The sequence below is a fragment of the Phodopus roborovskii genome, unplaced genomic scaffold (assembly GCF_943737965.1).
Source record: "Phodopus roborovskii unplaced genomic scaffold, PHOROB, whole genome shotgun sequence".
NCBI lineage: Eukaryota > Metazoa > Chordata > Mammalia > Rodentia > Cricetidae > Phodopus > Phodopus roborovskii.
The window spans coordinates 2,599,393-2,743,571 of NW_026125540.1; the positions used below are offsets into that span (position 1 = coordinate 2,599,393).

General features: G+C 35.6%; 1 pseudogene; it reads right to left on the reverse strand.

Moving 5' to 3' along the window:
• Positions 1-15,842: 15,842 nt before the first annotated feature.
• Positions 15,843-116,825, reverse strand: LOC127216308 (hsc70-interacting protein-like; annotated as a pseudogene).
• Positions 116,826-144,179: the final 27,354 nt, after the last annotated feature.

Genomic DNA, 144,179 nt, shown 5'->3' on the forward strand with positions numbered 1-144,179 from the left:
TGCTTAGTTACAGAGAATTATTAATATTACACATCAATTTATAGCATGGATATGAATACAGTTCAGACATTTGTCACACATATAATTAGTATTTGCTTTTCTTGCTTTTACCTGAAGATGAAATGAAGGTCTTTCTATAAACTAAGCACATTGCCTATGCATGATCTACACCTGCAGCTACTACACTCAAATTTGCAACCTTGGCCGATGATTCCACAGTAGGATTCTAGTATTTGAAACATCAGCTCATGTGTTTCTTGGCCAAGCTAAATTTTGAAATAATCAAGACAAAGTAATTATGAATTCCAGTCATGTTTTATGAAAAAATTGCAAATGGACTGATTTGATAGGAAAGAAACTGAAAAGTTTCAATAATATTCAGGAAATAATTATGTCCATAAAGTATGATTAACACCAGGTTCTTGGTGTTAGTTGTTGACACTGAAAGAAAGCTATTCTTCCTCAAATCCCCTATTTTCTTGAATATGTCTGAATTCAAACTTTCTTAATATTTTTTCATTAACACCTCAAGTTCTTTTCTCTGGAATAGTTTATGATGAAAAGTTTTCTCTTTTAATTTTATTTTTGAACTATATTTCTGCAATTTTATTGAAGTTTCCAGAAATAATAATGTTGTTCATGGGATACACTGTGATGTTTTGATATGTTTACATATTTAAAGTAATCACTAAAATTAGCCAGACTGTTAACTCATATATGTGTAAGTTCATGGGTCCCATCATCATGACTTTTAACACCTACACTTTTATCAATGTTAACTGTAGTTTTAGCAACACTTAAAACTATTTTTGCCTTACTTTGTAATTGTAAACAAGAACTGTCTGAATTATTCTTTCTAGTCTTTATTGGCCAGATGCCTAGTCCTCATGACTTTCTCCCTGTTCCCAGGAGCCTCTCTTCTCTTGCATGTCTGTGCATTAGATTTTGCTGGATACCACATAAAAAATAGGATTATATACCATTTTTTTTTTCTCATTTGACTGACGGATTTGACATGTAATTACTATTTGGGGTTTTATCTATTTTGTCACAAGGAAGTAATTTCCATTCTTCTTAAAGCACAATAAAATTTTACCACATGCTTGTGTGTCTGTGTTTTGAAAGCATGTACATGTATTTAATTTTTAAAATATTTATTTAATTTATTATATGGGTATGTGTGTCTGAGTTGTAAGGATGTGCATCACATGCATTGAATACTTATAGGAAGGAAAAGGAGCATATTACATAATTGAGGATTTAAGTTGTCAGTAATTTTAAGTCACAGTGAGTTTTATTTGAATTGAGCCTTGTTCTTCTGCAAGAGCCGTAAGTGCACTTACATACTGAGACAACTCTTTACACACATTTGTTCTCAAGTTTTAATGAATAGATTGCTTCTAGAATCTTGACTTTGTTTATAATGCTAAAGAACATGGTTGTATAGATATCCCTTGGCATAGTACTTTCCTTTTTTAATATGCCAATTTATCATATAATGAGTTCAGATATTAGTTCTACTGTTAATGTGTTCAGTAATAACTATTTTGCTTCCATTATAGTGATGCTAATGTACAGTACTGCTAACATTTTACGAAGGTTTGTATTCTCCATATTCTCAATATTTCTAAGTCTTTTACTACTTTTCAGGTGTGAAGTATTTATTTTCTATTAATGTCTCAAGCTGCTTCATCCTAATACCCAATCATGTTGAACAATTTTCTCTGTACATGTCGATCATATGACTGTGTCAACAGAAATTTGCCTGCTATAGTAATGTTATTTGTTCCGCTGTTATTGAGTTGTTTCTGGCAAAATTTATATGGACTATTAAATGTATATACAATCTATAATGTGTATAAGTTTTCTTCTGGCAGCTTTTTTCTATTTGGTGCTATCATCTTCCTTATTTTTTTCTAGGTTTTAATGCAATCCTAATTACATTTGTATTTCTATACTTTTATTTAAAAATAATTGCCAATCAATTCCATAAAGAAAACATTATCCTTATGATTTCCTCTGCTAACTTAACATCTTACAGTTTTATGTCTCAATCTCTATACTGACTTGAGTTGTAGTTATGAGTACTGAAATACTTCAGTCTAGTTTCATCCCTATTTGATTATCTACTGTTCCAAACACCAGTGATATTTTTTAAAATGGTTTTCCTGCATTGTGATTTTGTGGGCATCCAGTGAATATCATATTGTAGCTTATGTCTGAACTTTACAATAATTACATTGTTTTATGTTTTATTTTTATACTACTACTATCCTGCTTTGAATAAAAACCTTAAACATGATTACAAATAGTATGATGTTTTTAGGTTTTCTCTTTAAACCAGATGGTTTTGCCTATTTAGTGCTATTTGGAAATTTCATAGGATGTTTAGTGTTAATTTTATTTTCCTCCAAACAAACAAATAAATAATAATAATAATAGTAATAATAATAATGATATGACTTTTGATCTATATAGCATTGAATCCACATGTAGTCTTGGGTAGTATGAACATTTCAGAAATAATAGCTCTTCCATTCTATTAACATGAATATATTTGCATTTACTTATTATGTAAATGTATGCTGACAAGAATAACTTTGCCATCAATGTTTGGAATAGTATCTGAGAACTCATATCTGATCCACAAGTTTCAGGCAGAGATACACTGTACCTTGCATGAGCTTCTGAAATCTCAAAGCCAAACTGTAGTGACACAAATTTGCTGCCCAGGTTATACACACCACATAATTCTTCCTACCTAAATGGTTCAAATACTGGGAATCAAATATTCAAATATGTGAGCCTGTAGGGCCATTCTTTCTTACTCTAATAATCACAGTCCCAATCATACTTCTTTCATCTTTCTATTTTATTAATATAGTCGAATATAACCATTTTGTATTCTGTCTGAAAAAAAGAAAAAAAAAAGCCAAAGGTTTCCCTCATTTATTCTTTACATTGGTCTGAATTGTCACTTTATGACTCCTGTATTTCAGCTGGTTTCATTTTTTTTTTAATTTCTTGAGTTAAACATTTAGATTACTTGGCTTATTATATTTTGCTTTGCAGAGGCATGCACTGCTACAAACTTCTTAGAAGAATTTCCCTGTAGCAAGGAGTATTGCTCTATGTGACTCATATTCACTACATGAGACATTTAAACTGAAAGGCTTTTAATTATGTGATTATTATTTTAAATTGTGTCATTATTATGTGTTTCCTTGTTTATTATAATAAATTTTTGAGTTAATGAAAAAGTACAATATCCTAGGTAGGGAAAAAATAGTAAAATAAAATTGCCTCACATTTCCCCCTAATATCTTCTAATGACTTCATTAAAACAAGCCAGTTGGATGCTCACCTCTCCCTTTTTACTCATGACATTGGAATAGTGCATATTCTGTAGCATCTGAAAGAGATATGAGATGGAGAAAGTTAAAAAGCAATTATGCATTACTGTGTAAATGAGAGTTTGGCCCTTATAGAGACACGCAAAACAGGTGTTGGGACCCCCAATGACAACTCATGTTGGAGAGGATGTGGGGAAAGCGAACACTCCTCCACTGCTTGTGGGAGTGCAAACTCGTACAGCCATTTGGGAGGTCAGTATGGTGGTTCCTCAGGAAAATGGGAATTAGTTTACCACAGGACCTGACAATCCCCCTTTTAGGCATATTCCCAAATGATCCACATCGATGCAACAAATACATCTGTTCAACTAGGGTCATAGCAGCACTATTTATAACAGTGAGAACCTGGAAGCAACCTAGATGCTCCTCAACTGAATAATGGATAAAGAAGTGGGCACATTTACACAACAGAATACTTCTCAGTGGAACACACACACACACAAACAAACAAAAACAAAAACATGGAATCTTGAAATTCGCAGGCAAATGGATGGAACTTGAAGAAACCATCCTGAGTATGGTACTCAGTCCCCAAAGAGGAATATGGTATGTACTTACTCATATATGGATTTTAGACATAAAGCAAAGGTTACTAGCCTATATTTGACACTGCCAGAGAAACTAGGATACAAGGAGGTTCATGAAATGTCCCTCATAGTAAAGGAAAGGGACAAGATCTGAGAATATTGGGAGCAGCTGTGGGGGGCAGGTGGGTGGGGTTTGGATAGAGAGGGAGTTAGAAAAAAGAGAAAGGGAGGAGAGGAGAACATGACAGATCTGGAAGATTGAGTAGGGGGATGAACAGATGAGAACAGGAAAAAAAAGAGGAGAGAGAATAGAGAGATATCACAATAGAGGGAGCCATTATAGGTTTGGAGAGAAAACAGACGCTAGAGAAATGTCCAGAGATCTACAAGGGTGACCCAAATTAACAATCTGATCAAAAGTGGGGAGGCTATCTTAAATGCCCTTCCCTGATAATGAGATTGATAACTTAATTGTATGCCATCCTAGAAACTTCATGTACTAGCTGTGGGAAAGAGATGCAGACATTGACAGCTAAACACTCAGTCAAACTCATGGAATTCAGTTGCAAAGATGGAGGAGTGATAAAAAAGGGGGGGATCAAGATCAGGCTAGAGAAACCCAGAGAAACAGCACACCTGAATAAGCAAGAGCTCATGTACCCACAGAGTGATAGATGGGAAACCAATATTGGAATGACTCAGACCACCTGTACATGGGACTCAGCTCTAAGTCCTAGGCAGTCTACTGGATCTCTGACAGTGGAACCAGGATGTATCCCTTGTGCATGAAAGGATTTGGGGAATACATTTCCCATGGAGGGATAGTCCCTTAGCCTTGAGACAGGAGAGAGGTCTAGACCCTAGTCCAAATGACTTGATATATTTTCATGATCCCTTCTGGGAAACCCCACCTTCCCTGTGAAGTGCGTGGGGAATGTCATGGAGTGGAGAGGGTTGGGGGTCATGGGAGGGAGGGAGGGGGAACTGGGATCGATATATAAGAATATTAAAATATATTTAAATAAAAAAGAAAGCATAAGGAGCAAACAGAACATCAAATCGACTGGACCAAAAAACAAAGTACCCATGCCACATAATAATCAAAAAACCAAGCAGAGAGAATAAAGACAGATTATTAAGGGCTGCTAAGAATAAGTGACCAAGTAACATATAATAGCAGACCTACTAAAATTACACCTGACTTCTCAATGAAAACTCTGAAAGCCAGAAGTTCTGAAATAGATGTTCTACAGACACTAAGAGACCATGGATGCCAGCCCAGATTACTACACTCTGCAAAGCTTTCAATCACTGTAGATGGAGAAAACAAGTTATTCTAGGACAAAACCAGATTTAAACAATACATATCCACAAATCCAGCTGTACAGAAAATACTGGATAGAAAAGTCCATCCTAAAGAAGTTAGCTACACCCACAAAAATATAGGCAATAGGTAATCCTACCTTACAAAACCCAAAAAAGGGAAACACAAATATGAAATTCCACCACTAACAACAAATCCAAATGTAACAGGAGTTAACAATCACTGGTCATTAATATCTCTTAATCTCAATGGTCTCAATTTACCTATAAAAAGACACAGGCAAACAGAATGGATATGAAGAGAGAAACCATCCTTCTTCATACAAGAAACTTATCTCAACTACAGAGACACACAGTATCTCAGAGTAAAGGGTTTTGAAAAGATTTTCCAATAAAAAGGACCTAAGAAACAAGCTAGTATAGCTATCCTACTATCTAACAAATTAAACCTAATCTAAAATTAATCTAAAGAAAAATCCATCAAGATGAAGTCTCCATTCTGAACATATATAACTCAAATATTTGTAACATAAACATTACTAAAACTTAAAAAAAAACACATATAAAACCTCTCACACTAGTTGTGCGGAATTCAACATCCCATTCTCACCAGAGGACTCGACTACCAGAAAGAAACTTAACAGAGAAATAAAGGAACTAACAGGACTTATGGCACAATTGTGCTTAACAGATACCTCTAGAACATTCCATTCAGACACAAAAGAATATACCTTCCTCTAAGCACCTCATGGAACCTTCTCAAAAATCAACAACATACCTAGCAACAAAGCAAAACTCTACAGATACAAAATAAATGGAATAACTCCCTGTATCTTAGCACAAAATCATGCTTTAAAGTTAGAATTCAACAACAGCACAAAGTGAACAAAGCCTAAAAAACTCACGGAAATTGAACAATGCTTAATTTAATCACCCTTTGGTCAAGGAGGAAATAAAGAAAGAAATAATTTCTAGAATTCAACAAAAATGAATATACAACATATCAAAATTCATTAGACAATTTGAAAGCAGTACAAAGGAAAGTTCATAGCACCAAGTAGCTACATAAAGAAACTAGGGAACTTCCATACTACTGACTTAACAGCACACATGAAAGCACTAGAATAGAAGGTGGAAACTCCTAGGAGGAGTATATGCCAGGAAATACAGCAAATAACTAAACTGAGGGCTGAAATGAATAAAATATAAACAAAGAAAAAAATACAAAGATTTAATGGAACAAATAGTCTGTTCTTAGAGCTAGATCAACAAGATAGACAAACCTTTATCCAAACTGACCAAAAGGCAATGAGAGAATATGCAAATTATCAAAGTAAAAAATGAAATTGTGGTCATCCTTATAGGTCTCTAGAGTCAGTTTTCACTTCAAAGCTATAATAGCTCCCTCTACTATAATCTCTCTCTTTTCTCTCCTCTGTTCATCCCCTGACTCAATCTTCCTGGTCCCAAATGTTCTCCTCTCCTCACCTTCTCTTTCTCCTAACTCCCTCCTCACTCATTGAACACCCACTCCCAATATGCTCAGGAGATCTTGTTCATTTCCCCTTCTTTGAGGAACCTCCAAGCCCCTGAATGTGGGTCTCAGTTAGAAAGCCTTGGCAGTATAAATGACCTCTGACAGTGGAACCAGGTTGTATCCCTTTTGGTCAAAAGGATTTTGGGAGCACATTCCCCATGGAGGGATACTCCCTTAGCCTAGAGACAGGAGGGAGGGCCTAGACCCCACTCCAAATGACTTGACGGATTTTGATGATCTCTCCTGGATCTGTTATATATAGATGATAAACTGGCTGAGAAAGAAATCAGAGAAATATTACCCTGAATGTGGGTGTCAGTTGGGGAGTTTGATACTCTTTGTGACCACTGTCAGTGGAACCAATATTTATCACTAGTACAAAAACTGGCTATTTGGAGCCCATTCCTTATGAAGAGTTACCTTGCTCATCCTAGATATGGGGGTGGGAGAAGCCTTGATCTTGTCCCAGAACACATGACAGACTGATGATACATCATGGGATGCCTTACCCTCCCTGAAGAGTGGGTTGGAGGTATGATAGGGAGAGGTTGAGTGGAGTAGGAACATGAGAGGCAGAAGGAAGTGGGATTGGTATGTAAAGTAAGATTGTTTTAAAAATAAAATATAAATATTTAAAATTTTATAGTTTAATTATATTGAAATGTAGCATCTTAAAATGCTGAATAGAATGGAAGAGTTCCACTTTCATAAATAGGTTATTATTACCATGGTGTGGATTCAGTATTGGTGGGGTAGATTGTTATTTTTATTTAGTACTTGCATAGATAAGGGATAAAGGTAAGTTCATTTGGTTTAACACGTATGCACATGTAATGGCCAGAGGCTATTGTCATGTGTCTACCTACGTATGTTACTCTCCACCATATTTCATGAATCAGGGCTCAACAGTTTTTCAGATAGGCAGGCAACCAACAAGGCACTGGGATCTACAAGAATCAATTTCTGCAGGATTGGAGCTTTAGATATGCACTATACCATTCATCCTTTAACCACTGAGCCCTTTCATTATCCTTGAAGTTCTCAAAAACGTATTGAGATGGCCTGCATCCAATGAGAAAAGCCTTCTTGGCCAGGTACAGGTTCCTCAGACTGCAGGACAATGAGAATGCAAGTTGTTTTCTGTTCTTTTAACTTACTTAGTTTGGGGTACAAAATACACTAAAGAAAATGATAACTTAATTCATTTACTGGATATCTAATAATATTATAAAAGATTAATATATTTTCTCCCTGCTTTAACATTAAACACAGTTTATAAAGCTCACAGATAAAGTAATATATGGAAAAACTACATCATGGAGTACTTAATATTGAAAATGCTCAAATGTAATGAACCAAAAGCATTACATATATTAATTCACATAATTTCACTGTCATTTAACTTGCCAAAAAGTGAGGGAAATTTGCCATCACTTATTAATAAGGGTAAGTTAAATCCCCAGTTATATCTGAATAGAATATACTTCTAAATGACTTTCAATAACAATCCCATAGGATAATCCTTATTTAAATCCAGTTTTAATATGATTATTATATAGGAGTCATAGTGTGTCAAAAAATAAATCCCTACTGAATTGAATAATGAACACAAGAAGGCAAATCTGGGAAAGGAGGAGGGTCAGGATGGGAAAGAATAGTCTCAATTCCACGCCAAGGTAGAGAAGATAACCATAAGTTTACAAAAGCAGCAAAGAGGGATCTGGAAGGGCAGAGAAAAAATAAGCTTCAGCAGAGTTAATAAGCAGCACTCTAGGTGCAATGCAGCCCCTTACTGGAGGAGGGAAGGGAACCCTCACCATAAACCTAAGCCACATGTCAGTGGAGAAACAAACAGCAATCCTAACCACAAGACAGGCCCTCAGGTATCGAAATCCTCAAATTCAGTTACAGGTTTGACTGAGATTATAACTCCTCTCAGGGTAGGCCAGCAGTAATAAAATTCCATTCCATTCTCCTTTTTATGAAGTTGTCTGTGGTCAGGCAGGATCTTTAAAGAGAATGTTCTGTTTAAAACAAGTACCTTGGAAAAGAGAACAATCAAAAAAACAACAATTTTGAAGTTCACCTTCCACAACTGAGATAATCATGTAACTGGAGAGTTGCATGCTGGTAAGTCATTGTGTTACTTCGGGTTCTCTAGAATTGATCTGAGTTGCTATAGCCTGAAGAGGTAGGATGCAATACCAGTGAAGGAATGAATTTACCAGCAAGAGTGAGGGCAAGCAAGCAAAGAAGAAACACTTTCATATTCCAGAAAGTGGGATCCACGTTTAAGGTGGATCTTCCCACCTTAAAATATATAAATTTAGAAGGGATCTTTTCATCTCAAATGATTCAATAAAGTACCTTGCTTCTTGAGTTGTAGTTAATTTCACATGTGGCCAAATTGACACCTAGTAATGAGCTAGCCCTTATCTTTAGTGTATATGTCCTGACCTTATTACTGGAAAATAACTTGGTAGCAAGACAGTCCTGAGCCTTAGTGTCAGTGTTAGGAGCAGCCTCCAAGATATCTATAACCCTGTCTTACTCTTGAGAACTGTGAATCACTGAAAGACAATGTGGCATCCCCAATTGCATCCTTGTACCAGGATTTGACTGTGTGGGGATGTGCCTTCCTCCAGACATTTCCATAATGTGATTGTTTTCATAAATCTTCAAATAGCTGGGATACATACCGAGATATATTATTAGCCACCTAATGGTGTTCTAATTGTGGGCTGCTTTTGAACTGAAGTCTATAACTGCTCCCTAAACTGCAGTGCTCAGTGTGGCCGTCAGAGGCTTTTGTAGCAGAAGGGGAAGCTGCTAGCCACAAGCCATCTTTGGTCTACCCCTGAAACCAATCCAATTAGAGTACCAAATAATAAAGACCAAAAACAGTATCAGAGCATAAGAAATTCCAGTCATAGATGGTTGTGAGCTGACACATGGGTGTTAGGAGTCAAGCTTTGGCCATCTAAGAGAGCAAAGATTTTTTTTTTCTTTTGAAAAACAAAACAACATTCTTGCTTTTTCATTTTCTTTGTCAAAGAGTCTTCCATACTTTTCTGCCTCCCCTTTTTCATTTAAGCATGTTCCTTTCATTTGCTCCTTTTGAAATTGTATCTTTATATATTGTATCTAAACAGTTCCATAATTTCATGGTATACTCCCTATGAGTTTTGTAATTTATTGTGTATAATAAATGCTGGTACATTTTTTGGAATTATTTGATTTTTAGAGTATTTATAAATCTTGTTTAGTTTGTTGTTCTTGTTGTTAAGCAAATTATTTTCTCCTTTATTAGTGGTACTGTGGATTTAGCCCTCAAGCTATTCAATGAGCTACTAAAGATAAAATTTGAGGATCCAACATACGTGCACATGGTGACAAAAACACAAGAAACATGAAAACAACAAGGCAATTTGACTCCTCCAAAAGATAATAACTCTTCAATAAAAAAAATAAAAGATTCTGAAATAGGTAAAGGGTTCAATACAGAAGTCAAATGTTTACATGTAAAAGTGATAAGTTAGTTCAACAAACATGCAAATTAATTCCTAAACCCTTCAAGACCATCAGATAAGGACCTGAAGAGAAAAACAGCAATGCATACAAGAACAACAAGATACTGAGTTAGGAGGTGATCAAGGAAACTGAGTTTTGAAAGAATGAAAAGACAAAAATGATAAATTCATTGAATCAAATTAATAGACATAGTGGAAAACATCACTAACTAGATCAAACATGAAAAAGTATGTCAATGATGATGGACAAAGACAAGAATATATTATGTTCAGATACCAAGAATGTAAAAAATGAAACACACAATCACAAACACAAATGCATAAATAAGCATAGATATCACATCTGATAACTCTGGCATACTTTCATAATACTGGAATCTAACACTCCTGCGGTAAAGGTAAGTATTACATAATAAACTAAGGGGAAAAGTTTCTCAATAAAATTATAGCATAAAATCTACAGAAATAGATTAATATGTGTTTAGTATCCCAAATAGATATAATACCTACGACCCTTCCTAATTATCATGACTATGCCAATAACACTTACTATAATACAAACACATCAGTGTGACATCAACTTCTTGAGAACAATCATGAGAAACAGAATTCATGGGATGATAAATTTGGAGTCCTGAAGGTAAAAACTGCCAAACAGGAGTGCTATGCCCACCAAAGCTATCTTTGACAACAGTAAGATTTTAAATATTTAAAATCTTACCTAAATACTAAAGAAAGGCAAGTCCCCAAACAAACAATTAAGAAACTACTTAAGGAATCCTAAGCATGGAAGTTAAAGAGTAAGAGGTTCAATTAAGGAAGCATAGGAAGTAATAAATTTCATGACAGGAAACTATGAAAAAAAAAGGAGAACTAAAAATTTTATGTTAGATCCCACACAGCAAAACATGAAAATATTAATGGGAAGAAAAGGGATGATAATAGCAATCAGCCAATCAATGCAAACAATAACAAAGCTAGAGAAATTAATGAACCTCTTCCAATAATTGACCTAATTGTATGTGATCCTTAAATCTACTTAAAAGATGTAAAGTAGCTAACAGGATTAAAAAAAAAAAAACCTCAAACTACCACTTATAGCCACAAAACTTGTCACTTCAAGGGACAATCACAAATAGAGACTGAAATGATAAAAGTCAATTCACCAAATAAATGGAATCCAAAAAAAAAAAAAAACATGCAAGCATAACTATTCTAATAGCTAAAGTTATTCATGAAAAATTATCCAGAAAAGAAATGATCTACTACAAATTAAGATTGGGTGACCCAACCAGAAATCATAATAATGTTATATATAGTCACTCCATTCCTATTCCCAATATCATAAGACAAATATGAATAGATATAACTGGACAGATATATCATAATACTATAATGGTGGGTGACTCCAATACCCAATTCTCATTAATAGATGTGCAATCCAGACAAAAAGTCAATATGGAAAGAAGAGTTAATCTATATCATTGAACAAATTGTTTTAGAAGAATTTCACCTAACACCTGCAGTGTACAGGTGCTCATAGACATTTTTTCTTAAGTAAATCACATTTATTTTAGGATATAAAATAAGTCTTACACACATAAAATACTAGAAACCATCCTATATATTATACCATAATGAATTTAATGAAGAAATCAATGGCAAGGGAAGCAACTAAATCTATACAAACAAGAAGAAATTTAATAAGACACACATGAATGGACACAGTATCATTACCAAAGTCATAATAACAACTTAGGGCAAAAATGAGGAGGGTAGAGCGATGGCTCAGCAAAATAAAGCACTAACTGCCATTCCAAAAGACTTAATACCAACTCCTGGCACCACAGAGCAGCTCACAAAAAGGTATAATTCTAGTTCCAATGAATCTAATTAACCTTCATGGATGCCACATACACATAGTGCACATTTTTACTCACAGACTTAAAAGAAGCATATGTGTGTGGGGTGTGTGTGTGTGTGTGTGAGAGAGAGAGTGTATTGCATGTTTTAAATGTTATTTAAATGTATACATATATATATTTAAAAAGGAAAGTACAACCTTTCATATGCTTAGAGATACAATAAAAGATGTCTCACACCAGGAAGATTGAGCATGGCTAAGAATAGAAGACATGAAAGAGAGAGAGAGACAGACACACACACACACACACACACAGAGAGAGAGAGAGAGAGAGAGAGAGAGAGAGAGAGAGAGAGAGAGAGAGAGAGAGAGGAGAGAACATAAAAGAGGGAGCCAATATTGGTTTGAAGATAAAATTGAACACAAAGAAAGGTCTAGACAAGACTGATCCCAACTAACAATTTGAGCTTCTGTGGAAAGGCTATCATAAATGCCCTTCCCGGAGAGTGAGATCAACAACTAACTTATCTTATCCATGGAGCCCTCAACTAATGCCTGTTGGAAACAGGATCAAACACCCATATATAAACACTGAGTCGAACTAGAACCCAGATGCAGATGGAGAGGACAAGACTATGCGGCAGAAACACATAGAGACAGCTTACCTGAACAAGGAGGAGCTAATGGCCACTAGACTGATAGCTGGGAAGCAAGCATGGGACTGACTCAGACCCCCCTGAATATGGGTCTAAGCCAGAACTGAGCAGTCTAAGGGACCTCAGACATTGGAGCCAGGATGTATCCCTGGTGCACAAAAGGACTTTGTAAACACATCCTCCATGGAGGGATAACTACCTTAATCTAGAGACAGGAGAGAAGCCCTAGTCCCTACTTCATATGACCTGTCAGATCTACATGACCCCAACTAGATGGCATTCCCCTACATATGGAATTGGGGTGGGGGGATGGGAGGGGAGGGTGGTTAGAGTGCATGTAAGAGGGCAGAGAGGGTAAAAGGGAGGAAAGGAGGGAGGAAGGGAAGGAGGGAAGGAGGGAGAGGGAACTGGGATCCACATGTAAAATAATAAATTAAAAAAAATGCTTTGACTTCAAAATTTAAGTTGAAGGACAAGTTACTGGGGAAAATGATTTGTATTTTTGTTTCCACAGAAAAGGAAAAGCTGTGGATTCCTTCCAGACTAATGTGGTTTGATGAAGTCAGACCGCCTGAAACAGAGTACAAGGTGATCCTACATTCAAAACAGCTGGACAAAGCAGCCTTACAGAGTACAGCCAGGATTTCTGAATCTTCTTCGAATCCCCCATGACAGCGCCCCTTACCAGCAGGAAGTAGTTTGGAAAGAACAAGGCCCAAATTCCCAAATATTGTCTATAAATGTTTGTTTTCATTTTAATGGACTTTTTTTATATAAAATAAATTAAAAAAACAAAAAGAACCAAACATCAGGTATGGAAGTAAGTGTCTGTTGATGTATAAGATCTTTTGTAATCTGAACTTCACATAAGAAGTTTGATCTGTTTTACCGAACCCACAGCTAATAACACAAGACGTATAATTAACTAATCATAATAAAGTTTTTTATTTTTAAATAAAAAAAGATGTCTCACAAGAAATGTTTGTGATTCTGAGTGCTAGTATTAACATACCAGGCAGACCCCAAATGTAGCAATAGGGAAGCTCTTAAGAGACAGTTCAGGTAATATAATCTTATTGATAGTAGCTTTTAAAACTCCCCTGGAAGAAGTCTAATCAAGGGAGTAAAAGACCTTTACAATCCTAACTTACAGACCTAAAGATACTAGAAGATTCAAGGACCTTGCATACCTGAATCTGAACTATGATGTCACTGCCTAGAAAAAGTAGATGCCAAATGAACATAGTCTCTACTTGGTTCAGTTATACAGCCTTTTAATATCAAAGCTTAGAATGAGTTCAGCTGTTTCAAATATTAACATTTCACAACATTTATTTCAATATTGACAACAGGTTAGCTTCTATTATTCTAGAATTCCACTGTCAATGTAGCCAAATACCAAGCTGATACACAAGCAGTTGCTTTCTGAACACTAATCTGATTAACCAATGCACTCATCATTTCCATAAATCTACACAGATGAAGTTTGGAACATAAAATCAAATATTGTATATATATATATATATATATATATATATTATATAAAAGGTAGAATATATATATATATTTAAACATTTAAAAATATATCTGAATTAAAAGGTAGAAATAAAATTTTTTTTTCCACCATGCAAAGCTCAAATTTACTAATATGTGATATTTGTCAAAGACTTTAAATGCATGCTTTGTTCAAATACAGCTTTTTCTTACATGTAACAAATATATCTTTTACATGTAACAAGATATATCAGCATCTGCTTTATGAAGTAGTTAAAACCTGCATGAACATATGATTTCAGATATGTGTTAATTTATATATTCTCTCTGGATTTATCGTTTTCTTTATCCTTGTAGCAGAAGAGAAAGCAGGCATTATATACATCTGAAGTATTTAAGAGCTAAATAGGACAAATGAATCTTTTATCATATGTAAAAAATTAAACTCTTCAAAATACAAAGATATATACTTCAACATGAACTCTAAAATCACAATTGTTTCTCAATTTCATAAGCAACCTAAAAAAAAAAGGAATCCTTCTTTCCAATGACTTCTGATATGATAGGAATTCACAAGTGTAAAAGTTTAATATTTAAACAAGCAACCCCATGGCCAAGTAAAATACCACAGACGTTACGGGTATGGCCATAAAATTACCCTATGTGCTGTATATGAAATTAAACTAGCAGTAAATATGCTTCCACAATTATTTTGTGAGTGAGAGAAGTAAAGCTGTTAGTGAATAATCAATATATTTTGTTCAAGAAAATTAAGAGGAAGACAAGCATACAAGTATTTCTAATAGGAAAGGTAATTTTTGACAAACAAAGAACGCATTTTTTCCTCTATATGGGAATGACATGGAACATTTACTTCAGTGGACAATGCAGAACTAACTATTGTAAGTCCATTGTAACACTTAAAAAATAATGAAAATTAAAATCGCCCCTGCAGCACAGTGTAAGATTTAAATGCAGCTTACACAAGGTCAAACAAAACCTAGGACTTGCTGGTCTGTCCAACACTTCAGTCACACTCAGGTCAGATCCGAATACTGGTGGTTCTATGAGATTCACTGAAATAGATCGTTTTGAAATAACACACTAGAAAAGGACAAATCAAGATGCTTCGGTAACCATATGTCCAACTAAATTAACTTAAATGGGTTTTATTTGCTTTACACTAACAAATCTTTATTTCCATTCATGAGAGCAGTAAGTCAACCATATTCAGCTTCCTTGCCCAGTATTTCAAACGAAAAACACAAGAATGTTAGTAAAGAAAATTGTAGATATTAACACTCCCTAAATTTTTAAAAAATATGTTGAAGATTGAAAAAGTTTTTAAAGTTTGTAATTCCTAATAGGAAAACATTATCTGAATGAAGACCCTAATGGCAAACCTCTGTATAACACTTCAGTCGCATTTGATGAAGAAAGTAAGGGATAATCTCTGAAGCACCCCAGCTCTCCAGATGAGGTCAGAGGTAACCTGGTTTGTACTATTGGAACATCCAGTAAGTGAGCTAAGCTGCTCCTCATTCAGCATTGTTATGACATTATGCTTGACCTCCAAACTTGAGTGACAATTTACTGATGGGTTTCATAACTTTTGGGTTGCTCTGACATTTGACGTATTTGCTGGGATCTGGGCTATATCCTGGAAAGCCAACATGACTTCTGGATCCTGCATGACCACAAGAACCTCTGGGTCACTGAGGATTTCATTGAATCCAGGCATCCCTGCCATTCCAGGCTTGCCTCTTCCCACACCAGGCACTCCTCCAGGAAAATTACCATGCACTCCTCCAGGAAAACCACGTGGAAAAGAGCCATACTGAGCTTCAGACTGTCTCCTGACTTCTTCCCTTTGGGCTCTCTCATGCTCCTCTAGAGCCTTCTTTACCCTTTATACTCTTTCTTTTATCTCTGCTCTTCACGTTTGCATTCATATTTTCTCTGATGTTCAGCTTTTTTTTTTTTTTTTTTTTTTGCCCGAGGCTGAACTTCTCTCAGCACTGCACTGGCGTGCTCATCATAATTCAGTTTACAGGCAAGGGCGAGGTCATCAGAAGCTTCTTCCCAGTGACCCAGGAGTCTGTGTGCTTTCCCTCACTACTTGTATGGCTGATCAGAATCAGGATTTATTTCAATGGCTCTGTCACAGTCTCCAATGGCAGCATTTGATTTCTGTAATTTGACGAAATCACTGGCTCTAACGGCATACAGAATAGCCAAATGAGGATTTAGCTTGATGGAAGAAGTCAATGGCTTTCTGCAGCTCACTATTCATTAAGGGCTTCAGTGGCAGCCCCTTTCTTTTCATTTGCTTGATCCATCATCGCCACAGTTATCTCTGCATTTTCATCTCCCATTTCTTGAGGGGCAACAGTGTCTGGCTCAATTACACAGTCATTGTCAATGTCTAGATGGCTCATCCATCTTTATGTTTTCCTCTGTCTTATTATTTCATTTTTCTTCCTTGACATTGTCTCCTGGCTTGGCTTTATGAGTAGCAGATGGTACTTTACACGCCTCCCCCATGCTCTCCACCCACCTGTGGGCAGAACGCACAGATCCTGCTTACACATCTTCACAAAGGCCTAAGCTCTTACTTTGTGGGGATCCACGGTCAGGAGGCAGGAGGCTGGAAGCTGGAAGCTGGAAGTGGTGGGAGGCAGTAGAGGCTCAAGGCCAGGCCTGGGGGTGGCTAAATCAAAAAAAAAAAAAAAAAAAAAAAAAAAAAACTTTTAACTATATAAAATATTACATTTATTTTAAGGTAAAATGTACAATTATTGGAAAATTGAAATGAAACATAAAGTGATACTTTAAATATCAACTTCTATGGTGTTGCATTATATAAATGCATCAAGGACAACATTAAAAGCTCTGAATTTAATCTTGTCAAAATATATTTTGTTGAAAATAACAGTAAAAGATCATGTAACCATTAATCATGCTCAAGTGATTCCTGGATTACTTAAATGAACTACCAATAAGAGATAGACTTTGATATCGTGCTAAACTTATGATTACAAGTCCATTTGATATTTTTTTCTCTATTCTATGTTCATTGAGGAATGCAAATCAGGAAGTACATTGAACTCTATATCTGGAACAAGACATCAGGTGGCTTTCCTAGAAAGCCACAAAACCGACACAAAATACAGATTGCATGAGAAGAAATCAAAGATGACTAGGATATGCCTTAAAAGCCATCTCCCATTTTCTCTCCATGATGTGAACTCTTTAGCTATATTCTGTCCAAGATGTCAAGAAATTTAGAACACTGAGTAGAATTTTTCCTCTTCCCACTATTCAACAGACCCAGTACCTATTGTCTCTAAACTATCAGTTTCCTTATGCTTAAATCCTATACTTACTTTCTATATCAAAAGAAATTGTGATTGTCTTAGAATGTCTCAACAACATTCAGAGACCATTCTATCTACCTTACTTATCTGAGGCAGAAGAACTGCCTGTGTTAAATCAATAAATAATCTTACAGGGTTATATTTAGTATCAGAACAACAGGTGGAGTAGTATTACAACTAAGAAATAAAATACAGCACTTAAAATTCAAATAAAAGGCATATTCAATTACTTGTCAATTAATATTATTCTGTTTTAAGTCTTGTTGCCCCTGGCTAAAATATTTCCTAGATATTCTAATCACTGCAGAAAATAAAAATCCATTTGGTTTCCCCAAAATTCAAGAGAAACAGTAAAACAGATGGGATGAAATATCTATAAATTTATGCTTCATAAAATGTATAAATTAAAAGTAAAATTCTATATAATAGATATTTGGAACAATAAGCAATCCTGCTAGCTAAATACTTAACTGAAAGAGCTGAAAAAAATGGAGCAAATAGGAGTTTTTACAGTATCCCTATATTACTCTAATCCACATCATGGTCAAATGAAATCCAATGAATTCTTTGCTTTATTTATATGATGTTTTAGAATGTTGTAAGTATGTACATATTTAATGAAGTATTGTCAGGACAATAAAAACTACATATATCAGTCTATGAAAATCATAATTAGTATTTCCAAAGTAAATGCCCATTTTTATTACACTATTTAAGAGCTTTATCATAAATAGTTTTATTTTGGTGAATGAAGCTATGAAAATTAAAGTGTAGTTACTTGGAAAGCACTGAATGTTAATATAAAATACAAATATAAATAATATAATTCTGTATACTAATTCTATCAAGAAAGAAGTTGTTCTTTGCTAAGATGACATTGTATAACTCCCCATCCTTAAAAAGTATATCAAATTTACAATTCTTAAAAACAAAACAACCAAACCAAACCAAACCAAAACAAAACAAAATACACAAACCACTGGTTCTATTCATCCCGTTGTTTTCAAGGTCTTCGGTTTTGGGATAGAGTTAGAAATGCATTAAAATTATCAGTGGTTATAAAAATTTGTTAGGATAGTAAGTAAAGTTCTAGATGCTTTGCTGAGAGGTTTTCATTTAGGCTGAACAACAGTGGAAATATACTTTTGGGTAGGGGGGGTTTCTCTTCAAATCACATCAATCTGGAAGTACAAGAAATTAGAATGAAAATTTGAGAACAAATTGATTTATATAGTGAGTGTCTCTAAAACATGAATAATTACAAACATATAAATCATTACTTGTTCCAGGATGCCTAGATTCCCCTATAGTACTCTTGCTTTTCTGTAGCTGGAGTTTCTTCTCTTACTGGTACCACTGCCCTTCAGCCCAAAGGAGCAAGCTCCATTCTCTGATCGCCAAACAAGGTTTATTAGTTCAAGCAAGGTATCACCACACTTTCTATGAGGGGCAAAGGATATAGTTTACACCCGCTACTACCTCCCAAGTCTGGGACATGGTGAGGGAAAGAGTAGTTGGAACTTTCATAGATTTACTTAACTTGCATTGAGAAGAACATACTGCTAAATTGTAAGTATTACTGGGGTACATAGTTGGGTACATCTGCAAATTTGAGGAGATAAACTAATGGCAGATGTATATATTGTGTTATGTATTGGTCCTTCTATTTTGGAAAGTCATACAATAAATGTGGTGACACAAGGAAAGGAAAATGAGTCTTCTGAACTTTGAAGAGTCACAGTGAGAAAAATCACTTGATATAGTCAACTGTCTTCAGTAAAACCAGTGACAGTATTAGCAAGGACAACGGTTCTTGTGCATCTCATGTTCTTACATAAACCTAGTCAAAAGTTCTGTCATAAACACAAGGCCATACTTTGAGGCAAAGTGTAGTCTTTCCTAAGGTTTCATCTTTTCTATTCCTCCTTTCCTTCCTTCCTTCCTTCCTTCCTTCCATCATTTCCTTTCCTTTCCTTCCTTATTTCTTTTAGTCCTTTTCTTTATCCTCCACCTCCCTCTCTTCCTCCTCCTTCTAGATATTTTTCTTCATGTGTTCTCTAAAAATGCAGAAGAACTGAAGTTATAGACATTTGCCACCATACCTGACTTCTATGTGTGTTCTAGATTACTCATGTCCACACATATTTTCAGCAAGCCCTTCACATTCTGAGCCATCTCCTTGCCTTAGCTTATACTTATGGCCTGTGGAATCTTTAACAAGGTAGTAATCTTCTGGGAATAGCAGGGACAATATTGATAGAGGTGGAACCCCTGATCTAAGTCTTCCACACAGGCACCTAGAATGTGAAAGGACACCATGGCATACCTAGTATGTAACTGAACATTGATGGACCATTCAGAACAAATCACCATGAACTGGGTGCTGTGGAAACTGCCAAGACAGAGCAGCTGGGATTTGTCACAATATCTGACTCAGGACATGAGATAAAGGAAATTATACTGGCTTCAAAAGACTAAATTTGAAGTAGTTGGTTTTGCAACAATGATTGCAGAAACAAAGCTCTGTTTTACAATTGATGATATGCTCATTTTTCAACTGACTACCCTAGCTATACAGGATCATAGCAATGATATCTGTACCTGATGCTTTAATACACTGTGCATTAACTACAACTTTTATGGGTCAAGAGTCTTACAATAGAATAGCTGAGTATATTTTCTGGATCTCATAAAGCTGTAAGCAAGATGTCACTAGAATGCTGAACTCATTTGAAAGTCAAATGCAGAAGTTGTTTCTCTTTTGTCTGTCTCCCCTATTCTCTCTCTCTCTCTCTCTCTGTGTGTGTGTGTGTGTGTTTGTGTGTGTGTGTGTGCGTGTGTGTGTGTAGAAATCTGCCATGGGACAAGTGAAGTAGTTGAAGATATTAAAATATTAATCCAAATTTTTCATCTTGTATGAGCCAGAGACACTAACTTTTGGCCACCACTTACATCATCTAGACTGCCCATGAGCTTTTGGGATTCTCCTTCCTTTAGGCCCCATCTTGCCACAGGAACACAATTATTATAGGCATGCTTTAATATATATATATATATATATATATATATATATATATGTAGTGAGGTAGTCCTTCTGTAGCACTGACCACGCCCATTGGGGGGGTGGAGCGATGGGCGGAGGTGACCTGAGGAAGGAGGTCGGAGGGGGCCAGGAAGGCGCTCTCTCTTTCTGGCGTGACTCGGACAGGAGAGGATCGGGTTGAATTTCCTGGTGTTCATCTGTCTAGGTTGTAAGTTATTTCTCCCTGAATAAACATCTATTCGGCCTATTTGTTTATCCTGATCCTTATTTACTGCAATATCAGAGGATCGGGTTGAATTTCCTGGTGTTCATCTGTCTAGGTTGTAAGTTATTTCTCCCTGAATAAACATCTATTCGGCCTATTTGTTTATCCTGATCCTTATTTACCGCAATATATATATATATATATATATATATATATATATATTCTTTTTATGTGGGTTCTGAGTATTTAAGCTTTATACACTGAGTCATCTCTTCGGGCTTTGGAAGGACCTCTTTTCCAGCTCACAATGTGGAAAAAGGAAGATATTAGCAGAAATTCACCCTCAGTTTTCCCCATGTAGACCTTCTTTATATGGCCTTTGGCTTTCTAAAGACATGTAGATAGTAATAGTACATCAAGATATTCTTTGTACTCATGGCACAAACAGCCCTAATTGCAATTCTGTCATTTCGCAAAAAGCAAGTAACAATTTCTGTTGGTTCTCTAGGCAGAGAGTAAAGCAAAGCCATTAGCACAAGTGATAGGGATGATGAGAGTAATCTAGGGTCTGTTTGTGTACTACCTTACCCACATCCTTCTTTTGTATCGTTATTGATGTGACAACAAGGCATTACTGAAGCCATTAGACAATATCTACTTGGTGACTTGTTGATAGTATCTGGACATGTAGGCACAGAGAATACTGTCCACTGACAGCAAACAGAAGAGGGTATTAGACATTTCCAGTTCAGTGATTCATTGTGATACTATACTGTGAGACTAATGAAACTGTCAACACATATATTATAGAGTTGCTTCATTTGCTTCATGACTTGAGAAATTCCAGTATTTACAAGAACTATATTAGTTTCATTATTAAGGACTCTCCTAGGAACCCAAGAACATATCACAATTCAAATCCTCTAAATATTCTAAAATTTCGATATGAACATAAAAGAAAACATTCAAGAAAGTTAGTATTCTCTTAAGAGAGTAAAAGATATATATAATAGTTTTTAAAAGCTGGTTAGGAAATTAATAAGAGCTATCACTTGCCAAGTGTTGAAATATGAGAGTTTTCAGATGTTTTGCAGATACATGTCACACTGAGTGTGCTCTTTGCACAAACGCAATTTAATTGAACATCTTCAAGTGTGACAAACTTGCTTCAGTGTATTTGTCTAGACACTGCAATGAGCCAGGTAGTGTACAGAAATATATGACTTTTATTCTATTTATACATATTTTACATGTATAAGAATTTTCCTGAATATATGTCTCTGAAGCTCCTGTGAGTAGTGTCTGAAGAGGCAAGAAAAATTTGTCAAATCCCATTGTACTGGAGTCACAATCAGCTGTTTGCAAACATGTGGTACTGGTAATAAACCCTAGTTCTTTGTAGGGGCTATCAATGCTCTTAACCTCTGAGCCATATCTTTATGGCTCACAATTATGTCTTGGGACTCTCAAAGAGAGGTTGCAAAGAAAGATCATTCATGTTGTAGCTTTTCTTTAGGAAAATCAAACGAATGTATACATTTCAGAAAAAAACTACTTATCTTTGTGAATATACTTCTTTTTTATCTTTCTGTTGACATCTTTATTGATTCTCATTTTATTTCTTTTTTTTAAATTTTATATATTGATCCCAGTTCTCACTCCGTCCCTCTACCCTCTCTCCCACCCTCTCAACCATCTATCATGGTTAAATCAGGATCAGGATAAACAAATAGGCCGAATAGATGTTTATTCAGGGAGAAATAACTTACAACCTAGACAGATGAACACCAGGAAATTCAACCGGATGCTCTCCTGTCCGAGTCATGCCAGCAAGAGATTTTTCAGGCTCTCACTCCGACCTCCTTCCCCAGCTCACTTCCGCCCATGGCTCCACCCCCAAATGGGCGTGGTCAGTGCCACAGAAGGACTATCTCACTACAATTTTCCTTTTAGTATAAAGAAAAGATTTAGGCTTAATACAAAACTATATACAAAACAGTGAATAACACGTGTGCTCTAAGAAAAGGAAAATCAAGAACAAAATGTCCTACATATCTAGTCCTAGGGTGAAGGCATAATGGAGTTACAATAGAGTTGTCCTAAGCTGGAAAACATAAGTCTAGTACCTAATATATCTAACTAGAAAGAGAGAATAATAGTTGTGACAGTTTAATCTTTAACCTCATCAAGACCTGAGAAGGAAAATAACAATACTAGAGTAGACAGGAAGTGCGGATGGACAACTTCCAAAAGGTGTAGCAAGGACAGAAACAGCAAGCCACCTGGACAGTCACCCTAGGTCTCATAGCAACGTTGGTACACCCAGTTTTGGCTAAGGCCAAGAGAACTTGACAGACCACAACAGCAGGGAGGTAGAATGGCTGTCTTACCCTGACTTGGCAAGGTCAAGCAGTCTTTTATATTTGTCTCCTGTAAGCACATAAGACTGCATGTCCAAATCAGTGGTCAAGGTGGGGGCAATTCTTTGCCCAACAAGCAATTAGCTGAGGCGAGAGTGAACTCCAGCAGGAACACCAACAGTGTCCAACATATTTTCGGGAAAGTGCACGGTGCTGTCAGGAGCAACAGTGTCTCATGTCAATGGAATACTAATATTAAAACATTTAAATGCATGTTCTGCATGTCTATGAAGTGATTGAAGATTAAGCATCTATATCTGACTAATATCATAGGTACAGGAAACATGCGTGAAGATAATCTGTAATACTCAGAAACTTAGCTAAAAACTGATTAAAACTTCCCTGAGTAAAGCAGGAACAAATACTTAAACTATATATATATATATATATATATATATATATATATATATATATCCCTAAAATAGAGGTAGAGTAGAAATGTCAAGACAAGAGGTAGAACTATAAAGAGCAGTATGATAAATATCCCAAATTGTTATCAATATACAAATGTCTTGAATACAAGAAAAGTATACATACATAGAACATGGTAAAAATAATGTGCATAAAACATCATAAGTGGAAAGATTTAACACAATATAACAAAATATAAACTTAATTTTACATAGCTTACCACATATAAGAATACATAACAATGTAAGCTGTAAAATACTATCTCATTCTTACTCAAATTCACAAGAAAATAGGCTAATCTACCTATATCCCATCTAAACCATACCTTTCCCAACCATTCCTTATTACTGTCTAAAAGATAAACCCGAGTGTAAGCATCACCTTCTGTACCCAACCCTTCTGACACCAGATATCGCGGTTAAATAAGGATCAGGATAAGCAAATAGGCCGAACAGATGTTTATTCAGGGAGAAATAACTTACAACAACCCGATGCTCTCCTGTCTGAGTCATGCCAGCAAGAGCTTTTCCAGGCTCTCCCTCCGACCTCCTTCCCCAGCTCACTTCATCCCATGGCTCCACCCCCAAATGGGCGTGGTCAGTGCCACAGAAGGACTATCTCACTACACCCATCCACAATCCCCTCCCTTTCCACCCCCTCCACATGTAGAGTGATGCCTTTCAGGAGGGGTCATTTAAATCTGTCAAGTCATTTGGAGTTGGGACTCGGCCTTCTCTTCTGTCTCTAGGTTAAGGGAGTATCACTCCATGGGGGATGTGCTCCCAGCGTCCCTTTGTCCACCAAGGATATATCCTGGTTTCACTGTCCAAGGTCCCTTAGACTGCCCAGGCCTTCTAGCTGAGACCCATGTTCAGGGGGTCTGAGTCAGTCCAATGCTGAATTCCCAGCTATCAGTTTTGCTGCCCATTAGCTCCTCCTTGTTCAGGTCAGCTGTCTCTATATGTTTCTGCAGCCTGATCTTGTCCTCCCTCTCTGCATCTGGATTCAGTTCAGCTCAGTGTTTAGTTGTGGGTGTTTGCATCTGTTTCCATCAGCTACTACATGAGGACTTTATAATGGTGGATAAGTTAGTCATCGATCTCATTATCAGGGATAGGCATTTATGGTAGGCTTTCCACTGTTGCTCAAATTTTAAGTTGAGGTCAGTCTTGTAGGTCTCTGAACATTTCTCTAGGTTCAGTTTTCTCTTCAAACCTATAATAGCTCCCTCTTCTTTGCTCTCTCTCTCTCTCTCTCTGTCTCTCTGTCTCTGTCTCTGTCTCTCTCTCTCTCTCTCTCTCTCCTGTTTCTCCCCAGACTCAATCTTCCAAGTCCTACGTGCTTCCCTATCTACTCACTGCCCCCCCTCCCCATATGCTCAGGAAATCTTGTCCCTTTCCCCTTCTGTGAGGCACCTTATATGAATCTCTTAGAATCCTCCTTGAATTCTAGTTTCTCTGGATTTATACCTAAAATCCATATATGACTGAGTACATACCATGTTTCTCTTTTTGTGGCTGGGTAATCTCATTCAGGAATGTTTCTTCAAGTTCTATCTACTTGTTTGTGAATTTCAAGATTCCATTGTTTTTTGTTTTTTTTTTCCCCCACAGAGTAGTATTCTATTGTGTAAATGTGGCACATCTTCAGTAGAGGGATATCTAGTTTGCTTCCAGATTCTTGCTATTATGAATAATGTTGCTATGAACAAAATTGAGCACATGTCTTTGTTGCATGGATGTGGATCATTTGGGTATATGCCTAATAGGGGGATTGTCAGTTCCTGTGGTAGACTGATTCCCATTTTCCTGAGGAACAGCGATATTGTATTTCAAAATGGCTGTACAAGTTAGCACTCCAACCAGCAGTGGAGGAGTGTTCCCCTTTCTCCACATCCTTTACTGAATAAGTTGTCATTGTTGTTTCTAATTTTAGCCATTTGGCAGGAGTAAGATGGTATCTCAAAGTTGTTTTGATTTTCATTTCCCTGATACCTAAGGATGTTGAGCACTTTCTGAAGTGTCTTTCATCCTTTTTGATTTCCTCTATTGAAAGTTATCAATTCAATTCTGTACCCCATTTTTTAAATAGGTTGTTTTTGGTATTTTGTTGACTAGTTTCTTGAGTTCTTTGTTTATTTTGGATGTTGGTGAAGATCTTTTCCCAGTCTGTGGGCTACCATTTGGTCTCATTAACTGTGCCCTTTGTCTTACAGAAGCTTCTCAGTTTCAGAAGGTCCCAGTTATTATTTGTCCATCTCAGTGTCTGTACTACTGGAATTATGTTCAAGAAGCTGCTTCCTGTACCAATTTGTTCAAGGGTTCCCTCCCTTCCTCCTTCCCTTTCCTATCCCCCTCCCTCCCCCATCCCTTCCCCTTTCTGCTCCCTGGGCAGGGAGAGGCCTTCCTTGGGGGAATCTTCAAAGTCTGTCATATCATTTGGAGCAGGCCCTAGACCCCCCCCCCATGTGTCTAGGCTGAGAGGTGGTATACTAGGGATAAATACTGATCCACTACCAGAGGTCCCATAGACTGCCAAGTCCTGCTAACTAACACCCATGTTCAGGTGGTCTGGGTCATTACTATGCTGTTTTCCAAGATATCAGACTGGTGTTCATGAGCTTCCCCTTGTTCAGGTCAGCTCCTAATGTCCATCATTAAGTGTTAATTTCAGTATTGTATAACTTTAGTCATTGCTTTGTCACCAGTAGAAAAATAATTACCCTTAATAGTTTCACATAACAAACTGAACTTATTATTATTAAAGAAATCTACTATGATTATTTGATGAAATTTCAATGTATCACAGTCTAAGAGACTTTCTTTGAGTAGAAATTGAAAGAAAAATGTAGCACAATTTTTCCACTGAAGAATTTTATATGCACAAAACTATGAAGTTACACTGTCACTCTGAAAAAAATATTTATGACAACAATATACATTATTTGGTGTATATTTGTCACAAATAAAATTTCCGTTTCTTGGCTTTATGAGTACACTTAATTCTCCAAGTTAAATCAGGAGAAAGCTGACAATATAATTTAATGTATTAATGTATTAATGATATTATTTTGTCCTAAAGGCCTCAAATCAATTTATATTCTCTTCCAAAGGACATCCCCTGTGATGTATCTTGTCATTGTGTACCTTTGAGTATTTTTTAATTATGATATTTTAAAGATTTATAGAGTCTCCAGGATATGCAGCATTGAGTAACTTACCCAAGAAAAGTGTAGATTCCATTTACATTTTTCTGTCTTTGTCTGTCACTTTCATCAACTGTGAAAGCAATTTAGAATACAATGGATGTTAGAGAATGAGTGGGATAGTACTGTCTTTTATAACTTAAACACCTAGCTTAAAATAGCCTGAACACAGTAGCAAAAAGTGGTTGAATTCACAAAAGACATGAATATGAATGCCAATCACAAATTATAACCAGCAGGCAAGTGTCTAACTACATAGCCATGTAAATCACTGTTCAGTGCACTGTGTAAGCCCAGTTCTCCCCTACCATATTAAGTGCAGAGAAGCCACTGAGAGGTCAATTAAAGTTGAATAACTAAGCCCCAGCCCAGCACTTTTAAGGGATCAGGGTTATAGTTTACAACATATTAAAAGCAGTTCATTAAACAATTTAGAGAAATGGCTCAGAGTTTTGTTGGTAGCTATTAGTAACACTAACTGTGAAAGCAGCTGCTTGATTTAATTGGCAAACACTTGTTCTTTTCATTTCTAAGCAAAATTAGCACCTACATTCTTGCCAGTAAATTAGACATTGTCCCTGTTCTGAAATGAGCACCACTAACTACTGACTGTAAGTCTAGAAGACAACCTACAAACTTGCCTACTCTTACTCACACATCTCTGTAAAGCATGGAGAATACAAGGAAATAATATAGCTTTGACATAGGTAGCTCCTTCATAAATGTCACAGTGTTTTGATAAATCCAAGATTTAATGAACCCTCAGCTGTTAAGTTGAATTGAGTTTCAACATGCACTACTATGTAGATTTGCTAGGTAATATATACATAGGACTGATTTTGAAATTATACAAGTCATAGTTTTGTTTATATGGATTTCTTAAACCTGGAACAGTATAACTTTTATTTGTTAATAACATCAATAGATTAACAAAACAAGAATTTTTTGATGTTTAGTAACAAAATGGTCACTGGTGTTTTGCAGTCATGTACCCATACAAAAGCATTCACATACTGACACACATACAACACTATTATAATACAATTTTAATCTAATAAACATTAAGTTTGTGAACAAAATTAAGAGAAGTTATTAAATGATTACTCTCAAGTTATTTGCACCTGTATTGAACTTGTTCCCTAACCTGAGACAATGTGTCTATAGAATGATTCCTGAAAGTCAGTTTGGAAAAAAAGGAGATAACATATGTCTTGATAAGAAGGTCAGAACTGAAGTTCTAAAATAATTTCAGAGACCGCAATTCAAATATAAATCCCTTAATATAGACCAGCATTAAAATTAAGCCATGAGTGCTTATATTAAATTTTTATTCAAGCAACATGTTTTTATATATGTTCTTTTCTTCTTGAGAAGTGTTAGCTTCCCCACACAAGCGTTTTGATTTTCTTTCCATCATGCAATTAAGTGAGACAAGTGTGGGAATTGATTCAGTCTTGTCAGAAACAGGGATGATAATACAGCTGCAGGGCCTGGGCCTGTGACTACATACTAATACTATCCATTGGGAGTAATGTGGTTAATTGTTTCATTTTTCCTTTATATATACAAAAAATAGTTCTACCAGGTCAGTGAGTTCATTTGTCTTTCCATTACTGCTAATGTGCCATGAGGTGAAAAAATTCATATTAGTCTTTTGAAGTAAACAATAGCCTATGCATGATACATCCACACTTTTTTCTTCTTTCTTGGTATTGGGGATTAAAATTGATGCCCAATGTTTCCTAGAAAAGTTCTCCTATCACTGATCCATAACCTCATTTTATTTATAAGCTTTTCATTCTGAGATAGGGTCTTGCTGAGCTGTTCGGGGAGTCTATGAGTTTAATGCTTGTCAGTCTCCTGAGTACCTGGAATAACAGCCATGTACCACCAGCCTTGTCTCTAAACATGTGATTGATGCTTTGATTAAACACCCTGCTTTTCCCAAGTTTTTTATTGGTGGAATCAATTAAACATCTTCTTTGTAGTCTAATGTTTTGTCAGTCATTCTAAATTTCTCTCTGAAAAGTCACAACTTTTCATTGAAATATATTCCCTGTGGTCCAAATATTAACTTATGATTCTTATTTGCTATTTTTTTGGCCAGTTACACCTTCACTCAATCACCACTATTAATCATTTCTCCCTCCATTTTATATGGTGCATCTGCATTGATTTCTTTTTACTATTTTACACAATTGTACTTCATATTTTCCTCAATTATAAATAAAATATCTTTTAATTGTTCTACAGTTTATAATTTATAATTAGTGCCATAATTAAAACATTTTTAATCCAATTATTTATGCTAGTGCTCCTCATGAAAACATGGGTTTCTAGGAGGAGGAAATGTGTCTGTGGGTTGTCATCTTTTAGGTTTCAAGGGACCAAGCTGGGGCCCTAGTGGCTTTCTATCTTTCTGCTGCCTGCAGATCCAGGTATAGAACTATTAATTTCCTCTCCAGAACCATATCTTCCTATGTACTGCCATGCTTCGCATCATGATGATAAGGACTTATCCTCTGACCTATAAGCAAGCTCCAATTTAATGCTTTCCTTTATAAATTTGCCATGGTCATGGTTCATCTTCACAGCAATAGAATACTGATTAGCATACACATATTATTCATGCATTATGCACACTCAAAGTACTGCAATTATAATATTGTGATGTATAGACTATCAGTTACACTATCAAGGACTCAGAAAATATATATTCTCCAAGTTAGCTTTTATCAATTTTGCTATCGCTCCAAAGAAGAAGTAGATGATTTTATGCATTTTAACAACAGTCATTCTTTCTTTGGTACTAATCAGTATAAATTTTTCCTAATGTCCACTTTATTTTACATTTATACTTATAGGCAAAGAAAATATGTAATTTCATAAAGAGATGAAGTTGAAGTTCTATGGTATTTATGCTTACAAAAGCACATTATTGATTATCTATATACACCTCCAGAGAAGATAGGAAATGAAGAGGATCCTAAGAGAGACTCAGAGAAGGGGAAAAGGACAAGAGATCCTGAGAAAATTTGGAGTAAATGGGGTGGGTTGGAGGGAGGTAGGAGAAAGAGAAGGGGAGAAGAAAAGGGGGAGGAGAACATGAGGGATCAAGAAGATTGAGTTGGGGGAAAAACAGAGGTGAACAAGAAAGAGATACCATAATAGAGAGATCCCTTATAGGTTTAAAGAGAAATCTGGCACTAGGGAAACAACCAGAGATCCACATTGATAACTGCTACTAAGAATCTTAGCAATAGTGGGGAGGCTACCTTAAATGCCCTTTCCTATAATGAGATTGATGACTACCTAAAATGCCATCCTAGAGCCTTCATCCAGTAGGTGATGGAAGTAGAAGCAGAGATTCATAGCTAAGCACTGAATTCAGTTAAGAGGGAGGAGCGATGAGCAAAAGGGTCAAGACCATGTTGGGGAAGCCCACAGAAACAGCTGACCTGAGAAAGCAGGTTCTCAAGGACTCTAGTCTGAGACCTGGGAAACCAGAATAGGACTGAACTAGGTCCCCAGAATGTGGGTGTCAGCTACAAGACCTGTGGGCAATCTATGGGGCCTATGGCAGTGGAACGAGTATTTATCCTTTGTATACTAAGAGACTTTGGGAACCCATTTCCCATGGAGGGATAATCTCTCAACCTAGATACAGGGGGTTGGCCTAGGCCCTGCTCCAATTTATGTGACAGACATTGATTATTCCCTAGGGGAGGCCTTGCCCTCCCTGAGGTGTGAATCCTGGATGGAATGGTGGGGGGGGGGGTCAGTGGTCGGATATGGGAGAAAGGGAAGAGAGGGAATTGGAATTAGTATGTAAAATAAGATTGTTTCTAATTTAAATATACATATATACATACATACCTGCTACCAAACACCTAAATGGTGTTTATGATCAGCTAATAGCATGCTTCTTGGTAGTGTCATGGTCCTAGAAATTCCATAGAGTTGTGCCAATAAACATGGCTCCAGCCAATACCTTCACCAGAAAGCTAGACTCTCAAGAAGTAAAAAAATAGGTGGACATGCTGTTCAGCAGATTGAAGACTCATGTGGTCAGAAAAAGAGACATATATTTTTAAATACTTCAAAGGCCTATATAATATGACAATAAAATGTTTTAATAACATTAAGGATTTTCAGGACAATGAGATATTTCTCACTAATTTACTTCAAAAATGGATGATGGGTATTGAAGAACCTCCATTTGGTGTTTGTTTACATTGTAACAAATCTTGCCATTTTTCTCAACAGCTTACTAGACAAGCAGGATGCAAGGAAAGCATTTCTAAACTTAGCCCAAACAAGGAAGAGCAGTTCTTCAAAATTCCTGCTTCACAGAAAAGTCTGCCTGATATTCTAAGACTTTAGGTCAAGGACAGATGACATATGCGCTTCAGGGGAAATGTGGGTGACTACCAAGGCAGACAGCCTTCATTATCATTTGTATTTTTAGAAGATTTTTGCTTTGAACTCTGCGTTTACTCAGATAAGACATCCTTCTTTGGACTTGCTGTAGTTGAAGATGGGGTAGTACACTTTTTATTGTTAACAAATTCAGAAGAAAAACCTACAAAATGGGTATAATGTATATAAGGTTGAGGGACATGGAAGCTTAAATTATTTATTGAAGAAAATGTTTTGATGTCTAAAAAGATAAATGTAGGATGGTAATTCAAGTTTAGGTGCTAATCTTTAAATTCATCAAGATATATAATATATTTTGCAAATATGCCAAATAAAAAAAGGACTAGACAATGTGAATGCAGTTCTTACCTGGTAGTTGTTCTTATGGTATGTAGTTTTACTTTATTAGCCTTAAAACCTTTCCTTTTTTTTAGACAAAAGGGGGAAATGTGAAGTATTTGTACACTGTGTGAAAATGTATTGCTGTGATTGGTGTAATAAAAACCTGAATGAATGGCCAATAGCTAGCAGAAGGTATAGACAGAACTTCTGGGCATAGAGATAACTCTGAGAAGGATAAGGAAGTAGCGTGGGCAGTATGGAGAAATGAGATAATGAGCCATATGACATAAAGCAGATTAGAATGAATGGATTAATTTATGGTATAAGTGCTAGTGGGACAATCTTAAACTAAGGAAGTACTTTCATAAGTCTCAATGTCATCTACTTATGAACTGATGGTTCTAAGAAAAGTACTAGCAAAAATAAATAAATTAACTGATTAAACAGGGGAAGAGAATGTCAATATCATCTAAATGGGTAAGTATAGAATACTAACATTATTTAATGAAGTAACTTTTATGCATTTCTGAAATAATAAATCTAGTACTTATTTTTTAAAATATGAATGTGTACTGTAACTTTTGGGAAAGTGTAAACACGACTTCCAGAGCCAAAGTACAAAATATAACATAACATGTTATTAGCAGCCTAGCAGGGCCTTCAATTTTTCTTGATTTAATTTTGGTTTTTGAGATAGGTTTATACACTGTAGCCAAGATTTGGCTTATGACTGTCATCCATGTTTCCCTTGATTCTTTAGATATCCTACTGCCTATGAGACTCCAATGCAGACATATGATGCTTCAAAATTTTGTTCTATCACAGTTTAAAATGAGTATATCTTTGCATTGTAACTACAATGATAGGAAGATGAATGGGCATAGTCATGAACCTATTTCCAAAGATGGCACAGAGCACATGGCAAATCCTATTTCTTTTCTTTTTTTTTTCTTTCTTTCTTTCTTTTTTTTTTTGTTATTTTCTTTTTCTTTTTTTCTTCTTATTTTACATATCAATCCTAGTTCCCTCTCCTTTGCTCCCTCCCTTCCTCCTTCCTTCCCATTCTCCCTTCTTCCCATTCCCCCTGCCCCCCCACCACTACCCTCCCATCTCATTCCCTGCCACACTCCACAGGGCAAATCCTCTATCTGCTCTTCCCCCTTTCATTGTTTCCAATGTTTTAAATGGCCACTGCAAACTGCTTCTAACATTTAAAATACTCAACACACCTTATCCACTCTTTAAATTAACCTAATATTACTGCCCTAAAATTGACTGAGAACACAAAAGCAATTCTTAAATGATCACTTACCCAAATATCTCTAAGTATCTATGGACAAGTTTGTATACGATGATAATGGAATCATTGCAAACTGACCATGTGTCAAAAAGAAATGGAAGACATACTAGTGGCTTTTCTTAAAGCTCCAGAAGGCATCCTCAAAGCATCTTTAGGGGCATTTGTGATGAAAGCATGCCCTCAGCATTATCATATTTTCTGCTGAATAATTTTGCTTACTTGAATTAGTAGCCATCCAAATTCAAAATCACATTAGAAAGATCATTCATCATGACTGAGTTGGACTCATTCAGAGATGCTTGGGATGATTCAACACACAAATCAAAGAATATTTATTATCTACCACATAAGAAGACCCAAATGTAGAAATCAAATCATCAGTAAATGTGGTAGCTACAGGAAAGGTTCTTTCAAAATTTCAATAACTCTTCATAATAAAAGCCATGGACAGGCAAGTGATGGAAGGGACATATTTCCACTAAAATTGCTGTTTACAACATAGATATAGCCAATATTATGGTAAATTAAGAAAACCTCAAACATTTGCACTATAATCAGGAAACAGAAAACAATGTCCACTCTTTATCAATGTACTACCTAAATTCCTAGCAACAGATGGAGCTACAATGTACATGGACTTTTAGTATTAGGAAAGCTACTTTTGTTGATGCTAAGGATTGATGATAGTACAACTATTTACATTGAAAGACTGTATTTAAGAAACTGACATATTCCAGATTTATCCCAGTATCTGTGCCATAGCATTATTACACTTTTTCATGGAAGGAGATGTAAAATGGCAGATACTAATTTATTTTCTCAAATTAGTAAACAAATAGAAAAAATGGAATAAAGATCACAACTGAAGTATATTTGTTCCATAGTAATAATAAGTTGTGTTATGTTAAGGAGGTTGAATTTTATGTCAAAAGTAGTTGGAAGTATTTGATAATATCTGCAATAGACATGACACAAGAGTTTGAAACGTATTTTGGTATTCATAATAGGGCTATCAACCTGTTTTTGAAATTTATGTGAATATGTATGTGAAGACAGAAAGAGAACAGACTGAATACAGTGAAGCTGATGAGAATTTGGAATCTTAGTATTTGAGGGATGATTTCATATGGAGTGAAATGTAATCAAGTACAATATTCAAGTATTCAGAAACCTACATAGTCTAAGTACCAATCAATCAGATTGAAGGTCAGATCAATCAACTTAGACAACAGCTGCTTTACCAGAAATAGGCTGGACTGGCTTGTTATCCACCCACATAAAAGGAATGTGCAAAAAGTGTGAAGCTCCTGTTTCTATCTTACATGAATGAGCAGGCAGCTATCTAGGATTTATGAAAAGGTATAGTGTGGTGCTGAATTATAATGTGTTTGCATTTCCTTAACAAAATAAATATTTTTGCATTCTTCACATAAAGAAAATTAGGAGCTTTTGTGCTATGTTCATAATAGTGGAATTATGATTGCAAATTCAAAATAACAAATTGGTTTCAACTCACCAGTAGAAAATTAATATTTATTATTTCAGTATTATTATTTTATTCATGACATGCATATTTAAAATAAAAAATAGTAAATCTTTATCAAGCCCATTATAAATTATATATACCACAGAAGACTAATTATGGAAAAATAATTAATTTGGACTAACGGTGTCTTACACGATAAAATAGACGTGACTTTATTATGCTATACAGGTAAATCCTTTAACAAAACATTGTAAGCTGACATGCAGCTGCATGCAATAGTTGAATAGTCAAGTCTTGAATAGTCAAGTAAGTAAACACATAATAAATGAAATATATTCAATGAATAGTGTGTTTTGAGATTGCTAACTCTCTTCAACCTATCCAAGATAAGTTTGGTTTTATTTAGACACAATAATTTCACAATCAGTGCCCTCATTCCCTATACCTCCCATCCTCACATCCTGCTCACCAACCCCCCGAAACCCACATGGCACCCACTCCTGAAGCACAGTAAGGGATTCAGCAAAGTCTGTCTTTGCCTATACCCTCCCCCATGTATCTGGGTTGAAATATCACTCCATAGGGAATGAGCTCCCAAAGTCCATTTTTTCTTACTATTTTTAATTATTTTTTCTTAATTTACATATCAATACCAGTTCACTCACATTCACATCTGCACACCAAAATACCCTCCTATCTGTTCATTACCCACTCCAGGAGGGTGAGGCCTTCCAGGAGAGATCATCAATATCTGTAAAGTCATTTGAAGTAGACCTAGGCACTCCCTCTTGTCTCTAGGTTGAAGGAGTATCCCTCGATGACAAATGTGATCTCAAAGTCTTTTCATGTACCAGTGATACATCCTGATTCTACTGTCAGATGTCCTATAGATTGTAAAGGCCTTCCTATAGAGACCCAAGGTCAGTGGATCTGAAATGGTCCATTGCTGCTCAGTCCCTTAGACTGCTCAGTCCTGGCTGAGACCCATATTCAAGGGGATCTGAGTCAGTCCCATGCTGGCTTCCCAGCTATCAGTCTAGTGGCCATTAGCTCCTCCTTGTTCAGGTAAGCTGTCTGTATGTGTTTCTGCTGCATGGTCTTGTCCTCTCCATCTGCATCTGGGTTCTAGTTTGACTTAGTGTTTATGTATGGGTGTTTGATCCTGTTTCCAACAGGCATTAGTTGAGGGCTCCATGGAGAAGTTAGTTGTTGGTCTCACTCTCCGGGAAGGGCATTTATGATAGCCTTTCCATGGAAGCTCAAATTGTTAGTTGGCACTGATATCCAAAGTGGCTCTTCAAGTTTGCTCTCCCAGCAGCAGTGGAAGAGTGTTCCCCTTTCTCCACATCCTCTCCAGGATAAGCTGCCATTGATGTTTCTAATTTTAGCCATTCTGACAGTAGTAAGATGGTATCTCAGAGCTGTTTGATTTGCATTTCCCTTAGGCTAAGGAGGTTGAGCACTTTCTTAAGTGTCTTTTCAGCCATTTAGGTTTCCTCTATGGAAGAATTATCTATTTAGTTCTGTACTAAACTTTTTAATTGGATGATTTGGTGTTTTGGTGACTATTTTCTTGAGTTCATTGTATATTTTGGAGATGAACCCTATGTCAGATGTGGGGTTGGTGAAGATCTTTTCCCAGTCTGTGGACTGTCATTCACTGTGGCCTTTGCCTTACAGAAGCTTCTCATTTTCAGGAGGTCCCATTGATTAATTGTTGATATCAGTGTCTGTGCTACTGGTGTTATATCCAGGAAGTAGTCTCCTGCAAGAATTTGTTCAAGCATACCTCCTACTTTATCTTCTAAGAAGTTAAGTGAGGCTGGATTTATGTTGGGGGTCTTTGATCCATTTGAACTTACATATTGTGCATTGCAATAGACAGGTATCTATCTTTAGTATTTTACATACTATCATCAAGGTATGCCAGCACCATTTTTTGAAGATGCTTTACTACTTCCATTGTGAAATTTTAACTGTTTGGTCAAATATCAGGTGTTCATAGTTGTATGGGTTAATATCAGGATTTTCAAATTGATTCCATTTGTCTACCTGTCTATTTTCATGCCAATACTAACCCATTTTCAGGACTGAACCTCTATACAAGAGCTTGATGTCAGGGATGGTATTGCTCCTGAAATTCCTTTATTGTACAGGGTTGTTTTGACTATACTTGGTCTGGTTTTTCATATAAAGTTGATTATTATCCTTTCATGGTAAGTGAAGAATTGTGCTGGGACTTGGAAGGGGATTGCATTGAATCTGTAGATTGGTTTTGGCAAGATAGCCATTTTACTATGTTTATCCTACCTATCTAAGAGCATGGGAGAGCTTTCCATTTTTGGTTTCTATTTTAATTTCTTTCAAAAGATGCAAATTTCTTGCTATATTGATATTTCACTTGTTTAGTTAATATTACCCCAAGATATTTTAGGTTGTTTGTGTCTATTATAAAGGTGTAATTTCTCTGATTTCTTTTTCAGTCCCTTTATCATCTGTATATAATAGATATATAGTAGAGCTACTGATTTTTATTTTTTTAGTAAAACCCATATCCTGGCACTTTGCTGAAGGTGTTTATCATGTGTAGGAGTTCCTGGTATGTTTTTGGGGGTCACTTATGTAAACTGTCATATCATCTGCATATAATGAAAGTTTGATTTCTTCCTTTAAATTTTTATCCCCTTGAACTACTTTTGTTGTCATAATGTTCTAATTTGAAGTTCAGGTATAATATTGAAGAGATATGGAGAAAGAGGGCAGCCTTTTCTTGTTCCTGATTTTGGAGAAATTGCAGTAAGCTTCTCTCCATTCAGTTTTATGTTGGCTATTGGTTTACTGTATATTGCTTTTATTATGTTTAGGTATGTTCCTGTTATCCATGATCTCTCCAAGACCTATATCATGAAAGGGTGTAGAATTTTGTCAATGGCTTTTTCAGCATCAAAGGAGATCATGTGGATTTTCTTTTTCAGTTTTTTATACGGTGGAACACATTGATACAGTCTCTTATGTTGAACTATCCCTGCATCCCTGGGATGAAGCCTACTTGGTCATGTGGATGATTTCTCTGAGGTTTTCTTGGATTTGATTTGCCAGTAGTATTTTATTGAGTATTATTGCATTAATGTTCATGAGGGATATTGGTCTGTAGTTCTCTTTCTTAGTTGTGTCTTTGTATGGCTTGAGTACCAAGGTAATTGTATACTTGTAATAAAGTTTGGTAATGAACCCTCTGCTTCTCTTGAAGTGGAACAATTTGAGTAGTATTGGTATTAACTATTTGAATTCATGGTAGAATTCTGCACTGAAGCCATCTGGCCCAGGGCTTTTTTGTAATTAATTTGTTTGTTTGGAAAGGTTTTGATGACTGCTTGCATTTCCTAAGGGGTTATGGATCTATTTAAATTGTTTATCTGATCTTGATTTAATTTTGGTAAGTTATATCTATTCAGAAAATTGTCCATTTCCTTTAAATTTTTGAATTTTGTGGAGTACAGATTTTTAAAGTGTGACATGAAGACTCTGGATTTCCTCAGTGTCAGTTGTTATGTCCCCATTTTCATTTCTGAATTTGAAGATTTACATATTCTCTGCCTGCTTTTTGGTTAGTTTGGATAAGAGTTTGTCTATGTTTTTGATTTTCTGGAAGAACCAACTCTTTGTTACATTGATTCTTTGTATTGTTTTCCTAGGTTCTACTTTATTGACCATCTTCTCCTCCGTGGGGAGTTGGCTTCTTTTTGTTCTAGAGCTTTCAGGTGTGCTGTTAAATCTCTAATGTGACTATCCTCTGTTTTCTTCATATGGGTACGTAGTGCAATCAACGTTCCTCTTAGAATTGCTTTCAAAGTGTCCCATGTGTTTGGATATCTTGTGTCTTCATTCTCATTGAATTCTAGGAAGTATTTCATTTCTTCCTGTTTTTCTTCCTTGACCCAGGAATGGTGCGATTGCAAATGGTTCACTTTCCATGAGTTTGTAGGGTTTCTGCAATTTGTGTTGTTGTTGAATTCCAACTTTAAAGCATGGTGGTTTTTTAAGATACAGGTGACTATTCTATTTTTTTTTTTTTTTTGTATCTGTTGAAGTTGTTGAGTTGCCAAGAATGTGGGTGATTTTAGAAAAGATTCTATGTGGAGCTGAGAAGAAGTTATATTCTTTTGTGTATGAAATATCCTATAGATATCTGTTAATCACAATTGGGCCATAATGTCTGCTAGTTCTTTTGTTTGTTTGTTAATTTTCTGTCCCTTGGTCCTGTCTAATGGTCTCAAAGTCCATTCAGACAGGGCATACTGCAAGGCAATGGAAACACAGGGAATATTGTTATTATTCAATTTCCTGGGTTTCTTACTTCTAGGGCTACTTTCTTACACTAGCATAAAAATAAGTTATGAAAACATAAAAAAACTCTCATTTATGATGGGAAGTTTAATTGGTATAATTTATTTTGAGATAAATTATCAAAAGTTATCTTCTAAGATTAAGTTTCATTCATTTGTCCATACATTCATACGCATGTGTATGTTTCATGAGTGTGTGTCTGTGTAAATGAACACCTAATTTGGCTCTAATAGTATGCATATAGAAATCAGAGATCAAATAACTAGAGTCTAATTTCTCCTTTTACTTTGAATAGATGAGATCAAAATACTGTTAGGCCATACAAATATATGTACTCCCATATTTGCTAAGAGCAGTCTATCAGTGAATGTCATTCACATTTTTCAGTACATAAAATCTCAAAAACATATCTGTATAGGCAACAACAAATAATATGTTTGAATGTCCTAGCACCAGTACATAGGGAAACAGGAGCACCAATAAAAATCATGAGCTAACACTGTTTGAATTGTTTCTTACAATATTTGGTTTGCCTTTTCTTCCATTTCTTTAACGGATTTTCTCATTTCCTTTTTCTGGGGGGGGGATCTCTGTAATCTCCATGATGCTTTTTTTTGGGGGGTCATTTGCTTATGCTTCATCTATTTTGAGACTTCATGACTTGCTGGTGTGGAGTCCCTAGAGTCTGGTGGTGTCATATTGATCTTTCTGTTGTTTACTGTGTTTTTATACTATTGTCTACCCATCCCTTCTTCCAATGCATACCAGTGGGGTCTCTCCATCTCCTGGTGGATACAGGACCAAGGATCTCTTCCAGCAATTCCACACTTAGGAATATACCCAAAAGATGCACATTCACATAGCAAGGACATCTGTTGAACTATGTTCATATCAGCATTATTAGTAATATCCAGAACCTGGAAACAACCTAAATATCACTTATCTGAAGAATGGATGGAGGAAATCTTGTACATTTACACAATGGAGTACTACTCATTGAAAAACCAAAACAATGGATTCTTGAAATACACAAGCAAATTAATGCAACTAGACGAAATGATCCTGAGTGAGAGCCTTTAGCCAGTAGCTGATGGAAGCAAAGACAGACACCCACAGCTAAACACTGAGCCAAACTACTGTAATCCAGTTGCAGAGAGGAGTGATGAGCAGAGAGGAGTCAAGACCTGCTGACCTGAAGGATGGGGAGCTCATAGACCCCAGTCTGATAGTTGGGAAACCAGCATAAAACCAACCCAGACCCTCTGAATGTGTGTCTCATTTAGGAAGCTTGGGAAGTCTATGTGGCCTCTGTTAGTGGATCAGTACTTATCCCTAGTATACAAATGAACTTTGGGAGCCAATCCCACATGGAGGCATGCTTTCGCAGTTAGACACATGGGGGAGGACCTAGGCCCTGCTCCAAATGATATGACAGACTGGGTAGATTCCCCACTGAAGGCCTCACCCTCCTGGGGAGAAGAAAGGGGATAAGATGGCGGTTGGGAGGAGTACAGGGGAGGAGGGGTGGGTGAAGTAACTGGGCTTGGCATTTAAAAAGTTTATTTCAAATATAAATAAAAAAATTATTAAAAAGTTGTGAGTTATATATATATCAGTGACATATGGAAATAATGTCATAGGTGTCATAGTGACAGCATATTGTTCAGCAGCAGTTTTTTTTTTCTTTTTCTTTTTCTTTTTATCATCATTGTGTAATGTGAATGATTTCTCTGGTGAAACCAGGAAATGAATTCTATTCTTAGTACTTCAGAGATTTTCTATGTCTCTTTATATCCTGCTGCCTCCCAGGCATATTAACACAAATTAACATAAATATAACCCTTGTGCCTTAGATTCCCCTGATACAAGGAACCCCTTTTAACTTCCAGTCTGGCATGGGTATCTAGTGGTATAGATCTTCTTTTATTTGCCTCATGCCTTTGTTAAAACCCACCAAAGATCAAACTGATGGATATATTTATTTAGCCAGACAAAATATTCACAAGCATTTTTAAGGGTCAGTTCACAGCACAGTTTACAAAACAGCCTTAAATATAGGAAAATAAAATCAACAAATTTTATGCATAGACACTAGTATTATAGCAATTTTTCTAAATAAAAGATATGTCTAGGAAAATATCAGATAAAGAGGGCAAGAGACATGAAAGATAGCACAAGGAAGGGTACCTATCTCTGAACGCATCCTCTGCCCAGTTTCAAGTGTATCAAAAAGAGTGAAAGGAATTGTGTACTTTCTCTGTCCATTATGACATATGTTTCCTCTTTCCAAGATGATGTTTATACTAAGCCTTCTAAAACATGTCAAAATTTTGAAAAGTCCAACACTGATCAGAAGGAACAACTCAGTGAATGACCACTCCACAAAAACTGTTTTCATCTATAAACTAACCAAAAACTCAATGAATATTTTTGAATATACAACATTATATCACATTTGAGCTTTTAATAAATAACTGTTATGTAGCTACTCATGCATAATTTATTATCAATATTGTCAATAAATAAATAAAAACACCCTTTAGTTTTTAAAACTATGATATTAATGTTCTCATCCTTAGTTCTTAGTTTTTTTTTTTATTTTTTTTTCATTTAAATTTGCAACAAGCCTGTTTTACAAGGCAATCCCAGTTCCCTCACTGTCCCTTCTTCCCCTGCCCCCTCCTATCCTCTATATCTTCCCATTTCTGCTTTCCAGGTAGGGTGAGCCCCTCCATGGAGTTCTTCAAAGTCTGTCACATTATTTGGAGCAGGGCCTAGTCCCTCCCCTTATGTCTAGGCCAAGAGAGTATACCTTTATGTGGAATGGGCTCCCAAAGTCCATTTGAATACTAGGGATAAATACTGATCCACTACCAGATCCACTGCCCAGTCCTCCTAACTAACACACACATTCAGGGGGTCTGGGGCAGTCCTATTCAGGTTTCCCAGCTATCAGACTGGAGACCATGAACTACCCCTTGTTCAGATCAGCAGTTTCTGTGGCTTAAATTTTAAAAGAAAAGCCGGAAGCTGAAAAGGTGTCTCAGCAGTTAAGAGTATAGAATGTTCTCGGAGTACTGGAGTTTGGTTCAAAACACCTACATCCTACTTCATGAATTTCCATGTTCTGGGTCTAACACTCAATTTGGCCTTTGTGAACATATAAACTCATGTACAAACCAAAATTCAGACATACACACACACACACACACACACACACACACACACACAAACACACACAGGGAGAGAGAGAGAGAGAGAAACACACACAATAACTAAAAGTAGTCTGTATAATAAAGACATTTTCTTTAGAGTTTAATAATTGATCTTAAAAATAATCTTTTACCTTTCAATTTTCACAGAGGTAGAATTCAATAAAGTTTGTTGCTCCTTCAACAACAGATTTAAAGTAATGCGCACATATATTTATACATATATACCTCAAAATAAAATCTGTTTTATAGCCACTGCCATCAGTACTGGTTAAATGTTTTACCACACAAAATTTAATTTAATTGCATTTATCCAATAAGTTCTCGAAATTCAGACAACGTGCTCACTAAATCTTTACCTTTTTAAACTCTGAAGTCAATTTAGACACAAAATCATCCTGTGTATCATGACAGAAAATTATGTTGTATTCTGCCTCTGTACACAAAAATGTATACTTAATCTGTGCACTTGTGTGACCAATAATAGAAAATTATGTGAATATAGTTACTTAACAGTTAAAGGAAATAAATGTCTCTCATTTCTTATGAGATTAAGAATCTTAAAGAAATAATTTTCTGTGTAAATACACTGCCATTTTTGGAGAACAATATGGCGGTTCCTCAGGAAAATGGGAATTAGTTTACCACAGGACCCAGCAATCCCCCTCTTAGGCATATACCCAAAGTATTCACATCAATGCAACAAAGACATCTGTTCAACTATGTTCATAGCAGCACTATTTGTACTAGAAAGATTCTGGAAGCAACCTAGATGCCCCTCAATTGAAGAATGGTTAATGAAGATGTGGCACATCTACACAATGGAATACTACTCTGCAGAAAAAAATAATGGTATCTTGAAATTCGCAGGCAAGTGGATGGCACTTGAAGAAACCATCCTGAATGAGGTAACGCAGTCACAAAAAGAGAAACACAGTATGTACTCACTCATATATGGATTTTAGAACTAGATCAAATGATCACCAGCCTATAATTCACATCACCAGAGGAACTAGGATACAAGGTGTATTCTAAGAGATTCATATAAAGTCCCTCACAGAACTGGGAAGGGACAAGTCCCCCAGAGCTCAGGTAAAGTGGGGGAGGACAGCGAATGGAGAGAGAAGTAGGAGAAAATGAGGGGGAGGAGAGGAAGGCATGTGTGACCAGGAGGATTGAGCCTGGTTAGGAATGGAAAATAGGAAAGAGAGAGAGAGAGAGACAGAGACAGAGAGAGAGAACATAAAAGAGGGAGCCAATATTGGTTTGAAGATAAAGTTGAACACAAAGAAAGGTCGAGGGAACTACAAGACTGCTCCCAACTAACAATCTCAGCTTCCGTGGAAAGGCTATCATAAATGCCCTTCCCGGAGAGTGAGATCAACAACTAACTTCTCCATGGAGCCCTCAACTAATTCCTGTTGAAAATAGGAATTATTTTCAACTGAGTCGAACTAGAACCCAGAAGCAGATGGAGAGGACAAGACCATGCGGTAGAAGTACATAGAGACAGCATACCTGAACAAGGAGGAGCTAAGGGCCACTAGACTGATAGCTGGGAAGCCAGCAGGGGACTGACTCGGATGCCCCTGAATATGGGTCTCAGCCAGAAGGTCTGAGCAGTCTAAGAGACCTCAGACAGTGGAGCCAGGATGTATCCCTGGTGCACAAAAGGACTTTGCAAACACATGCCCCATGGAGGAATAACTGCCTTATTCTAGAGATAGGAGAGAAGCCCTAGTCCCTACTTCACAGGACCTCTCAGATCTACATGACCCCAACTGGATGGCATTCCCCTATATATGGTATTGTGGTGGGGGGTTGGGAGGGGAGGGTGTTTAGAGTGCATGTGAGAGGGAGGGAAGGAGGGAGGGAGGGCTGGGGGGAGGGAGGGAGGGAGGGAGAGGGAACTGGGATTGACATGTAAAATAATAAATTAAAAAAAAAAAAAAAAAAACGCTTTGACTCCAAAATTTAAGTTGAAGAACAAGTTACTGGGGAAAAGGATTTCTATTTTTGTTTCCACAGAAAATGAAAAGATGTGGATTCCTTCCAGACTAATGTGTTTTGATCACGCCAGACTGCCTGAAACAGAGTACAAGCTGATCCTACATTCCAAACAGCTGGACAAAACAGCCCTACAGACTACAGCTAGGATATCTGAATCTTCTTCGAATCCCCCAAGACAGTGCCCCTTATCAGCAGGAAGTAGTTTGGAAAGAACGACGCCCAAATTCCCAAATATTGTGTATAAATGTTTGTTTTCATTTAATTGGACTTTGTTATATAAAATTAAATTAAAAAATTATATAAAAAATACACTGTATTTTCTTGTTTTAAATGACAATTAGGAATTCCTTGCATTGTTTCTTTGTTGCATTTTGGCTGACAATATCTCACTTGCACAAACTTTGTAGCTAGAGTCCCTTTTAACCCTACTCCTCAAAGCTTAACCAATGTCCTGTGTAAGGATGGTACAATCAAACCAGCGTCTTGTGCTCTCAATTCTATCACCTAGTCATAGTAGATTTTCATGATTTTTGACACTTCAGGCTCTTTTCTATGCTAAAGTTTTATTGCTATTTTTAAAGGTTCACTTCAAAACGGAAAGTTAACTTGCATTTTTTTCCTGTTTGAATCAACTATTCTCTTATGAGTGGATTTATCAGGTATCCTGAGGTCCTGAGACTTCTCATCTTTGAATGTGCTTGTGTGTGTGTGTGTGTGTGTATGTGTGTGTGCGTGTGCATGTGTGTATCCATTACACACATGGCCCCACCAACCAATTATGTAAATGTAAAAGGATTCCTTGCTAAACTCCATTCTTTCTACCATATGGCTACTTGCAACCAAAAACAAATCATCAGTTTTCATCCAAACCAAATCACAGCACCATGAAGCTCATTTTTTAGTTCCATTTTCTAATTGGTAGTATTACCTTCATAGTGAGTTCCATTAAAACTGTACTAGCTATTTACCTAATTAAGTTATTTCTTTCTCCCTAATCACAATGCCAAGGCAATTAAAATATAGCTTCACTTAGATAAATGTTCAATTCAGTGGCTACAATAAAGTGCTATGCATAGACATAGTACTGGAAACACACTGGTGCATTTACTATTTGTACTAGTAAAAGTCATTTTGCTTTTTGGCACCTTTAAAGATGAAGAGAGTAAGGGTGCAGATTACAAAACTGCAATTGCTTTCCAAAATATGTCACACAAGTGTCAAATGAGGATTTAGTCAAGTTTTACTATCAGTGGATCATTCATTAAATAAAATGTGGTTCATATACAAGAAATATTTTAAAATTTGAAATAATAATGAATTCTGTTTCTGTTTTTAAATCTTGAATTTTCTTATTCTGCAAATTAGTCTTAGATGCTGGAAAGAAATAGTGTTATTGTTCAACGATGAGTACATTTCACAATTTGGCTGCCCATTGAATGTCCACTACTGTAGATTGCCTTTTCATTCCTAGATGATTGTGTGAAGGGCACATTTGGATTGTTTCACAGACAAAGAATGTAGTCACAGCTTCACACTTACAGAGCAGCTGCTGCAAGAGACTAATTGTTGCTAGTTATAGCAGCCTTTCCCAAGTTGAATAGGAACTGTGAAAGGGAAGAATTGGGGAGAGAAACCGTGAGAAAACAAATTACTTAGTAGAAATTCTAAACTAGAAATATGGAATTTCAAGTAAGAATGTGAAGCATATTCAAGACTGCAGCCATAATGCAGGAATAGATGGGTCCACATTTATATATTTATTTTAAATTTTCTATATAAGAGGTATGAAGACACAAAAGGGAAATATGACTCAAAAATGATGCATCACTTTTATCATAGTACAAAGCACAGAACAGGGAAATCCACCCTACTAATAAAATTAAATGCTAGGGTGCAAACAGCTGTCTTAAGTGGCTTGCCCAGATTTAAGATGATTAAAAGAAAGTTATGATCCACAACATTTCACCTGCTGATTCATAAGGGATGTTTGTTTGGAACACATTTTATGTTTTAATGTACATTAAATTCATAAGTTAAGTTCATTAATAAAAGTCTACCAAGTAGAGCCTGTACAGATATTTTTATTTACTTTGTTACACATTAATATAGTTCTAAAATGAAAAACATATGTTATATACTGAGTAAATATATATCTCAGAATAGAAATAATAAATATACCACTTAGACTGGTATATTTATAATAAAAGTTAAAACATAATATTTTTCTATATTATATTTATTTTAGAAAATAAATATAACATAAAAATAAAAATTAAAAATAAAGTTTTTTATTTGCAAAAAAATGTTTTTTGTAGAACCACCTATGATGTAGGAATGTTGAGTTGTGAACAATAGATAAAAGTTGGATTCTGGTGTCATTAATATTCCCATTCCCATCATGATACGAACAGAAGAGACATGTGGTTAATTATGTAGTAAATGATTGCTAAAACAAATGTGTTTATTCAATAATAACATTTTTCTTTATCATTTTTTAATTTTACATATTGATACCTGTTCCCTCTCCTTCCCTCCCTCTTTCCCTGTCTCCCTCCTCACATGCACCCTGACCACCTGCACCTCCAATTCCCCCACCTACTCCACATGTAGGGTGATGCCATGCAGGAGGGGTCATCTAAATCTGTCAAGACATTTGAAGTAGGGACTAGGACTTCTCTCCTGTCGCTAGGTTAAGGGTGCATACTTCCATGGTGGATGTTCCTGCAAGGTCCTTTTCTGCACCAGGAATACATCCTGGTTCTACTGTCAGAGGTACCTTAGACTGCTCAGGCCTTCTAGCTAAGATGAATGTTCAGGGAGTCTGAGTCAGTCACATACTGGATTCATAGCAATCAATCTTGGGGCCCTCCTTCTTCAGGTCAGCTGTCTCTGTTTCTGCAACATGACCTTGTCCCCTCTCTCTACATCTAAATTCCAGTTGGACTCAGTGTATAGTTGTGGGTGTTTATTTCTGTTTTCAAATGGTACTAGATGAGATTCCATGATGTTGTATAAGTTAGTTGTTTATCTCATTATCAGGGAAGAGCATTAATGGTAGCCTTTTCAATGTTGCTCAAATTGATAAGTTGGAGTCAGTCTTGTAGGTGTTAGACATTTCTTTAGGTGCAGTTTTCTGTTCAAACCAATAATGGCTCCCTCGTTTATGTTCTCTCTCTCTCTCTCTCTCTTCCTCTCTCTCTCTCTCTCTCTCTCTCTCTCTCTCTCTTCTGTCTTCTATTTCTCCCCTGACTCAATCTCCCTAGTCCCATGTACATTCCTCTCCTCTACTTCTCTTTCTCCTAGTTCCCACATCCCTTAATGCCCCTCCCCCACTACTTCCCATGTGCTCTGGAGAACTTGTCCCTTCTCTCTTCTGGGAGGGACTTTATATGAATCTCTTAGAATCCACCTTGTATACTAGTTCCTATGGAAGGGTGAATTATAGGCTGGTGATCCTTTACTCTATGTCTAAAATCCATATATGAGTGAGTACATAGCATGTTCCTCTTTTTTGTGACTGGGTTACCTAATTCAGGATGGTTTCTTCAAGTTCCATCCACTTACATGCGAATTTCAAGATTCCATTGGTTTTTGCTGCAGAGTGGTATTCCATTATGTAAATGTGACACATTTTCTTTATCGATTCTTAAGTTGAGGGACATCTAGGTTGTTCCAGGTTCTTGCTATTACAAATAGTGCTCCTATGAACATAGTTGAGCACATTTCTTTGTTGCTTGGATTGGGTCATTAGCGTATATGCCTAAGAGGGAGATTTACGGGTCTTGTGGTAAACTAATTCCCATTTTTTCTGAGGAACTGCCATACTGATATCCAAAATGGCAGTACGAGTTTGCACTCCCACCAGCAGTGGAAGATTGTTCCCTTTCTCCACATCCTCTGCAGCAAAAGTTGTCATTGGTGTTTCTAATTTTAGCCATTCTGGCAGGAGTAAGATGGTATCTCAGAGTTGTTTTGATTTGCATTTCCCTCATACCTAAGGATGTAGAGTACTTTCTTAAGTGTCTTTCAGCCTTTTTGATTTCCTCTAATGAGAATTCTCTCTTCAGGTCTGTACCCCATTTTTAATAGGGTTATTTGGTGTTTTGTTGACTAGTTTCTAGAGTTTTTTCTATATTTTAGAGTTCAGCCCTCTGTCGGATGTAAGATGGTAAAAACCTTTTCCCAGTCTGTGGGCTGCCATTTGGTCTTATCAACTGTGTCCTTTGCGCTACAGAAGCTTCTCAGTTTGAGGAGGTCCCATTTATTAATTATCAATCTCAGTGTTTGTGCCACTGGAGTTATATGCAGGAAGCAGTCTACTATACCAATTTGTTCAAGTGTACCTTCCACTTTCTCTTCTCAGAAGTTCAGTGTTGGTTGGATGTATGTTCAGGTCTTTGAACTATTTGGACTTGAGCTTGTGTGTGGCAATAGACATGAGACTATTTGCAGTCTTCTACACACATTCATCTAATTATGCCAGCACCATTTGTATACTTTTAGCTGTTTTTTCAAAAATCAGTTGTTCGTAGGTATGTGGGTTGATATCAGGATTTTTTATTTGATTCCATTGGTCTACTTGTGTATTTTTGTGCCAATATCAGGCTTTTTTTCTGGACTATAGCTCTGTAGTAGAGCTTAAAGTCAGGGATGGTGATTCCTCCTGAAGTTCTTGTATTTTACAGGCTTGTTTTGGCTATCCTGCTTCTTTTGTATTTCCATACAAAGTTGATTATTATCCTTTCAAGGTCCATGAAAAATTGTGCTGGGATTTTAATGGGAGCATGGGAGATCTTTCCATTTTTCTGGTATCCTCTTTAACTTCTGTCTTTAAAGCCACAAAGTTCTTATTACTTAGGTCTTTCGCTTGTTTGGGAAGCATTACCCCAAGATACTTTTGTTGATTGTGGCTGTTGTAAAGGAGGATGTGTCCCTGATTTCTTTCTCAGCCCCTTTTTTGTCTGAACAAGGTAGGTTTAATGATTTTTTTTTTTTTTTTGAGTTTACCTTGTATCCTGATAGTTTGCTGAAGGTGTTTATCAGCTGTAGAAGTTCTCTGTTAGGGTTTTTTTTTTTTTTTTTTTTTTTTTTTTTTTTTTTTGGATTGCTTATGTAAACTATCATATCATCTGCAAATAGAAAAAGTTTGACTTCTTCCTTTCCAATTTGGAACCTCTTGATCTCCTTTTGTTGTCTCATAGCTTTAGCTAGAAGTACAATATTGAAGAAATATGGAGAGAGAGGGCAGCCTTTTCTTGTTCCTGATTTTAGAGGAATAGCCTTAAGCTTTTCTCCATTCAGTTTGATGTTGGCTGTTGGTTTACTGTATACTGCTCTTATTATATTTAGGTCTGTTTCTGTTATCTCTGATCTCTCCAAGTCCTTTATCATGAAAGTGTATAGAATTTTGTCAAAGGCTTTTTCAGCATCTAGGGAGATGATCATATGGTTTTTCTTTTTAATTTGTTAATATGGTGGATCACATAAATAGATTTTCATATGTTAATCCATCCCTGCAATCCAGGGATGAAGCCTACTTGGTCATGGTGGATGATTTCTCTGATGTATTCTTGGATTCGGTTTGCCAGTATTTTATTGAGAGTTTTTGCATCGATGTTCATCAGGAATATTGATCTGTGGTTCTCTTTCTTAGCTGTGTCTTTGTGTGCCTTGGGTACCAAAGTGATTTTGGTCTTGTAAAAAGAGTTTGGTAATGATATTCTGCTTCAATTGTGTGGAAAAATTTGAGGCATACTGGTATTAGCTCAACCTTGAATATCTGGGAGAATTCATCACTGAAGAATCTGGCCCTATCTTTTTTGGTTGGAATGCTTTCAATGACTGCTTCTATTTTGTTGGTACTTATAGGTCTATTAAGTTTTTTGTCTCTTCTTGATTTAATTTTGGTAAGTGATATTTATCCAGAAATTTGTTCATTTTCTTTGGATTTTCAAATTCTATGGAGTACAGGTTTTGAAAGTATGACCTGAAAATTGTCTGTATTCCCTTTTTTGTCCGTTGTTATGTCTCCCTTTTCATTTTGATATTGTTAATTTGCATGTTCTCTCTCTCTGCGTTTTCATTAATTTGGATAAAGGTTTGTTTGTCTTGTTTATTTTCTCAAAAAACAAAACAAAACAAAGAAACAAAAAAAAAAAAAAAAAAAAAAAAGAAACACCAAGGCTTTGTTGCATTGATTTTTTTTTTTATTGTTTTACTGGTTTCTATTTTATTGATTTCAGTCCTCAAATTGATTATTTCCTGGTGTGTACTTCTCCAGGATGAGTTTGCTTTTTTTTTTCCTCAGGCTCTCAGTTGTGCAGTAAATTCTCTAATGTGACTCTCCTGTTTTCTTTATATGGACACATAGTGCAATGAATTCCCTGGTAACACTGCTGTCAAGGTGTCCCAAAAGTTCGGTATGTTGTGTCTTCATTCTTGTTGATTTTTAGAAATTCCTTAATTTCTTTCTTTCTTCTTTGACCCAGATATGGTGCAATTGTGCATTGTTCTTCAATTCCAATTTTAATGCATGGTGGTATGGTAAGATACAGGGGACTATTCCAATTATTATTTTTTTTAATCTGTTGAGGTTTGTTATGCTGCCTAGTATGTGGTTGATTTTAGAGAATGTTCCATGTGGAGCAGAGAAGAAGTTATATTCTTTTGTGTTTGGATGGAATGTTCTATACATGTCTGTTAATTCCAACTGAGACATAATTTCTGTAAATTCTTTTGTTTCTTTGTTAAGTTTCTGACTGGTTGTCCTGTCTAGTGGTGTGAGTGACATGTTGAAATCTCCCACTGTGAGTGTGTGAGGTTTTATATGAGGTTTGAGTTTTAGTAGCATTTTTTTTTTTTTTTACAAATGTGAGTGCTTTTGTATTCGGGACATAGATGTTCAGAATTGAGATTTTGTGCTGATGGATTTCCCCTGCTATGAATACAAAATGACCATCTTTGTCTCTTTTGATTCATTTTGGTTTGAATTAAAACTTGTTAGATATTAGGATAGCCACATCTGCTTGCTTCTTGGGTCCATTTGATTGGAAGATCTTTTCCCAGCCCTTTACCTTGAAGTAATGTCTATTTTTGAAGCTTAGATGTGTTTCTTGTATGCAGCAGAAGGATGGATTCTGTCTTCATATCCATTCTGTTAGCTTGTGTCTTTTTGTAGGTGAGTTAAGACCATTAATGTTGAGGGAGAGTAAGGAACATTGATTTTTAATGCTTGTTTGTTTCAGATTTGTTGTTGGTGGCAGTATTGTGAGTATATTTTTCCTGCTTTTCCCTTGAGTTCTAGTGAAGTTGGATTATCTGTTGCCTATTTCTTTGTGAACATAGTTATCTTCCTTGGGTTGGAGTTTTCCTTCCAATACTTTCTGTAGGGCTATATTTGTAGATATGCATTGTGAAAATCTGGCTTTGTCATTAAATATGTTGTTTTCTCCATCTATAGTGATTGAGAGTTTTGCTGGGTATAGTAGCTTTGGCTGGCACCCGTGGACTCTTAGTACTTGTAGAACATTTGTACAGGACCTTCTGGCCTTGAGGGTTTCCATGGAGAAATCATGTATAATTTTGAAGGGTTTGCCTTTATGTGTTACCTGTCCTTTTTCCTTCACTGCTCTTAATATTCATTCTTTATTCTGCATGCTAAGGTGTTTTGATTATTATATGCCGAGGGGTCTTTTTTCTTTGTTCCAGTCTATTTGGTGTTTGGTATACCTCTTGTATTTCATGGGCATGTCTTTCTTCAGATTGTGAAAGTTTTCCTCAATGATTTTGTTGAATATATTTTCTGCACCTTTGAGCTGGGCTTCCTCACCTTCCTATATGCCTATTATTCTTATGTTTGGCCTTTTTACGGTGTCCCACATTTCCTGGATGTTTTGTGTTAAAGATTTGTTGGATTTACGGTTTTCTTTGGTCAATGAATTTATTTCCTCTAGTTTATCTTCAGTGCCTGAGTTTCTCTCTTCCATCTCTTGTATTCTGTTGGTTATACTTGTGTTTGTAGTTCCCAACCGTTTTCCCAGTGTTTCTATTTCCAGCATTCCTTCAGTTTGTGTTTTCTTTATTGTCTCTATTTCAGTTTTCAAGTCTTGAACAATTTCCTTCATCTGTTTAATTGTTTTTTCTTGGCTTTCTGTACTTTAATGAATTGTTCATTTCTTCAAATTTTTTGTTTGTTTTTGCTTCCATTTCTTTAAGGGTTTTTCTGACATCATATTTGAGGGCCTATGTCATTTTTATGATGATATATTTTAAGTTCTTCACTTCTGTTTCATCTGCTTTGGGGTGTTCTGGTCTAGTTGGTTTAGAGTCTCTAGATTCTAGTGGTGTTATGCTTCTCTTTCTATTGTTATTTGTTTCTTTCTATTGCCATCTTCCTATTGCTTCTTCCAGTAGGTATATGTGGGTTATCTCTCTTTATTTGTCTATGTTATTCCCCAGGTGGGCTTAGTTGAGTCAGAGGTTCGATGTCTATAGCTCTCTATGTTGTCTGTAGCTCTGGGTGGTCCAAGGTCTCCTCAGGCAGGGGCCCAGCAATGAGGGTCAAAGATCATGCTCCAGAAGAAGACTGGCAATGGCGATCAAAGATCCCAGGGACTGGGACTCAGGGTGTTCCACCCGAATTGGTCCAAGACTCACCTCTTGCAGAGGCCTGTCCATGGGGGTGGGGGGGTCAGGTCAAAGACTGGACTGATACTCAGGATGTTTCTGCACTGATAGGCAGATCTAGCCGGGGCCTGGCACTCTCCAGCTAAGGCCTCTTTAGTAGAGGCCCCGTGATGGGGGCTATTCATTATTAAATATGACTTTTCATCATATGCGTTTGTGTGCGTGCGTGTGTGTGTGTGTGTGTGTGTGTGTGTGTGTGTGTGTGCCCACAGGTGTATGCAGGTACACTAATATGGGTGTCCAAGGAAGCCAGAATTTAAAATTAACTGTTTTTCTCAGTCATTTCTCTGAATTAATTAATTGATTTTATAGGGTTTTCTTCTCTGATTGAACCCAGATCTCACTCTTCTGACTTGACTGGATTCTCTTATAGCCTCATGACCCACCAGTCTCCACCTACACATCACTAGGTATGTAGAGAAACATATTCCCACATGGACAAATTAGGATTTTGCGTAGGTGCAGGGTTATGGATCAGCAGACTGACACAGTTATGTTTACTCAAGAGCGATATCGCTAAGACCCTCAGGTGAGGTTTCTTCTTATTAATTGATGTGATCTCCCCTCAAGCTGTAATTACCTTTTGCTGCTGAAATTTAACCAATCAGCAAACACACTTTTGAAAGTACAAACAAGAATCACTGACCAATTTTATCGTTTTCTTCTTACTAAGTATTACCTGCTGCTCTTAAATATTAACTGGGACTATTAAATGAACAAATTATTTAATTCCAGAACTAATAAATTAAATGCTCAAATTGTTTTTTTAATTTTGAGTTGTTTCTTCACCTTTTATTTTATGAATAAAATAGTAGTAGAAAGAAGGCAAACTAATATAAAGGCACATGTTTTATAATATATTGGACATCATATTGCATTTGTTTTCAAAAGAAATGCTTCTTAGGACATACAAGACTTATATATAAGTGTTACAAAAATTTAATATTCCTAAGTAGCTCATCCATTGTTGATAAAACACAAAATTGAACATTTTATATTAAATACATTTATGATCTTTGACACATTCACTATGCTTCTGTTAGTGCAATTTGAGAGCTCAGTGTAATCATTTAATACCCTCAACTTGATAGGCTCTAGAATCACCTGGATTATATATCCCTGGGCATGCCTGTGAAATGTTATCTTAAAGGGTTAATTAAGATGGGAAGCCCTTCCTTCCATAAATGTGGGTTGCATCATAACATGGGCTGAATTTCTGGACTGAATAAAAAGGAGAAAGCAAGTCTTCCCCCCTGCTTCTTAACTATATGTAGATGAAACCTGAAGCATCCTCAAGGCTCTGCTGCTTTGCTTTCCTTTATATATATGGCATATTCAGTCTGATTGTGAGCCAAATTACTTTTCCTTCTCTAAGTCACTTTTAACTGGTATTTGGCTTCAGAGCAGAGACAAGACAAGTCACTGACTTCAGCTAGCAGTGGTCTTAAGAAGAGTGCTCTAGGCCTTGTAGGGCCTATATCACTATTCAATAATTCTTCCAGGCAACCACAAACTTGCATAACATTTATAGATGTATATTTATCTGTGCACATCTTCTGAAAATGTCATATAAAATTTATAAATTTTGTCATCATTTTGTCTATTTTTCACTCACTATAGTGAGCTTTATAATATTTATTCTACTGAAAGTATGTATCAGTATTCTTCTTTTTAATTATTCCTGAAAATATTCCAATATATACTTGTAGCAGTTTGTTCACCCATTTATTCATTGACAAACATTTGGTCTGTTAAATACCCTCTAGCTTTTTGTAATAAATCTACTATCTCTTAAAGGTCTTCTTTAGCATGTGTTTGTGTATGTGTGTGTGTGTGTGTTTACTGAATCACTTTGTAATTCTGTCTTGTTTGTTTGTTCTTTAGGCATCTCCATATTATTTTTCAGGTCGTCTAGTACATTTAAAGCCCCTTCAGTGATGCACACACTTCCAGCTTCCCCTATGTTTTCCAGCACTCATTTCTTAGTTTTCATTTCTGTATTTTCCTTCTTACTTTATTTAATTATCTTGATGGGTAGGAAGTTATTCATGTGATTTTTCACATTTCTCTCATGAATACTAATGGCTAGAACCTTTCCAAATGTTTTTTAGTAATTTATACTATCTGTTAGTGGAAATATATTTAAAAATTGTTTTTTGATTCAGTTAATAGATTTTTTTAACTTACTGTCTATGTATTCTGTGAATTATTTTTTGATACATTTATGACGTTAAAAGTAAAGAATGGCAAAATGCATTGCATAATTGTTAGATGAGAGAAAAAGTGGGGGACTAGAATAGGTTAGCAATAAAAGTATGTAGGTGTGTTTGATAGGATAGAGTTGGATTAGCATCAGGAGACTCAAAAGCAGCTGTAACTTTAGCTTCAGGGATCCAGTGCTGCCTTCTGCTCTCCATAGGCACCTGTGCTCACATTAAACATCTCCCCACACAGATGCACACATAAACACATAATTATAAGTAATTGTGGAGAAAGAACAAATTTAAATGCTCATATATTAGGGTAAAGGCTCTATAATAAACAGTGTACTTTCTCATTGCTTTTAAACATTTATCTCAGAAATACTTCAAAATTAAGCTATATTTATTTCTGATTTGTAGTAATTTTTTACAAATAATGTCATTCCAGTTGAAATTCATCCTATTTTGTCGCTGATCACATGGTATTTTTTGCCGTTTTGAAATACTTTATTTTCCCATTCCTAATTTCATAACCTCCCATTCAAGTTTGTCATCATCAAACTAAATTAATTATGCATTTGTATTACTCATCCAATTTTGAACTAATTAGATTGTAAATAGTTTGATCGCTCATATTTTAATCTCTATTTAAAAATGTGCATTTTATTTAATGTAGATGCACTCACTGGTAAATTAAAATTACAACCTTAAACAGATTTTTCAGATGCATAATATACTGTTTTTTGTTTGTTTGTCTGTTTTCGAGACAGGGTTTCTCTGTGGTTTTGGAGGATGTCCTGTATCTATCTCTTGTAGACAAGACTGGTCTCAAACTCACAGAGATATTCCTGCCTCTGTCTCCCCAGTGCTAGTATTAAATGACTAAATGTGTGTGCCACCATTGTCCAGCTTATAAGATACTGTTTTATGCACTTGGCAGAAAGTTTTGGGACAGAAACTCTGAGGAGCAGCCTCTGGATTGTCTTTGAAGTCAGATGGCAGGGAAGCCTACAGGCCTTTCCAAAAGGGCTTGGATTCCAGCGTGGCCATTGCTTTTCAGTAAATACAGCTGAAAGGAGCTCAAAGGAACTCTCCCTAGACATCTTCCATGCACATAGGACTCTGTTGTAGGAAAAACTGCGGCCAGCCTACGCAAACCACAGTTGCCCTGTCCCTGTTGCCCAGTCCAGCCCACATGAGCATGTGTGGCAAGCACTTCCTCCCTGAGCCAAACCTGCCTCTGCACAGAGAGGCCGCTGACAGAGAGACACATGATCCAGAGATACCAATGAGGAAAGGACAACTCAGCAGAATAGGACCTTGAGACAGGCTATAAATGCAGGTCTAACTTCTTTAATAAATGAATCTGCAGCATGATCTGCTACTCACTGACGCCCAGTGCCTGAGTCCTTGGTGCTGCATCTTCTCACCCCTACCCGCAAGGGGTGTCAGAGTAGGGTCACCCACAGCACTCTGTTCCACTTTCCTGCATACTGGAGGGTAATAAGCTACACTGGGAACAAACACTGTCAATTCATCAAACTCTGGGGAAGTGATGAAGGTTCTTGATGTCATATTTTCCTTGGAAACAAGAAAAATCAATGGGTCACACTTCCATAAGTAGGTATTTAATTTACAAGAGCATGAGAAGAACACACTGTGGAGTGACTAGGGAAGGTTCAGCTGAAATTATGTAGGGTTACATACATCTTCACTAGATATTATGTCTCCGATGTATAGAGAGTAGCAGAGATTCATCTCCACATTGATAACATGTGACCATTTCCCCAGATGCAACTTACTGTGTGGTTTTAAATCTGGTATTTCATAGTATTTCCATAGAAAATATTTCACTTTGAAAGATGGATGTCCTAAAGTACTTCATGTTAGCAAGATCTTTAGCTTCTATGCACACAGGCAACATCATCTGTCTTCTATTATGGCCCTTCACAAAGGTTTGGCTCTTTTAGTATCTGTGCCCAGGGATACTTTCTTATTGATAGTTTCCAATAAAAAAATAAATAAAAGCAAACACCCAAACCAATAAAAAAGATACTGTTTTATGTCTTCTGAAATTAACAAAGGTTGAAAGCTGATAATATTAAAATAAGTGCATTTGTTAAAATTACTTTCCCTTCTAATCCAGTGTTGGTGCTGTCATTATGAACAACGTATATAGCAATATCAAACATTTCAACTGTTATGCTTCAGAATATAGTAAGGGATATCTTTCAACAACACAAAGAAAGCACATGTATTAGAAAATGAATCAAATGAAGCAACCTGTGTATTAAATTACTTCCAGTATAATGGTATCTTAGTGTAGGGTCAAATAGCTTCATAAAGTAGTTACATTTGTAATTGTATACCTATCTTATAATTGATACAAGAGCAAATAATATGTGATATGTAAATACACACTGTACTGATACAATCAGAGGAAAAGCATATTTTAGGTGGTGGTAAAGGATTACTACTGTGTCAATTCAATCTCTTTTCATCTTTTAGTTTAAAGATAAAAGTACAAAAAAGCAAGAAAAGCCTAATCCTCATAATGATATTTTTACACCACCAAGGAATAATGTATGAGGTGTCAAATTCTTCTTGATCTGAGATAATAGAGCTATGGACATTAGCGATGGTAGAAAAGGACATGTGTTTCAGTATTAGGTAACCTTCAAGAAAAGGTGCATATCGAATTCTATGGCTTCCTATTTCTCATTCCTAATTATTTTCCCTATCATTATCTGGTTATCCATCATGTGCTGAAACTTCAATCATCATGAATCTACAACCACACCATTGTTTATTTAAAACTAGTCATACTTTTGTAATAATTTTTTATTTAAATTTGAAACAAACTTGTTTTATGTGTCAATCCCATTTTCCAGACCCTCCTGTTCCCCCTACCAACTCCAATGCCTTCTCCTTTCTGCTCCCCAGGGAAGGTGAGGCCTTCCATGGAGACTCTTCAAAGTCTGTTATATCATTTGGAGCAGGGCCTAGGCCCTCCCCCATGTATCTAGACTGAGGGAGTATCCCTCTATGCGGAATGGGCTCCAAAAGTCCATTTGTAAACTTAGGGAAAATACTGATCCATTACCAAAGGACCCATAGACTACCTATTCCTTCTAACACCCACATTCAGGGGGTCTGTGTTGGTCATAAGCTGGTTTCCTAACTATCAGACGAGAGTCCACGAGCTTCCCCTTGTTAAGGTCAGCAGTTTCTGTGGGTTTTTCCAGCCTAGTCTTGACCACTTTCCTCATCATTCCTCCCTCTCTGCAACTGGATTCCAGAAGTTCTGTTCAGTGTTTAGCTGTGGGTGTCACCTCTGCCTTGTTTAGCTACAGGATGAAGTCTCTAGGTAATATATAATACCAATCTCATTATGAGGGAAGGGCATTTAAGATAGCTTCTCCACTATTGCTTAGAATGTTAGTTGTGGCCATCATTGTAGATCTGTGGACATTTCCCTAGTGCCTGATTTCTCTTTAAACCCATGATGACTCCCTCTATTATGTCATCTCTTTTATTGCTCCCCTTTATTCTTTCCTTGACTTGATCTTCCCGCTCTCTACCTCTCTTCTCCTTTTCCTCCTACTTCCCTCTCCCCTTCCTACATGGTTACAATTAGCTTGGTAGATCTTGTCCCTTTACCCTGGCAGTGTGAATTGTAGGCTGGTGATCCTTTGCTCTATGTCTAAGACCCATATATGAGTGAGTACATACTGTGTTTGTCTTTTTTGTGACTGGATTTCCTAATGCAGGATGGTTTCTTCTAGTTCCTTCATTTTCCCTGTGAATTTCAAGATTCCATTGGTTTTTATTCTGCTCAGTAGTACTCCATTGTATAAATGTACCACATTTCTCCATCCATTCTTAAGTTGAGGGGCATTTAGGTTGCTTCCAGGTTCTGGCTATTACAAATAATTCCGCTATGAACATAGTCAAACAGATGTCCTTGTATGACTGTGCACCTATTGGCTATATGCCTAAGTATGTAATTACTGGATCTTGAAGTAGACTGATTCCAATTTTCCTGAGGAACTGAAATACTGATTTCCAAAGTACCTGTATGAGTTTGCACTCCCAGCAGCAGTGGAGGAGTGTACCCCTTTCTCCACATCCTCTCCAGCATAAACTGTATTTGGTGATTTTGATTTTAGACATTCTGACAGGAGTAAGATGGCATCTCAGAGTTGCTTTGACTTCCATTTTCCTGATGGCTAAGGATGTTGAACACTTTCTTGAGTGTCTTTCAGCCATTTTAGATTCCTCGATACTAGTCATGCTTTTATCTTAATTTCTAAAACTCTACTGTGTCAGTCATAAAAATTCTTTCTAGTATTCCATCCTTAAAGTAAGCAGGATTTTTAAATACTGCTACACTAGTAATAGCTCTAAGTTCTTATCATTGATGCAATGTAGCACCTAGTTGAGTTTTTTGTGTAGCAGTTTAAATCTTTGAAGAATAATTCTTCCTTATATATATAGTCCTGCATTGATCTTCCTGCTATCATGAACAATATATCAGCAACAAAATTCAGTGTTTTTCCCTACTTCTATAAATACTAATGTTGTGGTTTACCCCAGTTTCCATACATGTAAGCAGTCCTACAACCAATTTCTCTGTTGCTAATCTTGTTTCCATTTTTTTCTTGTCTTCCTCAGCTCCAACCTCACACATCCTAAGTTGGACTTGTTCTGCCAGTTCTCTATTACTTAACTTACCTTCTAATCATTGCCATTAAAAGGGATAGTGTCCCCTGGTCATATATAAGCAAACCAATCAAAAACTTACTTATATATGGTGAAAATATTCAACTGGAAATGTAACAAACACTACCAATATAGTTTCTAACTTAACTTATGGGAACTCTATATTACTTTGGTAAATGACCATATTTATTTCCTTCTTCATAAGGAATGGTTTTCAAGGGGTGAGTGACATAAATTTATCCAGTTTTATTTTTTATCTGTTCACATATTGGCACAATTTAAATAGTCCATCTTGTTCTCTTATCAAAGCAACACTAATTGTAACTACATAATTGGGGTCTTCTGCAAGTGGACTATAAACTCATTTTCACATTTTTCTTATTCTTTGTCCCTCTGTTGGAAACATTTACCTTAAATGTTCTCTACTGATTGTAACTTATCCTACTGTCTATAACATATTCCTGATAACTTTTTTCCTTAGCACACCTTCAATATTTTATAATATTTGCCTTCATTATCAGCTTCAATCTTTCTCAATCCTGTGCATGAAATAACAGTTTCTATTGACATTCATACCTTCCTATAAGTTTTAAATTTTTGTTTAAATTCCTTCATGTAATCATATGCAATAATCTTCAACACTTAGCTACTACTTAGCAAACTAAGTTTTCAAAAACCAGTAGAATCTTAAATGTAATTATAAGACTACTGTTACTACAATTACAACATATTCCAGGATCTTCTGTTCATACCGTCCAAGAGTATGCTAATATTTCTAATGTCAGTGATTGGAATTGTCCATCTCCATCATCATGTGAGATACTGAGAGACCCATTCTTCTGTGCCTCATATATCAAACACTGGGAAACACTAACACTTGCTTATCTCCCAAATGCTACTACAATCTTTTTAACTTACTACAAATCACAAATTTCATATTTCATCATTCTCTTTCCTTGTTTTCTACTGACCTGTTACATGACTTGTGTACTAGCAAACTGAGAACAGTCTCCAAGGACAATAGTAATTATTACATTCTTGGGAAACGTTCTTATTCTTTCTTTTATGTGTCCTCATAAAAGAAAGTCCTCTGCCTAGAGGACTTACTTATCTTTCCTCTATAATCTCATCATTTTCTTATACGGATTGTTTATATGTCTTTTTTTTTTATATTTCTTACATAAATAATCTCTTTCTTAGCAAATAAGCTTTAATAAATTCTGATTCTCTCAGTTCTTTTAGATTTACAAACTTTCACTCATATAACCCTCTCTTCATCATTATGTATACTTAAAAGTATTCATAAAAGTAAAATCCTATCTTTTCTAAGCATTTACAACAATGATAAATATAGTTTCTAATTTATGGCAGGGAATTAAATTACATTTTTAGAATCAGTGAATGGATAAGAAACATAAATTGTTTTACTAGAAAGATACAAATACTTTATTGCATGTATTACATGTAGCCTAGATTAGATTAATCAGGAAAATTATCTCCCCCCCCCCGAGACAGGGTTTTTCTGTAGCTTTGGAGCCTTTCCTTTAACTTGCTCTATAGACCACGCTGGCCTTGAACTCACAGAGATTTGCCTGCCTTGGTCTCCTGAGTCCTGAGATTAAAGGCATGTGCCACCAACACCCAGTGGAAAATTATCTTAAAGTAAAATTTGAACAGATCAAATTCTATTGTAAATGTACATATAATCACCATGCACTGTAAGAGTCTTTACTGATGGTATCATAGAACACATGCTCAGAAAAAATAGTATGGACAGAGATGGAAGATGATTCCATTATATTTTTTGAATCCATAAATATGGTTTTTCAGATAGGTTTGTGGGAATAGTAAAGATTAAATCACAAAACTTTTCTACTGAAAACTAAATTTTTAAAATTGTTGTTTACACAAAATTCAACATAGAAAGAGAAATTAAAAAGAAGTTAGAATACTCCAGTGTCAGTCATCTGAAGTAGAAGCAATTAAATCTCCTAGGATTAACAAAGGGATTTGTTTCAGGATCTGGGTCACAGCTAAGTTTACAAGTTTATAAGGAATTTTAATGTGTTTTAAGTATGTAGGTTGGAAAATATCAAGGGCACATAGCCAGGAAAACAATAAGAGATTTTTCTTTCTGTGTCTTAAGTAAGGTGTATGACAGTCTTCATTCTAAGTAATTCATGGTTAAGTTCTTCTATGAATGTCTCAAATAAAAATTATTTGATGGTTTATTTAAAATAAGCCATAGGATTTAGATACTAGATGTTCCTCTCTTACATTTATAAACTCACATGGCAAGCCTAATCTTAAAAATATTATTCAAAGCAGCCTATAAATATACCTGACATGTACTAGAATATTTATAATGCAAAAATAATAGTGTTAAAAATATTGATACCTTCTAGTTCTATATTTCAATAAACATTTTTGATAGATTTTCTTTTCACGTCATAGTTCAATCAAAGATCCCTGTTATACATAAACTAATTAATAATAATTACTTTACTCTATCTTTTTTCACTGGGAGAATATATGTAGTTTTATAATTGAAGTTGTTTTAAAGACAAACCATTCAGTAAGCATTTTTGCTGTTAATAGTTGACACTATGACCATGAGATTAAATTTATGAGCATAACTATCTGTCTCACCATCATGTTAACTAGTAATTCTATATTACAGCATTGTTGTTATTGGGAAAAATTTAAAAACTATTTGAATGAAATTTTAGCTTTAGTTTGCATGTCATTCACATCACACTGTTCAAGGCAAATAAGACAAGGATGAGAAATCATTATAATATTATATGAAGTCATTAATAATTGACATAGATAAAATTAAAATAGGGCTTTACCCTTGGCAATTAAGATTCATAATGCAACTGAGGTTCTATGTTCCCAAATGTTGAATATAGGGAATTATTCTCATGATGAAAATAACATTTTAATTTGATTTTGTGAGATATTGACCCAATTCTTAAAATATTTATTCATATTTAGTCATATTCTTTACAATATAAAACCTACCAGTGATGAGAATGCAATACTCAAGACTATAGAATTTTAGATGACAATTGTTTGCAGTTAGAAAACATAAAATCATCAAAATTAAAATATATCATTTATTTGCATTTTTCTCTTACCTTCATCATATTTCTTTCTTAATGTTGCTACATAGGTTTGCAAATGCTGGGAGTGTGTTTCATATAAGATTGCATTGGTGCTCAGAGGTCAGAGAACATAGGATAATGATAGGTCCTAATTATGATTTAAGTTTACATGAAATATGTTATTGAAGATAACAAGGCAGGCTAAATACCATACACTGAATTGAGCAATGTTTTGTTTACTTTAAAGATTATTTGGAAATACATGTGACCATGATATATAAATCAGAATTAACTTTTGATAGATGCTGACAGGTTGGGATTCCCTTCTGACTATGAAAGTTGATATAATTGAGACCAATCTTGCCTTCTTTGAAATTCTTTCCTTCTCGGCTCCTAGCACTCTACTACTACCCTTTACCTCCTAAATCTCTTCAACTGTTACCTTCAATTCAGTTTATTCATAGTTTTGTAATTCCATGATTTTCAAAATGCCTCTTTCTTCTGAAAACCAACTTCTTGTTTTTATTTTAAAAAATATATGCACATTTAAATCACAAAGTGTCAATCTAGCAGAAACTTCAGTATGATTTTTTTCTCTACATCCATTCTTTGCATAAAGATGAAATGTGAATCTAAAAATATCTATACAAGAAATTGAATTTCTGTTTAATTCAAAGCTAAATCAGATGATCTCTTTTCAATGTTTATTTTTTCAATTCCTTTTAAATTTTCTTTTATCTTTCTTAGGTATATAATTACAAATTTTTTCCTATCCTTTTCAGTGCTACAAAACCTCACTTATATCCCTCTGTGATCTTTTTGAAATTCATGGTCTTGTTTTTATTAATTATTGTTACACACACACACACATATATATATATTATATATATATGAGCATGTATGTTCCTAAACATATAAATACTACCAGATCAGTCTGTACAATCTTACTTTTACATATGTTTTCAGGACTGACCATTAAGTATTGTAGAACTGTTTGGTGTGTTCTTCTCTGGGGAAGATTAATTGTTTAGTAGTCATCAACATTAGTTGCTTGTAGTTCTTTATGTATTGTTTGAGGCTGAGTGGAGTTTATCCTGTCCACTGGCATGGGTAATGTTTTGCTTGTTAAGCACTTGTTTAGACAATATTGGTAACTTTTTAAAAGATATTTTTTATTTATTTGTTTGTGTATATTTTTTATGTGTGTAACTGTGTTGCCTAAATGAACAAAAAGTGAATGCCTGGTATCCCTGGAGAGAAGAAAAGGGCATGGGATATCCTGGAGCTTGGAGTTATAGACAGTTGTGAGCTGACATGTGGGTGCTTGGAACTGAACCCATGCCTTCTGCAAGACCAGTAAGGTTTCTTAACCATGCAGCCATCTGGACAGCCCTTTGAAAGGGGTCTCGATAGAAATATTTCATTGTATCACACCTATCCCTAATCTTCATAAGTGCAGCATAATTTTGAAAGTTATAATTATTTTTATAATTTTATTTAATTAACTGTTTTCATTCATTTTGCATAATGACTATAGTCTCTCCTCCTTTCTCTCCTCCTGCTCTCTCTCCTGACACCCATCTGCCCACTTTCCTGTCAATTCCTCCTCTGTCTCCATTCAGGAAGTGCCAGACCTCACATGGGGTTAAATAAAGCAGAGCACATGAAGATGAGGCAGGACTGAGATCCTCCCCCTGCATCAAGGATGGGCAAGGTGATCCAGCATGGGGGACAGGTTCCCAAAAGCCAGGTAAGCACCAGGGACAGATCCTGATCTTACTGCTAAGAGTCCTTCAAAGACATCAAGATACACAAGTATTACACACATGCAGAGGGCTTAGTTCGATCCCATACAGGTTCCCTAACTGTTGGTCCAGAGTCCATGGGCTCCCACAGGCCCAGGTCAGCTGAATCTGTGGATTCCTCCATCATGACCTTGACCCTCCTGGCTTGTATAATCTCTTCTCTCTCTCTCTCTCTCTCTCTCTCTCTCTCTCTCTCTCTCTCTCTCTCTTTCTCTTTCCTTCTTCAGGAGTACTCCCAGAGCTTGGCCATGTGCTTGGCTGTGGATCTCTGCATCTGCTTCCATTAGTTACTAGATAAAGGCTATCTGATGACAATTAACATAGTCACCAATCTTGGGGAACACCAGTTCAGGCATGCTCTCCACTATTGCTAGGAGCCTAAGTAGAGGTCATCCTTGTGGAAATTTGGGAGTTTCCCTGGCACTATGTTTCTCCCTAAACACAAATTGGCCCCCTTTATCAAGAAGTCTTTTTTATTACTATTCCCATCAGTCTTTCCCCAACCTAACTCCCATGCCTACCTACCCAACCTACACCCTCAATTCCTCATCCTCTTTCCCCCACCACATTTACCTCCAATTTTCCTAGGAGATCTCTTCTATTTTCCTTTCCCAGGGAAATCTATTCATTCCTCTTTGAGCCCTCTTTGTTATCTATCCTATCTGGGGATTCAGATTATAGATTAGTTATCCTGTACTTTATATCTAATATCCATTTATGAATGATTAAACACCATGTTTGTCTTTCTGGGGATGGACTGCCTCACTGGAGATGTTTGTTGATTGACTTTTTTCCTATTCATTTGCCTACAAAATTCATGAGATCATTGTTTTTTACAGCTGATTAATACTCCATTATGTAAATATAGCACAAGATCAGTGATGGCAGAGCACACCTGTAATCCCAGCACTCAGAAGGCAGAGTCAGTTGGATCTCAGTGAGTTCATGGCCAGCATTCCATGACATCCAGAGCTACACAAAGAAACTCAGTCTCCAGAAACCAAGAAAATAAAATAAAGTTAGTTCTAATTTTTCTAAACTTAAATTAAACGTTTCATTGTATAATGGAATTAGGCCTGTGCTTTAGTAAGTTCCTTGTTTCACTCAGTTCTACTATCTAGTAAAACTTTCCAATTGTATATTTAAGAACACTATTAGATACTTTATGTATTACTTGCTCATGCTATGTTATTACAGTAGCCTTAAATTCAAATGCCATATTAGGTCAAATTTTCAGGTATATCTGAATTTAACACCATAATCTCTATGCCAGTTCTAAACAAGATGCTGACTTAAAAATTATAAATTGAATAATTTAAGAAAAATGGCACCATATAGTTAATCAATATATATTGGAGCTAGTTACTAGAATATTTCCTTAATTATGAAAAGTAAAGCAAAATTTTGTTAATTAAATAAATATAATTATTATGGTTTTAATTAAATAAAACCACAAAATTACTTTCCACTATGAATGTGATATAAACTCTACTAACTGTCCAAGAGTAAGATATATTTTCAGTACACATTTGAAGAGATTACTTGTGTTGTTCTATTATTAAAATTTATCCAAAACCTGATTGATTATAGAAGTGGCAGAGAAGCTACCTCTTCTCTCTCTTCTTACTTCATCAAAAACACCGCTGAATCTTTTTAAGCCCACCAATACTATTTCCTTTGTTTTTCTATCTGTCCTGCATCCTCCATAAACTCTATCATTAATTCTGGTCAGTTAGCAGCTAACTCTACCCTCTGATTCAAGGTAAACCTTATTGTCAGTCTCAGGAGTATCAGAGTATGATCAAATTATCCCAGAGCATACAATTGTCTTCCAACATAATACCATGTAAATATTCTTAGCTAAATTCAGTTAAAATTCAAATTTTACCTTGTGGCCTCACTATTCTTTACCATTGATCTCAAACAGCTCATTAAAAAAGCATTAGAAATGGTGAAATTCTATTATCATTTACAATAAGACAAAAAATCTCTACCTAGATGGCAAACTGAGGTGTAAAAAGAGGTGCTATTGTGTCAAAGCTCCATAGAAAGCTCTCAATTCATATGTTCATATTGCTCAAATTCTACAAATATTACATTTACTTGCTGTCTAAAATGTTCAAATCCCTGTGAGATGAGTTCTTTAATCCATATTATTTAAAATAATAAAGTGGAAACAAAAATATCTGGGTTTCAGTCTTTCATGACAGGTTGTAAAGACTGACTCAGAAGGAGGTAAAGGGAGATATTTAGAAGAGAAGCTGTTTGACCCAGAATAGCAGACCAACTCTGAGAAAATGTAACCTCCATATAAGTATTCCTGAATACAAATGTCAGTCAAAGTTTTGTCTGAAATAGTCATTCATTTTAGTTGCCTCTTCTCTCACCAACACTGGAATGTTCTATACTCTGGTTGTGAACATCTGCCTTCCAGCATGAAGAAGATTAATGAAAAAGATAAACAGTGTGACTAGACTGAGCTTCATAAAACAGCCTATCAAAAAAACAAAAGAAAATTAATAAAAACAAAATTAAAAGAAAACAGAAATGTGCATGTGTTACATTCCTCACCTAAAAACAGAACTGACTAATATTCTGTGAATATTTTAGTTGAAGTAACTAACACATCTCAAATTATATTACAAATTTCAATGCCTCCTTCTAAGATAAGTCTATTTGGTTTAGACTTCTGTTTATTAAAACAAAAAAATAGTTATATGTAATTACCTTATATAATCTCATTTAGGTAAAGACATTGTCACAATCCCAAAAAGCAAACAAACAATTGTTTTACATGAAAATATAGGGCACAGAAGTTGATACATTAAGGCAGCTCTTAGGTTAATAACCATGAAAATCAAAGCTCACAAGATAAATGTACTAACCAGTTAGGAAGTCTATACTATTGTTCTCCATTGATGAATAAAATTGATTCCTGTTTAAATTCATAACTAGATCTTTATTCAGATTGAATATTATATTCTTTCTGAGAATATGTATACTATTTTGAAGCAGCTTGGTCTAAATTTTAAACTTAAATTATTGTACCTAGGAACAGAAGTTGAGAAGGATTATTTTTGAAATATTTCTCAAGTAATTATGAGATGGCATGGAACACTTAACTATATTTTTAAAATAGCATCATTGCTCTGACCCCCACTGCTAGTCCGGGCCCAGGCCAGAGATCTACCTATCCTCATGGGACAATCCTGAGTACCTACCTGCTGGATCTTTCCCCCCCCCCCCCAATGCTTCATCCCTGGGTTGCATGAATGGTTCAAAATACAAAAGTCTATGAACATGATCCACAATATAAACAAACTGAATAAGAAAAACTACACGATCATCTCACTACATGCTGAAAAAGCCTTCAACAAAATGTAACACCCTTTCATGATAAAGGTCTTGGAGAAATCAGGGATAACAGGGACATAACTAAACATAATAAAAGCAAAATATAGTAAACCAACAGCCAACATTAAACTGAACATAGAGAAGCTTAAGATGAATCATCTAAAATCAAGAAAAAGACAAGGCTGCCCTCTCTCTCCATATCTCTCCAATATTGTACCTGAAGTTCTAGCTAAAGCAATAGGACAACAAAAGGAGATCAAGAGGGTACAAACTGGAAAGGCAGAAGTCAACCTTTCACTATTTGCAGATGATATGGTAGTTTACATAAGCTACCCAAAAATCTCTACCAGGGAACTCCTACAGCTGATAAACATCTTCAGGAAACTAAAAAGATACAACATAAACTCATTAAATCAATAACCCTACTATATACAGACAACAAAGGGGCTGAGAAAGAAATCAGAGAAACATCACCCTTTACAGCAGCCACAAACAACATAAAGTATCTTGGGGTAATGCTTACCAAACAAGTAAAAGACCTATATAGCAAGAACTTTGTGTCTTTAAAGAAAGAAATTAAAGAAAATACCAGGAAATAGTAGGATTCCCCATGCTCTTGGATAGGTAGGATAAACATAGTAAAAATGACAATCTTGATAAAAATCAATCTACAGATTCAATGTAATTACCATTAAAATCCCACCACAATTCTTCACTGACATTGAAAAGTCCAGGATAGCCAAAACAACCCTGTACACTAAAGGAACTTCATGTGGAATCACAATCCCCAACTTTAAGTTCTACTGCAGAGCAATAGTCCTGAAAATTGCCTGAGATTGGCACAAAAATGGAATCCACTTACATTAACCCACACACCTATGAATACCTGATTTTCACAAAATAGCTAAAAGAATACAGTAAGAGGAGAAAAGTATCTTCAACAAATGGTGCTGGCACAACTAGATGATGGTATATAGAAGACTATAGCACATATACCATAAATGCCCTTCCCTGATAAGGATAATGATAGCTACCTTATTGACCTTTTAAAATCCCTCATCTATTAGCTGATGGAAACAGAAGTGGACACCCACAACTAAACACTGAGCCAAACTGGAATTCAGATAAAAAAAGAGAGGATAAGATCAGGATACCAAAACAAATAGAGACAACTGACCTGAACAAGGATTAGCTAATGGGCTTCCAGACTGATAGCTGGGAATCCAGCATGGGACTGACTCAGACCCCTTGAACATGGGTTTCATTTTAGAAGGCCTGGGCAGTCTAAGGGAACTCGGACAGTGGAACCAGGACGTATTCCTAGTTCACAAAATGAATTTGGGAGCATATTCCCCATGGAGGGATGTTCCCTTAAACTAGAGGCAGGAGAGAAGGCCTAGTCCTTACTGCAAATGACTTGACAGATTTAGATAACCCCTCCTGGAAGGTATTGGAGGGGTGGGTGTTGGGGATGATGGAAGGGGTGTGGGAGAGGGCAAATGGGAGGGAGGGAGAGGGAAGTGGGATCGATATGTAAAATAAAAATACAAATAAAAATTAAAAATAAAATAGCATCCTCAGTTATAAATTCACAATAGTTCCACAACTTTTTGTTCTATTTATTGCCTCATTTTTAATTATTCATTCTATTTCTGACTCTTTTTCTGGTATCTGTCTCTATGTCCTCTTTCTCTCTCTCTCTCTCTCTCTCTCTCTCTCTCTCTCTCTCTCTCTGTGTGTGTGTGTGTGTGTGTGTGTGTGTTTGCCCACAGAAGGAGAAGGGACATGTGTATGTGTTTCTAGAGGCCTTGAAAGCTTGCTAGATCCTCTGGAGGCAGGACCATCTGCTGGATCTTCTCAAGGGCTGTCTGTCTTCTATTCCAAAATCATTAATTACAAAGAGATTTTCATCTAAGTGTTAGGTTTCAAGAACCCCTTACCCTACTTACAGATATTTCAATTGATTTTCCTTAATGACTTTATGTGCTTAACAACATTTGATGTCCAGAAAATGCTGTTTCATGCAAAGGTTCATTATTGTGGTGTCTTACACTCTTGGATCTTGCATCTCTTTCCTCTCTCTCTCTCTCTCTCTCTCTCTCTCTCTCTCTCTCTCTCTCTCTCTCGGCACTGATCCCGAACTTTGTGGGAGGAGGTATGATATAAATGTCATATTTTAAGTTGAACACTTCACAGTCTTATTCTGTTCATGTTTTGTGTCTTTGTATTAATCATAATGCCCTGAGAAAAAGAAACTACTCTAAAGTTGTCAAAAGACATTAGTCAGTTTATATAAAGACAAAAACTCAGGGAGTATTTTCACATTTAATTGCTTGAGTAGAATAATTGTGCTAAGTCTTCCTATGCTGCAGATGTAATCAATCTGTGTGTTGTGACTCCTTTTGTGGGTTGAACAACCCTTTCACAGTGGTTGCCTAATATCATTGGAAAATTCCAATGATTGCAATGTGATTCATAACAGCAACACAATATAGCTATGAAGTAGCAACAAAAATAATTTTAAGATTGGGAGTTACCACAACATGAGAAACTCTATTAGAGGGTCTCAATATTAGGAAGGTTCAGTAGCAGTGCTCTAAGGACTCCATACAGACAACTAAGTTTTGGGCACAGTAAACAATACTAGGCAGGTGTAACATCTTGTGACATGGGCTTTAAATACTTAAACTAGAAAATAGTTGTTCATTCCAACATATCCATATAGCATGCTCATATTTTGCCAGAATATCCATTATTGTAGTACACAATGTTGACACATCTGGATAAGAGCACAAGATTTGGCTACAAAATTATACTTACTGCTCCTTTTCATTCTAGTTATGTATAAAAGTGATCATTATTAACCATGTAACACAGTCAATACGAGGCTGCCTTGAAATTTTCACTCCCAAAGACATTAATCCTTAACTCTTCAATGTAGCCTTAATCAGATTCTTAGGTCAAGTGCAAAAACAGCCATGTTTTTCCAAAAATAATTATCATAAGACTTTTCTCTAGATCAGCTGCTATATATTGTTCCCCTCTGAAACCTCTTGTATTGGGCTACCATAATTTACATTGCTCATAGTGCTACTATTTTCCATGTTTCTGATACCACGGCCTTGTGTCTGCTTAAAACTTTCATTATTTTTCAAAATCCTAAGGTCTCCCATATTCCTGTAAACAATGGCATGATCAGTATTTTCATAGTGACACCGTCATTTTGATAATGAAGGGTTACCATGACCAAAGCAACTCTTGAAAGAGGAAGTATTTAATTGAGGGATCACTTACAGTGTCTTAGGATTTTCACATGATAGTCATTGGGGAGAGGGAGTAGGAACCTGGAACAGAACCTGAAACTTGTAATTCCTGATCACTGTGAAACATGCAGCAGGAAAGTCACTAGGGCTTTTGTAACCTCAAACCCTATTCTCATTAACACATTTTCTTAAACAAGGCCACACTTCCTAATCCTTCTCAATAGTACCACTCCCTGGTCACTAAGCATTCAAATGTAGGAGCCAGTAATTTCCATCCTCATTCAAGCCACCACATCACTATTATCATAGGTGTAATAATGTAAAATCTTTTCAAACATTTTCTATTGAGAAGTAGATGTTGAACTCCTTGTTCAAAAAGGAATTGCTAAGCAATGGCCTCACCAGGATTCAGTTTTCTATGTTCAGGTAGCACATCATTAAAAATGTCTTAGTATGAGGGTACTTGTGGGCTTTAGGAAATATAACACTGGAAACATGATACTACTCTCTTTTTTTAGAAACAAGGAACTGAAGAATTTATAGAGTCTTGAAGTCTCCATTGCTTTTTCAGAAGAAATCTTGGATGTCAAGTGATAAGAGTTCCTTGAAATAGCCTCAAATGTATTTTCAAGCAATAAAAAGAGAAACTTAAGCTGCAGTTCAGATATCAGGAATATAGAGATGCCAGCAACATGGGATGTACACATCTTGAAAGAAATCCATTGGTTCATGTGTTGAAACCTGAGTCTTTAACATGCAGTACAGTGAGAAAACCTTCAGGGAATTAGGACTAGTCAAAGAAATTCACATAAGATCAGGCCTTTGTAGAAAACACTGATGAAATATTATTTTTCTGCTTATTTTAGAAATTTTGTGCTGCCTGATGAGCATGAAATAAACAACCTCTTCTATGATGTTATCCAACCATGACAGACTTGCTGCTACAGATCTACAAAACCAAGTTAAAGCATAAAGGATTGAAATGCTTGGTAAGTGAAAATGAAACTTCAATTCAAGTTCTTTATCTCAAGTATTTTGTCACAGAGACAGAAAATTGCTGAATTCAGGTGGTATCAAAAATTTAGAAACAGATTGCATATGTATTTATATACAATAATATAATTAACATAATAAAATGTATGTGTTTTGTTTATATTTTATATACAACAGACTCAAGTTCATTGAAATCTGTATCTTTTGAAAGAATCACCAGGCTCACAGAACATGAGAAAATTAAATTAAATACCAAGATAATGATGGAACAAAACCAACTACAATGCATTCTTTTAGTTATCATTTCTTTACTCAATAGAGAACTTGAAATGTCATATGCTTCTCCTATTCCTTGCTTGTTTCACACTCTTTCTCAAAGTCAAATCCTACTCCAGCCACAATTTCTTCTCCTATGATCTTCGGGAGAAGCTTTGTGACTCCCTTTAAATTTTTAAGAATTCCTTGGTGTTTTATTTCTACTATTTAAAGTGAAGTGATATGGTAGTTAACATGTATGATCGATTAAATCAAATCTGTGTCTAGTGTCTTACCTGGTTGCTTATTATGAGCCTATTCTTATGGGTTATTTTGTCATGGCCATTCCCAATATTAAATGTTGAATTCAATCAAGTTTTAGTTGAAAACCTTTATGAATCCCACTCCTATTTATCTTTACCTTGGAATTATACCTCATCTCTGTACTTTTGTATTCTTCATTTAATAGATATGCTTTTTTAAGTAATATATGCCACATTTCTAAGCTTCAAACAACTCACTCATTTATTAACAATAAAACATTTTGTAGAATATACCACTTTCCTTAGTGACTCTGTAATAAAAATTGGATAATATTATTTATAGGCTCAATAAAACTGAACATTATGTGTTTATCAAAAATAGCAACATTAGAAAACTTGAAATCAATACCCTAACTTGATTACTATAATTGACTTTTATATGTAATTTATGTGTAACTTCTATTGCACATAATGGTTGAAGGAATCATGAAGAAATTTATACTGTAATGTAGCAATGGGCAGCAGTCATTGTTAGGTTGAACTTTATTCATTGAAATAAATATTAAGTAGGGGAATCTCTAACACAGTTTTGCTACTAACTCAAATTAGGAAAGTGTTTGACTTCATAAGTGTTAATTAATTCACATGCTGACTTTGTTAGTGAATTCACATAATTTCATAGGTGTTAATTCACATGCTATATTGTTCATAATAAATTGTCACAATGCACATGTTCCTTGATTTACTATGGTCCATAGTTCTACACACCAATAAGTTGAACATGTCATTTGTCATATGTTCATATCATTTACCTGTATCACTGAACATCAAAGCTTAGCTATTTAAACACTACAATGCTAACTGCTTACCCAACATTCAACCCTATATACAACTAGCTGATTGTTGGAAGCTGTTATATGCTGATGGGAGATGCCATTATGTATATATGTTTCTCATACTGTTTAATGAATAAAGCACTGTTGGCTAGTAGGAAAGGCGATAGGAGGGACTAGGAGACAAGGAGGAAAGAGGAAGGAGTAAGGAGGAGCCAAGATGGAGAGTCTGGAGAAAGCAGTATGCTGGCCAGCTCCCTGGTAAGAGAAGACCACGTGAAAATATATAGATCAGCAGAAATGGGTTAATACTTAAGACAGAGCTAGCCGATAAGAAACTAGTAATGGGCCAACAGAATTATATCAAATACAGAGTCTCTGTGTGTTAATTGGGGCAGGCAGCATGGTGGCAGGCAAGAGCAGGTGGTGGGAGGAAAAACGGTACTCCTTACATATGGTGCCCACATGGCTAATAAGAACTTCCACTTAAAATTTAACAAAAGCTTAAAAAAGGGGTTTAGAAAGAAAAGAACAGAGACAAGGAAGGCTTCTTACTAACAGCATTTTTCTCGGTTGGACTCTGCTTTGTGAGAGACAAGCAGATATTCACGCAGCTCATTTAAAAAAAGTTTCCTGACTCAGCATAAGCAGCAAAAACCCACAAGGCTTTAAAAAAGCACTGCTAACAATTTATTGGTGTGCATGAGAGATGGCAATGGCAGTGACACATCTCCTAGCCAACTGCATGCCTGCTGGATGGCAGCGTTGACCAGGGCAGTGACCACAGCTTTCATTGTTGGCAGAAAGGTACCCGCCGCCATCTTTGATAACCGTAGCAGAAATAACAAATACTCTCATTTTAGCAATATTGTTGTTTAGCAGATAAAGACTCATGGCCAGACAAAGATAAAATTTACTGTAAAGACAGATTCACATTAAGAAAAACCACTAAAGGTTTACAGTGTGGTCTAAAATATACGTAGGCTTGGGAGAGAAAAGGAATAAAATGGTTTTAAATAGACAAAGAGGAACTGGGTATGGTAGAACACACCTTTAATCCCAGCACTCGGGAGACAGGGACAAGCAGACCTCTGTGATTTCCAAGTAAACCTGGTATGCAGAGTGAGTTCCGGGACAGATAAGAGTTACACAGAGAAACCCTGTCTCAAAAAATAGAAAAGAAACAGAATAATAAAAAAGCCACAGATGGAGAGAATCTGGATACTGTACAGTATTATATTGTCTTTGTATCATTTGACTGCTGAGGAAACAACTGTTAAAGGAAATACTGCTGGATTAATTCAATTTATATATTTTAAAAATGTTTTGACTCAAAAATTTAAGTCTAAGAACAAGTTACTGGGGAAAAGGATTTCTATTTTTGTTTCCACAGAAAATAAAAAGCTGTGGATTCCTTCCAGACTAATGTTGTTTGAGCAAGCCAGACCCCCTGAAACAGAGTACCAGGTGATCCTACATTCCAAACAACTGGACAAAGCAGCCTTACAGACTACAGCCAGGATTACTGCATCTTCTTAGGATCCCCCATAACAGCAACCCCCTACCAGCAGGAAGTAGATTGGAAAGAACAACGCCCAAATTCCCAAATATTGTTTATAAATGTTTGTTTTCATTTAAATGAGGTTAGTTTTAAATGGTTAATGATCACAACCAATATCTTTTTAAAGGTAAAAAGGAGATTATGGTATATAAATGGATACTTTGCTTTGGAATGGATTTTCATTTATTGATACAATTTAAGGTAAATGTTATGATATGTATATTTCTCCCCTTGTTTAGGTATTGTGTATATATAGCTCATTTAAAAATGTAATGTATAATTCAATACAGAGTATAGGTAGTACCTATGATAGTCAAATCTTATAGCTAAGTTAGTTAAGATTTCTAGATACAGACATGTATTTGAGATGGATAGGCATTCTTCAAAACTTTCAAAGACCTACAGAATATGGCATTTAAAATGGTTTAGGGTTTTCGTGACAGTGAGACTTAAATGCTCCTGGCAATACCACCTGCATCAGAAAGGAAGATGGACATTAAAGAAACACGTTATGGAGTTTGCCTCCAATATGTCAAGACTAGCCATTTGGACAAGATACTGCTCTTGTCTAGACTGTTTGACTTTATGGTTTATAAACTGGACATGCAGGACCCACAGACAAGTGACTACTGATTCAAGATGGACATTGCTACAGAGTTCCTGCTTCATGAAAGAGTCTGCCAGACAGTCTGCAGGACACAGAGAAAAGTGACTGACAAGCTGCCAATACAAGAAGACAGTTTAAAGTTTCCTGTTTTGCTGAAGAGTCTGCTAGACACATTATGGCCTATGGGCCGAAGATGGAAGATTGCAGAAGAACTTCAGGCGACTGACAAAGGCAAGGTATCTGTCATTTGTAGAGTTTATATACTATCCTTCTGTGGTCTTTGAAGGAGTTGAAGACAGTTATGGTTATAGTTTTCCTTAGTTAAGCTTAAAGATAAGTTACATATACGACTTTAGACTTACAAATATAGGATAGATGATAGAATAGTTTCTTTTAATCTTGCTAAATGTTAGTGGACTAAATATTTTTAACTGTGATTCTTATTTGATAACTGTTGTGTTATATATTTTGCTATGATAAGGTTAAAACCCTTCTTTTTATTTAGACAGAAAAGAGGATATGATGGGAGATGCCATGATGTATACATGTTTCTCATACTGGTTAATGAATAAAGCACTGTTGGCCAATAGGAAAGGAGATAGGAGGGACTAGGAGACGAGGAGGAAAGAGGAAGGAGTAAGGAGGAGCCAAGATGAGAGTCTGGAGAAAGCAGTATGCCAGCCGGCTCCCCAGTAAGAGGAGACCACGTGAAAATATATAGATCAGCAGAAATGGGTTAATACTTAAGACAGAGCTAGCCGATAAGAAACTAGTAATGGGCCAACAGAATTATATCAAATACAGAGTCTCTGTGTTTTAATTGGGGCAGGTGGTGCAGTGGCGGGCAAGACCAGGTGGTGGGAGGAAAAATAGTACTCATTACAATATGCTTTTATATCAAGCTCTACAATAGTGTTCTACTATTTTGCAAAAACAAAACAAATTTAATGACTCAACTTATAATTCCTATTGAATATATATCACTTTTACACTCTCATGAAAATAAATTATTCTAATTTGGACTATCATAATTCTGGGTAATCTGTTCTATGCTATTGTTCTTGGTTTATGTATTAGTTGAGGTTTTATTGCTTTTAAGAGACACAATGACCACTGCAACTCTTAAAAAAGGAAAACATTTAATTGGAACTAGCTTACAGTTCAGTGGTATAGTCTGTTATTAAAATGTTGGGAAATCATGGCAGCACACAGGCAGACTTGGTGCTGGAGGGGAGCAAAGAGTTCTACATCTTGATTTGAAGGCAGCAGGCAGTGAACTGAGGCATACTCTCTCAAATAATTCTACATCTACTCCAATGAGGCCTTACCTCCTAATAATAACAGACTTTATGGGCCAAATATTCAAACACATGAGTTTATGGGAGTCATACCTATTCAAATCACAACCAACAATTATGAAATATAGATAAAAAACATATATTTGTGTGCTGGGTTTTATTCATTGTCAATGTTTAGCACATATTCTTGGATGTGTAACACCCATATAACTATTAATATATTAGGCATAAATTTACAGTTTTCTTAGGTTTTACCCATTAGCCTTTATCAGTGTTTTACACTCTTCTCATTATAAATGTTTCTACTTAGAATGTGGTCTCCTTACTGCCCTTTTAACTTGTGATCACATTTCCCCCAAGCTTGTGCTTGCCTGTACTTCTTATTTCTACCAATCCATTATCTTTTCTCCAAATCAATATTTTGATGCTCACATTAATGGCATTACTAAATAAATCTGTAGATCTATGTTATAAAATTTCTTGAGGAAGATCATATATACATAACAAAATGAAACATAAATTGAGAATTTAAAAGTGCATATAAGCATGAGGCATATAGTTCACAAATGGACTGAACTAACTTGAGTAAAGAATCTTAAACTATCAACATCATCTTTCACACAAGATATGTACATATCATTTTCTAGTGAAAGACCTAAAAAGTAATGTTAATGATGGACTAACCTAGAAACCAATATCTGTCCCTTAGAATTTGCTAGCTTCCTCTCACAAGGCCCTGAGATAAGAAAAATTCACACTAGTCAAATGTTATAAAAATATTTGATAATTTAAAAATAACTCTGATATACCAAACATATACCTGTTGAAGAATCTCTCTCTGGATGTGCTTGTTACAAACCTGATAGTAAAGTATATTAGGTATGTTAAAATATAAAGGAAAGAGCACAAATTGCAATGAATAGTTCAAGTTCAATTTGACAGAGTTTGCTACTGGGTAGAATTGTAATTTTAAATACCATCTTCAAATAGACTTAATTTTTCCCCCCGGGATGGGATGGTTTAGACTTCCTACTCTTTATTACTTTTTTTTTTTTTTTTTTTTTTTTTTTTTTATTTCTGGGGAAGCATAAAAGGATGAATTGTTTCTTATCAAGGAAAGGCATAGTGAAAAAGCACATTTCTATAGCTGTTAAATAAAGAACCACTGTACTTTAATAATGAGGAGGTTTTGAAGAGGTTCCTCATCTGTGTTAACAGCAAGCTCATCTGTTTGATTTGCAAATATGTTTTTAACAGGAAAGATTTGAACAAGGTAATTTTGAGCCACAAGAGTACTCTAGCCATCTTTGTCTAAATTTAAACTCAATGAAAGCTCAGCAATCAGTCATTTCAAAGCAGAATTCTCCATTGTTACTAATTTATTTTGTCAACAATGTATTCTACTCTAGCTCCATGGTGCATTTAAAAAATGATATTATTAAGTAAAGAGTTTATTTTGATTCTTTATTTCTGATTATATAGTGCATGCCACTTTTGAATGAATATCAGAAAATTATAAAAGATTCTCTTATGAGATAGGGTATACTTTGTTTTAATACAAATGTTTTAAACTCAAATTGAAAGAGATCTTATATCCATTTTGTATTTCTTAAGTCATCTGGTAATGAGAATCAAATGGCTTTTAGTTAAGACTATAGATAACCCGATAACCCAGTGCATGATGGCACAATTCTCTGACATGAGGAATATTCAGAAGACAAAGACTAGGAAATGGTAAGTGACAACTCAGTATAGGCTCCATAAAGTGTGTGTGTGTGTGTGAGAGAGAGAGAGAGAGAGACTCTCAAAATATATGCTCAACTTAGTGGGTTATAAAAAGGGAGGCATGTTTTGTCCAGCTGTTTGGAATGTAGGATCAGCTTGTACTCTGTTTCAGGCGGTCTGGTGTGATCAAACCACATTAGTCTGGAAGGAATCCACATCTTTTCATTTTCTGTGGAAACAAAAATAGAAATACTTTTCCCCAGTAACTTGTTCTTCAACTTAAATTTTGGAGTCAAAGCGTTTTTTTTTTTTTTTTTTTTTTTTTTTAATTATTTTTCATGTCGATCCCAGTTCCCTCTCCCTCCCTCCCTCCCCTCCCCCAAGCCCTCCCTCCCTCCTTCCCTCCCTTTTGCCCTCTCTACCCTCTCCCATGCACTCTAAACACCCTCCCCTCCCAACCCCCCACCACAATACAATATGTAGGGGAATGCCATCCAGTTGGGGTCATGTAGATCTGACAGGTCCTGTGAAGTAGGGACTAGGGCTTCTCTCCTATCTCTAGAATAACAGCCCTACAGACTACAGCTAGGATATCTGAATCTTCTTCGAATCCCCCAAGACAGCGCCCCTTACCAGCAGGAAGTAGTTTGGAAAGAACGACGCCCAAATTCCCAAATATTGTGTATAAATGTTTGTTTTCATTTAATTGGACTTTGTTATATAAAATTAAATAAAAAATACTCTATATGCAAAAAAAAAAATAAAAAAAATAAAAAGGGAGGCATAAAGGTGGGTGTGAGCTTTGCTAGGAGAATTGGAGGGATGGAAAATAGTAAATGTGATTAATTTCATCCACACAGACACACGCACACACACACATGAAATTTTTATTTAAAATATAGATAATTAATAATTTAATAAAATTAGTGAAATTATTAATACACTTATAAAACATACAAGGAATAATATACATCTAGTTAAATTATTGAAATAAATTTGTGTCAAGCCAGAATTTAAACACATACACACACACACACACACACACACACACACACACACACACAATAATCTCATCGTTTAGAGAAAGCAACACTTAGATTTGGGGAAGTCTACTGATGCCATACTGCTACTGCTTTGTTTCATTCACAGTTGAGCTCAACTCATCACACAATCAAGGACTGCAAAAGACCAAAGACCAAAGCTCCAGGAGGGAAAACATGATCTTGCTAATTCAAAGACCCAAGGGAAACCAAGAAAGATGCTTACCATTGGTTTTGAAAGCATACCTCTGTCTAGGTCACTATATTGATCAATGATCCTGAGAACTTATGTTCTCTCTGTGTATCTGTGGCTGTCTGTGGGGAAAAATTAAAACATTTATTTTTATTTATTTCAATAGGATTGAAAGTTGGTAATTTAAAAAATTCATGCTTTTTTATGTTCCACTAGTCTACAGTGTTAATTTAAAAAGGTAGCAAAATGTTTTACTTATACTCCCTAAGGCCAATGAATACATTCCTTTTTCATGTAATTGGGTATATCTTTCCCTAATCCATCTCTTCTTATCATCTGATAGCATGCTACATTGCAGAAAAAGTTATTAATGGGGACTCATGGATAACTCCCAATAAAACTAGAGTTATGGGTATCTACTTCAATTATATCACCCATAATGTGTATGCTTATGCATGTGTACATGTGTGCATAAGTAAAACTGAATTCATTTTAATATTAATGAAAAACTATGTCACACATAAAGATTAAGACAACAGATAACATTGGTTTTATTTCTGGAAACATCAAGTATTCACCAAGTATTGATTTTGTTTACATATCTACATGTAGAAAACATACAAATGCATGTACATACTTACATGGATATGGCTATGAATATACATAAACATTGGTATACAAATACCAATGTATGTGCACATTTATACCCTTGTATATGTTTACGTTTTATTCAATTTCTTGAATTAAGTTAATTCATTTTTGTTCTTTTTTAATGCAAATTTAATTATTGCAAATATTTTAAATTATTTATTTATTTTACATCTTGATCACAGATTCTGCTCCCTCCTCTCCTCCCCTCTGCTTCAGCTCCTCAACCAACTTCTCCTCTATTTCTGTTCAGAAAGGAACAGGTATCCCGTGGACATCAACAGAACTTGGCATATCAAGTTTCAGTAGAACTAAGCACATCCACTTGTATTACAGCTGAGCAAGGCAACCCAGCATGAGGAACAGGTTTCCAAAAGAAAGCTGAATCCGTAGGGCCAGTCCCTGCTCCTACTGTTAGGTGTTCAGCAAGGAGATCACATACACATCCAGGAATTTAGTTCATCCCATATAGATTTCATGGTTGTTGGTTCAGAATCTGTGAGCTCCTATATGCACAGGTTACATGACTGTGGATTTTCTTATGATGTTCTTGACCCCTCTGGCTCATAAATCTTCCCTCTCTCTCTTCAGCAGGACTCCCCAAACTCAGTCTAATGTTTGGCTATGGATCTCTCCATCTGTTTCCATCAGTTGCTAGATAAAGTCACTCTGATTACAAATGAAGTAGGAACCAGTCTATGAGTATAGGAGAATATTTATAGGCACCAAGATGCTGACATTTAGTTTTTTTTATTTTCTCCACTCAGATTTGGTTCTATCCTAGGTCTTTAGGCCATTTAGCCTCTAGGTTCTGGGCCTCCAGGCAGTGTCAGGGGTGGGTTCACTACTGCAACTTTTCATCTTGGTATCTATAAATCCTCATGTTTCAGATAATCTGGTATCCATGGTCCTTCATTCTTCATAGGCATATTAAAATAAATGGGGCCAGCACAGTAATAATAATAATTGGGTAATCAGTTTCTCAAGCTGATTGACTTCATACTTTGGTAGAATGGGTACCAAAATCAAGCAAAACCATAGTTCATTACATTTGGGCACCAATGAATTTTGTGTCTCCATTAGACATGCTTTGGAACTATATAGAATACAGGTATGTAGACAAGCACACATATGCTTTAAGATATAATGAACACCTTATAAATAAGACATGTATTTGTTTCTGACAGTAAGTATGTGGAATCCATTTTCTTTTTAATATTCACTTACTAATTTGTTCAGCATAAAATTCCAATGAAAAGAAGTCAAATTTTATATTCTAAAACTCAAAAATTGATTAATTTACATGGAGTAAGAAATTGGGAAGAATTAATTTTCTGCTTTAGGAAATATTTCTTGTATGATTAGTGCTTTTTTCCTACTTCAATTTATTAGTGTATGGTAGCTTACTACAAATATTTTTTTTACAGATGACCTGTTTTCTTAACATACTACAAAAGAGTAGAAAATAAAATGGAGACTGATAAACCTATCAGTCTGAAAGTAACATGATTTTTAAAAAATTATTAGCCATTTACTTGAAAGAAATTAAGCTTAGAAAATAAAAGCACAGAGTGACAACCAATCTTACCATATATATATATATATATATATATATATATATATGTATGTATGTATGTATACGTGTGTGTGTGTGTGTGTGTGTGTGTGTCTGTGTGTGTGTGCCAAAGGAAGAAATACTATTTGAAAATCTGATAAGTAAATTACCATAAATGTTTAGTAGATGATTTATGTTAAGGATATTGTCTATGTTGTGTGGGTAAACAAAGAGCCATATTGTGTTGACTATATTTGCCAGCATAATGCCTCTTAAATAATTGCCGATTACATGTCATGGGATAAAAGCCCTGATCCTCATGAAAAATAGGATATGAAAGCTAATATTTCAAAGAATTAAAATTTGGTTTTGTTTGATTTGTGCAAGAATTTTACCTGCTAAAACTCTTTTCTCAGTTTACTTAGAAATAACTCAGGGTTCATATTGATGATACATCAGGTTTCTTTTTGCATTTTAAAAAAGAAAATGAAGACAAGGGAAGGGTAGATGGTACTTCCCACTCTTTTCATAGGAAGACAGAAAATAATTTAGAAAAACGGAGCTCTTAATGGTTTCACTCAGTATTCATGAAGCTAATACAGCAACACTCTTTGGCAAATGGAGGCAGCACCTTCCTAAAAATAGCCGTGGCTCAGATGAGACACTCTCTAAGTTATTTTCCCCTGTATTCACCACTAGCATTCCAACTACTAAAAGAAAATCCACAGTATGCTTGCTATGTTGTTTAATCCTGAATTGGAACTTCTTTATCACTAAAGTTACATGAATATAATTAGTTTTTCACCTGAAATGAAAATGTGTCAGTCAGATCAATTCCTCCACTCTGATTTCTTCCTTTGACTATGGCATTATTACAAATTACCCTGAAGCACACATTCCCTCCTAATATCATGTTTCAAATGCAAACTTTCTATGGTAGTTATTGTTCAACACTATGTAACCAAAGAGAAATGTCACCTAGCTATTAACCTGTCAGAATATTAAAAGTAAATAAATCATAACTAAACATGAATTATATACAGCCATAGTCACAACCAATTTTCCTCAGTTTAAAAAAAATGTATGAAATATAATAGACATAACTAAAAGACAAAACTGAAATCCATTGTTTTTGTTACCTGAAGTATGTCACAAAAACAAGCATATTCTACATTCCTCAAAATTATTAGGTTGTAAAATTTGGGAGATGGCTCCTTGAAGTAAGCATTTGCCATGCAAGCATTATGAGTAGAATTTGGGAGCCTAGAATCCATCTGGAACCTGCAATAATTATTAATGGTATTCAGAGGTGGAAAGGTGAGATACGCTGGCAAGATGGATAGTTAAACCGACTCTTTACTTTTTCTGTGACCATGTTATGAATGACATCTTAAACTGAATAATACAAACATATACACTTTTGTCATCTTTTCATCTAGAACAATAATTTGTTTATGTGTTTTCATAGGGTTATATGCACTATTGATATTTCTTTTCCATTTTATTTATTTATTTTATATATGTCATGTTTATGAGTATGTACCTACCATTACAGTTTGTCTTCACCTTGATCTCATTTAAAATAGGCCATTCTTATTGTTGTACTCGACCAAAAAACAATTCAAATTCAAAATATGAAACATGAAAATGATCTTGCTTTATATTAACATATCTATTTCTCAAATAAAATACTATTTATGAAAAATTCATAAAGCATATGTTAAGATTGTTTCAATCACTGGCAAAAAAGTATACAATCAGTGAATGTTCCTAGGAATGTAGATTAAGGGGAACTTTGAGAAGCTACTTTTGTGTAGCAATTGTACTGAAATATTTCAACCAGGAAGAACGTTCCTAAGGACTCAGAAAATACTAAAAATATCTTCTTAATAGTTAGGAAGTTGTCTGGGAAATGGTGACACAAATTTACAGGGGAATCCCTGTGAATTTGAGGCCAGCCTGATCTACAGAGTGAACTCCAGGGAAGCAAGGATTACACAGTGAAACTATGTCTCAAAAACATCAACAAACACACAACAACAAAAAAGAAAGAAAAATGAAAACCAACCAACCAAACTAAAAACCACAAAGTGATTAGAAGTAAATAATTCACAAATCTTAGGAAGTTCCTGAACCTTACCAAATTCACTAATCTCCTACTTCCACAGAGTAAATAAGCAATATAGTCGCTGAGGAGAAGAGACTCTCAGACCTATTTGATATTTTATTCTCTGAGCAGTCAACCATGCTAGCTAAGGTTTCATTTATTGAGGTTTGATCTGTACCTTCTCCTTTAAATGACTCCACAGATAGATTACTGAAATAATCCCAATAAACTCATTCCTTTGCCAAGTTGGTCTTTAATGAGATTACCCTGGTCTCTACCTGCTTTGTAATGTATAAGTAAGTGAACATCTGTTCATGTCTCCTGAGGAAAAGGCCACACAACATTCCCATTAGGAAACATCTGGTTTTCATTCAGATATCCTCAGTATTTAAAAATCCAGTTTTAACACTGAGAGGAATATAGAAGATGGGTAGTAAGGTAAACAAACTGCACAGAAATCTTTAAAGAGGAGATTCCAGAGTCATCCTTGAGCCTTAAAATACAGCTCAGTTGTGAATCTTTTTTATGTTGGTGAAGCTGTTTATAATTCTGTAATCTAGCTAAAATATTAAAAATTATATCCATTTTCAATAATAAATTTCCATCTCAGGTAATGCTACCCACCACTTGTAGCTACATTGCCTATAGTATTAAAGTTAATACTAGTAAAACAATTGTGTTTTTCTTTTTTCTTTTTCCTTTTGAGCAATTCTGGAAAGAGTACCCAGTGAGTTTACCTGTGTCCTTTTCTGAAATGAAATAATTAAACATAAGAATTACACTGTACAAAGTGCTCTATTTCCTCATTTGTCTCTTTAATTATTCAGTGATTGCTTATTAGTGTATTGTACTTAGTGACAGACTGCTACACACTGAAAATTTTGTACAAGGAAGAGCAAGCAGAGTGCAAAGGAAGCCTGAAGCCAGTGAGAAAACAGTTTCTTTAAAACATAAAATGGGATCATTTGTTCAGTAGGTGTTTCTAGAGCACACAGGGATTTCCAGTCATTGGGCATATAGACTAAAGTGTGGACGTGGAAGAGTGCCTAAAATCTGTGATTTGCTCTATGGTGAGAATGAGATGACTGTGAAAACAGGCAGTTTTACAAAGGAGACAAGAAAGTTCAAATATTTCAAATAACAATTTCAAAGCAGCAGAGTAGCCCTCTACAAACTGTACAGCTGCATGTGAATGGGTCAAGAGAAACTGGAGGAAGCTATGCTGCCTTCTAGTTGTAATAAGATTGTTTTCAAGAATATGGTTTAAATGAATACATAATGTTATTAAGAATTCCTAAACAGACCGTAAATAGAAGAGGGTTGGTGTGGGAAAATATTTTCCAATATTTATTTATATTGCATTCTAAAGTTTGTCATTAAATCCTCATGCTTTTCAATTATTTGGTTTGTTGCTAGCTAATTAGAATATCTGTAGAAGAAAAAATTCTGAGTTGAGTATACTTGAATGCAATTGGTCTGTATTATTATGTGCATCCCTTTTTGCCAAGGAAAAGCAAGAATTAAAGGCTACCTAGTGGTAATAAAACATGAATTGTTAAAATTTACATCAAACATATTATTTATTCAGAAAAGTCTTTATGTGCTCATAGAAACATCTACCTAATGAACCATTTGAAAAATAAGCTTGAGTTGAATCAGACACGTTGGTAAAGCATGCTGCTGAACAACAGGCAAAAGGAAATGAATCAACAAACAGATCAAGGGTAAAAGAAGACTCTAGAAATGGTCAACTGCCACAGTTGTTTTCTTTATTTCTCAGCTATTAGTGCTTATTTGAAGCCAAGAATAATACATGAAGTAGTTGAGATTTTCTCAACAATTTTTCTGTAATCAAAAATCTTACAACTTCTGCAAACTGAAGAAAATAAAAAATCAGGGTAAATTTAGTTGTCAGTTGTGGAGCTCTGTTGCCTCGCCTGCAAGAATGATGCTCAACAACAGGATTCTTCTGTAGCGTAGCTTTATTGTGCGGCTCTTACCGTGAGATGTGGAAGGACCCCGAGGAGGAAAAGGGCTCTGCTTATATATGCTCAGAGGAATTGTGTCCGTTACTGATTGGTGCAGCCCATGATACCCGTGACCAACACCCCATGACGTGTGTTAAGCATGCACATTGCTATCCTTCGGGTGGAAAACAACCGTGCCTTGCTGGCTCATGGACAGGAAACCGGCACCATCTTCGGGAGTGGCACCGGTGGCTCTCTACAGTCAGTCAGACATAAAATGCGTGAAAACCAAAAGTTTATGGTAAGGATTCTAATAAAGAAGGGTGAAAACTAATTGAATGCTGGTGTCACATACTAATGTCAAAACTTGAGGTTTTCCAAGGAAAGAGAGAAGTTATTTCCCCACATCTTGTGAGTATAGTATCTTTTCCAGCAAGTCTTAGATGAGAGGGGGCAAAATGAACATACTGCCAATTTTGGTCCAGACTATGAGAAGCTTGTGTGTTTTTGTTTGTGTTCTTGTGGCTTCAGTATTATAATGGTTACATGAAAGGTAGCCCATTAAGTGAAAGACAAGTAGAGAATAATACTAATCTGAGGCTATTCATAGTAGGCAGCTGATCTGAGATTCAAATATGTATCACCTGTCATCAAAACCCTTAGAGCCACAAGACACCTACATGATGTCAGACATCTAGGTCACAACAATCTATTTCAGTGTGGTGCTAATGCACTGGACTATGACACAAAGCAACACACACACATAAAAATTATATCCATAATAGGCATATTTATGACCAAACATTTCTACATGTGTCTTAGACTTACAGTCATCCAGATAGTACACATTTACTCCTTTAATCAAGGCCACTGCACAGAAGTGTTCATCAATAGCATATATTTCTCAAGGCATTTTTATTAATCGGTATTATAAAGGTTTCCATATATATGCTTGACTTCTTGACTTATATTTTGTTAATTACTTAGCTCAAAAATGTAAACCATGTTCCCCTCAGACATATGTGCCAAATACACTTGTATCCTCATTGTTAATATGCAGGTATCTGTACTGGCCTGTTCTACTGCTTCCAACAGGATATGCTCTCAGCTGAAACCACTAAAAGCACCACCTGTGCATATTCACTATGATCCTTTTCAAAAGGACCCTGTCCACTTTCCATCCTTCTCTCACTCTTTTTCCCTCTCTCTGTATCTTTCTTTATCTCTTTCTTTCTTTCTCCCTTTCTCTCCCTGTCACTCTCTCTTTGTATCTCTTCCTCTCCTCCACCTCTCTCTCCCTCTCCCTCTCTCCTCTCTCTTTCTTCTATCCTGTTGCTCCTGTCTCTCAAGGCTGGTCTTATCCTCCCCTTTTCTCTTTTTATGATCCCTTTCCCTATAAAATACCCTGATGCTTGAACCCTGTTGCATGGCATCTTTCTATCCCATGCTGTTTTTCTTAAATGACAACACTCATCACTTCCTAAGAAAGATTACATTTCAAAATATTTGCCAACATTGTCCACTCATTTCTGCATCTTCATGTATCTAACCTTTGAAATTTATCTTGTATAGGAACACTCTCTTGACTTAACCTCCCAAATGCAATATAGTTGAACACTCACATAAACCACTGCTTCATGATATTGGACAGTTTGTACATGCATAATCAATTTTCAAATGTACCCACCATGCTGGACATGATGAGTAGCTCCTGTAATTCCAGCTGTAAAGAATTGGCAGTAGAGAAGTCAGGAGCTCGAAGTCAACCTCAACTATGTAGTGATTTAAAGGATAGCTCAGGCTATAAGAAACCTTGCTTTGTAAAACAAAAACAATGCTTGAGAGATGGATCAGAAATTAAAACCACTATCTCTTCTAGAGATGGGAAACCATCACCAACATGCATCTCTCAAGCATCTGTACCTACAATTCCAGGGCATCCAAAACACTGTTTTGGAATCTGTAGGTCTGGGTAGACACACCTGTAGCCAAAACACTCATGCACAGGGACTTATTAATTGTAAAATAGGTACCAAAATATAACAAAAATTCCTAAAGTAACAGCTACAGGAATTATTTTAGAAGACCAAATTTTAAAAGTTCTACCATCTTTCAAGATATTCCAGCTGGCTGAAGTAGCAAATTTCTCAATATTTCTTATATTTCTAATATAAAAATATGAGCAACTATAGTATTAGCCACTGTAGGAAATGTTAATTATGAAATTGTTTCTTCTGCCTCTGTCCTTACACCTTAATTATGTAAACAGAAACTAATTGTAACAAATGAAAATTCATAACCTCATCCTAGAAAAGACTAAAATTAGCTTCATTGTGTGACTGAGTTTAGGTTAGTGATCTGTTAAAGTGATATGTTGTGCATTTAACTGTACATGTAATTCTCAACTCTACCCAAATAGGAACTGTATTAAATTATTGAAATGTTTATATGAAACCCATAAATACTATATTTGTACCTACTCTTACCTTCTTTCATAAACCTGAATGAGAATGAAAGCATATAGTGTAGATTCTGGCTTAACAATAACCAATTAAAAATTGGAGTTATTTAAGCACATAACTGCTGCATTCTAAAATATCCATTCCAGAGAAATATCCCACTGAGTCCCAATCTGCTGAGTTCTGCTGTAATGGTTGAAAATAGAGCCAGTGATCAAAGTCTCCTGGTAAAATGAAGCACATGGGGAAATCAAAGTGATGGGACACTTTGCTTCAAATACAGAGGAAGGACTTTGGTAACAAGGCTGAAACATTTCAGCAGCAACATACTTATTTTAATATATTCTAATTCTGTATAAAGGACTGGAATTGTTTATATATAATGTTTATATATATATAATATATAATTTATATATATAATGTGAAAATTACACATTATGCATTGAGTCTTTGTATTGAGTATTAGAATATAAGCTATGGAGCACAATGACCAGGAAAATCACAGATGCTACCATGAAAAACACAAGGCAAAAGAATGTTTCTATTATGGAAGCAATCTTAGAAAAATTCACAGCAACAATACCTGTCCCATCTTTGTGTTAGGATAAGGTATTTGTGGATTCGCAATCTAATTTGACAGAAAAACAAAAATGAAATATATGTGCTTAAAAACTGAGTTCTAATCCACCCTCCTTTCATAATGAGTTAATTTATTGTATGCGAAAGAAATCTTGTGCTGGTTGTTTACTAAAATTATGTAGCTAAAGGTATAAAGGTAACACTTGCATCACTGAATGATATTTTAGTACATTAAAATGAAAGTTATTCTCACTCTTTTTTCCTCTCCCTTCTCCTCTTCTATCCTTTTTTTCTAGACATCCTGCCTGCCTCTACTCTTTCACTCATTCCTTATCTTCATATAATGCAAAGTATGCATTCCACTCAACTTTCTTTTCCTTAAAACTGAAATACCGTGAAACCAAGCATTTAATCCCAGTACAATGTCCCACACTCATCAGTTATTCAAGGTCATTCTGGACTATAGTGAGCTCCTCACTAGTATTGGCTACAAGAAAATGTGTTTAAACCAAATAGCACAAAGGGCTGCACACTAAATTATAGAAAATGGGATTTTGAAATATTAGCTAAAGAAAAGATATTTCTTTTATTGTCTGTTTATACTTTTATTGCTTTGATAAAATACTCCTCAAAATAAACTTTGTGTCAGAAAGTGTTAACTAGAGTTCCAGAAAAGGTCCACCATGGAGGAAATCCAAGGTAAGAAAGCAAAGCAGGAGCCTGGCAGCAGTAAGTAAATAGAAAATGTGGAGGGACACTGCTCCTGACTTGCTTCCCCTGGTTATTCACCCATCCTTCCTTTCCTTCCTTCCTTCCTTCCTTCTTCCTTTCTTTTTTGCTTCCTTCCTCCTTCCTTCCATCTTTCCTTCCCCCTCCCTCTTCCTTCATTCCTTTCTTCCTTCCTTCATTCCCCATCCCTCCCACCTTCCTTCCTTTCTTTTAATGTGGTCTTAATTTAAATATTTAAATATAATTACATTACCTCCTCTTTATGTTTCTTACTTCCAGCCTCTCCCAGCAACTTCCTTCAACTTATTCCTATACCTCCCACAACAAACTGATAGAATTTTTCATTGGTTCTTATCACATACATATACACCACACACACAATTGTGTGTGGTAGTGCAGTTCTTTGCCTAGGGAAAATATCCCACCAAAGTCCCCTCTTCAACATTACCATATCAATAGATATTGGTATTGTTCAGGTTTTGTGAATGCAGCAGTTTCTAGGAGATGATGGTTCATTTCAAACATCTTGGTATTCTTACTTTTATGGTCTTTCTTCCCCAAACTTTTACAATGTTCCATGAGCCATAATGTAGGAGATGTGATGTAATTGTAACCACTGGAAACTGGGATCCCCACATTCTACTGACCTCTGTGTTGAGTCATTTGTTGAGAGGTAATATCTAGATTTATCAATGGACATAAGAATAAGATTTAGAATGTAGTACGGAATTATGTTGATGTTGCAATTTAAGTAGTAGTTGATTATTCTGTAAGGTGTACCACCACCACACACACACACACACACACACACACACACACACACACACACACACGGAACTGAATCCAGTTTGGCTTGCATTGCTTCCCACAACACAGACTGTTGACACCTAGTATCAGTTCAGAGAAAGTACTTTTCAAATGAATGTTCAGGGCAATCCAACAGACCAACAAAACAATATAGGTTATAGATGTATCCCTAGTTGCCTCTCAGAGGGTTTTCGGTATGAAGTTATTGCTAAAGGCAAACTACACTTAGGATACAGGCCCAGGTTTATGGGAGCTGGAGCTGGATCTGACCTGAAAACTACCTGTCTTCTATGCCTCCATGGTTTCAGCTACCTTTATGCAGGTTCACCAGCCGAACGGTGGAATCATCAGCATCGGAATGGGCTGTCTTCAATCAATTAGAAATTAAGAAAACATCTTATAGACATGGTGACAGGCCAATCTGATGGAGGCACTTCTTCAATTGGGATTCCCTCTTCCAATGTATGCCTAAGTCAATGTCAAGAACTAAACAACGCAAGCAGAATGTGTTCCAGTAACTGCTGCTGATCCATTAGTTGTACAGAATAATGCAGCCCCAAATTTCCACTTTCCCAACTCTAGTTAGTTCAGAGAAAATAATGATGGAAAACTGCATAATGAAGAGAAAACTTCCTGAGGTTCTTGCTCTCTTCAAATATTAAAATTATCTGTTCAATAATTAGAGGTGATATATGAGTTTGATTATGTTAATAGATGGTTTAAATTAAACAGATAGGCATATGTGAAGTGGAACAAAAATAGTGAACTTATTATTATCTTCGTATAAATATTTTATGACTCTATATAGTTGAAAAAACATCCTATTAATAAAGGTTATCATGGGTCTTCACAAGCAAGCAATATGTAAAATAAGTGGAGTGCATAAAATAATCTTCACAAAATTCTAACTTTTGATATGAATGACAGACATGATATCTGAAAGTAAAATTAGCATGTCTTTATTTGATGAATGCACTTTTTTCTTTTTGAAATTCTACTATAATCCCATAAAATTTTGCCATTCTCTTCTTCCTTCCAAAACCTTCCATTTACCACTCCTTGCTCTTTTTGATACTCATAGCCCATTCTTCCATTAATTGCTGCTATATAAACGTACCTCTTAACACACAGTATTTGATTTCATTATTGACTTCAACAATGGCATACACACTACCTTTATAGCCCATAGATATGGGAAAATGCATTGAATAAAGACTCATAGTTCCATTGGGAAGTGGTATCTTTGTTTTCAGCTTTTACTTATTATTTATTATTTACATGAATTTTTCTTATTTTACATATCAATCCCAGCTTCCTCTCCCTTCCTCCTTCTGTCTCTCCCTCTCTCCCTCCCTCCTATGCTCCTCCCAGCACCCTCCCATCCCACCCCCCCCACTCCACATGGAGGGTGGTGCCTTCCAGGAGGGGTTAACAAAATCTGCCAGTCATTTGGAGTAGGGGCTAGGCCCTCCCTCCTGCCTCTAGGTTAAGGGAGTATCCATCCAAGGGAATGTGCTCCCAAAAGCATTTTGTGCACCAAGCATATATCCTGGTTCCACTGTCTGAGATCCCTTCGACTGCCCAGGCCTTCTAACTGAAATCCATGTTCAGGGGGTTTGAGTCGGTCCAATGCTGGTTTCCCAGCTATCAGTATGGGGGCCCATTAAATCCTCCTTGTTCAGGTCAGCTGTCTCTATGTGTTTCTGCAGCCTGGTCTTGTCCTCCCTCTCTGCATCTGGATTCTAGTTTGGCTCATTGTTTAGCTGTGGGTGTCTGCTTCTGTTTCTATCATCTACTAGATGAGGGCTCTATGATGGTGCATAAGTTAGTCATCAGTCTCATTATCAGCAAGGGGCATTTATTGTATCCTTTCCACTATTGCTCAAATTGTTAGTTGGGGTCAGTCTTTTGGGTCTCTGGACATTTTTCTAGAGTCAGTTTCTACTTGAAACCTATAATGGCTCCCTCTTTATGGTCTCTCTCTCTCTCTCTCTCTCTCTCTCTCTCTCTCTCTCTCTCTCTCCTCTCATCTATTCCTCCTCTGACTCAATCTTCTCCTCCCCTTCTCTTTCTCCTAGCTCCCTCTCAACTTCCTGCCCTCCCCCCACCCCCCGCCAATATGCTCAGGTGATCTTGTTCCTTTCCCCTACTGTGAGGGACCTTGTATGAATCTCTAAGATTCCTCCTTGTATCCTAGTTTCTGTGGTGTTGTGGAAGTGGTATCTTAAGCAACAGTTATGAAGAAGGAACAATCTCCAATATTTATTCGACTGTATTGGGTTTAAAGCAGGCAGCAAAGAACATTGGACTTAGCAAAGTTATGGCAAGTGCACTGGATGATATTCTATCAACTTAACACAAAATAGAGTTGTCTGGGAAGAAGAGACCTTAACTGTTTTTCTCAAATTGCCTGTTGGCAATTTTGTGAGGTATTTTTTATTAGTAATTTCTGTTGAAGGACCCAGACCACTGTGGGTACTGCTGCTTTTTAACAGAGGGTCCTGTGTTGTATATAAAAGCAAGCTGAGCAAGCCATAAACAACAAGACATTAAGAATCATTTCTCTGGTGTCTCTGGGTCAGTTCTTGCCTCCAGGTGTCCTGTTGTTTTGTTCCCTGGCTTCCTTTAATATTGGTCTGTGCTTGGTCATGTAATCCAATAAAACCCACATTGACTTCCAAGTTGGTTTTCATCAGAGTGTCCAGCACAGCAATGGAAACCAAACTAATGCAGAAATTGGTACCAGAGAGCTATTTATTATGGTGACAGAACTGACCATGTTGTAATGGGAAGAGTCTGAAGGATATTGGAATGTAGGCCAGGGAAAAGCCATAAAGTGTTTGTTCATTGCTTAATGGGAACTGGGTAAACTTTGCAGAAAACAATAGATCCATGGCTTGTAAAATTTCTGAGGGAACTATGTGAGTCCCTCAGAGATTCTACATGGGTCATCTATATGACACTTTGGATTAATAAAATGTGATTGCTACTTAGATGGGGCTGAAAAGCCAGCTGTGAGGAACAAAGGATCAGCACCATACAAGTTAAACTTATATTTGCCAGGAAAGATACATGTTGGATGGAGCAGAAAACCAAGGAACAACAATAACTGAAGCTGAAGGGAAACCAATGAATTCATACCATCTCCTAACTTGCAAAGTGGTATGTTTAGAAGAAAACAGCAACTAAGTATTTTAGAATGGTGAGGGTTGGTGATTAGATTTGCTAATGAAGAAGTTATATTTGATCTAAGTTTTAAAATGCCTTCCTTTCCATGTTGACTGTGAAAGCAAAGTAAATGTCATAAAAGATATAAATGACTTTCACTAATGATTTTAATTATAAATTATTTTAATACTTACATTTCAATGTGCATGTCACCGGAATGCAAGGGCATGTTGGGGTGCAGAAAGGAAGTGGTATTACTTGAAACTGAATCTTAGGCAATTTTTAGCTGTCCAACACAGGTGCATGGAATTGAACTCAGGATATCAAGAAGGGAAGTTTTCTTTCTCTTTTTTTTCTTCAGAATGTCTATGTCTATGCCTATATCTTATTTATTTATTTTTCTTATTTTACATATTCATCCCAGTTGCTACTTCTTCCCTCCCTTTCTACCCCCTGCCTGCCTTCCTCCCTTCCCCCTCTCTCCTGAGAAGGGAAGTATTCTTAACTGCTGAAGTGTCTCCAGCAGCTTGTGAGCATACATGTATTCTTTATTTTATTATACCAGTCAAATTAAAGACAGCTTTGATATATGATGTTTTTTTAAGAATATAAATAAAATTTAGTATCAGAAAATAATTGTTTATGTGAATTATTTAATTGACTTTCAACTGCTCTAATCTAAGATTTATGAATTATTTGAGCAGATTTAGCTCTCAGTGATATTTGCCAAATCTTCATAAAATGAAGATTATACACATCCCAAGTGTTCAGCTTCATCCCTCTGTTGTCCAGAAAGTCATGTTTATCTTCTATATTTCCTTTGAGACCTCCTAATGGGACACAAAGCATGGTCCCATCATCGTTTCAATTGGTATTTAACTCTGGATTAAGGAAGAAAACAAGCACTTGTAGTAACCTTTGTTCATCCAGGTTTCACAGTGGTCAGAAAAAAAATAATTATAACCAATTTAAAGCAATTAAAAAGCAGTTGTGTATGAAAAGTAAGAATGGTCGTATTATGCCCTAAGGAAGGCTGCTTCAGAGGGATACTTTAAATTTCTTTGAAGCACAAATAACTGTTCTCTACTTCTCAGCAGGTTTCACTAAGTAGAGATGTATAAGCTTTAGTGGTCTCAAGGGAGAGAATAAGCTGAATACCTGGTATACACATTGATTTCTTAATCTCATGAGGTAAACCCCTGCAGAACATGATGCAGAAACAAGGTATGTGATTTCCAGTGCTCGACACACTGCATTAAAACTAAATTAGACTGTGTCAATAAGCCTTGAGAAATGAATGTCCTTCCACAGAACACAATAGTTTAATTTGTTATTCTTCCCAAAGGTTTGTCTTCTTAAAATAATCAAATAGAATGGATCTAATACTTGCTGTTTAATTTAAAACAACATCAGATGAATGTGGCCCACAGTGGTTACATTATTTTAAAGCATACAGCATTTTTTTTCTGAGAATTTAAAGAAAAGGTAGCAATTGTCACATGCTGTATTTTAATGTCCTGAGCTACAAAATAAATCCTGAATGTAGGAATAACTGAGGAGATTGTGCAAGGGGACTTCATGGTCTGAATTTTTTTATGGGGTGATATTTATTTTGACTTATATGTTTACAATTTAAAAATACAGAGGTTCTGTTTTGGTTCAAGCTCAGGATTATTATTATTAGCTTTAATATATTAGCTTGAAATATAATAATAATAATAGTAATGTTCAAGAGGGGTCTCCTTTATAAATACTTTAATCTATATGTAACTCCAAAATATTTTAGAAATTTATTAAAATCTTAGGTTACTAAAACTCAACCACAGACATGCTAAATGCATACTATGGTTGATTTCAAAATGAAATATAAAATGTAAAATCGTGTCACATACTTAGGTCCTCTTATGTCCTATTTTCAAAGTAAACTTTAATAACTTTTCATAAAATTATTTTGCTTTATATTTATAAAATTTTAATGTTTTTAAACAGAATTTGCATTTAATCAGTATAGATCTCATTTGTGGGTATTACTTTCAGGAAATAGTTATGTACATTTTTTGTGTTAGTGATCTATTTCCTCTTATAAAAATTATTTATTTAAAATCGGAAGCATAAATCCAGACTAAATGAGTAACAGAAGGCATGTTATAAATTATATTTCAATGAGGAACTGAAACATGACTATGTCAGACTGAATTTAGTTATCTATTATAACAGTAAAGATGTTTTATTTAACATATACATATGTGTCATTCTGCTTGTTCTATGAATCTTTAATAACAAAGAAAGAGATTTTAATTTTATGGTATTACAAAAGAAAAGAAAAATAGTATTTGATCTTTTTTATACTTTATTGACTATGGTTTGTTAATAAGTGTATTTGCTTATTTTTTCCCTCAATCTTTCACTAGTTGTATACAACTATGGCAGACTACCAACAAAATTGTATAGAGTAGATATTTTATTTAATTATATTATTTACTGTATGGATTAAAACATTAGAAAAAAGTGGAATATAACAGAAGCAATAACATTTTAGAATGTAGGGTGATGCCTTCCAGGAGAGGTCATCTAAATCTGTTAAGACATTTGGAGTAGGGACTAGGCCTTCTCTCCTGTCTCTAAGTTAACAGAGTATCCCTCCATGGAGGATGTGCCCACAAGGTCCTATTGTGCACCAGGAATACATCCTGATTCAACTGTCTGAGATCCCTTAGACTGCCCAGGCCTTCTAACTGATACCCATGTTCAAGGGGTCTTATTCAGTCCAATGCTGGATTCCCAGCAGTTAGTCTGGGGGCTCATTAGCTCCTCTTTGTTCAGGTCATCTGTCTATATGTGTTTCTGCAGCCTGGTCTTGTCCTCCCTCACTGCATCTGGATTCTAGTTCAGTTCAGTGTTTAGTTGTGGATCTTTGCTTCTGTTTCTATCAGTTACTAGATGAGGGCTCAAGATCTCATTATCAGGGAAGGGCATTTATGGTAGCATTTCCAATGTTGCTCAAATTGTTAGTTGGTGTCAGTCTTGTAGGTCTCTGGACATTTCTCTAGATTCAGTTTTCTCTTTAAACTTATAATGGCTACCTCTTTGATGTTCTCTCTCTCTCTCTCTCTCTCTCTCTCTCTCTCTCTCTCTCTTTCTGTCGTCTATTCCACCCATTACTCAATCTTCCTAGTCCCACGGGCTTTCCTCTCCTCCCCTTCTCTTTCTCCAAGATCCCTCTCCACTCACTGCCCCCACCACTCACAATATGCTCAGGAGATCTTGTCCTTTCCCCTTATGTGAGGGACCTTATGTAGAGTGGAGGGGTGGGAGATGGTCCGGGGCATGTGAGGCTGGGAGAAAGGGAAAGAGAGAGGGAGGGAGAGGGAACTGGAATGTACAATATTACTGTAATCTTAATAATATTATCATATATATTCATTATGTGTGGTGGATTAAGTAGGTTTAATTTAAAAACACTTCTATTTCTTGTAAAAATATAATAAAATAAGCAGTATAGGAAGCAGGATAATTAATTCTGAAAAGAAACATTTAAAAAGATTGAGGTCATTCACATATCCAATAGAACTTATTGATTACCAACACCATAGTAAATATTGGGCACAAACACAAAGAAATATAGAATCCTTTCTCCAGGGATCTATAATCTCTTAATGGTGGTTATAGACATATAATGAAATAGCTATAAAATACTGTGGATTCTATTCCTAATAGACATTTGAAAATGATGTTCCGTGGCCTCAGAAAATAATGCACTTAGCTCTGCATAATAATTCAGAGAAGACTTCTCAGAGGAACCATCATGTCATCTACTAGTCCTGTTTCCATTATTTAACACTTTCATAATGCCAAGTCTATGTATTCATACATTTAATAGCAAGACATTGCAATATTTCACTACATACAGCCCTGTGTTCCCCAAATTCCTTTTATATACATCTGATAGTGAGTTTTATGAAAAAAGTTGATCAAAGTAAGATATTATTTTTCTTAAAGCCATCTGTATTCACTGCCTTATTACCTTGGTTCATAATTTAAAACTATCTCACCAGCATCAACAGTCTTGGGCTTTCTTCTTCTATCAAACTTCCTTCCACTTTTCTTCTCTACATTTTTTTACTGCTTGTTGGTCTATAAGCTTGGAAACTCCATGGAGCCATTCATGAACTTACCTTAATTTCTTACTGTATTACAGTATCTGTAAAAATGAAAAACTGAGAGAAGATATTGTTGATGTCTCTTTTAAACACTGCAACCCAAACTTATTATGATGTAATTGAAAACAAAAGAAGATAGTTAACAAAAGACCAAATAATTCAATTAAAAAGTGGGGTACAGAACTGAAAAGAGAATTCTCAATAGAGGAATCCAAAATGTCTGAAAGACACTTAAAAAAGTGTTCAATATCCTTAGCCATCAAGGAAATGTAAATCAAAACAACTCTGAGATACCATCTTATCATGTCAGAACGGCTAATCAGAAACACCAATGACAGTTTATGCTAGAGTGGATGTAGAGAGATGGGAACACTCCTCCACTGATGGTGGGAGTGCAAACTTGTTTAGCCATTTTGAAGATTAGTTTGGTGGTTTCTCAAGAAAATATGAATCAGTCTACCACAGGATCCTACAATTTCACTCTTAGGCATATACCCCAACATCCATGTGACAAAGACATCCTTTCAACTATGTTCATAGTAGCATCATTTGTAATAGTGAGAACATGGAAGCAACGTAGATGCCCCTCAACTGAAGAATAGATAAAGAAGATATAGTACATTTATACAATGGAATACTATTCAGAGGAAAAGAAAACGGGAAACTTGAAATTCACAGACAAATGGATGGAACTTGAAGAAACCATCCTGAGTGAGGTAACTCAGTCATAAAAGGAGGAACATGGTATATACTCACTAATATATGGATTTTAGACTTAGAGCAAAGGATCACCAGCCTACAATTCACACCACTAGAGAAGCTAGGATACAAGGAGGACCCTAAGATATTCATTAAACTCCTGAGCAAACTGGGTGCCAGGGAATAGGGTGGGCAGTGATTGGAAAGAGAATTAGGAGGAAAAGAAGGGTGAGGAGAACATGAGAGACCAGGAGGATGGAACTGGGGGACAAATAAAAGAGAGCAAACTGAGATACCATAATAGATGGAGCCTTTATAGGTTTTAAGAGAAAAATGACACTAGAAAAATGTTCAGAGATCTACATGGATGACCCCTACTCACAATCTAAGCAAATGTGCAGAGGCTACCTTCAATGCCCTTCCCTGATAATGAGACTGATAACTATCTTATATGCCATAATAGAAACTTCATCTAGTGGCCGATGGAAACAGAAGCAGACACCAACAGCTAAACACTGAGCTGAACTTCTGGAATCCAGTTGCAGAGAGGGAGGTTTGATAATCAAAGAGGTCAAGACCACTCTACAGAAACCCATAGAGATAGCTGACCTGAATAAGCTCCAGTACCCCATACTGATAGCTGGGAAACCAGCATTGGACCAACCCAGACACCCTGAAAATGGGTCTCAATTAGAAGGCATAGGCAGTCTACAAGACCTCTGAGAGTGGATCCACGATGTATCCTGTTGTACAAAAATGACTTTGGGTACACATTCCCCATGGAGAGATACTCCCTTAACATAGAGACAGGCAGGAGGGCCTAGGCCCTACTCTAAATGACTTGACAGGTTTTGATGAACCCTCCTGAATGTTCTCACCATCCCTCTGGATAGTGTAGGGAATAGGATGGTAGGGGGTTGGAAGACATGGGAAGATAGGACGGTGAGGTAACTTGGAATAATAATAAGATAAAAATAATAAAAAAGAAAGAACGAAAAAGAAATAACTGGGACAGAAAGAAAAAGAAAGGAAAAAAAGAAATCTTTGTCTTTTGTCTTAGTTATTAACATGGAGCTCCTGAGAACTTTGGAAAGTGGATATAGTGTTGAAAGTACTATATGTATCTTCCCTTGAAAGTTCTAGACAGTTGCAAAACATGGCTTTGTGTTCAGAAAGGCAAAACTGTAAGTAGAACTTTACAAAGTGCAGTCCCAACACCAAATTCTGAAAGAGGAAAAGAAGCTAATGGTTATTGATTTTGAAAACTGCCTGCATGATAGGATATATATATATATATATATATATATATATATATATATATATATTCCATAGCCAAGTGTAAAAGGTAGTTTTGATATGGGGAATACATGTAGAAACCAACGAGGGTGGCATGCAGCTGATCATCTGTCTCACACATATATTCCTCACTTTGGGAATTGAATACTTTATAATAGACTCATAAATGTTGTTATTTTCATTCTGCAAATCACTCTAGCAAGCTGTTGAATCACCTAGAAGATCCCAGAGGCTTTCAGTTATCAGTCAAAATTATTGGTAATCTAAGATCTATAGCTATCATATGAAATGGGGACCATATATGATAGGACGCTTAACTTTTGTTATCTGTATTAACTCTGGGTAGTATAAAAAAATGACCTGAACTCCAGGATACTCAAAATATGTCAGAAGATAAAGAAATATTCATTATCTATTCTATTATGTTCTATAATAGCTGAACAGAAAAATAATAGCTTAATAATATGTCAGTTACCAAAAATAAGAGTGAAAGTAGCATCAACAGGCTAAAGACACAACTGATATTTCTCTCCTCTCCGTCACAGACTCCTTAAAAACAGAAATAATACTAGCATGCATTTGGCATGCAATAAAATTTATGAACTAATTTGCAAATGAATACATAAATGGCTACTATTTGAAAGTATTCTATGTTATTACTGTATATTACTAGTTATTATGATGACTAGAATAAATAGATAAAAGAAATGCTTATGAACCTTAGGATGCCTTAGTCTTGCTAAGACTTATTATCAAGTTAAGGTAGTGAAATAATACACTGTAGAAATAATAACCAAAAAATCAAAACTAACAGAAGAAACAAAGTAAAAAAATCAAATATCTTGGGGCCAAATTATATACTCCCTGATGCCTGAGAGTCGCCTTTTCATTTTGACTATTACCAGCTTCACTCCTTGCCCTGAAATAAAAATTGTGTATCTTTCTCCTTTGTTTGCTTAGAAGCAGTAAGATCTAAGCATCCCAGCAGGTTTTCATTGCAAATACAGAGAAGTAAATTCTCCCCATATGGCTTCTGCATTATCCATATGAGGGTAATCAAACAAACCAGCTAGGGAAATCAAAGGGATCAGCTGGAGGCTTTCTTTTTGCTACAGTGAAACAGACCAGTTCAAACAGTGTGTTTTCTGTGGAATGCCGCTTGAAAACTGGCTTTCTCCTCCTGAGAATTAAATATATATCTATAAAATCTTCCTTTATGAAGTCAGAATACATTTGGAAGCATTAAGGCAGCATATTCTGTGTATAAAGGTGATGTTAAATGAAACTTAAATGGTTTTAAGATGCCAGTTTTGTTTTCTAAGTTACAATGTGTTTGTAGTCCATTGCTTCTGCAACAGTGGAAAGCAAATTTTGATTTGAGTTCTTCATTTTCTTAATGATGTTCTTCTGTTGCACAGAACAACCACAGAGAGAAAACACCCATTTATGTGATAACATTGCACATGACAACATTGCATATACACAGTTGGTACATTTTCTTCACCAGAAACTTTAGGTTTTTAATTAACAATACCAAAGAAATTGATTCCCAATCACTGACAATTATACTGCAGTTATGTAATCTATCAACATAAAGGAGATAGAATAAGAAATATGGCAAATAAATTTTCTGTTGGAAACATTTTGAAATAAAAGTTTAAAAAGAAAAACTTAACTCATACATACATAGAAGAAAATAATTTCAATGACGTGGAAAAATGCAGTGTTTAAATGAGAAGGACAATCTGCTAAAACTATTTAAATTAGAAAAGTTTTGGCAGTATTTAAGCTTTGTTTTGATCACCATTGGATATTTAGTATCCAAGGGCTTATTACCAAAATAATTGTGATATCAAAAACATGCATGAATTAACATTTACAATCATTAATAAAATATCTATCACAATCAGAAGTAGTTTAGGATCATGGTTCCTGAATAACGAAGAATCTGGAAAATAAAGTCTAGTTATTTTCTACCACTCTGGATAGAGCACATCACTTTTGGTGACAAGGAAGAAAAACTATTGGCTTCCAACAACACTGAAAGTTGAAGCTCAAGGCAGAATGAGAGAAATGTAGGAAAGATAGTGTTTCTCTAAGGGAAAGGTGTAGATGGATCCTGACTTAGATCATGCACCAGTTTCCTATGATCCTACAACATTCCATCCAGCAGAAAAGTCCTGATAAAAAAAGGTAATCAATAAAAAACAACCTCTGGAAGTTCTTGAAACTAAGCAAATTTGCTGGGTACCTCTCTTCCCAAGATTATATAAACAAAAATAAATTTCTCAGACAAGCTAAGCTGTAAAGAAGACTCTGAAATAAGGACCTCTAACTGAAAGAAGCAGAAACCATCCTACCTACCTGGAGATGATTACACACACACGCGCACGTGCACACACACACACACACACACACACACACACACACACACACACACATGCATGTGCATACATGTGTGTCTGTGTATTTGTTGTGTGTTTCCTATCTGTAGTGAGCAGGCATAAGTAGGATCTTCTCTGGAAAATTTTTATCACATAGCATATGTCTGAGCTGTCTCTCTAAGGTTCTCATAGACTAAGAGAATAGTTTGTCAGCACTGAAATACCAAGGGTCACATAGAAGGAAGAGACACTGGATTTGAAGCCAAGCAATAAAGTGCACCCCAGTTCATCAAGAATTTGGTTCACATGCTAGAAGCAAACATATTGTAGAAGTAAATGAATCTCAGAATTCAGACACATCCAAGAATCAAATCAAACATCACTGGCTCTCAGGGAGCTTCCATTTGCTTAATTACTGGAACTAAACTCAACTCCAGTCAAAAAAGCAAGACAAAAGATTGATTCTTTAAATATCAGTCATCATAACAAGAAAAATGAAACAAAATTCTCCATAATAGAATGAAGAAGAAGGAATAGACTAATGAAAACTGATACTTTATGATTAGGAGACAAGGTTTCTAAAGCACTTTAATATCTGTGTTATAAAATACCAATGGAAAAATATATATGACAGAACACACATCAGTAGCTTATTCATTCTAGCTCATATAGAGTAAAATAAATTAAAATCACATAATTGAAAGAATTACATGAAAAAATGTATTATGTACTCTAAATAGAACAATGAACAGAGTGTGTTAAATATGATAGGATAGAAAATGAAGGTGCATAGCTGAACATGGTGGAAAACACCTGTAACTCCTCACCTAGGGAGTATGTGACAGGAATAGTGCATGTTTGACCTAGTAATAGATTCTCTTTCAACAGAGAGATAAATCAAACACTTCTCAAAGTTTCCCACAACTCAGAATTATAGAGAGCAGGACCAAAGTCGTTCTTCGAAGCCAGTACTACTTGACACTAATGTAGGATGCTTAAAATGAAAAAAAAAAATAGCGTACTATTCATCAAATATTCTAATGAATATAGATGTAAAATTTCACAATAATTTGTTAAGAGTGTCACACATCCTCAAAAAGCCCTTTTTATCCCAGGGGTATACACTGTTAAAGATATAAGAATAAAAAGTACAATACTCGTGAAAAACTTCAAGGACACATATAACATAACCAATACCATAAACACTGAGAAGTCATATGGCAAAGACAATATGATAAAAGCCTGCATCATTTAAAAGTTCCAAATAAACTGGAATAATATAATAGTAACTATTTATTACAAATATACTGAAAAAATTATATTAAATGTGAAAAAACCAAGAGCATTACCCCTCAAGTCTGGATTAAGACAAAGTTTCTCTCTACTCTTGTTCGATTCAGTGCTCAAATTCCCACCTTAAGAAGAATGATATGCAGTAGAAATACAAACAAGAAATAAAGCAGTTTACCCCTATTTACAAATAACATGGTTTTACATTTGATAGAACAGAACTTGGGGACTCTTCTGTCAACCTCTTAGTAAGTAAGTACTATCACAAAGTTGCAAGCTACAAAAATCAGTATAGAAATATACTACTAATAAACTTGCTGAGGAAAAATAATGAAAAGAAATTTTAAAGTCTTCCAAAAAAGAATAAACAAGAACAACAACAACAAAAAAAAATTGAAACTATTCAAACTAAAAAAAAAAAAAAAAAAAAAAAAAAAAAAAAAAAGACATTATCAATTCCAAAATGAATGTATGAATGTTTAAGTTTTAAAAAATAATTGAAGAGACACTGTGTGGTAGAAAGACAACCCTTCTTACTGGATTTTTAAATATCATATCATAAAAATAACTGTGCTCCTAAAGTAACCTACAGATTGAGTGCAGTCCCCGCCAAGGTTCAAAATGTCCTACAAAGGAGGCAAAAAGTTCTAAAAAACATATGAAAGTAAAATCAAAATAAAATAAAAAATTACTTTGGTTATTCATAACCAAAGTTTAGCGAAAGAAAATTACTATGTCTCAATACCCAACTTCGAAATACATTACAGGGATATAGTTCCATTAGTTTATGCCTACTTATTCACCTAATCAGCTCTATTTTTAAGATCTTTATAAGTATCAATCGACCTTTATACACTCTATATGCACCATATTTCCTCATACTTATAATAAAGTCTTGAGGAAAGAACTGATCTATGTCTAATTTTCAGATAATTACCCAAGACCACTAATAATCCACAACATTATGCAGCCAGGGCATTCTCTTTGATTTTATTGGAAGTAAATGGAGTTCCTGGTTCTCACCCTCCAAAGCATCACTGTCAGGAAGAAGCTGCCACTGATTTGCCAGACTGCAGTTTGATAATCGACTGCTCTGTTACCTAAAGAAATATATGTGTATGTACATACACATATCACATATGCAAGATAAAATTATTACAACTTTTTTCTTCTGTGAAACAGACTATACTTCACCTATTTGAGAAGAAAAAGACAGGTGAAATGAAAACGAGAGCACATAGAGTGTGATAAACAAATGCTTCTTTTCAAGGTTAGTTTCCATATTCACTAGGAGCAAATATTACACAATACTTATCAGTGTAACGAGTACGGGTTTTTCCCCCTGCCTGGTCTTGTCCCGCCACCAAACCAGCCCCAAATAACACAATGAGACTCTGTATTTGATACAATGCTGTTGGCCCGGTTACTTGTTTCTTATCGGCTAGCTCTGCCTTTAATTATTAACCCATTTCTGCTGATCTATGTATTTCTCTTACCGGGGAGCAGGCGGCATACTGCTTTCTTCAGACTCTCCATCTTGACTCCTCCCAACTACTTCCTATTTCCTCCTTGTCTCCTAGTCCCTCCTATCTTCCTTTCTTATTGGCCAACAGTGCTTTATTATTAACCAGTATGAGAAACATATACAGAATGACATCTCCCATCATATCAGCCCTGCAGAAAGTTCTAGAAGGAAAACTCCAACCCTAGGAAGCCAACTACACTCACAAAAACATAGGGAATAAATAATTCAACTTTACCAGAAGCCAAAAGAAAAAGCAGAATACGTCTACTCACAATACCACCACCAACAACAAAATCAATACAAAAAAGAATTAAAAAATCAATGGTCCTTAATTTCCCTCAATATAAATGGTCTTAACTCGCCTATAAAAAGGCACAGGCTAACAGAATGGATATGAAGACAGAATGCATCCTTCTGCTGCATGCAAGAAACACATCTCAACTTTAAAGGTAGATACTACCTCAGAGTAAAGGGTTGGGAAAAGATCTTCCAATTAAATGGAACCAAGAATGAAGCTGGTTTGGCTATCCCAATATGTAACAAGTTAGACTTCAAACCAAAATCAGTCAAAAGAGTTGAAGACGGTCATTTCGTATTCATCACAGTAGAAATTCTTCAGCACAAACTCTCAATTCTCTACATCTATACCCCAAATACAAAGGCTTCCCACATTTGTAAAAGAAATGCTACTAAAACTCAAAGCTCACATAAAACATCACACAGTCATGGTGGGAGACTTCAACACCCAACAACAACTGCTAGAAATGACCACCAGACAGAACCTTAACAAAGAAACTAAAGAACTAATAGAAATTATAGCACTATTGAGTTTATCTATCCAAACACAAAAAAAATATACCTTCTTCTCAGCACCACATGGAACTTTCACTAAAATTGACCACATACTCAGCAACAACCTAAACAAATTTATATATTTGGAATAACACCCTGTAACTTATCAGACCACCATGCTTTGAAGTTAGAATTCTACAACACAAATTGCAGAAACCCTTCAAACTCATGTAAACTAAACAATGCACAATTTCATCATTCTGGGTGATGAAATAAATAAACAAAGAAATTAAAAACTTCCTAGAAATCAATGAGAAGGAAGACACAACATACCCAAACTTATGGGACACTTTGAGAGCAGTGCTAAGAGGAAAGATCTTAGCATTAAGCGCCCACATGAAGAAGCTGGAGAAGAGTCACATTAGACAATTAATGGCACAACTGAAAGCTCTAGAATAAAAATAAACAAACTCACCCTGGAGGAGTAGATGCCAGAAAATAATCATATTGGTGGATGAAATCAATCAAGTAGAAAGTATACAAAAATCAATGTAACAAAGAATTGGATCTTCGAGATAATCAACAAGATAGACAAACCTTTATCAAAACTAACCAAAAAGCAGAGAAAGAACATGCAAATTAACAAAATTAGAAAATAAATGGTGTACATAACAACTGACACTGAGGAATCCAGTGAATCTTCAGGTCACACTTTGAAAACCTGTACTCTATACAATTTGAAAAATTAAAGGAAATGGACAATTTTCCAGATAGATATCACTTACCAAAATTAAATCAAGAATAGAGAAGCTATTTAAATACACCTATAACTCCTAGTGAAATACAAGCAGTCATTCAAAGTCCCCCAACCAGAAAAAGCCCAGTACCAGATGGCTTCAGTGCAGAATTCTACCAGAAATTAAAAGAAGAGCTAATACCAAAATCCCTCAAATTGTTCCACACATTAGAGCAGAAGGGTCATTGCCAAATTCTTTTCATGATGGATCAAACAACTCAACCTAAAGCAAGCCTCAATGACTTCCAAGAGAAGCACACACAGAGACTTATTATTACTTATAAATGCTCAGCCTTATCTTGGCTTGTTTCTAGCCAGCTTTTCTTCATTATAATCATCCCATCTATCTTTTGCCTTGGTTTTTAGCTTTTTCCATTTCTGTGTACCTTTCCTTCTTTTTCCACATCTAGCTATGTGGACGGGTTACTAGCCACTTCTTTTCTCACTCCTTAAACTTTTTTCTTAGATTTCTCCTATTTATTATCTTTGCCTGCCAGCCCAGCCTATCCTATCCCCTGCCTAACTATTAGCTAGTCAGCTCTTTTCTATATAATCAGGTGTTTGGACCAGGAAAAGTAACACAGCTTCACAAAATTAAGCAAATGCAACAGAAAAGAATGCCATATATCTTTGCATCATTAAACAAATATTCCACAGCATAATCAAATGTAACACAACCTTAACTAGTTTTCCTCAACATGTGGGGGCATCCTAAACAGCTCAATTTATACAGACAGTATAAAACTCACAAATTAATATTGTACTTAAACTTGGGCAAGTAATGAGCCGATAAAGAACTACAGGAGGAGCAAGCTGAAATTTACCCAATATTCCAAATATAATGAATAGATTTAAATGTTTAATATTCTCTGCCTTCCCCCCTATTTTACAATCCATTCATATATTTCATCATGACTTGTAGTTATATGTTTTGTTCCAAGTACAAGAGAACAGATATTATCTGTTTCAATGATGTGTAACATTTCATATTATAATAGCACTATAACATCCAAAATTTAGCTCCTGTCACTAAACATGAGGAAATATGAAAAGCAACAATCCGGTGTGCTAAACCACATCAAATAGATATTCTGGCTAAATGGACATTATTGCGGTAAGGACTACCTCACTACAGGACATGATTGCAGACTCATTTTAGTGGCAGCAATATTGACTTAGGATCTCACTCTACATCCAGGCTGTTTATGAACTCACTATGTACTTCATGCTATCCTTGAACTCATGGCTATGATCCTACCACAACCTCCCAAATTCTGGCATTGGTAGCCACAACATCACCTTTCATGCTTTCTTTCCCTCCTTGAAGAAAACAATTCTATGCTAGAGTTGGAGTTTTTGTTCAAATGATAAATATATAACTTTATTTATTGCTGTTCATAATAGAATGAGATAAATTAGTGTGTATTAAACATAAACATCTCTAAAATATTGTGACAGAATAATTCAGTTCTTAGTGGAAGGGGATTTGGTGATGCTATTTCTCTGTAGTTGCTGAATATTATGTGTGTTTTGAAGAGTTATGAAGGCGAGACATCATTTCTGACTTGGACTATCTAGAAACAACACTCTCCAAACTTTTAAAATAGCCATATACTGTGCATTGAAGTCCAAGCTTTAGTGAGCTGCTCTCAAGCTGGATGAGTTTTGTGATGCAGAAGCTTTTGAGTTTCTTCTGCTCATGAAAGTAACCCTTTGCCCATATTCCTGAAATAATACACAGTAAAACTCCACACATCACCAACCTGAATTTTGGTGTTATCCTTATGCTAGTATGTTAATATGTACCAAGAATTTATGTGCTGGAAGAAACATATCAATTGGGAAACTCCATAGAAGATCTATGTTCATGGCCACATTAGCTGTAATGACATGAATACAGATTATATCAATATATAATAATGAGGTTTGTTTTATAAGGTAGATCCAGCTGCATTTCAATACATTATAAAAGGTATGGATGGCTACATTTTAAAATACTTATAAAACCCATTATTTACATTTTCTAACATATTAAGTTCATAGTGGTACATACACAGGAAGATTAGTGAAAACTTTCTGAGCATGTTCTTCTTACACTAGAATAATTAGTAAAATCAATACCTAGCCTCTTCTAATACAAAAGGATGCATTGATATTCTTTGCATTCATAGTTCTGATTTATGAATGACAGTCTTACTTGAGACTACTTACCTCCCTACCATTTTTGTTTGTGCGTTATTCCTTCTAGTGAAACATATGTAAAGAACAATTACTTTATTTCAACACTAAAACTCTTCCTCCTGTGAAGTGATGATTCTGTGTAACTCTCCATGGGCCCTCTTCTCTAGAAGGTAGGGACTAATTATACTGTCATTAGCCTCCTAAGGAGAGTTTAGGAAATTTCAATAAATCATTAACAGTACCAAGGAAATACAGACACCCTAAGATTCTCCACTAGGGTCACAGTTGTTAAATATCTGCATTTCCACACTAAATAGTAAGTTTAATGAATAGGTACTTATGATTTAACATTATATACTTAACCTCTCTCTTCAGTAGTATGCTCTGCAGAATGTATTCCTTTTATTAAAGAGAAACATTTAGGTTTGTTTTTTTTTTTTTTATAGGTAAGTGTGTGTCTACACACATTTATACCACATGTTGTGGTGCTTTTGGCGGACCTTAAGAATCCAACAGATCTGCGTATCTGACAATGCAGCAGTTTATGAACTCCCTGGTGTGGTGCAGGAAGGAAAACATTGGGCCTATAGAAGAGCAGTAGATATTCTTAGCCACTGAGCCACTAGAATTCTTTATGCAGCAAAACAAAATTCTCTTGAATCATTCTCAGATTGTGGTTTTATCTATTATTTTTTCTATGCTCCCATCTGTGCATGTTTCAAACCTAACCTCTGGTCTATTTATAATGGTACAAGGTTTTACAGATTCTCATTTTAAAAGTCATGTGTACCAGTTGATGAAAAAATAACAAAATGTAGTGATAAATTCTGTGAATTAGTTAATTTCCCTTTCTTTATTTCGCAGTATATTGTGATCATACTTTTCCCAACCTCAACTCCTCCCAAATTCTACCTCTCTAATGAATTTCAAGTAAGTTCTCTTGATTTCTCCCATCAAAAAAATAAAAAATTAAAGAAAACATGATTCAACAAAATGAAATAAAGCATTACCCCTCCCCAAAACAAGAAAAAATATAGAGTTGGTTTTCTGTTGGTCATCTACTCTTAACTTTGTGTCCCGACTTGGAGGGTGGCTGATATGTCCAGTGGCACATATTAGAGAAACCAGGTTTTCCTTTGGTAACATGTTTCAATTGCAAATAAATTATTGGTTAGAACTAGAATTTTGCAACCAGTTCCCCTACTCCTACTGAGAAGAATCCATGATGCTATGAGAGTACTAAATGCATTATCAATACTGTCCAGCTACAAGTCCTATGACCTATAATTGACCTGCCTTCAAGAACCCTGGTACAAGAGTGGCAAAAATATTATGAGAATAACCAACCTTTTTTATTTATTTTTTAAGTTTATTTATTTATTATTCATTCTTATTTTACAGATCAACCCCAGTTCCCTCCCTCTCTCTGTCTCTCCCTCCCAACCCCGACCCGCCCATTCCCCTTCTGTCCCATTCCCCACCCACTCTACAGGGAGAGTGATATCTTCCAGGAGGGATCATCAAAATCTGTCAGCTCATTTGGACTAAGGTCTAGGCCCATCCTCCTATCTCCAGGTTAAGGGAGTATCCCTCCATGGGGAATGTGCTCCCAAAATCCTTTTGTGCACCAGGGATACATCCTGGTTCCACTGTCAGAGGTCCTACAAACTGGTCAGAACCTCTAACTGAGACCCATGTTCAGGGGGTCTGGTTCAGTCCAATGCTGATTTCCCAGCTATCAGTCTGGGCTCCATGAACTCCCCCTTTTTCTGGTCAGATGCCTTTGTGGGTTTCTGTAGCCTGGTCTTGATCCCTTTACTCAACATTCCTCCCTCTCTGCAACTGGATTCCAGGAGTTCAGCTCAGTGTTTAGCTGTAGGTGTCTGCTTCAGTTTCCATCAGCTACCACAAGATGGTTCTAGGATGGCATATAAGTTAGATATCAATCTCATTATGAGGGAAGGGCTTTTAAGGTAGCTTCTCGACTTATGCTCAGACTGTTAGTTGGGGTCATCCTTATTGGTCTCTGGACTTTTCTCTAGAGTCAGTTTTCTTAAGGACTATAACATATAGTGGAACTGCTAGAGTAACCAGAAATAAAGGTTTGATAGCTCATGGTCCAAGAGGAAAACTGACTACTATTATTCTTCTAAAAGAACATAGCAATAAAATGAATCCTAAATGATATATTGCTAAAAGCATAGATCAGTGAATCACTCTACGCTAACCAGGTAAAGTTTATCTGGCAGTAGCTGGGAACAACACAAATACCCACAATGAATACTTTGTTACCAAGATTGCTTTACAGAGAGTGACACACACTTGCCCTTAAGATGATTGGTGTCTGATCTATGTGTGCTTCTACTTATTCATGAAAGTGTTTTTATGATGTGCCATAAGTGCAGGGATAGAGCTTAGTCTTATGTGTGCACAATACAAATTTCTGTCTATAAAAAACAATATTGGATATTATTGAATATGGTATCACACATCAAACTGTATCACTCCCTTTGAAGTTACCCCACCCCTAATCTTTCCACCATGGATCTACTTGTTTTTGATCTTTTAGGACATTCTATTACCTAAATATGCTGAAGCACTATACTTTCTGAGCACCAGTTTGCAAGATCTGATTTCTTTTGTATATCTGTGATCAATCATTCAACAAGCTTGCCAATTACAGTCACCTCAATAAAGATAAGGGCAACCATTTTATTTAACTATTCATGTGTGAAAAATCGTTAACAATAAAAATATCTGTAATCATATTGACTATTTGACTTTTGTGGATTACTTTTTTAAGAAATAATTACTTATTTTATTACATGTACATATTAATGGGATATGATGACGTTTAAAAAAATTTAAGATTATATGACAAAACTTCTATACAAGAAGTTGTTTTTACAAATGTAAGCACTTTCAATTTTGGTAAATAGAAAAAGATATAATTAACATGTTTTGTCATATATACATTTGATATATATATATACATATATAAAACATATGCATTTAATTTCTAGAAAGAAATTTGCTATCACATTTATTTGAATATTCTAAATGTCTATTTAAAGGAGGCACAAGGAACAATACTCATGAAAGAAAACAATCTGCACTCACTAAAAAGATTTTCATGTGAGTGGACTTAAGGATAGGAAAATATAGTATACATGTGTCAATAAAATATTGATAACTACTAAAAGAAGGTTGTACATGTATACCTTACAGGTAATAAATATAAAACCATAAGTATGATTTCTTATCCACTCAATAAAGTACTCAACAAACCCCATCTTTCATTATCAGTTTTACTTCAAAGAATTCCTCAAGTTTCTTGAATCTTTAGCACAATGTTTTGTGCTTCAAAGAGCAATAAAAGAGGAAAAATAATTGGTGTGTCTCTAAATAGCATTTGATAAAATCCTCTTCTTTTCACCATTCTCTTGTGCTCCCAGAAAACAAGATATTGATGCAAGTCGATAAAGAACATGATTTTATACATTACCTGAATAATGAAGAGGCACAGCCAATAATCCTGCAGAGTAACTGTTGTTACTATATGTTTCTTAGTTTGAAGGAAATATCCATTAAAGAATGCTGAAAATTTGAAATGCACTGACTTGGGTGATTGGATCTTACCAATTTGTCATGTAGGCTGATAAAGGAAATTATGTCACTTTGCACAAAGCTGAAACATATTCTTCAATAACTAAAATTAGCATAAAATACAGTTCTCATTCTCAGTATCCAAGGAAAAAAAATTCTCTGAAATTTTATATCTTCCATATAGTTTCTAAAGCATTAACCTCTCAATATGAACCTTTTATTTCTTCTAATTACTTCTTTTCAGTGTTCCATAGAGTTGAAAAGAGAATACACTGATATCAATTATAAAAGTTCATATAATTGTGTTCAATATTTCATTATAATTATAATAACCTCAACATTTTTTAAATTCTAAAGATATAAATGGAAAGTTTAATTACCATGATATTTCAAATTGGACACACTGATTCTTCAGCTATAGACATGACTATTAAATTGATCAGAATACTTAGCCTAGGAGACACCTATTTGCCTAAGCCCATACAATTTTATGTAAAATTTAAAAAGATATAATTATACATTTTAAGCAGATATGCAAGTACTATTAAACCAGGAAATTAATGGAAAACGTAAGTTTAAATAGTTTTCTTATGAATTTAAATATTGAAATGATCCCTTATAGTTCAATACATATGATAGTTTTATCCTAGAAATATTATATGATAAACATATTTGCTCTATTTACAAATGTATATACATAAATGTATATATATGCATATATATTGTACAAATATTACAGTAAAAGTTAAAGAAAAAGTAGCTATCAATTTTAGTTTGAGGAGGGATGGAAGGATTTTAGGGAGGGGGCTTGGGAAATGCTTGACAGAAGAAAGAAAAAATGGGAAAGTAATTAAATTCCATTTTAACTAAAATTAAAATTAAGATTTTAACTAACCATTTTAAAAATAAAAACAAAATAGTTGTTATTCATTTAAAGTATTGTACCAATTTCTTACTACTAGCAGCTGGAAAATGATTCTCATATTGAGAAGGTCACTAATTATCCAAAGTGTATAGTAATGAATTATCATACTTAACATAGTAATTGCTTTTTAAATTTTATGTTTAGATATTTTGAAAATATGATTTTCTGCATGTTTTATATATTCATCCATATTCCTTAAAATATGTATTTCTAAATTTCTTTTAATGAGAATGTATGAAATATCATTTTAATGACTATACACGGTAAACTATATTTATGGAAATGTTCTATTTTTGCACATTGAAAAGTTTTAAGTGAACCTACTGCTCATAATTCAAGTGTAGAATTTGATAAACATTATGTAACTCCATAATCAAGTTAATAAATATATCTATGAATCCTGAAAGACCTCTCAAATTTAATTTTAATCCTTTCATACTATTACTAACTACCCAACTAAACACTTATGAATCAATCATATATATATATATATATATATATATATATATATATATATATAAAAGTGTGTAGTGTGTGCCTTTGTAGATTTATGATTTTCTGTACTTTTAAGATAACCTTTGACAGTATCATACTTGTATACTGTGATCACAGTAGCATCCCCACATTTATCATAATCCTAATCCTACCAATGGTATTTATTCCCTAGGTGGTCTCCCTCCTACTTCCATGCCTATCCACTTTTTTATTAGGATTCAATGTAGACAGTCATCATTAGGGTGTGTACATAATTATTACTGTAACCATGCTGCATTCAGAAAACAGTCTTCTATTGCACTTCTTCCCACTCTTCAACTTCTACAATTCTTCCCATTCTTCTGTTGTGTTCCCTGAGCTTCAGAGGGTGTGTCATATATGACACTCTGGTGATTTGAAAGAGGATGTCCTTCTATATATATAAATATTTAGAAAATCATTTAACTTTCAGTCCATTTGGAAAAGCATCAACAATATATTTCTACAAAGTCTATGACATCCTTAGCCACAAGTCTTTGTGTAGATCTAGTCTCATATATATATATATATATATATATATATATATATATATATATATATATCCATATATCCTTCTATGATAGAGTCCTTAAATTAATTCAGGAATGGGTTTTCACCCCAAGAATTTCCATATACCTATTTTAGCAGAAGACACATCTTGTAAAACAGGTAAGGTCTACAGCTGTGTGTGATCACTGATAAGTTTTCTCTCTCCACAGCCCTTGTAGGATAGTGAAAACTTTCAGAGAAGAAGCTTCCATCCAATCCTGGCTATTTATCTGAGTCCTGTATCCAGGTGTCTTCAGAAATTGTGTCTTGCTGTCTAGTTCTGTTTGGCAACAAAGAGCAATATTGATATCCTGTATTATGTGGGAAACCTCTGGGAGAGTTGTAGGGTAGTACGCCACATTTGGTACTGGGATTCATATTGAAAACCCACAAATTCTAGAAGCAATATTACCACAATGCATAGTGTTGCGCCCGTCCCACCAGTGGGAAGAACGACAGCAACATGATTCTTCTCAAGCACACCTTATTAGGAGATCCAAGCTGAAAGAGAGAAAGACTGAAAAAGAGGAGAAGGACCCCGACCCTATGGAGCGCCAAGCTTATATACTCATGATGATGTGGACATGCAGCGTCGTCTGATTGGCCTAGGTCTCATCGGATGATTGTGCATCACCCAATCGGGATAGGTGAGCAGCCATCTTAGGATAATGTCACAATGTTCATGCGCAGACGATTAGGCATGCACAGACAATTAGGATACAAGAACAATAAACAAGCTGACGTGGCAAAGCCTGATGAAGCCAACGTGGCCAGCGTGGCTTCCCACAGTTCCCCCTTTTTGTTTTTGTCTGTGCAATCTCAGGATATCCGATCAAGGACAAGCCTTCATGATGCCCAGTCTGATCAAGGGTAGAGCCTAAGACCAAGAGTCTCTTAAGCACCTTCCCGAGTGCAATGGGAAGAACCCTGTCAGGGTGCAAAGGCTGTTCATGCAGGGATGTAAGCCTTCCAAGGTGCAATGACAACAAGGTCACTTGGTGTGCAAAGGCCTTACAATAGACAGGGTGGAACTAACCACCTCGCAGGCCTGCCAGCCACACTTGTGGCTCCTTGACCCAAAGCCATAAGTGCCTGAACGATCTTTATGTTATCCTGCCTATGTTGTCATCTGATTTGACAAATAAGCCAGAGACAAAACACCATGCCACACATAAGGGCTGCTCGGAATATAGCTACCCCCACCCATTCCTTAAAGAAGGAAAATGCAAAAGATAGCCAAGAGGTAAAATCTCCCAGGGAGACTGGTTCCAGACGAGTTCTATTAAGCTGTACAATCTGGAACAGTAACTTCCAAGATAACTGCTCTCCTTCAAGCGTCCAATTTCCTGCCAAAAATTCATCTAGCTTGCGACTCTGATTAAAAGAAGCGGTAAAATTAAATTGCAAGTGAGTAATGCACAAATGCTGGTAGTGGGAAACACAGCCAAGTTGTATTATTTTATATAACTCCTCTACTTGATTTTGCACAAAATCTACTCTTTGATTAACTAGATGAATGCCAGCGAGAAGGTGCTTATTAATCGCTTCTTGTACTTCCAGTGCTGCAGAAGTCTTTTCCACTATATTATTAACAACTTCCACAGTTTGAGCCTGAGACGTCATGCCAATAGCAGCAGTAGTTGCTGCTGCAGCTGAGATGACTACGGCGGAAATAATTGCTGCAGTAATGCCAAAATCTCTTTTATGTCGAATGAGTCCTACTAAGGGTAAGTTATTTGGATCCACCTCCACTGGAATGGGGACAAAAGTAGGTAAATTTACTATTAAAGCCAGATTGACACTGGCATTCCAGCATTCTGCAAGCCAACACGTAATATTCTTGCAATCTATCAAAGAGGTGTTGATGCTAACATTCACTATTAGAAAAAAGAATGGGGCTTGCACACAAATTGAGGCTGGATTAGAACTACTATTAATCCATTGGTGATTTTTGGTTATATTATTAATATATGGCTTATCAGTTTTATTAATCCGAACTGCTGAAATATTCCATAATGCATGTTTAACACCCAATAATTCTGCTAAGGCTGACACATCCGACATAGCGCCCACCTCGTTGGAAAGAAGCCATTGATACCAGGGCCATCCAGCACTATTATTAAGTGTATCATTTCCTTTACTCTTAAAATTGTAGCACCTTAATGAGGGGGTCATTTGAAATCCCTGCAGGATCTGTTTCTGGATATGGTCTGGACTCTGACATGAAGTAAAAATTCGGGGGGAAGGTATAATCAGGTTCACACCAGGGGGCACTTTTAATATAACAAGCATATGTCTTAAGATTTGGCTGTCTAGAGGGGACGGTCACTTCACTCTGTATTAATAATGTGGTAATGTTAACGTCCATAACATTACCTCCCTTTCCTGACCCATTCTGTTTTCCCTTAGCTATCTGGGTTAAAGCAGAAAGCAAGACGCTCATACCAACTTTAGACTTTTCAAGTGGGTCCTGCCAAGCACTAATATTTTGTTTCTGTAAAACAATACACGGGGGGGGGGGGGGGATGATTCTCATTACCCTGAAAAAAGCATAAAGTGCCATTCAGTTGAAAAGAGGTTTGATTATAAATTTTTGGTGTTTGCATAGGGTCCCTGATGCAAGGCATTTCCCCTTGACAGGATGTAGAGAATAAAGTAGGTAAAACACCAGAATAGGAATGAACCGGCACAGGGACAGGCCATGTTCTAGCCACAGCTCAAAACTGAAACTTATCCCCCTTTATTATCATCGGCAGAAGCAGGCTCAGGATCATCAATGGTAGTGGGGAGGTTGTCTTCCCTTGTCTTCTCATGATGTACAATTCGAGTCAACCGCTCTGGTACCCAGATAGGATCAGCTTGGCCCTGTGGAAAAACACAAACAGCTCCCCTGGATCTGGCTATAACTGGATCCGGGCCTTTCCAGACATTTTCAAGTACATCCTTCCATTTTGCATCCTCGTAACAAAGAGGAGATTGGGTCATATGGCGGTCAGCTGCCGATAAACCCGCAGCATCAATCGTCAGAAAATTCAAAGTAAAAAGTACTAGAGATAGTTTATTCTTTGGGGTGTGGCCTTGGCCTATTCCCCCTTTTTGTTTTTGTAAATATTCTTTTATAGAATGATGGGCACGTTCAACAATGCCTTGTCCTTGTGGATTGTAAGGAAGGCCAGTGGTATGAGTAATTCCCATAGTTTCACAAAACTGGCGAAAGCCTTTTGCAGTATATCCGGGTCCATTATCGGTCTTCAGTGCCCCCGGTTTTCCTCAGGCTGCCCAGGGCTCTAGACAATGAGTAATAACATGCTGAGTACGTTCACCAACAAGGGGAGAAGCATGAATAATTCCTGAACAGGTATCTATAGAAACATGTACATATTGAAACTTGCCAAAAGATGGGATATGTTTAACATCCATTTGCCAAATTTCTCCCAAACACAATCCCCAGGGATTAATACCAAGAACCCCTTAAAAGTCTTATCTGATATCTTAAGTTTGTGTTGTTTTAATAATTCCTGTAGTGGCTCCAAAAAGGTGGAGTGGTGGTGTCCCATTCTGCGACCTTATATACGGTCGACCTACATTTGGGGCGATCAGCTGGCTTATCTACATCACACTTACAAACCAGTTACAATCCAAAATTTAGCATATAGCACATCCTTAAAGCGCTAGTTTTTACTTTTGGTTTTTTGCGCAGCTTCTTTTCTTGCTTCCTCCTTGTGCAGCTTCTTTTCTTGCTCCCTCCTTGTCTACCGAGAAGAGCAAATCATCTGCTGTTACCGCAGAACTTCCTGCTCCCTCTTTATTTACAGAGAGAGCAAACACCCGCTTTTGTTGCAGATCTTCCTGCTTTTGACGGATTCCCACTTTAACCGGGAACTATCAGTGCACTTAACTTACCAGTACCGCTGCTCCGTGTGTTGAGTTTTGAATCCTCCCTCGGAGGTGTCCTCCGGGGTCCTCTCGACTGGCCAATTGTTGAAATTTCCCTGGTTTCCCGGGTTTCGGCACCACTTGTTGCACCCGTCCCGCCAGCAGGAAGAACAACAACAACAGGATTCTTCTCAAGCACACTTTATTGGGAGCTCCAAGCCGAAAGAGAGAAAGACTGAAAAAGAGAAGGAGAAGGACCCTGACCCTATGGAGTGCCAAGCTTATACTCATGATGATGTGGACATGCAGCGTCGTCTGATTGGCTTAGGTCTCATCGGACAATTGTGCATCACCCAATCGGGATAGGTGAGCAGCCATCTTAGGATAATGTCACAATGTTCATACTCAGACGATTAGGCATGTGCAGACGATTAGGCATGCGCAGACGATTAGGATACAAGAACAATAAACAAGCTGACGTGGCAAAGCCTGATGAAGCCAATGTGGCCAGCATGGCTTCCCACAACAGAGCACCTCCAGAATGTAGTGCATGTTTTATTAATGTATAGATTCCTTTATTCAGTACAATACATTTTAGGATTCAACCATGCTATGTATATATTGATACATCTTTCCTATTGTTTCTGGATAATATTTCATTATACACACACACCTAAAATATAATAAAATATTCATTGATAGACTTCATGGTCCCTGAAATAAAATGGCTTGAAACATTCAAATTCAAATATTAATTAGGATATGTTACAGTTAGTTACACTTAATTTTCTAAAAAACTGAAATTATTTTCCTTAAAATATTGTTCCAGTTTGCACTTGTGAACCTAGTCTATGCACATTTCACACACATCTGAGAAATTAGCTGCTGTATAATGTCACTGCAGCTTGATTTTTCATTTCATTAATGATCAGTGATGATGAGCCTTTTAAAGCTGTCTTATTTATCATTTATCATTCCTGGCCTTCTATAAGCATGGTATTGCTGAGAAAGGCATTGCCATTTATACTGAGGTCAAGGAAAAGGAACACAGAACTTTCATTTTCTTTCCCTCAGGATGTGAAGATCATAGCTGGTGGTCAATGCAAGTTTTAAAGGTATCACTGTCCCAAAAGTCAGTTTTTCTCTGCCAAAAAAATGTTTGTCCAATGTCATGGGTTTACATTCCTATGGTACAAAAGAATGTTTCAAAATATTCATTTCTTTAACAATGGCAGGCATGGACCTCAAGTTTGAACAGTCATTGGAAAAAAAAATCAATTAAATGATTCCTGATGATATTCTGCTATATTTATAGATAAGAGCCCAGTCTAATAATCATCAGAGATTTCATCCAACAACTAATTAGAACAGATGCCGAGTCCCATAGCCAAAAGTATTGTGGAGCTTGGGGAACTCCACAAAAATGAGAGGAAGGACTGTATGATTCAGAGGGGATGAGGATACCATGTGAACAAAGCCCACGGAATCAACTAAGCAAAGCTCATAGGGGTTTACAGAGAATAAAGTGACAATCAGGGAGTGTGCTTTTGTACGAGCTTTCTCTTGTTCATATATGTTATGATTGTACAGATTGGCGTTCTTGTGGGAGTCCTAGCAATGGGAGTGGAGTGCTTCTGACTCTTTAGTCTGCTTTTGAATCCTTTTCCTCCTACTAGATTTTTTCATCCAATTTTGATACAAAGGTATGTGCTTAGCTTTATTGTACCTCGTATCTAGCTTTATTGTAACTTGTTATTCCTTGTTCTGGTGACATATCTGGGAAGGGACTGGAAGGATTAGAGGGAGGGAAACGTGTGGTTATGATGTAATATATAAGAGAAGACTAAATTTTTAAGTAGTGGGAAACAGGAATAAGATGAATTTGAACCATAACTGCTTAATATTTTCAAATTTAAATTAGGCAAATGTACATTTTGTTATAGATAAGCCTAAGTAAACGGTCATGGGGCACACCTGCATCCATCTCAGAATTCACGACTTAACTTCCTCCTGCTGATAGGACCCCAGGGCACTGTACTGAAATACCAGATAGGAAATACATTTAAATATACTGATTAAAATCAGCTTTCCTAATTAATTTTAACATCACTTGTTGTTTTCTGTGTCTGAATACCTAAGTCATTGAAAAAAGAAAAGGTATTATCTTTTTATACTTCAACAAGATTTCTTGTACCTCATTATCTCTAAACATGTTCACATATATCTTAAAATAGCCATTCATTGAAGCAATTAAAATAACATGCAAATGTTTCTGCTAATTAGAAAGAATGGACTAAGATGTCATGTCTCATTTTGGACCCAGACATTTAACCAATAAATGACATTTCTCTATTAGACCCGATCATAAACAGACTTTTAAAAGATTACTTTCATACTTGCATAAATATTTTGAATAATGGAATGATTAGCTCAAATCTCTATTTAATTTTGCAAGTGTTTAAAAGACACATCTGCTTTTAATTCTATACACATGGATTAACAAAAGTTATCTAATGCATATTTGACTAATGAAAGAGAAGTCATGAATCAAACCACATTAAGTTCTCAGCTCACTTGTTCACAGGCGCACTCATTTGTAAAATCTAATGCAAGTGTTGAAATGAAAGAGGCAAAGAGAAGTTGTAAGAAAGGTGCGGGAAAAAACAATAAGGTAACAAAGAATTTTTAAAAAGCACATGTTTTCTGCCAGAACTTCATTCCGTGCTTATTATTTCATAAAATTGGGCCCAAGGTTGAAAGAACTTGGTGGAATGTATTGAAGAAACAATGCTTCTTTCTTACTGAGATTTAGTAGTTAACATAGGCTATGCCTCTCCACAGAAGCAGAATAATGCAGATTACACTTCATTAATAGAAACTGAAAACTGTAGAACTGCCACACAGATCTAAAACCCACTGTGTGTTAAGAGGACAGATATAACTGAGTTCTAACAACTTCTGTCTGTTTCCCTAAATGACCTCTGTCCCCCCATTAAAAAGCCTGCTAGGCACAGCTAAGGGCTTCCATAGCCATCTACTGCTTGCTCTAGCCAGTACAAGACAATCAGGCCTTGACTTTTCTATCTTAGAGCATTTATAAAAAAAAAAAAAAAAGAATGAATCATTCTTTTGTCCCTTTGAGATGTATGGGCATTTCCTACAACTCAGAACTGTCTCTCTGGGGCACCTGAAAGCCATTGCTTTGAAATGCAATCAGCAAGAAAAAAAATATATAAAAAAGAAACAAAAGAAAGAAGGAAAAGTAAAAGGAAAAGAGGCCTTAGTGTTCAAGGCTCTGGAGACAGAACACAATCTTCATTTCCACAATGGCTAGATAGACACAGCAGGCCACACATCATCTACCCAAGCCATCTCTTTAATCTCTAACTGCTTGGAGTCCAAGTCTCTTGTTTGCCTTTTTGCTCCTTTATTTTCCTTCATCTACCCAATCATCTCACTACAGTTCAGAATAGATCTCAGGAGATCTAAGGAATTATCAATATTTGTTGTTTATGCAGACTAATATTCAGCTATGTTTTTCATTGTCAAAACAAAACTGCTACACATTGACCTAAGAATACATGACTAGGTCTTATCCTTGGTCTCATATAAAGCTGCCTTTATAATTTGAAATATATTGATAGTGATTTACCAAACATCTTGGAAAAATCTACTTCCAATAATTAAATAAAATGAATTATTATTCTTCATTTAGTGATTATTACAACTAATGGTTTAGGTTACAGCTTCTTATTGTTTATTTCCAATTTATTTTCACTTCATTAATATTATCATTCTTCTGATAATATTCCAGACAAAGCCTAAGGAATGAATGATTGATTTAGATTGATTAGAACTCAAGAAACTAGTCAACAAAACACCAAATAACCCTATTAAAAAATGGTGTACCAAGTTACTAGTTTCCACCTCTATTCTGAAGAAGAAATCATTAAATGCTTTGGAATACCTATGTCCCACTGCTCTGGAGTTTTCAGGAAAAGAATTCACATTTTAAAAATATCTAGGGATATGGCAACAAAATTTATGTCTTTGGACCAAAGCATATCAACTGATATAAAATTTGCAAGTGTCATCTGTTTATACTTTTGTACTCAAAATATCTGTCATGCTCCTCAGGGATATTTTAAAATAATAGGTTTATATTGAAAATAACATATTTTAAAAGCAATGTTTTATTTTTTAAAATAACTTTAAAGTACAAATGTGTGTCTAGTGTGTTACATGAATTTAGAAAATTAGGAATATAGAATAGGTGAATATAATCAATTTTAAACAAAACATCCTTAAAAGAATTAATTACATTTATAAAGCTAACATTTTTTAAAATTAAAATATTAAAGTAGAAGTAAATATTATCCCTTTTATTATAATTAGCATATTAAAATTGACACCAAATATATGCTTATAGAAAAAGCTTAAGGGTATCACATTCATATGTCAGTTTAGGTATGAAAATATTAATACCTGAAACCCATTACCATCTCTTCCATAATACATGAAAATCACTCTACCAGTAAGTCTAAACTGGACACTAAGTTGTTAGAAGTTTTGTAGCATGCTTTAAACCAGGATACAAAATATGATACATCTTTCAATATTTAATTATTTAATTTTCATTATGAATTAATACTAAAAGTAATCTGGGTAATTTATATGCATAATTAGTTTGAAATACAAAACTGTACTTCTTGGCGTTTATAATATCTGGTTTAACATATGTTTCTTTTTATAATATAAATTATTAGTTATATCAATATATCCCTACTTTTCTATTTAATTTCTTACAAAATAAGAAACAGATAATATCAGTATATAGTTTAAATATGAGAGATTTAATAGTTACATTGAGATTTAGACCACTAAATTTGGTTTCACTAAAATTTTTATCCTAGCAGCATAAGCCAAACTTGAAAGGTAAAGACCAAATACAGATTTAGAGTAATGAGAGAAAGGTTAATAAATGAAAGCATGCTGCTATCTTCCTAATAATTGAAAAACAAAATGCTCTTCCGTTTTTGAGGGATCTGAATTCTCTAACCAGCCTGTAATTACGGTATATTTCATTCTTTACATCTAAACATAGTTAGAAGGAAGAGATTCCCAGATAAAGGTAGTTAGGTTCATTTTTAGGGAACATAACTGTTCAACATGATCCTTTGAGAGACACACTCCATTCTAACCATTGTCAAGAAGCAGAATGGGAATATTGCTGGAAGCTCAGTGGCACCTTCCCTATCTAATTTCATCAAGTCTGGAAACCAGCCCAAGGTGTTATGCAGATTTATTCTTGGTCATCTTTCTTTATTGATGTCTTTCTGGAGACATCCTTCCAGTCAAATCTAGAGATGTGTCTCTAGGGGGATTCAAACAGTCAATTAGACAATGGGTTTTTGCCATCACATTGTACTTAGTCTTCAAGGTATTTCAGGATGGAGGATTATCATTAGGATGACTTTACATATAGTAATTTCGATGTATCATCATGCTAGTGTGTTCTACTCCGGTTGAGAATATGAGAAGAAAAGTAATTCCTGTCTCTATTGACAGCTCTTCCTTCTTGTCACCATGTCCAATCCAAAGCATTTTGCTTTATGTATTATCACTGTAAACATCTCCATTTTTCTTAAATAGTATTTAAAACTGAAATCAGTTCCCTGTGGGACTTTAATGGGTGAAATGTGAGTTTCCTGCTGTGGAGAGCCTCAGGGTAATATGTCATTCTTTTTTCCTCCTTCAGTGTATCCATAGTTATCTGAAGAGTCTCTCTATTCAATTCACTTTCTTTGGGGCCTGGAGAGATGGCTCAGAGGTTAAGAGCATTGATTGCTCTTCCAGAGGTTCTGAGTTCATATTCCCAGGAACTACATGGTGGCTTACAACCATCTGTAATGAAATCTGGTGCCCTCTTCTGGCCTGTAGGCATACACACAGATGCCTTAAAAAAGGGGAAAAAAAATGGGAGAACAATTAAAAAAAAAAAAAAAAAAACAAACTGAAAAAAAAAAATAGAAGCCATTAAAAAAAAAAATGGAAATCAATTCACTTTCTTTTTACATCTGATTTTTGTCTCTGTATGAATTCAATTTTTTTTCTTCTGTAAATTGAGTTTTCTCACCCATCCTGACAGTTCCCAAATAACAATTCTAAGGCTTAATATTAATTATAACTGTTTGGCCAATGGCTCAGTCATATTGCTGAATAGTTCTCACAATTAATTTAACCCATTTCTATTATTCTATGTTTGACCACAAAGATCATGTCTTATTGTCTCATATCTTGCTTCCCTGATGACTACATGGCATTTACATTACTCCACCCTCTTTCTCTCAATCTTTGTTTGGATTTCCTGCCTCGCTCTGTCTTGACTGGCCATTGGCTAAATCTGCTTTATTTGTCAACCAATAAAAGGAACACATATTTGTAGCATAAAGAAGACCATCCCATATCATCTCATGTTTTTTGTCAAATTTAAAAGGGAGATTTTAAACTTAATGTAGTAAAATTGCATATAACTAAAGAGTTACCAAGCAAAAATTACAGTAATAATATTCAGTCTATTTGTAGTTAACATAATTATAAAAGTCTATCATCTATCCTCTTTGTGAGTCTAATGTTTAATATGTATTTTATCTCTTATAATAACTAAATTATTATATATTTATATATAGCTATACTATAGTTATTTATGTTCAACTCAATTAGAGACCCCAGAAATATACATTATCTAAGTAAACAGGAAGAATATTGTAAATAACTTTCAAAACTCTAGAAATGAGAGAAATAACTAGCATAATTTTCAATAAAGCAGACAATTTGAAACTATTCTGCTTATATTGGAAGTTTGTCAGTCATTGTTTTTTTTTTGTTGTTGTTGTTGTTTGTTTGTTTTGTTTTGTTTTCCTGTGTCCTGTAGAATGTCTGCATGACCTTTCTATGAAGGCAGAATTCTGAAGGACTATCCCATTTCACAATTTTGGCAGTCACCTTCCTGTGGTTCCTGCATGTCCAATTTATATACCAAAGAGTCAAGCGGTGCATACAAGAGCAGTTTATTTACCTATATGGCTAGCTTTTTGCCTTAAAGAAAATAAACTCTGTATGGCATTTCTTTGGTGCCTATCATCTTTACTGAAATAGATTGGTGTTGCAGAGAGCAAACATACCTCATTGTCATGCAAAGCCTAAGTTCTTAAATCACTTTAAATGCATATTCTGTAGGTTTTCAAGTGTTTGAAGATTACTGATATATTTGAAAGATCTCTCTATAGCTGAAAAACCTAAAGTGACTACAAGTTTGCCTATTATAGGTGACTACTGCTTTGGATTTCTTAACTATACATTTTTAAATGAGCTGTATAAACATAATTCCTTAAACAAGAGTAAAAATATACATATAGTGTAACAAAACTGACCTTAAACTTGTATCAATAAACCAAAATATATACCAAAGTAATTTATTCATTTCTACATCATATTCTCTTCTTTTATTTAGAAAGAGATTGACTATGACCATTAAGCATTTAAAACAAATGCCCTATAAATGAAAATAGACACTTATAAACAGTATTTTTGGAATTTTGGTCATAGTTTTCTATACTATTTCCTGATGATTGTTGGGCACAGTGATCTTCTGGAAACCCTGAGAAAATGTGGAATTATGTTATGTCCTGATTGGAGTATCCTGTGTGGTTGGTTTATCCAATCTGCATTCTTGAAGCTGTCATGGATGTCATATCATATGGGCCATCATTTCATGGAGTCTTGTTTCATCAAACTATATTAGCCTGGAAGGAATCAACAGCTCCTCATCTTCTGTGAAAAACAAAAACAAAAAAACAGAACCTCTTATCCAAAGCAACTTATCCTTAGACCCAAATTTCAAATCAAGATACAATTAAAATATATATGTTGGTTTAGCTTAGGAGCCCTCACAACCAAATGTCTCATAACAGTTGGCTCATTAACAGCAAAATAACAAAAACAAACAAACCGAAAAACAAACAAACAAACCAAAAACAAACAAAAAAGCAATAATATACATAATCTAGAATGTCTGTGTATTTTTCATCTTTACATGGCAGTTTTTAACTGTATTTCTCCTTTAAGTACCTGTGTATAGTATCCTTAAATTATTTTTTTTTATTTATGACTCTGTTTATACTATATCATCCTTTCCCAAGCCCATCAACACATATCAAATAAACTGTGACCCACTTAGCAGCCTTTTTATTTATGTGAATCTGTCCTTAGTGTTTATCTGTAATCATTTTGTGACCAGTGTTTTAAATTGTTAAGTGGATATGGCTAACACCAAATTGGCTGCTTTGGACCTTGGTTTCCACCCCACTCTTGGTTCCATGCCACTCCACTTTCCAACACAATGGAGAAATTTTTACCAACCCCTGTGGAAGCCATGCTTACTGCCCTAATTCTGGTGTATGCTGCCACCAAACACCTTGTAGCTCACTCCCCATAAATCTTTTTTGTCTGTATGTGTAAAGGCTATATCTACCAAGCATCCTGCTTAGTGACTTGGAGATGCTACTGTGTAATATGTAGGGAATCTGCTATTCTATCTTCAAGTCCAAATGCCTCAGCGTCTCTATACCAAGACCTACATGAGAATGTGAAACTAGAAAGTCCGGTGCAACTCTGTTTTGGGGTGTTGAGAACATTTTTTGAGCTTTTTCAGGTCTTAGGTGGATACATGTTAGACTTTGGGTACCATATATAAATGGAGGATTTTCCGACCTGCCAGTTCCAGAATAAACACTGAGAGGCTAATATTAATTATAATTTTGACAATGTTTCAGGCATATTCCTGACTAACTCTCACAATTAAATTAATCCAAATCTATTATTCTATATTTTACCACGAGTCTCAAGGCTTGTTACCTAACATCTTAATTTCCAGGCAGGGCAGCTACATGGCATTTCCCTGAGTCTTCCTTCTTTCTCTACAAATATTTGATTGGATTTCCCACCTAACTCTACTCTGTCTGGCCATTGCCCATATAAGTTATTTTTTTTTTATCAACTAATAAATGTAACATGTATAACCTGCATTTCTCTTTCTTCATAAGCTCTAAGTTTTCTCTTTTGTTAAATAATGATCAACAAATATACATTTACATAGAAAATTCACCATGTTTCAAATTTGCCTCATTATGCTTAGTTCTAACCACTATTTTGTATTTACTTCTGCAGAAGTCTGGGGAAATTTGATGCATTATGTTTGGACATAGAGCAAAGGTTAACCAGCCTATAATCCACAACCCTAGAAGCAATTATGTACAAACTGAATTGGCATATTTCCCCATATAGTCAGTGTCTTCATTAAGCTTGGTATATACAATGCCACTGACAGTAATATGTTGATGCCAGCATTAAATACTGAGCAAGTTGATATTATAAGGTAGGTTAAGACTAATCATGTTTGGATAATGAGATTGATGACTACCTTATGTGCCTGCCATCCTAGAACCTTCATCTAGTAGCTGATGGAAGAAGTACACACTCACAGCTAAACACTGAGCTGAACTCCTGGAATCCAGTTACAGAGTGGGAGGAATGATGAGCAAAGGGGTCAAGAACAGGCTGGAGAAACCCACAGAAACTGCTGACCTGAACAAGGGGGAGCTCAAGGACCCCAGTCTGATAGATGGGAAACCAGCATAGGACCAACCTAGACCCCCTGAATGTCAGTGTTATTTAAGTGGTCTGGGAAGTCTATAGGGTCTTTCATAATGGATCGGTATTTATTCCCAGTATATGAATGGACTTTGGGAAATCATTCCACATAGAGGTATACTCTCTTAGCCTAGACACATGGACAAGGGCCTAGGCCCTGCTCCAAATGATATGACAGTCTTTGAAGATCCTCTATGGAAGATCTCACCCTCACTCGGGAGTAGAAAGGGGATGGTATGGAGGTTGTGTGGGAAAGCGGCGGGTAGGGAGAGGGAACTAGGATTGACATGTAAAATAAGCTTGTTTCAAATTTAAATAAAAAATATTATAATAAAAAAGTGTAATTATGTTTGAAAGACAATGTGACATAGTAATCATAAAATGTAATGTGTTATAATTTTCCATTTGGTTACCTGTTTATTCAATACACACCAAAAAGCAACTGCAGTTTATATTAATTGTTTAATTCATGACAGCATTACATTTAGAATATTAACAGTAGAAAAATCTGAAGTCTAAGCATCATTGATTAGGTATCAATTCAATATTGAAAATGACATCATTTCTTGGATTTGAATTATTGATTTATAGTAAGTAATATATACAAAAGCATTCATCACAAAATTAATCTATTATTGTAGAATACTTTCAAAGCAGTACTCGTTCTCATCCTGTAATTCCAAAGTAATGTTTGTAAAAGCTAAGATTCTAAGTCCTTTGCTCAATTCTTAAAATATTGACAGTGATTCTACAATTCATTGCATATTAGAATGACTTGGGGAAGTTTCAGTGCCCATGACCAACCAGATATATATGAAATTCTATAGTTAAAATCTAGATATCAACATCCTTTCCAGCTTTCTAAGTGACTGCAATATTCAGACAAAACAGAGATCCACTACCCTAAAGATAAGTGAATGCAAAAACGGGCAACATGCCTGATACATATGGATATTGATAGAGTTGGAGATAGAATATTTCTACTTAAACCTTATGCCAATCAAGTTGAAGTTTTGCAGTTACATTGTGTCATTATCTCTGAAATCTGCTTGGTTGAAATCCAAGGAAGATAAATGAGCACTCTTCACAGAAATGGTTTAATTTCGCAGACATCACTGCTTCCACAAACAAACTGTTCAACAAAATCAATTCTTGGAATCATTATAATGTTAAGAATAGAAATTAAGAACTAAGAGACAGGTGTTATATGTAGCTTCAGAAAAGGCAACAGAAACACTTGTACTCCTTTTACTATGTGCAGTATTACTTCTCAAGGTATCCTGTTGGCAAAGTTTGCTACACACCAGGGATGAATGGTATTTTTATTCTCTGCTGGTACTGTCTAAACATTCTCCAAATAAAAAGACTTGTGTCATTAAATACAATTAAATCGATTTAACTGATAGTATCAATATTGTTATTTAAAATAAAATATTTGTAGGCTAAATATATGAAGAAGTTTTCAAATTTACACTATAAACTTATGTATAAATGGGCATCTGTACCCACATTTCATGTAGCTGACTATCCTCTGCCTGTGTGCAGTTTTTCCAGCCTTTAGTGAACATGTATTATTTCTAACTTCCAATTTTGAGATAGATGGTAAGCACAATTTTTCCTTCTATTCCATTACCCTAATATAATTATTGATAATAATATTGATATATATTATATTGGTATATAATAATATTGATAATTTATATTACATTTTGAAATAAAATTAATTCTGATTTTGTCGCATAAACTTTTGACATATAAATTAAATGCCATTCCTTAAATTAGTCTTTTATCTCAAATGAACAGTACAAAAATACTTTGAATTATGTATTATATCTGCACTGGGTAAACTATTACAAGGACAGTACAATGTGGGGTATTGGAAGAAAGTGGAAAAGACCAAAGCAGACAAACAAACAAATAAACAGTGTGATAAAAATAATTATGCATCTTTTGTTAATTAGGTTATTATTTTCTTTTGTCTTTTATTGTTTTTCTTTTTCATGGTCTGGATTTTTTTCCTCTCTAAAGACTGTACATTGGATCTGTTATTATTCACTCTTCATTTGAAATTTTTAATTCTTCGGGCACACTAACTTGTTAACACATTAAAACATAGATCAATATGCTTTGATTAAAAATTTCTCATTATAGTAGAACAAATGTGTGAACATATGTGTAAAGATGAACTGTCTTACAGAGAATGTAATTGTGGAGTATCCCGGAAGCCGTTAGTTTAAGATGACTAGCATCCCAGAGACTGTATTTGTGTGTATATGTATGTATAGATCCACATTTTATCTACCGGGATATATATACAAACATTATCCCATACATAACAAAATATTAAAATTGTATTTTTCCTATCTTATATTTGTCACATATAAAATGGATCATAATTTTATTTATATAAAACAAAGACTGGATTTGCTTCTATTTGATCCACAGATGCAATTATTGTTTAGAACAGCCTGCTACATATTATGCTTTAATAAACTCCACATTATAAGTGTTGATTAATTGTTTTTATTAATGTGATACTTTTACTTTTTCAATGTTGGGACAGGGCAATGCACTTGACATATTAGAAGGGTTCCCTATTGTTTTATTATATACTCAGCTGTTGTTTTTATTTGTTTGAGACATTGACACCCTCTGATAGAGGCTAAATTGTAATTCATGGTCCTTCTGTCTCTGTCTCCCCAACACATCCATCAGACAGTATTTTAAGGATATACTTAAGCTGTGGTCGCATAGGTATCTCTTTATCTAAATATCATCTCCCTCTCGATCCTTCTATCCATCTATCCATCTACCCATGTATCTATCATTTATCTATCCTATCCCAAGATTCAACTATACTGTGTCAGAACACTTTCTGTCTCTTAACATCTGTCTCTCATTTAAGGAAAATGCTGGTCTCACACCATTGGTTGTATGATGCTCAACCTATCACTCTCTTTTAACATGCCAGGTGGATTTCCAAGTATAATAATGATGCCAAGTATGGTAATGCATACCTGTAATCCTAGCATCTGGGAAGTAAAATCAAACGGCAGAGCCAGCTCATTTACAATACAAGCTGAGGTTCCAGCTCTAGGCAATTATCACACAGTGGCTCTTGATTTCACATATTCGTCATCTGGAAATTATTACTCTGCCAGTGAGAAGTTGAGATCATACTGTTGACTTTTCACAGTTTCCTGTTCAAATACAACATTCACTGAATGGATCATCACCCTTGTAGTGACTTTGTCAGTCACAAAGCATATGTGTAACTCTTTTAGCTTTGGACATAGAGATGCCTATTCCTTTACCAAGCTCCACCCAGTCACTGTGGTTATTTTAGTAAGTTATAAGGTATTGCAACATTCTGTATTGTATCCTGCAATCTAACATTCTCTTCTTTTTTGTTAATTAATTTTAGAGTTTTCATACATTCAGCATATTCTTCTTCATACATAAATGTTTCTCTTCTATGAGTCACTTCTCTCATGAGACAATTTTATTTTGCTTTCACTTATATTTATGAACTGAGGAATATATTCTGTAACAACAATTAATAAAAATGACAATTAATTTGAAAAAGAACTAGAGTAGGATATATGTGAGTAGGGGTTGGCTGGAGAAAAGGGGAAAATGGTATAATTAAATTTGATTTAACAAAATAGAAGAAATGTGTAAAAAACAAGATTGAGAAAATCAATTGCATTGTATACTAAGGTTTACATTGTAGATGTTGATACAACTTTAATTTTCTTTTCTTTATGCAAAACATTCCTTCCTCTTTTTGTACCCTGACATACACTCACAAGGTCATTCAGAGGCTTTGAATCAAACCGAACCAACTGGAGTTCAAAGCCACAGAAAGCAAATGCAGTGAGATTGCTTCAGGGTGTTGCCATAAAGTGTAAACATTTAGCAATACCTAGGATTTACTAGGTTAGTCGAAAGAACTGCTTATTCATAGAAACAAGTAATATTCAAAACTGAAATCTTTTTTCCAAAGGAAACCATGTTGTTTTTATATAATGTAGTGTGTAGCTAAAAGTAATGACAACAGCCTTCACTTGTCTATAGTCACTTGCTAAATACACTAAACATCCTAGAAGAGAAAGTGGGAGCTACCCTTGAATGCAGAGAAAGTGAGAGCTCCCCTTTAATACATTGGTACAGGAGACCTCTTCCTGACCATAATGCCAATAGCACAGACATTGAGATCAACAATTAATAAATGGTACCTCATGAAAATTAGAAGTTTCTATGAGGCAAAGGACACAGTCAACAAGACAAAACAGCAGCAAAAAGAATAGGAAAAGATCTTTACCAACCCCACATCTGACAAAGGGCTGATTTCCAAAATATACAAAGAACTCAAGAAGCTAGTCACCAAAACACCAAATAATCTAATAAAAACATGGGATACAGAATTAAATAGAGAATTCTCAATAGAGGAGTCTAAAATAGATGAAAGACGCTTCAGAAATTGCTCAACATCCTTAGCCATCAGGGAAATGCAAATCAAAACAACTTTTAGATACCATCTCACACCTGTTAGCATGGCTAAAACCAAAAGCACCAATGGCAGTTTATGTGGATGTGGAGGAAAAAAGAACACTCTTTCATTTCTGATGGGAGTACAAACTTGAATAGCCACTTTGGAAATCAGTATGGTGGTTTCTCAGGAAAATGGGAATCAAGTCTACCTCAAGATGCAGCACTTCTACTCTAAGGCATATACCCAAAGAATTCACATTAATACAAGAAAATTTGTTTAACTCAGCATTATTTTTAATTGCTAAGACCTGGAAGCAATCTAGATGACCCTAAACCAAAGAATGGATAAAGAGAATTGGTACATTTACACAATGGAGTACAACTCAGTGGGGAAATAAAAACAAAGAAATCTTGAAATTCGCAGGCAAATGGATGGAATTAAAAGAAACCATCCTATGTGAGGTAAGCCAATCACAAAAAGACAAACATGATATGTACTAACTCATATATGGATTTTAGAAATAGAGCAAAGGATTCCCATTCTTCAATCCATACCTCCAGAAAAGCTAAGAAACAGGAGGACCCACAACTAAGAATCTAAGCTATAGTGGAGGGGCTACTTTAAATGCCCTTCCCCTATAATGAAATTAATGACCACCTTAAATGCCATTTTAGAGCCTTTATCTGTAGCAGATGAAAACAGAAGCTCTTAGCTGAAATCCTGGAATCCAGTTGTAGAGAGGGAGGAATGATGAGCAAAGGGGTCAATACCATGGTGGGGAAACCCCACAGAAACTGCTAACCTGAGCAAGTGGGAACTCATGTACCCCAGTCTCACAGTTGGGGAACCAGCATAGAACTGAATCAGGCCCCCTGAACTTGGGTGACAGATAGTCTGTGCAGTCTATGGGGCTTCTTATGTGGCACCACTATTTATTACTAGTGCACAAATGGACTTTCAGAGCCCTTTCTTTCCCCCATGGAGGGATACTCTCTCAACCTAAATACACAGTGGGGGGGGGGGGGTTGCTAGGCGCTGCCTCAAATGATGTGACAGACTTTGATGATCCCTCATGGAAGGCCTCACTCTCCCTGGGGATTAGATGGGGAATGGAACAGGGGAAGGGATAGGAGAAAGGGGGTGTGAGAGGGTGGGAAGAAGAGGGAACTGTGATTGATATATAAAATAGGTTGATTCTAATTTAAATTAAAAAATGAAACAATTAAAAAGAAAAGGTACAAGAAATTCTAAACTAAATATTTCTCTAGTACATATCTATTATTATTTAACATTATGAATTTCCAAGGCAGAAAATCCTCTGCAGCTGTCTAAAACATTAGCCAACATAAAAGCAATAATAATAAAAAAAATCAGTATACCATCCTGTATGCCCTCTCCAAACATGAGAATACCTAACATAGGCTATGTCTATATGATTAAAACTGTAATGACTTTAGTGAATATTTAACTACAGGGAAATTAATATACCAGGATCATATTTTCATATTTCCTCCATTTAAATGGTGATGTTGGGTGAACATACCTCTTTGTTACATATTATTATAATTTGCTTTATGCATGAATGCACAGCATAAAATTAAGTTATTAGTGATCACTTGGGATGAATTTAGTTCCTTGTTGACAGTGTATGTGTGTTTGTGTGTGTGTGTGTGTGTGTAAATATGGTACGCAGGACTACTAATACTCTTACCAAAATGGTGTTTTACTTCAGGCTTATTTTCTACAACATAGAAAATCAACCAACTTTTTGTAACATACTCAGCACAGCTTAATATGAAATTAACTTAAAACTACAGATAAAGCACACTTAATCTAGTAATGAGAAAATTAAAACCACCTAAGCACTTCATGTAAACACCTAATGGAATGGGGCAAACATTTGTTTTCTTCTCTTTATCCATTTTTGACATGAGTTTAGTATAAAACTCACCATAATAGTAAAAGAAAATCATGGTCTTTTGAAACTAAAATGCAGATCTCTTAAAGTAAATAAGAACTTATGGTTCTCAGCATTTTTTCAGGGTAGAGTTAATTATAATTTTTTATTTATTTTACATATACATCCCAGTTCTCTTTCCCTCCCATGCCATGCCCCCAACAGACCCCCCTTTTCTCCCATCCACTCCGAAGGGAGTGTGAGGCCACCATGAGTGATCATTAAAATCTATCAAGTCATTTGGGGGAGGGCCTAGGTGCTCCCCATGTCTGGTAAGGTAAGGGAGTATGCTCCCATGGGTATTGAGCTCCCAAAGTGCATCCTGGTTCCACTGGAAGAGGTTCCATTAACTGCCTAGGCCTCCTAACGTTCAGGGGGCTCTGGGTCGGTCCTGTGCTGGTTTCCCAGCTATCAGTCTGGTGTCCGTGAGCTCCTCCTTGTTCAGGTCAGCAGTTTCTGTGGGTTTCTCCAGCCTGTTCTTGATCACTTTGCTCATCACTCCTTCTGCTCTGCAACTGGATTCCAGGAGTTCATCTCAGTGTTTCGCTATGGGTGTCTGCTTCTGATTCCCTCAGCTACAGGAAAAAGGATCTATGATGGCACATAAGGTAGTCATCAATCTCATTGTCAGGGAAGGGCATTTAAGGTAGCCTTTCCACTATTTCTAAGATTATTAGCTGTGGTTATCCTTTTAGTCTCTGGACATTTCCCTAGTGCCAGATTTCTCTTTAAACCTATAATGGCTCCCTCTATTACAGTATCTCTTTTCTTATTCTCCTCTATACTTCCACCAACTCTGTCTTCCTACTTCTTTATGGTCTCCTCTCCCTTCCTCTTCACCCCTTCTCTTTCTCTTAACTTCCTCTATCCTTCCATCCCGCTCCCCAGAGGAAGTGATGTGGAGATAGGGGAACACTCCTCCACTGCTGGTGGGAGTGCAAAGTTTTACAACCACTTTGTAAATCGGTATGTTGGTTCCTTAGGAAAATGGGAATCAGTTTACCACAAGTTTCAGCAATTCCACTTTTAGGCATATACCCAAAGATGTACATTCATGCAAGAAAGGCATCTGGTGAACTATGTTCATAGCAGCAATATTTGTAATAGCCAAAACCTAGAAACTATCTAGATGTCCCTCAACTGAAGAATGGATAAAGAAAATGTGGTACATTTACACAATGAAGTATTGCTAAGCAGAAATAAATAAAGGGATCTTGAAATTCACAGGCAAAAGGATGGAATAGAAGAAATCATCCTGAGTGATGTAACCCAGGCACAAAATACAAACAAGATATGTACTCACTGAAATATGGATTTTTGCCATTGAGCAAAGGATCACCAGCTTATAATCCCCACCACAACAGAAGCTAGGAAACAAGGAGAATTATGAGACATACACAGAAGGGCAAAGGGGCAAGATCTCCTGAGTTCTCAGCATTTTTAATATACAAGAAATGACATGGCAACCTATCAAAATAGTCCTCTATTTTTAAAGAACACCTTTGTATAATATGCTGTCCTTATATCTATTCTGGAAATTAAAGTGAAGAATATACATTCATTTAATATCAGGACTGATGAATGAGTCCCATATAAAAATAAAAGCATATTCTTTATAGGAGCAGGTAACACAGAATGAAGACAGTTTAGTTGATGGGATATGTCCTGGCTTTATGCTTAGAATATATGTTTATTTTCCTGGTTTAATAAAACACTGATTGGCTAGTAGCCGGGCATGAAGTAGGTGGGGCTACCAGACAGTAGAATGTTGGGAAGAGAAAGAGAGAGAGCTACTGGAAAGATAGGATTCTGGGTATTCTCCATTAAGCCAAACCCACATGAAGACATAATGGTTAATAGAATTGGGTTAATAATCAAGACAGCTAGCCAATAAGAATCTTAAACTATAGGCCAAACGGTTTACATTTAATATAACCCTCTGTGTGTTTATAGGGGTCCAAATGGCCATAGGACCAGGCTGAACCGAAACTCCGTCAACATTTTAATAGCAAACAGTTTTTAGACTTGACAGTATTGTTATTCATCAGATTACAGTCATAAATATAAATATGATGCTTTCATCATGAATATCTAGCCATTTTCCCTAATTTTCAAAAATATTTATAAGTTTCTTTTCTTTTGGACTGAATAAGGCCAATAAAATTTCTTCCATTTGTATATTTCCCCTTTTATGCATAATATTTGACTTTCATTACTAAAATAAAATAGTAAATAAAGACTATGTAATTGTGGTGAAGAGTGTTTCCAAGCCAGAGAGATAAGAAGAAACAGAAGGAGGAGACATTGCTTGGCTCTATTAATTCACTTGCAAGTGATCTGGTTTCAATGATTCATTTAGTACACTTTGCCCACTTCATCCCCATGTGTTTCTAATAACTTATCTCACCTAACTGGTCTATGTTGGTATTGCTTCTGGAACCATTATGAGAATGAAGTGTTCCTTGTGAATTAACGTGCCCTTTATTCTTGGGGGTCTTCTGTGGTTAAATGAATATGCACATACTTCATTACAGTATCTGTGAAACACATGCAAACCCTGAGGCATACCAAATTACTGAATTAAGGTGACATAATTCTTAGAGAGTTTCAGTGCTTCACTCCTAAAATATACCCAATGTCTCCCGGGTTCAGACTAATTTATGGTGCTGGGAGAACTGCCCCATTTTACTTTGGGTTTCAATAAGGCACCTACAGCTGCATCTAGCTCCAGCAGTGATTTAAGACATTAGTATCAACCAAGTCAATGTTGTCACATTTTCATTATTTGTCATTGATCTTTAGTCCATAAAAGTGAAAATATTACAGCTCAATCTCACTGGGCACATTTACCAATATTGTAAAGATACAGTGCTTCCAAATGGAAGAATTTGTTTTGTTTTGTTTTTGGATCTTGCTCTAAAATGACATGTTTTTGTACATTTAAATAGCAGCAGGTGTACAGTCAGAATAATTTCTTTGTCTGATTTAATGTTCTGAAAATTCACAGATGTGAAGATAGTTAATAATTAACCCTGAAGAAATGCTTGGATATTAACACAGAATCAAATCATTTTTGTGTGCCCATTAAATGACAGAACTGCATGTTTACCATTCAAATGAAGCAGGAATAATGTGCTCCTTTTATCTTGGATCTCTCTCAAGCAACAATAGGAGGATGGAAATAAAGTGGTAAGCTTAGAAATTAACGTGGCTAACTTTCTGGAACAATGTACTATCTCTGTATTAAAAATTATTAACAACAGCATCAGTCTAAAATTTGGATTTCTAAACAATGTTTGTATGTTCTTTCATTTTTGTATTTTTGTTTTTCCTGTGCTATCCATGAATTGGAATTTACTGTTCCCATTTTTGATAATATTTTTAAAAGGAATTTTCATACTAGTTTCCTGTCATTTAATAAATTATAGATTCTCTGCAATATATTACATTTCCATTGTACTGTCTCAAATCACAAACAATCCCTTGACTGGTCTTCTTTGGTTCTTGACTAATACTATTTGAAATTCTGATATATTCTGAATTTTGAGTGAAAATATTAACAATGTTCCAAAAATGCAACATAGTATATGTATTTTCAAAGTCAGGGACAATCATATCCTTATTCTCTGATTGTGGTATCAAATTGAATCTGACTTTCAGACAAAGATGTGGACTAGAAAGTAAAGTTCATGTCTTGATTTTCATGATCCAGTCATTTTTCCAAAAGACCATTGAGGGAAATCAAGCCTTCAATACATGAACATTTGAGGATAGATACATCATTCCTGAGTCAAACATCAAAATTTACAAAGGCCAAATCAATCTATTTAATAGGTTAGGATAAAGTCCGAGAATCTTATAGCTTTTCAGGAATTAAATACATTGGCACTCACAATGGTATCAGGAACCTCAGATATGTATGTGTACAAACTACTTATATGTATGGCATGGTAGTAGTTATAGAATGGTCTTTGAGAAATGGGCATGGAAACATATTTTAATGATGAGGGAAATGGCTCTATTGTCAAGAGTATTTCCCTGTAAGAAGTAAATACATGATCCCCAACAATCACAAACAGCTTGTTGTGCAGAGTTAGACTAGGGAGGCACAGATGGAATCCTTATTGAGAAGGATATCTTCATTAGTCATATTAATGAATGCCAAGTTCAACCAGGAATCCTTACCTCAATGAACAAGATAAAGAATGATCAAAGATGGTTCCTGACATCTGGCTATGGTGTACCCAGATCAGTCTTCATGATCAGAGCCCTGTTGCTTTTCATTATGCCTTTAACATATAATGTAACATGTGGTCACTTAACACATGGGTATAATTTTGCATCCAACAACCTAAAGACTCTCACCTGAGCCCATGTCTCAAAGAGTTTACCACCTTTCAATTATCAAGATAAAGCCTATATTTTCACTTGTGGAATATGGGGTATCTTCCATCTGTGACACCACAGTATCAAAATATATGCTATGCTCAGTACTTGATAAATATTGATATTTCATTTAAAAATGAAATCACCATGTAAATTATTCAATTCAAACTTTACCGTATTTGAAATGCTGCGTTCCATTCCTTGTGCAATTTTGTCCTATGAATTTGCAGTTCAATTCATATGCAGACTCTTTGTGGCAGAACTATGGCTCGCTTAAATGGCATGTTAGGACTGGGTTTGGTTAAAGAAAGTTGCAGACAGATGTAAGGAAAATCAGGGAACTATTGTACTACTTGAGTCTATTAATCAGGATTAGAGGATACAGGAGTGTCTATTATCACATAAGGATCTGGGATGAAATAGGTGCATCATACAGGACAGACCAATTGGAAGAAGGCTGTTTAGTGCTAGCCTCAGCAAAAACAACCCTTGGATCTTTTTGAAACAGGAAATGCCAAAGACCATGCTTTAAGTGTCCTCATCCACTGGGGAAAGGTTAAATGCTACTTGGCTTCCAGGTTAGGTACAGCACAGATGGTGCAGTCCATTGAGAGTAGGTTCCAGAGCATCAAGAAGGGTTGAGAATGAAAAGAGACTTCAGAGAGGCCAAAACAATGAACAGCCTGCATCTACTATGTTATCTTAATTGAGCTGAAATTACCTGTGTTCCATTTATCAAATGAGGGAGGGTAAAACTATATGATTTCCCTTCATAGCATAAATCAGAAGCAATAACAGGTATATGTGTGTGTTTTGTTCAATGACTATAGTGATGTGTAGTCTCAAAATATAGTGTGTGTGTGTGTGTGTATATACATATGTATAAATGCAAGAGGACAGTTATTTTGGCTAAAGCATTGTAACTGTCCACAAAATAACTAATGAAGAAAGGTTACCTTGTATATCCTAAAAAATAAAGCAATTTATTTCTAGTAACTAGCTGTTAGAAATTTCACACATATCTTCTCAGATAATACAAATTCCCTGAGTTTGTTATATGCTCCTTTAAACTATGAAAACACACCCTTCACATTAAAGTTCATATATATCAGAAATTAACATAAATTATATTTTTATTTTTTATTTTGAAAACTTAGAAGTGGTTTGATGTTGATTCAGTATTAAAATGATTTTCAGCATTACATGGCAGCTTCTTTGTAAAATTTCTATTTTATCTAATAGAATTAAAGGTGTTTATTAATTTGAAATAGCAGGAATAATTTTTCTGAAATAATTTGTTAGCTTGTTAGATAACAGCGCAAGGATCCTGATGACACCTAGTTACATGCAATGAAAAGGCTTTGAATTTCTGCTCCCTGATCACTTTTTTTGCACATACTCTGAAGTGCTAAATATGAAGAAGTAACAAAGTCCTAACACTTGGGCAGATCTATCACTGCACAGCACTCCAGCCAGTAATTCTGGGCAGAAGATGCCAGAAAGGAGTAGATGATGACATACAGGGGTTGCTGAACCCAGGCACTAAAATTAATGTCTTACCTTGTCTTCTAGCTTAGTCTAGGACAAAAATGAAACACATAAAACAACCTTTCTGAATAATGGGCTGGCCATCAGTTAAGCAATAAGATTCCCTTTGCCACATTCTCCAGCAGCCAAAGATAGAAACATTATCTCCACAGGAACACACAATAGAAGGAGACAAAATCATACTGAGATAATTGACACTTGACACAAAATATTTGGTTCAGAGTTTACCAAAAAATATAATCATAGAGATCATAAATGATGGAATGATAGAGAGACAAATATGTAGACACTAATGTTTTTGTGATATATTTGAAATATAATTTGTTAGTTAATCCAACATGCAAATAATGAATTATTCAAACTGTAGACTTTTAGGCCAAATGTTGCACATTCATTTTGAAATTAACAGAATTTGTATCTAAAGAGGTGGTGATAAGTTTCCTGTAAATATTTACTGAGGTGCTGAAGACATTATATAAATTTTGTAACTAAAATGAAAGATAAAAGTGTAGTTAAATGGTGAGCAGCAGTATGAACAAGGGATACCACAGAGTTTAATTGATGATAACTGCCAAAATCAACTTTTGTCACATAAAGTATTTCTTAATTATCTACCCTATAAAAAATAGGGAAGGTCAGAGAAGTATAAAGTAATGATGATGATGATGGTTGTGATGGTGGTGGTGATGGACAGTTTTCCAATTCTTATAGATGTCCTTGGATATCCATTTTCCGCTGCATGAAATAATTGCCCATACCTTCATACTCTTAATATATGAGGTAATTGCTTTTATCTTGATAGCATCTCATTTTGTCACATGAGCATTGTTACCACATCAGTTTCTCATTCATTTGCACTTGAGAACATGAGACAGCTGAATGAGATTCTCTTGTCTGAAGGTTAAACTGGCTGATGTTCTGTGGACAAATGCAAAGAAGTTCCAGCAGTAGTGACAGGCTTTTCTCAAATGAAGACATTATAGGACGTGATTTGTTCTAACACAGACCTTCCACATAACCAGAGGTATGAGCAGTTTTTACCTAGTCTTTTTATACAAAGAGAAGAAACTTGTCAAGTTTATCTTCACTTTTAGGTTCCATAAATTATTATTTTAAGATGATTTGACACCATTAAGATTTTTTGGAAAGTGGCAAAAAACAATCAATAAATCAAACAAACAAACAAAAAAACCAAAAACACAAATGTATGCATAAGCAATATAAGTGTTCCAATGGATAGATAAGGCTTGAAGCTTGTGGTTTGAGAATTGCGGTGTGTCTGTTCCTCTGTTTTCAATGTTCTTTTTTTTTTTTTTTTTTTTTTTTTCTGTTTCAATCAGAGTTTTAAAATATCTAGATTTTTTTTTTTTTACTTTTGTTTCGTTTTGTTAAATTGACTAAATATTAACTACATGACAGTGTAAAAGATCTCTCTCATTGCTTTTTCAGAAAACCAGGTTCAATTCCTGGCACCCATAGGTTGGCTCACAGGCATCTGTAACTCCAGTTTCAGGGGATCTGACATACATGTGATGCACAGATATAAGCAAGCAAAGGACATACAGACAAAACAATCAAGTGGTAATTTTAAATGTGAAAAAAAACTCAGTTGTAAAGTTTTTTAAAAGGCATATTAACAGTTTGATACTGTGTAAAAATTGAATAAAAAGTAAAATTTCTGAGAGGTCTGGGTGATTCTTTTGTAGTGATGTGCATTGTTGCAGGTGAGGCACTGGATGTCTCACATGTTTATCAAGTGTTCTATTAGAGAGCTAAATTTCCATCCCACAATATAGTTCTCTTTGAAACATGTATGCACATATACAGAGATATCAAAGTTCAATAACTCTATTTTAATGTTTTGTTTCATCTAAAATTCTGAGAACTTACAGCATATTGTTGAAATTTGTATTAACCATGCTAATATATAGTTAGGCTTTACTTATTGATATAATCAGTGTCGTGATTGAGAAGAATTAAGAGCTATAGTAAAAAGATTGTTCTTTAAGGTTATTTAGTGGTTTTAAAACTCTTACACATTAACATGTTTGAACGAATTAATTTAGTCAATGTTTTCAATTTCTAAAGTATAATGCTAGTGTAGAAACTTACATATTTCCATTATTTATTTTTTATTACTTACACCTCCCCAAAAAGTAAGGGGGTAAAAGGGTATTGGGGATGGAGACATGGCCTAGCAACTGTGAGACTTGCTCTTAGAGAAAACCTGTACCCCATTTTTTAATAGGGTTATTTGGTGTTTTGTTGACTAGTTTCTTGAGTTCTTTGTATATTTTGAAGATCAGCCCTTTGTCGGGTGTAGGATTGGTGAAAATCTTTTCCCAATCTGTGATCTGCCGTTTGGTCTTGTCCACTATGTCCTTTGCCTTACAGAAGCTTCTAAGTTTGAAGAGGTCCAATTTATTAATTGTTGCTCTCAGTGTCTGTGCCCCTGGGGTTATGTTCAGGAAGCGGCCCCCTGAATATGGGTCTCAGCCAGAGCAGTCTAAGGGACCTCAGACTGTGGAACCAGGATGTATCCCTGGTGTACAAAAGGACCTTGTGAACCATCCCCCATGGAGGGATAACTGCCTTAACCTAGAGACAGGAGAGAAGCCATAGTCCCTACTTCACATGACCTGTCAGATCTACATGACCCCAACTGGATGGCATTCCCCTACATATGGAATTGGGGTGGGTGGATGGGAGGGGAGTGTGGTTAGAGTGCATGTGAGAGGGCAGAGAGGGTAAAAGGGAGGCAAGTAGGGAGGAAGAGAAGGAGGGAGTGAGGGAGGGAGGGAGAGAGAGGGAATGAGATTGACATGTAAAATAATAAATTAAATAAAAAAAAATGCTTTGATTCCAAAATTTAAGTTCAAGGACAAGTTACTGGGGAAAAGAATTTCTATTTTTGTTTCCACAGAAAATGAAAAGCTATGGATTCCTTCCAGACTAATGTGGTTTCATCTAGCCAGACTGCCTGAAACACAGTACCAGGTGATCCTACATTCAAAACAGCTGGACAAATCAGCCTTACAGACTACAGCCAGGATTTGTGCACCTTCATGGAATCCCCCATGACAGTGCCCCTTATCAGCAGGAAGTAGTTTGGAAAGAACGACGCCCAAATTCCCAAATATTGTCTATATATGTTTGTTTTTATTTAAATGGACTTGACTATATAACATAAATAAATAAATAAATAAATGTTAAAAAAAAAAAAGAAAGAAAGAAAGAAAGAAAAAGAAAAAAAAAAAAAAAAACAAAAACCTGGATTCAATTCTGAGACCCACATGAAAACTGACAAGTATCAGTAATTTCAGTTCTGGGAGACAACTCTCTCTTCCAACCCCCAAGAATACCAGGTTTGCTTGTGCTACACAGATATATATACAGGTCAAACAAACACACAAAAGAAATTAAAAAATAATTACAAACATGTTGT